The sequence below is a fragment of the Ruditapes philippinarum genome, unplaced genomic scaffold, assembly GCF_026571515.1.
Source record: "Ruditapes philippinarum isolate M1 unplaced genomic scaffold, ASM2657151v2 ctg1004_1_1_1_1, whole genome shotgun sequence".
NCBI classification, from domain to species: domain Eukaryota; kingdom Metazoa; phylum Mollusca; class Bivalvia; order Venerida; family Veneridae; genus Ruditapes; species Ruditapes philippinarum.
In genome coordinates, this window is record NW_026860305.1 from 140,361 (window position 1) to 284,539 (window position 144,179).

General features: G+C 32.3%; 2 protein-coding genes and 2 pseudogenes across 3 annotated transcripts; 2 read left to right on the forward strand and 2 right to left on the reverse strand.

Annotated features, from left to right (window-relative positions):
• The first annotated feature begins 40,982 nt into the window (after nucleotides 1–40,982).
• LOC132759615 (importin-11-like) lies at nucleotides 40,983–68,296 on the forward strand. Of its 2 annotated transcripts, XM_060751425.1 has the most exons (25): nucleotides 40,983–41,077; nucleotides 41,303–41,375; nucleotides 41,791–41,994; nucleotides 42,828–42,957; nucleotides 44,214–44,321; nucleotides 44,917–44,987; nucleotides 49,460–49,553; nucleotides 50,192–50,284; nucleotides 51,180–51,332; nucleotides 52,157–52,197; nucleotides 52,835–52,973; nucleotides 53,366–53,471; nucleotides 54,001–54,164; nucleotides 54,942–54,982; nucleotides 55,337–55,402; nucleotides 55,888–56,052; nucleotides 56,829–57,021; nucleotides 57,405–57,484; nucleotides 58,230–58,406; nucleotides 59,238–59,300; nucleotides 62,289–62,402; nucleotides 63,426–63,547; nucleotides 65,871–65,972; nucleotides 66,505–66,583; nucleotides 67,642–68,296. In XM_060751425.1, the coding sequence occupies exons 1-25, from the start codon at nucleotides 41,028–41,030 to the stop codon at nucleotides 67,801–67,803; spliced, it is 2,790 nt and encodes a 929-aa protein (XP_060607408.1). In that variant the 5' UTR covers nucleotides 40,983–41,027; the 3' UTR covers nucleotides 67,804–68,296. The 2 variants fall into 2 exon arrangements, with proteins under 2 accessions (XP_060607408.1, XP_060607409.1); XM_060751426.1 differs by lacking the exon at nucleotides 59,238–59,300 and having other exon boundaries at nucleotides 57,405–57,493.
• Nucleotides 68,297–72,311: 4,015 nt separating this feature from the next.
• On the reverse strand, nucleotides 72,312–79,266 carry LOC132759617 (aquaporin-10-like; annotated as a pseudogene).
• Nucleotides 79,267–79,768: 502 nt separating this feature from the next.
• On the forward strand, nucleotides 79,769–87,278 carry LOC132759618 (peptidyl-prolyl cis-trans isomerase B-like; annotated as a pseudogene).
• An 8,639-nt stretch (nucleotides 87,279–95,917) lies between these two features.
• Nucleotides 95,918–103,290, reverse strand: LOC132759619 (transmembrane 6 superfamily member 1-like). The gene is made up of 7 exons (XM_060751429.1): nucleotides 102,987–103,290; nucleotides 101,796–101,997; nucleotides 100,851–100,933; nucleotides 100,212–100,321; nucleotides 98,760–98,859; nucleotides 97,780–97,874; nucleotides 95,918–96,501 (listed from the first exon to the last, which is right to left on the reverse strand). The coding sequence occupies exons 1-7, from the start codon at nucleotides 103,189–103,191 to the stop codon at nucleotides 96,031–96,033; spliced, it is 1,266 nt and encodes a 421-aa protein (XP_060607412.1). The 5' UTR covers nucleotides 103,192–103,290; the 3' UTR covers nucleotides 95,918–96,030.
• Nucleotides 103,291–144,179: the final 40,889 nt, after the last annotated feature.

Below are 144,179 nucleotides of genomic sequence, written 5' to 3' on the forward strand. Positions count from 1 at the left end.
ATTCTTCAAGTTGTTTTCGTAAATAAATCCCGTAGCACTTTGCCAAATGAATTAATATTTACAAACGAACATCTTAAATATTCAATGATTATACGTTTAAAGCTATTTATGTTTCAAATTAATCATTCAATTCCAAATTCGACGACAAAGAAAAATGTAAAAGATAAAATTTCTGATTTGAAAATGAAAGACACATTCCGACCTCTCGGTATCAACACAAGTGTGTGCACTTATCGTGATCAAAGGAAGTAAACGATTATAGAAACTTAATTTGATTTACAAGTTTTGTATGAGAACCTGATAATCTTTTCCAAGAATACACAAGTAAACTCTTAATCCAACAGTAAAAAATAATATTTCCATTTTTTGTATTGCTTGCTATTTTACATTTGAAACAGGAATTTATGTTACATTTTAAATAAAAATAGTTAGGGGACTTTAATTACATCACATTTGTCAAAAATTAAAAGTGAATAAATGTTTTTGTAAATTGTTTTGGGAAAATTGATAAACAATACATCAAACTTATAAAAAACAGAATCCCTAAAGAACGTCCAAAACAATAAAATTGAAACTGTTGCAGGGCTTGGTTTGATTTGTCTTTTTCATTGACGTTACCGGAATTTGAAAATTACTTTCTATGCCCCCTGTCTGATAAATTATATTAAATTATAGGATAGGATAGTCTGATTTGAAAATACATTTTCTCCGAATTGCCTCAACACAGGTGTGTGCAAACATCATGATCAAAGGAAATAAATGATTAACGAACCTTTAGTTTATTTATGATTATTGTTTCAGAACCTGACAATATTTTCCAAGAAAACCTGACTTAACCAAAAAGTAAAAGCACATACAATGTATCCTGCTTTAGTTTTGCATGCTCTTTTACATTTGAAACAGCAAGGAATGTTACATTTTAAACTATGGTGAAGGGTTTTTAATGACATCTTACTTGTCAAAGATTAAATATGATTAAATTATTTTGTAAATTGTTCTGGGAAAATTGATAAGCAATACATCAAACTAGAGAAAATCAGAATCCTTAAAGAACGCCCAAAACAACAAAATTGGAAATATTTATATCCAACATTTAACACGTAAGTGGTGCAATTGTGGATCTAGGACCATCCGAAGGCAGTTATCATGGAACCTTATCACGTTGGTTAATACCATAGCATAAAATAATTTGATAAAATGTGGTTAAGTAGTTTGCTCAACAGTTGCTAAGAATAGTAATACACTAATATTAAAGCTTGTTGTTATTACATTTAGATTGTTTTGGACAAAGATAACCTGTTTGTACACATATAATGACAATGAAATACAGTATTAGAAAATACTTAATTTTATCATTGCATTTTATATGTGGCAACAACAGACATGAGAATTACTTTTAAAAAAGCGGAAAAAATAGTATCAAATTCGATGTACAGAGATCTTCCCAACGAAACTGCGACACCCTCCACCTCCCCAATTACTTCTGTTCAAATGTTTCTGTTATAATACCCTAAGATAATGCAAAGTTCAAATAAAAAAACTGGAAAATGTGTGATCATTTGGAAGCATTGAAATCGCAATTTCATATGAAATTCATATTTTAAATTCTATGAAACAGATTTTTAACATACCTTATAAGTCTATATGAAAACTGTAATTAATATCTCTTAATAAATTCATTTAGAATAGTATTTCTTGATAGAACTTAGTAAGACAAGTCAATATGAATTTTTTTTTATATTAATGTGTTAATGAGTGATTGTAGTTTGCTAAGTTTGGGCATTGCAATAACGGGAAATATATGTTTCTTAATATTAAAAGATATATCATTACAGATTCTTAGATGCATGTGTAACAAATATGTAAATTTTAAATACATGTTTCCCCACTTAACTACTTTGTTACCATAACATTTCAAAAATATATTTCACTTTCTCTTGAAACTGTTTACAAAATTCTTCAAAAATATTCACCGCTTTACATTTACGCAGATGAATCATATAAAGGTCTGTCCTGTAATAAATTGAAGCTCCTATTTTTTTACGAAAATGTTATAATTCCTCAGGCAGTCTAGCTGCATTATTTTGTCTTTTAGCTACAATAAACATTTGATGTGAGGCAGGTGGTGTCCTTCCCAGTGTCATCTGCAATATAAAGTTGTAAATTCAAAGGTAAAAACCGGCTGTGATAGTAATATTTTTTTTGTATCATGGAACCTTGTATAAAAGCATTTCTCAAAATGGTTCGTTTTCCAAGATATGCAAATTCTACAACGCATACTAATGTATTACGAAAATCGTAGAAACAAGATTTAACACTTTTAGTTGATGGTTTATTGCACTTCGGATATGCACTGAAATTAATTATTCATGAATAATGTTCACGAATCGACAGTTTATAGCATGACATTTACTGTCATTAATTCCGCAGTGCAGTGTACTAAGAACGTCACAGCCTCAAGGTCATATGTCAACCTGAGATACTACTTCCAGGCACACCTTAGTAGAACTTTCGAGGTTCCGTAACCTTAAAATACTGGTACCTATAACATTGTAAAATACACAGCTTTGTAAAACAGAAAAGTAAAACTAAAACTAGTTTCAATTTAGAAAGGATTGGAAAAATATTGAAATTGACTTAAGAGCAATTATTATAAGACAAAAAGGAATAAACACATTGCGTTTAATATCGTACTTTGTGCAATAGTTTCAAACAAAGTTTCAAAAGTAAGAGAAAAAAGGCAAGGATATTCCTCCCTCTTTAAAAAGAAGGAAAAAGTATGGAAATACTTGACACAGCTAAAAGAGATGACGACTGCTTTGTTTGCACAATTTGGTAATTTTATTACAAAACATACGCGGTCACTCCCTGATTTCAAAGGAGCATGTTATTTGTTACCTAGGGTTCGCAGCGTTGGTCGCGATTATTGTTATTTTGATTCAAATAGCTCGGACATTGGTTGTGTCTTTTGTGGTCATTTGTGTCTCGCTGCTGATTTGGTTTGTAACCGGTCCTTGAGAAAAAAATCATTAACTAATTGTTGGTTATTCAAAGAATAGGCCGCTAAGACCGAACCATAAACGTGTCATCATATAAACCTTGCATCCAAAATAAAAATATACTTGACGTTAAAGAGGCGGTAACCAAGAGATAATATGTGCGAAACATAATTCGTCAGTGCCATTTGTTTCCTGATATACATATCAAACTGTACCTTTTATATTCTAATACAAATCATTCAAATAGGTTAATATAGATGGTTTGGGTACGCCTCCATAATTAATAAATACCTTAGATCAAAGCGTACAAATACACCTGAGTGACAATTAAGTATAAGCAAAGATTGATTTGGCATTTTACATTTTAATTTCTTCTTATTAAGTCTTATATTTTGTTTGAAGTGTGCAGTGTGCAATTAATGCGTTATACAGGGATGGTATGCATAACTCTACATTATATTAAATAGCTTCTCAACAAGAGCTGTCAGAGGAGACAGTGCGCTCGCCAAAGTCCCCCTTTTGTGAAGTAGAGTATACTGTCTCCTTTTGATAGCTCTTGTTGATGAACTATTTGATCCTGTAGACGCTTGGATGAGGACAACTCTCCAAAAATCGGTAAAGTCAATGTAAAAGGGTAGAAATGTCAGATTTAAACATTTTACAATGATAAATGCTTTGTATTTTATACTTGGTATGAAAACGTAAACATATCAACGTGTCTTTATTATGAGAATGCATGCCGCTTATGTTTTTTACAAAAAGCAACAATATATATATTTATATATCATGATATCAATTTTCGTTTATCTGGTATAAGTTGTCTTAGGTTTTACAGTCAAAACTTTTTGCCGTTTGCTAAAACAATTCAGAAACTAAAAAGAATATAAAACAGAAGCAAAGACAAGAAGTTTAATAGATTTGACCTGTCTTCTTTTGTTAACAAATAGGTTCTGAAATTCTTATTGTATCTACTAATTTCATAATTTGAAATCAATTTACTAAAAGTACTGGAATAAATGATCCCAAGGAACATAAGATTTAGCAACACAAATGAGGTACTACTATGTACAGCTGTTTCTAAAAGACATTTAACACCTGTTATTTCTAATGAATGTATTCTACGCTATATATGAACGATTAACCATTGTTTAAACCGTGATTATTTTTAAAATTAACCAATCAAATGATCCGTACAATTGTCATAATTTCATGAGTATTTTTGTGAATAGATTCCATCAATTTAGAACAATATTTTCTTAAATGTTATAAACTTGTTTTCCAAGCAATACCAAAAACAAATAGAATATGTCAACATTTTTTTTAAAAATCTGAACAAGTTATTCTTAGTTAGTTTCACCTGTCTATTACGACTTATATAATATTATGACAAAAACGAAACGTTATTGCATTCAATGTTTAAAATGTATCCTTCTATTGTAAAGACATAGCTTATCGAATTAAATATGTTATTTATGTTGTTCGGATGGAGAATAAATTTATGGTACGATATTGTAAAGTATGAAGAAAATTGATTTACTGCATATAACATAAGGGAAATAAGCTTAATATATACATCTTATACATTTGATTCTTCTTAGACTGTGTCATTTGGGATCAGTCGAAAAGAAGAAAATAACGAAATAACCGCTTTGTCGTGTTTTGTGTTTTCGCCTGGTACTCCGAAGAACGACAAAATGGTCATATTGATGTTTTTGTGTTTTCGCCTGATGCCCAGCGAAGCGAAAGTAGTTCAATGTAGTTCAACATATTTGTATCAATTCTCATGTTTTAGCATGTTAGAATGGAAATAGATAATTAGATTTTTTAAGTAGAAAATTATAAATCGTTTATTGTGGAAACATTTAAAACAATAATAATCACACTTTTTAGGCTGTTAGATCAAAATAAGGACTAGATTAACGATCAGGATCAGTATTTGGATCAACTTTTACGGCTCATATCTTGATATCTTGCAAAGTTATTACAAGTAACGCATTGAATTATTGATAAATTCACTAAAACAGCTAAGGTGCACACAATCGTTGGCAAATAATGCAAGTACAATGTAGTCATATTTGTGATGCACAGAAATACATACAATGTTATGGCTTTATAACATCGAAAACCATGACATGATTTTATTAAAGCGTGCTTACGTTTTTGGCAACAAAAGTTGAAGTGAACGAGAACGCTCGATGATAAATAGATAAGTTAAACATTTTAGAATAAGAGATACTTAAGAACATTATTAGAAACAATAAATAGTTTACTTATCAAATTTATATTGCGAATGCTTATAAAACGTGTAATAATCACAGTCAGGAACAGGCAAGTGTTACAAAATGGTTTCTGGTTAGTAAAAACAAAATTACCGAATTACACTTATACTATATAATTATGCTTCGGACTCGTGCTTTAAATTCACACTCGGGTTTTTATCAGATGAGAAAATGTACATTAACGTGAAGTGTTATTCTCGGAGGTCAAAAAAATAAAACGAAAATCCTTTGAATTTGAAAATATTACAAACAATTTCAGGGGCACTTTAAAGCAAAAGACAAAAAATAGAAAAATAATTTATACAGAATTAAATAAAATTATTTTAGATCAAATTTCTGTGCGGTGCATTGATCTTATTGAGTTAAAAGCCTTTAATTAACGCATAAGTAAACGATCTGATATTTTGCACAGACTGACATCCAATAGTAAACACATCTCGAAAATATAATTTCAGTCCCCATGTAAAAAAAACTGTTCATTGGGTTAATTGTCTTTAACAAAAGTACAGTTTACACGTCAACATTAATCGTATCAAATTATATAATCTTGTCTACTACTGCACTTAACAAAGATTAGTTTAATGCCCGTGACAATTTGCACTAATGATCAAATTATTAGCTTCAAGAAAGTATGTATTTTGTTCCCCTAATAATGATAAATTGTTTAGTCCATATTGAAATAAACCCATTTAAGAACTCTACCAGGTAATTGTTTTGACGATTGGGCTTTTACTTTATTTTCATATCCTTTTATAGTCTTGAGGCAACACAATTGATACATTACTTAACAGGTCATCAAGTAAAAGTTACAGTAATCTGATTGTCTGGAACAAAAGTCTTTTATATTACATAATTACATTTTTCGCAGAATACCTGGAGTAAATATATTTTTAATATATTAACTGACAAAAGACAAAAAAACGAAAAGGTTCTATGAAACTCCCTCGGCTTATCTTGATAAAATTTAATGCCTTGTGGTGAAAATAAGACATTTTTGGCTACGGATATATTAAAACCTATTTCTGAAAAAAAGCTGATTTAAATGTTCTATTGGATAGAACACAGCATTTGTTTTATAAATGTGTCATTCAAAAATGCCATTTTTAAGGATTCTTTTGTTGTTGTTTTGTTTGTTTGTTTGTTTTTTTGTTGTTGTTTTTTTCGACAAAATAAATGTGCACTTACTACGATGTGATTGTTTTTAATATATGATATATATATCATTGTTTAAGAAATAATAGATACGTCTGGTAAAGTAGAGCATGGCTTTTAAAGAAGTGCAACTCACACAGCAGAGCTGTATCATATGATATTCATTGGTATTAAATGCTGCACTTAGATAGAATCTATATTTTTCATTTAGTTAATGCACAAACCATTATCACTAACGCTTTGAGTATTAGCTAGAAGAAGATAATTCAGGTATACTAGAAATCAAGTACTCTGCTAACGGTTGAATTAATCCTTTAGGCTAGACAAACGTTGATTATATGACAGAAATAGATACTTTGACCACGTTTTGGAATGAAATAAGATAGCGAAAGAGTGGGAAGAGATTTAAGCCTTTTTAGGTTAACCTGATAATCTTGCATATTCCTATCTTATATATTCAAAGTGTTTAACGAAACATTTATTGCTTTTAAGAGATGGTTGGAATGCTGAGGCAGACGCAAATAAAAGATTCAAAACTTGCATTCAAAATAATTTTTCAAATAAACAACTGCTTCTTAGAAGGAATGAATATCTGAATATGAACACTGTTATCAAGAAATGATGTGTCTTGAATTGTTTCATTGCCATTTAAGCGGCGGCCTTCAGCATTTATAAAGGTTAAATGTATTGTTTTTTAGATAACTCGTTTCATCAAAAATATTAATGTAGAGAATGAAATTTGAAAAACATAAACAATAAGGAAACTCCTCGATACCTTTAATTTATCTACCGGTCCTATCTCTGTATATAAATTAGTTCAGAGGACAATAATTATTCGTTTCCGGGTCATCTATTTTTAGAAACGAACGTCACTGTCGTGCTATAAATAGCTCCTGGGACGCTGTTAACAGTGATATGATGCACTTTTCCGACAAAGTTATTGATATACTTAAATTAAAGCAATACAGAATTGTTTTCCAACAATAAAATAAAAGCGAAAGGCCGCTTTTAGTTACAATGATATCAGAATATATATTATCTTCAGATTTAAACAACATCATAATAATCTAACACAATATTGCAAGTTAATTTAGGGACACAAAGAAACTTTAAGTAAATGAAAATAGGTATTTAATACTGTTTATTTTTCTTAAATCTTTTGATTCGCTATCTGTCAGAGAGTGTAAAAATTGTATTTATTTATTTATTTGTTAATTAGTTTAGTTTAGTTTAGTTTAGTTAAGATATCACAACATAGTGCCAAAAGCATACTGATATTAGATCATAAAATGTTGACTGTGGGGTATAAACGGTGTAACCCAGACGGCACCTCATATGAAACGAGTAAACTAAGTCTTTTTTTTTTTGTCTGATTTGTGATTGGAATTTAACAACAATTTAATTAAAATTTATCTATTACTGTTGTGTATAAACAGGTCTTGTGAACAGATTTTTTATTATAGCCTTATTATCTATATACAAATATATACCACGTACAATTTTCATGAGTGTAAATACTGGGAATGTGTCAACAATCAACAAGCAAATGTTTTTTTGCTATGTTTCGCCATTGCCATAAACTATTTCTTTGCACCTGCATCAATATGATGCATTATAGAAATTTTTTAATAAAATTTGCTTTTAATTAAATATTCTGAAACAGGGTATGTTTTGTACAAAGTGATAGAATAAATCATAATTGAAAAAGATATCGCAAATTAATCTTAATTAAACACAAGCAAAGTAATCTTGACTGAAATTACTTCTTGCTAAGCATGACTTTTGGCAACGTTTGAAATTTAAATGTTTGTCATTTTAAAAATAACATATTACTTCTTTTTCTTAAACGTTTTATTAAATTTCTGAGACATGTTACTTTAATTTAGCATAATTTTGGGAAGCAGAATAAAACTCGTTTAGTACATGTCAAATTGTTTGTGACTTTTAATAAAAGCTACATATCACATATTTAAAATTATTCCGTTCTTGTATCAAAAGTGAAACTGAATCTCTGCAAGAGATGTGTATTTATGGACTGTAGCAATAAAATATTAATAAAATCGTGTCTGCGAAGGTCTTTCTTTTTGTTGATAAACTTGCTATGCTATGCGTTCAAGACATTTATTTCTCAATTATAAGTGTTTGGTTCAAACCAAATGAAAATGATAATCGTTTTCAATAATTCTTAAATTACAATGTTTGCAAATTCTGTCAGACCAAAACGAATATCTTTAAACCGAAGTTTATGAATATATTTAAACATTGCATTGCTGACTTTTGAAAAAAAGAATATTGTTTGTTCAACTGTGTGTGCATGATTGTATTTTAATGAGTTTATTATTGCTAAATCTTACTTAAACGAAAAGGTTTTTAGGAAGCCTCATTGTTTCATTTATTGTTATTCTTATGAAAACGTGAAAACTTATTTTGTGTGTTTATGTAAACATTTGTTTAAATATTACATTTAATAGAACTATATAAAATATTTTTATTGTGTGTTTATTTTTAATGAGTTTATTATTGCTAAATATTACTTAAACGAAAAGGTTTTTAGGAAGCCTCATTGTTTCATTTATTGTTATTCTTATGAAAACGTGAAAACTTATTTTGTGTGTTTATGTAAACATTTGTTTAAATATTACATTTAATAGAACTATATAAAATATTTTTATTGTGTGTTTAACATTAATTCTTGAAAATTATCAGTTTAAGAGGGTATTTGATATAATTGTTAATAATAACAAACAATTCCTTTCAAAGTCGCTTTACTGGGAATTTAACATTATCATTTTAATTAGTTTAAACCTTTACATTAAATTGAAATATAAATGTCTTTAATTGATATGAAATACGTCAGATAACCTTGTAAAAAAGTAGACCCACGAAAATATAGTGTAAACTATGTTATGTTCTAACCTCTTACAACAAAAACAACAACAAACATAGAAATTAGGCTGAATTTAGCAGTTATTATCTGAATAAAAGCATAGGGTAAAAACAATTACACTGTAGATAGCGTTATTCACGGAATGCATTTATTTGTTTTAAAAAAAGTAAAAATTAACACGTAAAAGTTTATGGTATCTAATAATATAACTTTGTTAAATGCTGCACCTATCCAATTTGTCACAATTTAATGCCCTCAAATTAATGATCAAATTATTGCAGTATTTATTCTGGAAACAATTCATTATAATTATCTACTGCACAAAGTTTTCACCTGCAACGTTTCTAGGAATTAAATAAAAATGAACAGAAACTCCTTGATAATGAGGGGTTTAACACCTCGAAACGTTGGAGGTGAAAACTTTGTGTAGTAGATTATTTAAATATTGTTACAAATACAATGTACGTAAATAGAAAGACAAGTCGCATCAACAGTTAAGAGAAAGAAGAAATGTTACCGGATAAAAATATATGATGCATTATCAAAGATGATTCTTCATAAGTTGTATCGCTTATGTAGAAAGTACCATAAAACAAAATGTTATTGAATAAATCATATGATGAATTATAAAACATGATTCTTGATAAGCTGTATCGCTTATGTAGAAAGTACCATAAAACGATAGTAAAGAGAAAAAAAATAACGAAAAGCTTATGATGGATTATCAAACAATACAAAAGCGGTAATACTGTCATGAAAATTACCATGTTTAATGAAATAAGCATACCATTCATTTCCATGACAATTATATTATCTGGATAAGGTATTGTTGGGAATATTTAATTATATATAATTCCTTATGTTCTCTGAATCTTTGTCTGTAATTATAGCTGTCCAATCATAATTAATGAGTAATCTTTGTAGGACTTCTCAAATCATCCACTATAATCTGTTATCAAAGGCATCCATGTAATCATTACTAAAACAAACTAACCATTAAAATGAGAAATAATGAAAGGCTACGTTACTAAATTTAAGTATAATACATAAGTACATTTTGATTAATGATATGGCATTACTTTGAAAAACATTTTCAATTTTGCTATTTTCTTATCAACATATAATGGTTTCAATTTATTGTTTGGTGGAATGCATTTGTTGGTGGCGAGAAACCAAGCACAATCGGCGTACTCGTGCTGTTTGTTCAAGATCTGCACTAGTCACATTTTAATGAGAACGTATTTTAATATTTGCCTAAGCAATAATAAATAATAAAATACATATTGAAATATGGACTTGTCTATTTAAGTGTGTGTGTTTTGTTTTCTTGTTGTTTTTGTTTTTTTTTAATTTTTGTTTTTGCCTGCTACGAAAAGATTCTCGGGATCTTATTTCCTTATCATAACCTCGTGGCAAAACAATAGATATATTACTTAACCATACATCTCGTAAAACTTCTAGTAATCTGATTTTCTGGAATGTAAGTCTGTTATATTACAAAATAACATTTTCTCGTAGGAATACCAGAGTTTAAAAAAAAAAGTTTTCTAATATATTTACAAATAACTGAATAGTTTTTAGGGCACGCCATTGGTTGACTTTCTGATTGGCGATTTCGTCGCTCTTTGGTAATTTTTTTTCAGCTTTGACCTTCTTATGTTTAAAAGATTCTGTATGTTGTAATTGAGGTTATATTCCAATTGAAACTTAAGTGAAATTATATATATGAACATAATTATCCTTATAAAACAATTTTCAAACATCGAAGAATATGTAAAATATGTACTGCAAATGTTTGTACACAATATATGTAATCATTAAAATATATGCATTCATTTCTTGTTGATAAATTTGACTTAGACTTAATAGAGAATAAATTTTTATTACCTCCCTATATTTACATGAAATGTTAAATTTGGTAATATCTTTATATAAATAATGCTTTTTGGAACATACGAAATTTATCAATCTTAATATCTTAATTTAAGCATCATATTTATGATATAAAACTAAAAAGAATGTGTTACAGGATATTTAAGACTATTTTGCATATTATCTATATATTTGAAAGAAATAACTCGATAGTCGATTTTTTAGTTAAACACACATCTTTTCTGTTGAATGCAAATACCATTTACTAAGATTTTCTTCTAATAAAAATAATAACAGTAATTTTTCGACAGTCACTTCTATACGATTGTTATTTGCAATGTGTAAATTACTTTTTATGGTTAGCTGACAATTTTTTCTTTCTACATACATTTTCAAAATAAAATTTTCACAACAATTAGCATAAATCTGGAGGCATGCTGCTTTAAAATATGTAAAATATATAAATAAATAGATATATAAAATAAGTTGGGTTAAATAAAGCCAAATCTGGACCTGGAATTTAACATAAGTGTAGTAGATACATCAGAGCTGGGTCATCATATTTATCAACATTTAATACCTTACGTAAATAGTATCTATTTTTGTCACTACATAATGCCCTGAACATTATTACTAATGCCCTGCGTATAAGCTTGAAGAAGAAAATTAAGGTATATTAGAAATCAAGTATTCTCTCAGCGATTTCCCAGATCCTGTTGGGTAGACAAACGTTGATTGTATGACATAAATAGATACTTTGACCACATTAAGCAATATGACGGAGAAGCCATAGATTAAGGAGCTTTAACTTGAGATTAATCTGTTAAATATTCCCATGCCATTTATTTCCAGACATTTGCCAAGTAAATAAAGACTTATTTGTGAACATGAAAATTAGATATTACATTAATAAAGACATGTCAATCATGACTAATACCATTGGTATGAAGTAGCAATGTAATATGTTTAGAATTATATAGAGGATATTTGTTTGTTTGTGTGTAAGATTAAATTTTATTTCATCGAATGGGCTTTAAAAACAGTATTCTCACGAGTGAGGGAGCCTCATTTAGTCGAATTTCTCATTAAATGCAAGAAGTCTTGGGCTGAAAAATAAGTTCGACAATCAACGTTAAATAGCGGTGATATTATTCATCTTATTAAAAAAAATGAATGATCACTAGTTTTAACAATAAAAAAAACAATTCTAGTAGTAGAAAAAGTCCAACCATCCATACATATTTCTGTTACTTACTGCGAATTTATATTATACCTGGCTTTGTTTAATGTAAGCGGCCGCCATTTTGAAAAGTTGTGTATTTCACAGGAGGAAAAAATGTGTTTGATTCAGAAGGAAATCATTTGGATTTATTAGTCATCCACCTTTTTAAAAGAAAGAAAACTTATTTGAGGATTGTAACAGTGTTGGTAGAAGTGTAAAAAGAAATTGGAAAACTTAGAAGGCTAACGAACGCTATGTTGTTTACTTATTATTTGGGCTGATATCTGTCATTGCTTTTTAAGTTTTCATAAATCATACGGCAGTTATTGTTCGTAGGATACTTAAATATGTCCAAATGTCATCAAGAGCAGTTTTGCATGTGGAATGAATGTGTTTTTCAGACTGTAAAAAATGGAAAAAAAATAAGAGGCAATATTTGGTAATTTGTAATTTGAATGAATAGAAGTAAGTTTTCTTATTTTAATTACTTTTGAAATTTAAGTTACTTATCAATTTGATCTTTTATTTTCTCTGCACAGCCTGACATTGTCAAAATTGTCAGCAAAAATAAAATTGAGGAACCACATGGTGAAAATCTAAAGAAAATAGTTTCGTCACTGAAAAGTGTGAAATTATATTTTGATAATTTTTACTGTGAAATTATCAAATATAATTTCACGGATAAATCAGTAATCCACTGAAAAGCATAAAATAAAAATGTATATTATTTGAATAAAACAACGTAAAAGGACTTCTTATGAATCTTATATGATAATTAAAGTCAATTTAGGGACCAAAGAAACTTCGAGTAAATGAAAACAAGTTTTAAATACTGATGGCATTTCTTACATCTTTAGAAAATGTTAAATAAATATTATCTGAATTGGGTGAAATATGAAAAACAAGATCAACAAGGAAAGGCGGCGTTCAATGAACGCAACCCCCATATGACCCAGCAACAAGAACCAATGGCAAGGAGCCCAGGCGGACCCCAAACATAAAAAGGACAGGGCAACGACACGTGAATCATTAAATGATAAATAATTTGTAACTGATTAGGAATTCAAAGAAAATAATAATAGGCCCACAAAGGGGAAGGGGACAGGAGACCGGGGGAAGGGGGGGGGGTTAATCAAAGAAATAAAAACTAGAGGCAATGGGGAAAATACTTACCGTAGACGAGAAAACAACAAGGGACACAAGCAAAAGTGTCACCAAAACAGTATGAAACAACATAGACATACATCTGAGGAACACAGTGGGGCGCCGCCTTGGAACGGTCAGCAGCATAATAATGACTGCTGGGGAGTTTAAACCGGTTAATGGTGCACCAAACCTCGCTCTTAGCCCCACCATGTTCCTATAAACAAGACAGTGTAAATAAAATGAATCCCATCCAAGTGAAATTCTAACAGTTGTCATGGTTACATAAGGTTAAATAAGTAAAACACTAAAATGATCATGTAGAAACATATAAAAGTAAACCCAATGACCATAACAAAAGTACTCAATGTCCTAAAGGAAGACAGAGCAACAAGAAAATCACCTACAAGGGCCCGACGAAGCAAGGCAGAAGACGAACATTAAGACAATTCAGTCCCAAAGGGCTTTACGAACTATCCATCATAGAGTCTCCCACTAGGTCCGTCAGATGCAATCAAAAGAGGAAAGCGTAGTGTCCAACTGTAAAAGGGTTGAACACTAAACATGCAGTATGTCTTAAAATAGTAGGGTCATAACCTCTTTTAATAAAACGTTTAATAATTTTAGTAAAAACAGCAGAAAAATTACCATGACCCAAAATCTTACGAAGTTTGTAAACCACATCGCCATAAAAACCAGGCTGGCTAATCCCTTGTCGCAGAAGAGTTTTTAAATCACTATTGAATTTAGAAATTAAATCAAAGTTACGATTGTAAAATTTAGTAAAATATTTCCGTAATTTATGATAGCGGTAGCCCTGTTTTAGAAGCTTGCTGGTAATAAAAATATTCCGCTCGTTGAAATCTTTTACGTTGTTACAAGCTCTAGCGAATCTAATTAACTGAGAAACATAAACCCCGTAGGATGTTGCATGGGGTACGTCTCCATCCAAATGTTAGAAAACTTGTACAGGGAAACAAAAAGAACTAACTGTTAGCCTGCTGGCAACAATAGTATCTATCTAGCCAAAACCAAGATCAATCCACCATAATTGCGAAGTCCCCTGATCGGCCCTTAGTTATGTTGAACTTTCCATCCCCCAAAACAATGAATGGTTTCGGCCAGGTGTAAAGATGGAAGTTTAGATTTGTTTAGATTTAAGATGTTCTGCAGAAATAAGATTAGTTTACTGTTCTTCTATTATTTAGCCGTGTAAAGGGTTTCAAATTATTGGACACTTAACATTAGCGTGATACTTGTTGCAATATAAGATATCTCTATTCGTGGTTCATTTCATCGAGAGAACCTGAGACTTTATAATATATGTCCCATGGTGAACTTCGAGCACTGTTTTACGCGAGTGGTATTGCCAATCAAAAAAAATATTGAAATTCACAAGACAAAAACAAATTATATTTTGGCCATTTTTATTGTGGTATAATTAGATATATTCAATTTATATGTAATACACACACATAAGTATAAAATAAAAACCTTTACCCATCACAAGTGTGCTAATATGAATAAATAAACACCATTGAAATTAACAAACATATTTTTTTTATTTTCTTTTTTTTGCTTTACGAGTATTTTTGCCAAAACCTTTTTTGCATCTATATTAATATGATACACAAAGTACATAATAAAAAAGCTTATTTAATTAAATTCGATTTCAATTGAATGTTGTGTTACAGGGAATGGTTTGGACAAAGTGATGGAATAAATCATAATGAAAAGGTTACCGCAAATTAACTTTAAGTCACAATAGTAAAATAGTTCACTTATATAAATAATTGCAAGGTAAGGCAATGTTTAAAATTTGAATTGTCTGTCATTCCGAAAATAACAGCTTTTTTATTTTTCGCAAACCTTTTGTTAAATTCTTGAATATAACTTTAATTAAACATATTGTTGGGAAGGTTTATAAAACATGATTATAACATGTCAAATTGTATGTGGCTATGTAATGACAACTTTTGAATCACACCTTATAAATATCACCAATGAAAACTGTCAGTGATTGCACCATGTGATATTCAAGAAGAAATTATTTATTGGAGCCAATCTTATTAATTTAGCCTCGTTTCCATTTCCAGAATCCAAAATGTTTATATTAAATCCATATCGTACCCAATTAACAGTCAAACCAGTGCTAGTTACCAACTTTAAATTAAAATCACAATGTGTAAAAACGTCACTCTAAAACAATCCTCCATTGAATATACAGAACAAAATAACCTTCAAATGAAGACCACATGTCTATAAAGGACATGTTCGGCGTCTCCTTTCAACAAGTTTGACGGAACCTCGTTTTCTTTTTTCAGAGTCCACACAAATTATATAAAATACATATCATACTCTATCTAGCCTCTTTTTCTTTTTTGAGAATCCAAAAATCCATATAAAATCCTTATTGTAACTGAAGCAACAAAGTTCTGTGTAAATGTCAAAAAGGGTGGTGTAAAATAAAGATATCATTATGCTTTGTTTAGATGAATCCGGATTCTACTGGACCTGTACACAGATGCAAAGCCTTGTACAATATAGTTTAGTTTTCTCAAAGGTCATTCTTAAGCATATATTCCTCCGATGATCTGAAACAAACTTTACATATGATGGTTCACTTCGACGCTTTTTAACTGCTATGAAATAGCATTTCCATAGGTTTTGACTACGAAATAGTTTCAAATTTTCAAAATGTTTACATATACAACAATAGTCATTGTTACCAAGACTATTGATTTTTGGTATTTACGTTACATTTATACTATTAAAATTGATATATAATATATGTAAAGACGTTGTCATATTAACATCATAAATGATTGACAATAATCGTGTATTTGTGGTACAATTATCAAGACAATGTGCAACTAAACTCCTTGAGGAACAATAATGTAGTATTTGTCATTTGTTCATTGTGTTCTTCACTGAATAAAACTTGCTATGATACACCTGGGGCACAAATGAATGACAGGAAATATGTTTCAATTACCTTTGCCTGATTTTTTATTTTAGTATTTGAATTTGTGTGCCAAATAATGAAAACTATGACATGCCATTTAACTAAAATTAAGTGTGCCATATTATTATATATTTCGAATCTCTTTCTCCACTTTTCGATATCAAAGATTGATTTGTCAGTGAATTCGCAAATTAAAAAAATGATATGGAAACAAACGCTGACCAAATGAAGTTCCAATACGTTTTGTGTTTAAGAAATATGTTTATTTTACAATTATAGAAATATGACTTAATCATTTCATTAAGCAAGTAATTACCAACATTTAATCAATAGTTATAAAACATAACAAAATGAGTTGGTAACACGTTACAAGTATTTGCAACATTAGATTAAGCCCTTCCCAGGATTTTATCAATATTCAAAGTTGCTAAAAAGGCCTGCTTTGCAATAACTAATATCAGGGAAATATTTTGAGATAAGATTAATTTGCGGTACCTGTTTTCATGATGATTTATTCCGTCACATGGTGCAAAACAATCCCTCTGTCAGTTTATCCAATTTAAAACAAATTTAATTAAATAGAGGATATTTGTTTGTTTGTGTGTAAGATGAAATTTTATTTCATCAAGTGGGCTTTAAAAACAGTATTCTCACGAGTGGCGTAGCCACGAGTGAGAATACTGTTTTTAAAGTTCACGAGATGAAATAAAATTACATCTTACACAACAAACAGACAAATTTTCTTTTTATTTTATGCTTAAAAACAAGTTAAAACGAAATTTCCATAATTTTAACGTTAATATTAAAACTGTTTCCCCCATTGAGAGCCCCATTTAGTCGGAATTTCTCATTAAAAACAAGAAGTCTTGAGCTGAAAAATAAGTCCGCCAATCAACATTAAATGACGGTGATATTTATTCATTTTATTAAAAAAAATATGAATGATCGCTTGTTTTAATAATAAAAACAAACAATTCTTGTAGGAGAAAAAGTCCAACCATCCATCCATATTTCTGTTACTTACTGCGAATTTATATTAGACCTGGCTTTGTAAATTGTAAGCGGCAGCCATTTTTTAAAGTTGTGTATTTCATGGGAGGAAAATAATTGTGTAAGATTCAGAGGGATATAATTTGGATTTGTTAGTCATACATGTACACATTTTTAAAAGAAAGAAAACTTATTTGAGGATTGTAACAGACAAAAAATAAGTGTTGACAGATGTGAAAACATTCAGAAAAGGAGCTAGGAAAATGGAAAACTTGGAAACTTGCTCAAGAACGCTGGGTTGTTTTACTTATTCTTCGAGTTATGGCTGTCAATGCTTTTCAATTTTTCATAAAGCATACATAAATTCAAATTTTATTTACAGGTTTTTTTAATCTAAGTGGCGTTCCTTGAATAAAATTAATTCTGTTATTTGAATAGCCAAGTAACCGTGGGATTTTGTTTACTCTTTTAAACTGATAATTTTAAACAACTTATACTTAAACTAAACATAAAAGTATCAGTAATTATTCAAAAATTAAAATTTAATGAAAATGAAACATATTCTTACCACAACACACAAAACAAAGTTTCATTAGAAAGAAGTTATAAAAATATTCAAAGTAAGAGTAAAATTAAAAAACAAACGTACAAGCTATGATTTTGCAAGCAGTTATAACGGAAGTAAGTGAGTTAACAGTCGTGTAGAGGAGCAAACAAAAACATGAAAAATAGGTATAACCCCGATAACGATGAAAAGGAAAAACTTGGGCATTTCATTAATTGTGATTGTATTGTGATTGAATGAATAGATCAAACAAATGACAAGCATAAATGTTTTTCAACATATACTTAGGTTGTTTTTTTTTAAATAACGTTTTTTAACATGTAAATGATAACTATCCTACTTACACTAGTATAAATGATAACTCTCCTATTAACACTAGTGTAACTGATAACTCTCCTAAGTGATAACTCTCCTATTTACACTAATGCAAATGATAACTCTTCTATTTTCACTAGTGAAAATGATAACTCTCCTTCTTACACTAGTGTTAAGACAAGTTAACTTCTAGTCAGTATCCTTATGAACATATCAGGTTTGAAACATTCGATGCAAATGCATATGGACAATTCCTGCCATGCGCTCATTCTGGCATACAAAACTCAAAACACAACGCTCAATACAAAATAGAAATTCATAACGCATATGTCAGCGGTTGTATTTATTGTAGTCAAGGTCAGTATTTTGGTGTGGTCGTTTAATTTCTTTGATTCATCTGATACATTGCGTGCATTTGCATTTTTAAATTCATACCAAAACACGGCAAGTTCAGGTATATAAGCAATGCTCGTTTAAGCACTACTTTTCATTCATGGAATAGCATAATGGAATGCATCGTATTCAATATTAAATTTTGTTGGAGACATTTTGCATTACATTGCACGTGTGAGAAAAAAAGATTTACTAATGCGCAAAACCCTCGGAAATGTATTATTACGTAAGATATTGATTGATTGATTGATGTGTATGTTGTCTATGGAGAAGGGGGAATAGCTCGTTATAAAAAGAAAGAGGCGGCGACTGACAGAATAACTTCCCATGTTGCCCCTATGTACGAAGGTCGGCGGTGTCCCTCTGTTACATGTTTTATTTTGTAGCAGTTTCTGATAGAGGTTCTATTAAATATTGAATCAAAAATCGTTCATTGCAGACTTAAGCAATTATTTAGACGGGTTTTACTTAGTTTTTTTATTTAATTTTGCGTGTATGTCAAATATTAAACATTTTCTCATAAACGAACTCAATAGACATGGTGTTTTCTCTAATTTGTTTTATTAAAATAAAGATGTTCTTCATAAGTACGGTCCATCTTCATCAATAATGCACTTAAATATAGTACAATGCTCAAGCTGTTCTGTTTGTTGTTTTTTTATAAGCTGCGAGTTCAAGTTGGGCTTTATTAATCCAAAGAAAGTATTAGAAAGCAGCACAAACCAATTGAAAGAAAATGAAAATAAATCCAATACACTGTTTAGCAACAAATGTTAAACATTATTGTGCTATAAAAATCGTACTAAATCTTATTGAACACGTACCACGTGTTGTGGCTAACTATATATTTGAAATAATAAAAACTTATCTGTGCAAACAATTATTTGACGCTTTTTTTTATTATAAAACCTTACCAGTGTAAACTATGAACGCGTTTACGAATTAATCTTCATAATCATAGTGCATTAAAGAAAGAAATAAGTTTATATCTACTTATTACATAACAATAACAAAACGAAATTAAAATTGCGGTTTTAATTATCGAATGTGTAATAAAGTAAAACCGCAATGCAAAAGTGCTTTTCTAAATGAATCATGAAAAAACCTTTAATTGCATGCGCACATCTTGATTTATAATGAAGCGATTACTTTCAATCTACTGATAAACCAAATTATTAAATTATTGCATTTTATAATTACAATAATTCTTACAAATACGCAAATGTTTCATTTATTGTAAGGCAAGTCGCAATTGACAATGGTTCAGAAATTAAGGCTAAATTGATTGAGAATCTGTAGCTGGGCGTAAAGACAGCCGTCTATAAATGATAAACTGTTCTGTATACAATAAGTTCACATCATATCTTACCTGAAGCTAGTTTTAGTAAATATATTTCAAAAAGCTGTAAACGCTGCATTTTCAACTAGTGACTGAATAGCGACAGACAGGACATACAGCAATCAGATGGCACGGGTGAGGTTTTATGACATGATAGGACGTGAAATGCTTTCTTCGTGATTTTTAAAGCAATTACCGTCTTACAGGATCAATAATTTGTCCGCAAAATCATATATTATGACCTAACTCCATTTGTTTAGAACAGTCGTATTCCTTCCTGTTGCAAAATGACCCAAAAAATGAAACGAGTTCAACTGCTTTGAACTTAAACTTGACCAAGAAAATAAAGATCATGTTTTTATTACATATAAGCCATTAAAAGATAATATTCTATCTTAAAGTTCTTAAATAAATAAACACTGAACTTGCAACCAATTTTTTCATATTCCGTTTCAGTTCTATAGGGATTCCTGTAGGTTACTATTTTATAGTACTATTGTTGCCATGGCAAGTAATGCCTTCTTTGTATACATTTTGTATAACATTATTACACATGTTTATCAAACTGAATATAAAAATATTAAACTGACAACTGCAATTTTGAAAATGTTATTTGAGTACTTTATAATCACATTCAAAATTAAAATTCAAAAGTATATGCATAGTTTCGACTATAAAGGTACAAAAATGTCTAAAATATATACTATCATAAATTATATATATCATATTATAGATTTAAAACGATGTTGTGTTCTTTTTTTTCAATCTACCATGAATTGATTACATTTGCCTTGATAAACGAAATTTGATATTCGTATTGTTGCTTTTTGTAAAAAAAACATAAACGGCATGCATCCTCATAATACAGACACGTTGATGTTTTTACGTTTTCATGCCAAGTATGAAATTCAAAGCATTTATCATTGTTAATGTGTAAATCTGATATTTCTACCCTTTTACATTGACTTTACCAATTTATAGAGAGCTGGCCTCATCCAAGCGTCTACTAGATCAAATAGTTCAACAAGAGCTATCAAAAGGAGAGAGTGCACTCTACTTATAAATGCTGAACTCACTTAATGGAGACTTTGTCGAGCGTACTGTAACCTCTGACAGCTTTTGTTTAGAAACTATTTAATCTAACCTAATATTCTTCATACCATCCCTGTATAACGCATAAATTGCACACTTCAAACAAAATATAAGACTTTATTAGAAGAAATTAAAATTAAAAATTCCAAATAAATCTTTTCTTGTATTTAAATGTCACTCTTTCATTTGTTTCAGATGTATTTGTAGGCCTTGATCAAAGGCATTAATTAATAATGGAGGCGTATCTAAACAAGATATATTAATTTATTTGAATGACATGTATTAGAATATAAAAGGTACACTTTGATATGTATGACAGGAAACAAATAGCCATGACTAATTATGTTTTGCACTTGGTTTGATGTCAGGTATATTTTGTTTGCTTGGTCTATATGATATTTTTTTACACATTTCTAGTCGAATCTCAGCGGCCTGTCCTCTAACAGGTTTTCTTGAATAACTAACCATTAGTTACAAATTTCTCCTCAAGGACCGACTACAAATTGAGACAGATGGCCATTAGACCAAATGTCCGAGATCAATTGCAAAGAAAAAACAATCATCGCGACCAACGAACATGAGAACCCTGGATTATAAATCTGATGTTCTTTTTGTATCAGGGAGTGAACACGTATGTTTTGTATTAAAATTACCAAATTGTGCAAACAAACGGCTCGTCATGTCTTTAACATATGTCAAGTATTTCCATATTTTTTCCTTGTTTTGAAGAGGGAGGGATATCCTTGTCTTGTTTTTCTCTTAATTTTGAAACATTGTTTGAAACTAGTGGACACAGTACGATATTCAACGCAATGTGTTTATTCCTTTTTGTCTTATAATAATTGCTCTTAAGTCAATTTCAATATTATCCAATCCTTTCTAAATTGCAATCAGTTTTAGTTTTACTTTTCTGTTTTACAAGGCTGTGTATTTTACAATTATATAGGTACCAGTATTTTAAGGTTACGGAACCTCGAACGTTCTACTAAGGTGTGCCTGGAAGGAGCATGTCAGGTTGACATATGACCTTGAGGCTGAGTTCAGTGAACGTCGCCTTCCATTGTTGGCGTTCTTAGTAATCTGCATTTTGGAATTGATGACAGTAAAAATCATGCTATAAACAGCCGATTCATGAACATTATTATGAATAATTAATTTCAGTACATATCCGAAGTGCAATAAACCATCAACTAAATGTGTTAATCTTGTTTCATACGATTTGCGTAATATACTAGTATGCGTTGTAGGATTTGCATTTCTTGGAAAACAAACCATTTTGAGAGATGGTTTTATACAAGGTTCCATTATACAAAGATAATTATTACTATCACGGCCGGTTTTTACATTTGAAATTACAACTTGATATTGCAGATTACATTGGGAAGGACAACACCTGCCACACAACAAATGTCAGTGATTGACATTAACATAATGTTTATTGTAGCTAAAAGGCATAATAATGCAGCTAGACTGCCAGAGGAATTATAACATTTTCGGTAAAAATATGAAGCTATAATTTAAGACTGTTTAGACTTATATATAATTCATCTGGGTAAATGTAAAGTGATAAATATTTTTGATAAATTTGTAAACAGTTTCATAAGAAAGGCAAAGATAATCTTGAAAGGTTATGGTCACAAATTTTTGGGATAACATGCGATTAACATTTATGTTTTTGTAAAACATGTTTCTTAAGGATTTTTGATGATATATTTTTAAATATTTAGCAACACATATTTCCCGTTATTGCAATGCCCAAACATAACAAACTTCAATCGCTCGTTTATATAGACATCAACATAAAAAGATAGTGTTGATTTCTCTAACTATTTTCATAAAAAATAGTATTCAATTGCACGTTTGCTGCAGTTTTCATATAGACATACGCGGTAAAATAAAAATTGTTTTATATAGTAAGATAAAAGAAAAGTTCATATAATAATGTTATTTATTGCTTCCGAGGGATGACCCCTTTTCAATTTTTTTTTAAATTTAAACTCTGCATGATCTTAGAATATGGAAACAAAAACTTTTAAACAAAAGTATTTTGGGAGGGCGTCGCGGCTTTTGTTCTCTTTTCAATTTGTTTTTCCCACATTTTCTAAATAAAGATATGATCCTAAATCCAAAATTTCACCACTTACGTGTTTAAATATTGAATTCTGCTTAAGCTGGTGCCAGGGGCGTGGACAGTAATTTGCTGATTCCAATACCATTCACGAAAATGCTTATCAAACCGAGCTTGCAACATTTTCAATTTTGTCGTGTTTGGGCATTCTTTAATCGTTTCTGTTTTTCTCTATTTTGACGTATTCGTTTATCATTTTTTCAAGAACAATTTACAAAATCATTTAATCAAATTTTATCTTTGACAGGATATGTGTTTTTACTATTGGATTAGAGGTTAAAAGGTGAATTCTTGGAACAGGCTGTCAGGTTTTCATACAATACTTATAGATCAAATTAAGTTTTCTTTAATCATTTACTTCCTTTGATCATGATAATTGCACACACCTGTGTTGAGGTAGTTCGGAGAAACCCAGAGGTCGGAACGTGTCTCACATTTTTAAATCTGACATTTCATCTTTTAAATCAATGTTTGTCGTTGATTTTCTTGGAAAAGTATTATGTATTTGAAAAATAAAAAACGTAGAAACATAGAATATTTAAGTTGCTCGTTTGTAAATATTAAATCTTTTGGCAAAGGTTATTTCTTGAAAGAACTTGACGAATCAAAAATGTCTAAATAATAAGTTATTCTCTTCTTTTTATCACTTCTTTTTATATGTTTTTGGTCTAGAGAATCAAATAAGACTGAACAATAAGTTATAAGCTTCTTTAAAGAAAACAAATTTCTAGGTCTAGAAAATTTAATTTAATATTGTCGTTATGCAAGACATTCTTTCTCAGTATGTGTTTTTCTATTGCTAATATAATAATAATATATAAAACCCGCCTGAAATTTAATAAAAAAACTAACAACAGTGTATAGATTATCTATTGATTATGAAGTATGGATTAATCAGGGCGTTGGTGATATAAATTTATTTTTAGCAGTTGTTAAACAAAGATTAACAGATACATTTATACAAAATTGGTATGCAACTTTAAGAGATTCATCAAGAGCAAGAAGTTATGTATTATTTTGTGATTTTGCTTTTAAATCATATCTGTCAATGGTTAATATTGAAAAATTTAGGAAATCTTTATCACGTTTCAGGACTTCTTCGCATAGATTAAAAGTAGAAACTGGTAGATGGCATAGACCTGAAGCAATTCCTTATAATGAAAGAAAAAGTAATATTTGCTTAAAACTAGAAGATGAATTTGATGTATTATTAGAATGTCCACAGTACAATCTTTTGAGAAAACAGCTCATAGATAAATAGTATTGGAAAAAACCAAATATAACAAAATTTATTGAATTGTTAACATCTCAAAATGAAAATGTTATAAGAAAACTATCAATGTTTATCTTTAAAATGTTTGAATTAAGAACAAATGTTGAATATTCGTAAATTATAGTAGCTAGAAAGGTAAATGTAATGTTACTTAATTGATATCATTATGCAAAACTTGTGCTTTATTTAAATCTTGCTGTAATATGATTATTCTGTTCATATTAAACCAAACTTATGTCTCAAATATACAGTAAATGTTGAATATATGTTATATATGTTTAATGACCTTATGTTTCTGTATGTATGTATGTATGTTTGTATTGTATGCTGTGTACTCATGGGTATAATACCCACATGTATTTGGAATAAAATCTTGAAATCTTGAAGCTATCTTCTATAAATTAGATTAATATTCAAGGAAGAGGGAAATTAAACAGCTTAGTGGAAAAACATGACCTAATAAGGAAACAATTCCTTTTTTGCGTTTCTGATTGGTTGCTTAGCAAACACGGAAATCATAATAATGCTTTGTTGATTGATTGAAGAAAACGAATATATAAAAAACCTACGAGTAGATTGCAATGTATTTTAAGAATAAACATTTTCTAAACATTTAATGCACTTTACACATTTAAGATTCATTGATTTTAAACTAAACAACTAAGTAAATAACTCTGAAATTAGACAAAGTCGGGATTATTTATTCCAACTCTTTTAAATGTAACGAATTGAGTAAGACTCAAGCCGGTCCTAGTGGATTATACCACGTTTACTGACTCGATCAAACCGAGTCTGCTATTTCCATATAATTCTGTTGTGGTTAATGCTTCCGAAGGATCATTCTTTGTCCAAATTTTCTCACTACAGAGACCTTAAATTTCATTACCTAAATACTCCCGCAAACGGAACTAAAATATTTAAATACGATGGGAATTTTAACTGCATTTTGATATTTGTTACATATTAAAGTTACTTATCTTTCAAAAAGTGTGCAAGTTGTTGTAATTTTCTGAATTATTTTAGTCATCATTTAAACTTGAGCATTATTGTTATTTCTAATTGTACTGAAGTCTATAATCTAGCTTTTGGACTATAGTGTATTGTGTTTAACCTATCCTCTAGTCGCTTATTAGACTGACAGAAAGACACTTGCCGTTACCCTATACATTAATCTGAAAAAATGTTATTGTGTGCCCACAGATAGTATTCTTTGCTTTGTTGAAATTGAATAATATGTTACTGTCTGGATGCGCACATCAAATACTTTTGTTCTATTCGATTAAAATGTCTATCATGTCATAGTGCATGTTACCCAATAACAGTTATAATAGTACATGTTACCAAAATTTGTTTTTAGTTGTAATTTTATAGTTAATAATGATTAAGGAGTTTAAACCTCTGCATGTTAAAAACGTAATGTTTCGTTGTGGTAACCCGTTAAAGTCACAATGTTGACAAATAGCTTATTCATTTCGAACAGAAATAACTGAAACAAATTAATGCGTAGCATAACAAAAACTAGAAAGACTTATTATTCATATTCTACGTTGGTACAAATCTTATGATATCATATATCAAATGGTCTCTGGAGAAATATGAGTCTAATTGTCTGCCGTGCTTGACTTTTACAGGGAAGCTAATTCATCTTGGAGAAAACAATTTCGAAATTAAAGAAAACTCGAAGGTTAAAACAAATTATACATTTCACGTCGCGCTGTACAATGGATCTATAATCGTTTGATAGTATTATGTCCCAACAGAATAAAGTTCTAAATAAAAACAAAAACAAAGAATTTATGTTCAATTCTTGAAAATGATTATTTATAAAATTTATACCAAGATAAATAATAATTCACTGATCAAGATTTTTATTAAAAGTTATAAATAATTATAGAGAAAATTAACTTCTGTGATAGCAATTATTGTATATCATTTTCTTCGGCCTGATATATGTTCTAGATAATATCTGTTTTAAGTTGTCTTAGGTCTTAGGTTTTACAGCCAAAAACTTTTGTAGTTTGCTTAAACAATACAGAAACTAAAAAGAACATAAAACAGAAACTTACAAGCAAAGACAAGAAGTTTGTATCACAGTCCTAAGAAGTAAAATAACAAAAGCAATTTGATACATCCTTACTTTGAATAACAATAGAATTAACCACAAACATTGACATGTGCTCTTTTGTTAACAAATAGGTTGTGAAATTCTTATTTGTATCTACTAATCTCATTATTAGAAATCAATTTACTAAAAGTACTGGAATAAATGATCCCAAGGAATATAAAATGTAGGAACACTAAGATGAAGTACGACTTTGTTCAGCTGTTGTTAAACGACATTTAACACCTGCTATTTATAATGAATGTATTTGCCCTTGTTCACATCGTGATTATGTTAAAATTTACCAACCAAATTATCCGTACAATTGTCATAATTTCATGAATATTTTTGTGTATCGATTCGATCAATTCAAAATAATATTTTTTTAATGTTATAAGCTTGTTTTCCAAGTAATACCCAAAGAAAAGAAAATATGTCAACATTTTAATTAAACATCTGAACAATTAATTCTTATATTATCACCTTTCTATTACGACTTAAAAATTTTATGACAAAAACGAGACGTTATTGCATTCAATGTTTAAAATGTATCCTTATATTGTAAAGACATAGCTTATCGAATTAAATATGTTATTTATGTTGTTCGGATGGAGAATTAATTTATGGTACGATATTGTAAGAGATGAAGAAAATTGATTTACTGCACATAACATAAGGGAAATAAGCTTTTACACATCTTAATCATTTGATTCCTCTTAGACTGTATCATGTGGGATCAGACGAAAAGAAGAAAATACGACAAAATAACCACTTTGTCGTGTTTTTGTGTTTTCGCCTGGTGCTTCGCAGAACGACAAAATGGTCATATTGATATATTTTCGTGTTTTTGCTTGATGCCCAGCGAAGCGAAAGTTGTCCAAAGTAGTTCAACATATTTGTTTCAATTCTCATTTTATTAGCATGTTAAAATGGAAATAGATAATTTATTTAGATATTTTTTGTAGAAATTGATAAATCATTTATTGTGAAAACATTTAAAACAATAATAATCACACTTTGAGGCTCTTAGATCAAAATAAAGATTAGAATTTCGATCAGGGTCAGTATTTGGATCAACTTTTACGGCCCATATCTTGAAATCTTGCAAAGTTATTACAACTAACGCATAACAAATAATATAGGTACAATGTAGATATATTTGTGACGCACAGAAATAATAAAATTTTATGGATTTATTCTTCGAAAACCATGACATGATTTTATTAAAGCGTGCTTACATTTTTTTGAAGAAAAAAACACTGTTGGCGTAAACGAGAACGCTTGAGGATAAATAGATAAGTTAAACATATTAGAATAAAGGATACTAAACAAAATGGTTATCAAATTTATATTGCGACTGCTTTTTACGTGTAATAATCACGGTCAGGAACAGGTAAGTGTTACAAAATGGTTTCTGATTCATTGATCGTATTAAGTTAAAAGCCTTGAATAAACGCATTTTGCATATTTGAAATGTTTTAGTAAACGATCTGAAATTTTGCACTCAAGCATTTTGCACAGACTGACATCCAAAAGTACACCCATCTCGAAAATGTAATTTCAGTCCTTATGTAAAAACTGTTTATTGGGTTAATTGTCTTTAACAAAAGTACAGTTTATACGTCAACGTTAATCGTATCAAAATATATAATCTTGTCTACTACTGCACTTAACAAAGGTTAGGCTAATGCCCGTGACAATTTGCACTAATGATCAAATTATTAGCTTGAAGAAAGTATTATTTTGTTCCCCTAATAATGATAAATTGTTTAGTCCATATTGAAATAAATCCATTTAAGAACTCTACCAGTTAATTGTTTTGACGATTGGGCTTTTACTTTATTTTCATATCCTTTTATAGTCTTGAGGCAACACAATTGTTACATTACTTAACAGGTCATCTAGTAAAAGTTACAGTAATCTGATTGTCTGGAATAAAAGTCTATTATATTACATAATTACATTTTTTCGCAGAATTACTGGAGTAAATATATTTTTAATATATTAACTGACAAAGGACAAAAAAAACAAAAAGGTTGTATGAAACTCCCTCGGTTTATCTTGATAAAATGTAATGCCTTATGGTGAAAATAAGACATTTTTGTCTACGGATATATTAAAACCTATTTCTGAAAAAAGCTGATTTAAATGTTATATTGGATAGAACACAGCATTTGTTTTATAAATGTGTCATTCAAAAATGCCATTTTTAAGGATTCTTTGCTGATGTAGCGTTTTTTGCTTTTGTTTTTGTTTGTTTGTTTTGTTTTGTTTTTTCGACAAAATAAATGTGCACTCACTACGATGTGATTGTTTTTTAAATATGTGATATATATCATTGTTTAAGAAATAATAGATACGTCTGGTAAAGTAGAGCATGGCTTTTAAAGAATTCCAACTCATACATAAGAGCTGTATCATATGATAGTCATTGGTATTAAATGCTGCACTTAGATAGAATCTATATTTTTTCATTTAGTTAATGCACAAACCATTATCACTAACGCTTTGAGTATTAGCAAGAAGAAGATAATTCAGGTATATTAGAAATCAAGTACTCTGCTAACGGTTGAATTAATCCTTTAGGCTAGACAAACGTTGATTATATGACAGAAATAGATACTTTGACCACGTTTGGAATGAAATAAGATAGCGAAAGAGTGGGAAGAGATTAAAGCTTTTTAGGTTAACCTGATAATCTTGCATATTCCTATCTTATATATTCAAAGTGTTTAACGAAACATTAATTGCTTTTAAGAGATGGTTGGAATGCTGAGGCAGACGCAAATAAAAGATTCAAAACTTGCATTCAAAATAATTTTTCAAATAAACAACTTCTTCTTAGATCAAACGAATATCTGAATATGAACACTGTTATCAAGAAATGATGTGTCTTGAATTGTTTCATTGCCATTAAAGCGGCGGCCTTCAGCATTTATAAAGGTTAAATGTATTGTTTTTTAGATAACTCGTTTCATCAAAAATATTAATGTAGAGAATGCAATTTGAAAAACATAAACAATAAGGAAACTCCTCGATACCTTTATTTTATCTACCGGTCCTATCTCTGTATATGAATTAGTTCAGAGGACAATAATTATTCGTTTCCGGGTCATCTATTTTTAGAAACGAACGTCACTGTCGTGCTATAAATAGCTCCTGGGACGCTGTTAACAGTGATATGATGCACTTTTCTGACAAAGTTATTGATATACTTAGTTCGGAGCAATACAGAATTGTTTTTCTAACAATAAAATAAAAGCTTAAAACCGCCTTGTTACAATAATATAAGAATATTACATTCGGATTTAAAGAACACCATAATAATCTAACATAATAATGCAAGTTAATTAAAGGAACAAAGGAACTTTAAGTTAATAAAAACGGGTGTTTCATACTGATGAGTTTTCTTTAATCGTTTGAAAATATCTTCATTTGCCATCTGAATTTATTTATTTATTTAGTTACATAGTTATATAGTTTAGTTTAGTTTAGTTTAGTTTAGTTTAGTTTAGTTTAGTTTAGTTTAGTTTAGTTTAGTTTAGTTTAGTTTAGTTTAGTTAAGTTAAGTTAATAGTGCAACAAGCATACATATATCAGATCATAAAATGATCATTGTGGGGAATAACGGTGTAACCCAGACTGGACCTCATATGAAACGAGTAAACTAAGTCTTATTTGGCTGATTTGTGATTGAATTTAACTATAATCTAATTGAAATTTAACTATTACTGTTGTGTATAAACAGGCCTTGTAAACAGCTGGATTGACATTATATTTGTACCACAAGAGTTTTTTTTCAATTAGAAATGTTTGCAATTATAGATTTTGGAAATTTATACGGTAAAAATTACCAGTATGATTTTTTTATTATAACCTAATTATCCATATCACGTACATGAGTGAAAATACTGGAAAAATATCATACAATTAACAATCAAATGCTTTTGGTCAATATTTTGCCATTGCCATAAACTATTTCTTTGCACCTGCATCCATATGATGCATAATAGAATTGTTTTTAATGTTTTAATTTAAATATTCTGAAACAGGGTATGTTTTGTACAAAGTGATAGAATAAATCATAATAAGAAAGATATCGCAAATTAATCTTAAACACCGCAAATTAATCTTGACCGAAATTACTTCTTTACTTCTTTCTATGAAAGACTTTTGACAACGTTTGGAATTCAAATGTTTGTCATTTAAAAATATAACATATTAGTTCTTTTTCTGAAACGTTTTATTAAATTTCTGAGACATGTTACTTTAATTTAGCATAACTCTGTGAAGCAGAATAAAACTCGTTTATTACATGTCATATTGTTTGTGACTTTTTAATAAAAGCTTCGTATCACAAATTTAAAATTTCTACGTTCTTGTATCAAAAGTTAAACCCAATCTGCAAGAGATATGTATTTATGGACTGTAGCAATCAAATATTAATAAAATCGTGTCTGTGAAGGTCTTATTTTGGATAAACTTGCTATGCAATGCGTTCAAGACATTTATTTTTCAGTTCTGAGTGTTTTTGACAAACCAAATGAAAATGATTATCGTTTTCAATAGTTCTTAAATTACAGTGTTTGCAAATTCTGTCAGACCAAGACGAATATCTTTAAACCGAAGTATATAAATAAATTTTAACATGTCATTGCCTACTTTTTTAAACAAGAATATTGTTTGTTCAACTGTGTGTTATGTATTTTTAATGAGTTTATTATTGCTAAATCTTCAGCTACATCGGAACAAAGCTAATCTTTTACTTTCGCACTGATAGCAGTTCCAATCTAAAAAAATCCACCCATAGCAAATATTTTTTTTAAATATTACATGTAATTAGATGGCGCTATTCTTTCGTGTGAAAATTGAAAATAATAACTTGTTATAGAGCACTTGTGAATATATTATTTGACGGTCATTCGGTGTATGGATTTGTTTGTATTTTGCTTTGTATTTGGCTGATATGTCCAAAAGACGTTTAAACTAACATAAACAATGTGTTATTTTGCTCTTTATAGTAGTAATATTTTACATACACAGCAAAGCAATAATTTTAAGTGGATAGCGTGTATTAGAGATATACATGAACAATATTTGGGACACACATATTTTTTAAAATCAAAAATGGTTGACCGCAACTGTAAAACAAAAGCTAATAGATCTGTTTCTTAACAACTGGTATTCAAATTTAGAAACTTCCGGAAAGTGTAAAAATTACAAGTTATTTAAATTGAAAAGTATATCAAAAACACACATCCTAATTTACTTAGATATTTGATAAAATTTAGGACAAGAATCTATAGATTGCCAGTAGAAACTGGATGATGGCATGGGGTAGAACTTAATATGAGAAAATGTAAATTATATAATTCTTTAGTTGGAGATGAATTTCACTACCTTGTAGAATGTAAATATTTTGTTCACCAAAGAAAAAAATACCTACGGTCCAATTATTATACAAGTAAAATGGTTTCCTGCGGTGAACATTTTAATGATATAAAGATATTTCATTTAACTATTTTCAACATTATTTGGGGGGGGGGGGTAAATAAACGTTTGTATCAGGAATACAGTTGACAATTGAATAAACGATTAATATAGAAGATGGTCTTTGGAAACTGGTGACCGTTGAAGACCGGAGAAGGTCGAACATAATACAATTATTTCTTTCTAAGAAAATGATTAAATAAGCCTACCATTTTATGAATAATTCCAAGCAAAAAATAAATAAAGTACACAACCCATGTTTACGCAGAAAATATCTCTATTTATTATGGCAGATGCCACTACAAATATTTTTATTTTGTAGAACTTCAGTATAAACAATTTATTGTTTGTAAAATATGAGATAGATATTAAAGAAACATTGATAATTTTCAAACACATATTTCAAGTTTTTCCACCTTAAACGGTAAAATAATTATAGAAAATTAGAAATATCACGTAATAGTTTTTTGTTCTTAATTAGGTGTAATTCGGAGTAATTCCCTACAGGTAAATCCGTAACGTACCGGCAAACGGTATTTAGCTAGGTTTTCGAAAATGTCAAATAACCAATCATGTACGGTTTACAGATCACATGCTCCTCCATGTACCGAAAACAGGTCACGTGCTCCTCCATGCCTCAAAAGTAAAACGCGTACCAATACCCTGCGGTCTCCAGACCGCAGGGAATAAGACGAAACATTTATTATTTTGATACAATTACGAATAAAAACAACCACAGCACTTTTGCATATAAGAACATATGTATGTTAATTAAGGATATAGTTGAAAAATTCATATAATAAAAAATTAAATGCGTATTACACGTGTAAATTTATTACATGCACGTGTTTTGTGTGTTAAAAGTACCCAAGGTACTCTCCCTTTACATGTATTATGTATGCTTATATTTTTGTATGTATTTTATTGAGGCTCGAAACTTTGTTAATATTTATTTGCCTCATGTTGTCAATTTCTTGACCTTAGAGAAATAAAGATATTTGTATATTTGTATATATTTGTTGTTGTTGTTGCTGTTGTTGTTGTTTTGTGGGTAAGGGTGGTAGGGTTATGCCGTACATGGCACCATCACAGAAGATGTTATATGGCGAATTTTCAGCTTTACTGGTTGTGCGAAAGACCTTTAGACACGAACGGGAACCTGCGTAGAACCACCGGCATTTTGTAAGCTAGCTGGACAACTTCCTCACATGATTCGAAGCACAGGGGCGAGGGGCAAGTGGTCTGAAGTCAATTAATTGATATTGAAATTCTATCTCAAGCAAGACAATATATATGGCAGGCTCTCATGTAAAAACACTAATAACATGTTCTTCTGCCATTTCAGACAGATTTGCAAATATTCATTCGAAATAAAACTCAAGTATCTCACTTGTTAGCATAAAAAAGATCATGTGAGCCACGCCATGACAAAACAGCACAGTGCGTTTGCGACCATCATGGATTCAGACCAGCCTGCGCATCTGCGCAGTCTGATCAGCGCTATCAGTTTCTCTACTTGTAATAGGGTTTGTTAGCGAACAGCATGGACACTGTTCAGACTGCGCAAATGCTCAGCCTGGTCTGGATCCATGCTGGTCGCAAACGCACTATGTTGGTTTTGTCATAGCGCGGCTCATATATCTTTTGTGTAATTCTTTTACGGGCCTTAGATATATGCTATACAATTATTATTATTAGAAAGAAGACGTATTAAGGTAACATATACGCATAATTCAAGAGTATAATTGCCTTGTTATCACTAATTGTTTGGATAAATGAATATAACAAAACTACATCTAACTACTTTAACTTTTTTATTATCTTTGACAAGAATGTTAATTATGTATAATACTTTCATTCAAACTACTATTTATATACGATTTTTCTCAAAGGTCATCTTTAGCACATGTTCTTTTGGGGATAACTGTAAAAATATGACAGTTTACAGCCTTCATTTTCACAACACTTCAGACATAATCTGCGTGTCTACGGAATTATATTTACATACCTTTTTTAATATATTACAAAATAGCTTTATATTTTCAGAATCTTTTAACAGCGTAATTGATACATGGACCAACGACTCTTGATTTTTTGCGTTACATTTAAACTTATACAACATTTTTACCAAGATTTTTGGTATTAGTTACATTTACACTTTAAAAATTGATATACATGTATAATATATGGAAAGACGTTGACTGTCATATTTACACCGTAAATGATTGATAATAATCGTGTATTTGTGGCAGAATTATCTAGACAATGTGCAACTAAACTCCTCGGTGAGCAATAATGTATTATTTATTATTTGTTCATTGCGTGCTTTACTAACTAAAATTTGCTAACGATACACCTGGGGCATAAATGAATGACATAAAATATGTGTTATATTTTGAATTTGTTACCGAAACAATGTAAAAAAGTAACATTCATTTTGTATTAATATGTGTCGTTTTATTGTGTTATTTCTCAAATGTTATACATATATTTCTTATAATACTCCTGGGCATAAATGAACGATAGGAGATGTTTCAATTACCTTTGCCTTATCTTTGATTTTTAGTATTTTAATTTGTTAGCAATACAATGTACAATAGTAGCATCCCTTTTAAATTTACAGGTGTCTTATTGTTTCATTTTCTCGAATTTTCTCTTATAATAATAAATTGAGTCCTAGTGAATGTGCAACATCTTTGTTTACATATCACATGATCTACAAGAAAAGCAGTATATATGTTTGTAAAAAAAGGTTTCTGGGCAATTGTTTCCAAGCTGTACGTATAGTTTTTCCACATATAATTTGTTAGTAAATACGCAAATAAACAAATGATATGCAAACGAACTTTGAAAAAATTATATCAATGTTCTGCAAGATTATATTAGTGATGAACAAAAATTCTAAATGGTTTTATTACAATTAAAACAAATGACGTCATCTTATAAAAGTTGTGGAAAACCCCTGCATACTGTTGGTTTGTTTGGTTTGGTTTAATTTGTTTTTACGTTGCACCAACACAGTTTAGGTCATATGGCGTTGACACACTAAAGATGATTTTGCTAACCTCGGATGCCACATACTTTAAGCAACACCAGGGGTCAAAGCCACCTCACCTGCTGGACCTAAGAGATGCATAGACTTAAAAAATTCGAACCAAGATTCAAAATTCAAGATTCAAAGATTTAAGCATTTAATCGCCTCATGCGATCACGCAGGGATTTGGTTTGGTGCCTTCTTGGTGCCCTATTTAGGTGTGTCGGGGGCTGCGTCCTGTGAACGTTGCCTTTGATCTTTATTCTTGTTTTTTTAATGGTGTGTGCAATTCTGATTTTTTTTTTCAACCCGTAAAGGCAACCACTCAGTCACAAGGATAGCATAATGTTGGTGACAAATAAATAAGTGAAACAAATTACTTTATAAGTAGTTTTGCTCTATATATAACATGAAATTGAAAACGACAGGAAAGGTTAGAAAAACTCATTATGATTCATTTCATTTATAAAAATTACTTTTCATTATGATTTTTTGTTAATATTGGATTTTGATGAAAGTTTTGCGAGAATTTTTTTTTCATCAGCAAATCTAAAGAAAATTTAATAAGAATTTCCGTGTTTGGTCAACAACCAATCAGGTGTAATAAATATGAGGTCTTGTCCTGTCTTTATTTTTTTCTTCTTTCTTATTTTTTCTACGTCTTTACTTTTTCTTGCAATAATTCAAACCATTTATATAAAGGTAACACAAAAGTCTTAAGTAACATGTATATAAATAACAAAAATACCACCTTATTAATGCACATACAAATAGGGTTTTTAGAGTTACTAGTAAATGTTTTACAATGACAGAGAGACGTGAACATCTTTTTTATATAAACTATAAACACTATATGAAGAAATTCTATTCTTTCCCAAATAAAGAATGTTTACTGTATTATAAATTCGTTATAAAGATTCTTCACAGATTGTATGGCGGAATATAACAGTAATTTGCAATGTATGTTATTTATACCATGTTATACATAAAAACAACCATTTATATAGGGCAATAAACTTATCAAAATCTTCATAACTAAAAATGCAAGCTGAGGGTGTAAACATATACTTGGTACAACATGCTTGTTTTATAAGAGGACCGATAGAATTACTCTGAAATGAACTTATATGCTATTGAGGGCTACAAGTGTTTGTATTAATTAAAGGAACTCCACGGAGGACGAAGAGCCTAAAACATCAAACTTGAAGTTCTTACATAGATCAGCTGGGGCACTTAAAAACAGAAAAATGTGCAAAAGATAAGTAAGAAATATACCCAGAAATAAACAGAAAATAGTATTTTTGTGTAATTTTGTCCGATCTGAGTTTTAGGTCACTTTTCACCTTTTGAGTACTTATTCTAGAAAAACGAGTGGCCGGATGATCTGAAGTTGTCCACACAAGATATTGGTCTAGACCTAAATCAAATGGAACATTTATCACGTAAAACTATTTCCAGTAACGCCATATCAAAAGAACTCAATGAGGTCCCTTTCATGATAAATTTATCGAAAGTAGGCTCAACGCATTCCAATGATTTCGTCAATTTACTTTTAGTCATAAACATATTATTCTAAATAATGCTGTATGGTAGACGTTAGAAAGTATTGTGTTATAACAAAACGAAAATTTATAGCAACAGGAAATGGTTCATTACTCTAAATATTGCACTTTAAATAAGCAATTAAAGTTTCAAAATTCTATTTTTTTGTTTCATTTACTTAATGAACGTTTATTGACGTAATATCCATGACAATAATAACATTTGTTTATCAAATAAGTTTATGAATATTTAATACAGAAGCAGGTGCATACCTTCCTATTTTAGCCATAGGAATAAAAGAGCAATTTTTTCTGATGTGGGCGTTGCTTATAAATGTTTGCTACAGTTATTTGGGTTTTTTGTAAAAACTGACTTATATCACAGATTTTTGAAATTTGTTTTTAATAAAAGGCTGAATGCATGTTTTGCAAATTATTACACAAACTAATAAAAAAATGTTTATATAAGTTTTTAAAACAGCAGTAAGTAGGTGTTGCTGTGTTTTGCGATTATTTGATTTATATATTTAGTATTTTCATTTAAAAAAAACGTTATGTGTCACAAATAAATTACTTATATAAATTGGTATAATTAAACGATATAAACAGGTTTAAAGAATAATTATCAATACCTAATTGCAACAATTATGTTCTCATAAAGTACATTCAGAAAGAAGTTAAAGACAAGAGTAAAAGAAAGAGAGATAGAAATGTAAGCTATGATAAGGTACTGTAAAAAAATACACGAAATCAGAAGTCAAACTTTGCGGTTAGTCAATGACTTTCTTGATAACAGATTGCAATCAGTAAAATTGTTTTTCTTAATGGTAGCAGCTCTTGAACAATCCAAGTATTTTCAGGTGTCCACAAAGGCTCAGTTTTAAAACCTCTCTTGATTTTCGTTAAAGTAGAAGATCTCACACAAAACATCATCAATTCCAAGGTTTTCCTGTTTACAAACGACACGCATTATACAGTGTACTGACATCTGCAAACCAATAGATCACCCTCCAAAATGACCTTAATCGGTTCGAAAAAAAGATAGTTTGAATTGTACATGTGTATATAATTACCCGCATAACTAAGATATATACATTATAGATGCTAGGTTATTCCTTTTCTACAAGAGTCAAAATGGTATGGTTGCTGTTCCCTCCGAATAATAACCATCATTCTCCCTCCCTCCCCCCCCCCCCACACACACACCCTAAATCACGCCGAAGCCATCCCCTGAGGTATAAATTATTTACAGCTATCTCAGATTACTACAGATAATCTTTCTTTCTAATTCATAACTGTTTACTATTTAAGCCCCTAACCCTCTCAGTTGCCATACTTCCAAGCCCAGAACAGTTTAGAATAGAAATAAATAATCATGTATGACCCTAGTTTTCTAGACCTCCCTTCCGATTTTAAATCTTTTCGTCTTTTATCCTCTTAGCCACATCGTATCTACACCCTTGCAAGGTATTCGACATTATTAGGAAATTGATAAACAGTATTTGGGCTTCTTGAAGATCGTTCAGCTCGACATTATTGTTGTGTGTACATGCATGTTTGTGGTGTTTTTATTTCCATATATTTGACCTTTTCAACCAGAGTTTACAATAAATGAAAAAAATGAACACATTGGTATTATCCCAATTTGTATACATTGTTGCTTTTTAAATCTGTCTATTGGCAGCTAATCTGTTATATGCAGGCTTCATAACCTCAGACCCCTTTTCAAAATTCCATTTTATTTAGTTCCGATCATTGTTTTCTCGTTTAAGTCACACGCATTCTTTTAATTGGGAACCATACATCGATTTCCATCGAATGGCATTATGTCTCAATGAAGGTTCCATGATAAATATTGTTGTTTTTGGACATTCTTTAGAGATTTTGTTTTTATTCTGGTTCCCGTCATCTAACAAGTATTTTTGTTTTTCGCTATTAGCGAATACCATCAATTATTTCAATAAATATTTCTTGTCTAAGGGAAGCAACTCATACTCCTATTACTTAACAAAATTTAATGTATCTGGCAGAAAGACTCCGATGATATCTGATCATAGCCTGCTTACTTAAAATGATTTTTTAACATTTTACCAAATATCACATTGATTTATGAGATCCCGATTTTATAAATCTCTGAAAATGTCAAAAAGTAACTCATAGGTCTTTTGCCGAGTTACATATCGGGAAACCTCAAGCCTATTACTTAAGAAAATATGTTTGTGCATTTGTAACCTTCTTTTGATTCAAGCTTTTTATCGATACAAGAGGAACACAGATTTAAATTCAGGATAATTTGCTAAATAACCAGAAGAACTTTTTTTAATCTTGTCTTTTTGTAGTTTTTTTATCTTTGGTTTGTTATTTACATGCGGATCCGGATATAGTACTTACTTGAAAATTCATGGCCAAAATAGACCTTTGCAGAAATTAATGGTTAAAACATTTAAAAAGGTACAAAATGGCCTCTGAATCACAATTGTTGTTTAGTAAGGTAGAGACATAATTGGCTGACGCGAAGCAATTAATTAACACCCACGACACATTAAAATTGATAACTTTTTTCGTTTAAGTACGAATGTTCGTACACAATATTAATCGAACCGTCATGCATGTCTATTAGCTTTATTGATTGTCTTCTAGAAAGTAAAAGATGTAATAATTTTTTGTTTAGTAACTTATTTGTCAAATTGCTTTCAATTAGTCATAATGTTGAGAGAAAATAAAATAAAATTTAAAATGTAAAAAAACAACAGTTAACAATATAAAAAAATGCTGATTTTCCTGTGCACAGTAATTTTTCCTTTGCTATAAATTCAAAGATAATAATTATAGTTACATGTACATGTTCAGTCCAAGTTGTATATGTACATTATCAAAAGCACCACCGATGTGAAAAGAGTTGTCAAGGTGAAGAAACATAATAATCACTACTCAACCTATCTTGTACCAAGATCCATGAGCACTACACATTTGAATTAAAGATAATGCATTTTATTCTTTAATTTTCAAATAAAAATTAAAATACATGTACAGTAGAACTTCTATGTGTCAAACTTTGATTAGTTGATTTTGTTGATGTGTGGATGTAAATGTAAAGTCTTGTTTTTTCCCTTACATATCTTCTATATTACAATATTTATAGGTTTCTAATCAGTCTTTTTTTTCTTCAGGAAATGAAATAATTTGCATGAATAAAATCAATTATAATAGTAATTATTGAGAAAAATGGGGATGGTCAGCAGGGAAATTTCTTATGCTACTTACAATGGCATGCACAATCCAAATGTTTTAATCCGCAGAAACTCATTTTGCATGGCAGAAAGAGCTTTATACAATTCTTCATAAATTATTAATATCTTAAGTAAATATTTGAGCCGCTTCACGACAAAACCAACATAATGGGTTTGCGCGCAGTCTGATCAGGATCCATGCTGTTCGCTATCAGTTTCTCTACTTGTAATAGGGTTTGTAAGCGAACAGCATGGATCCTGATCAGACTGCTCGGATGTGCAGGCTGCTCTGGATCCATGCTGGTCGCAAACCCATTATGTTGGTTTTGTCATGACATGGGTCATTTCCTGTTCCGCATAGCTGGGACATAAAATATCGGGACAAGCATCTTTGATATTAGCTTCATGTTATCTTTATGTCCAATCAGGTGTACTTGCCGCCACTTTGTCTTGTTGATCATTCTGAAAGGTTTCTTTTTGAAATATAATAATAAGCCAAATGCCGTAAGATTTAAATGGTAATTTATGTATGTATATTACCTGAACATTGAACAATAATGTAAGGAAAATTTACCAAACTTTTGGCTGATTTTAGCCAATTAAATGACCGTTTATCTAGTTGATAATTGCTTATCCCATTAAGGCCATTATGTTATATCCAAGCATACTGTTACATGTATATATATCTGGACATTATGAGATTTTAAAATTCTTAAATAAGTTTGTAGTTAGATTTTTATATATTGAAAAGCCAAAAGAAATTAAAGACACTTCTTGTGATGTATATTATCATTTTTTATGAAGAATAAATTTCACCTTTTTAGTAGAGTTTACAATAAATAAAAAAATTGAACACATTGGGATTATTCCAATTTGTATATATTGTTCCTTACTTTTTAATTTTTGCTGCAATATTAAAAGATTGCATACTAACTGTTTGTCTTAAAATTTGACTTTGAATTTCAGAGTATTTTCTGTAATCATGATATAGCTGTTAACGTAAGATGGTTAGCAGTGATGTACATAAAAAATGGGGTTGACAGATACTGGAGAAGAACAGCACCAAAGTAGGTACACTTCTGTTTAATTGATGATGATATTTTGAGATACAATGTCAAGGTTTTTTTCCAAGATTTTTCCTTTTAGTTACTTCACAATATTACACATTCAAATAAATTTTCAAAATTTTCTTGGAAATTAGCATGAATCTGGAGGCATGCTGCTTTAAATGTGTTGTAATCAGTGTAAAAAAGACAAAACAAATAAGCAGTAGTTCTTTTCAATGTTTTCAGTGCTATGAAAGAAGATGAAAAAGAGACTATAAGACAAAGGCTGTTGGCAAACTTCAATGAACCTTCACCACAGGTTTGATTGTATTTTAATGTTTGGGAAATATGATAATTTTCCTTTTAATTAAATAATACTTTAAAAAAAAATAGTTTGAGTGTACAAGTATTTCTGCACTCTTGACTTGAGAAAAGTAGAGATGTGATAATCAGACTGTGCTATACCATCACCTTAGTGCAGTAATGGATTAATTCCTATTAAATTTTAAAAGAAGTTAACCTGTTACTGCACTAAGGAGGTGATATGTGCTTTGATGAATCATCAGTTTCCTATCTCTTCATATAATTATTGTTCATCAGTTATTTAGAATAGGTTGAATCAACCATATAATAATGAAACCAATATAACTTTACTGTTGATAAATTTTATTTAAAATATTTCATAAGATATAGATTTATACCCTTTAATAACATGAAGATTTTTTGTACTTCAGATATGTACACAAATGTCTGTACTGGTTGCAAAGATAGCAAGATTAGACTGTCCCCGAAACTGGCCTACTTTATTACCGACTTTACTACAAACTGTGCGCTGTGATAACCAACTGTTACAAGAACGTTCCTTGCTGGTGTTACATCATGTGTTGAAAACACTCGCGTCAAAACGCCTTGCACCAGATCGTAAACTCTTTGAAGATGTAAGTGATGTTTCACATATACATGTAGTTGTCTATATGTAAAGTACAGTCTCTGCAGAACATCCAGGCCTTTTCCTAGTCATTTGTGAGAAAAATACCTTGCCCAGTTTGGAAAATTTTGCATATAAATTCAGTATTGAACTTACACTCATTCAATATCCTCTATTTATCATATGACAAGGTAAATGTGTCAGTATTTAAATAAAGATTATCTATTCATGTGAGAAAGTTATCCAGGCAGCTTACTGATGGCCAGTGGTTTACTTAATTTTGGCCTTATGTTAATGGCAAGTTGACAACCCTGTTATAACATATGAATGCTTATGTTTCAATTTATTAATAAAACCTATTTTTTTATAAAAAGAAAGTGAACAAAGTTAAGATATAAAAAAAAAATTTTCCAACCTAATAGCAAAAATTTGGTAATAAATACTATAAAAATCAATAAATAAACATTGCACTGTATGATACTGCAAGTAGAACTGGTACACCTTTCTGTTATGTGTGTATTTAAGTTTATTTATACTCTCCACCAGTTGCCGATATGGGCGAGTCCTCCAGAAGAATATTAGTCATTTTAGATTTTGGAGACAGATACAGAAGATGCTCCAATTTCAGAAGCTTCTCCTGGTTCTTAAACATGCCAAGTGTTAAGGCGCTTGTACACGGGATCTTGATTTAAAAACATCTGAAAGACTAATAAGCAATTTAAGTTGGCCAGCCCAGGAATCAAACCCACAATGTTGAGATAACGAGTTATGCGCTATAACCAATTGAGCTATCTGACTAGCCGGCAGCCTTAGGGTTTATAATTCTTGCACCTCTTCTTTCAGTTAACCAATGAAATATTCAGCTATATCTATGGTTTATGGACAGATCAGTTGTCAGAATTTCTCCAGTTAGCTGCCATGCACAGTGAGGAGATGCATACAGTGATTGACAGAACTACGTTGTCTTTGAGGAGTAAGTGCGCTCAGCTCTCCATTTGTAGGGTCACTTAAACTTACAGTGTCTATTCTAGGATTCGAAAAATGGGTGATTTTTATCAAAAAGTGAGAATTTATTACATTTGTTGATCTTTTTCCTTCTTTCTCCATGTAAAATTCCCCCCCCTGCCTCTGAAAAAAATGGGGGGAATTCTCTAAAATATGAGTGAATCAATATTCCCCCTCCTAGAATAGACACTGAATTTATATAAACTTATATATAAAGAAAAACTAATTTAAGTCTTATTGTGTGAAACTACAAGGCCCAGAGCTTAGATATTTAGCATTAATTTGTAGATTTCTACAAATGTTATATTAATCATGACTCTCCGGTCAAAATTGCCCTCTATAATAAGCATATAGCATTGCCTAGTAGACTTCTATCAAAAGCTTTATGGTTCCTGCAAAAAATGCAAATAATGCCTCAACCTGGGAGGTCATAAAGTGTCATAAGGATAATAATAATAAAATATTTTTAGACCAGTATCTTTATTGAGTCTCTCTACACCATTTGATTACTCAAACAAATTTGCATTCCCACGAATATTGCCTCGCCTATGTGGTGCTCTTGTTCACCCTTACCATGCCATATATCTAAAATGGACCTGTCCAACTTTCAGTCTGAACAAAATCATTTGGATTATTTTAGGGAAAATTTCACACTAACTACTGACTAAATAGTGAACTGTGCAAACCTTGTTCCATCAGTATGAATGTGCAAAATAATCTTGGTCCGCATTGATACCTGAAGTCTAAGGAATTTCACATTAACAAGTACAGTCTGAAAAGTAATCAGTGTTGACAATGTTCCAACAGGGGGCTTCTGTGGCCGAGTGCCAACAAGGGGCGTCTGTGGCTGAGTGGTTAAGGTTGTTGACTTCAAACCACTTGCCCCTCACTGCTGTGGGTTCGAATCCCGACAGGGACTTTGGATCCTTTCACGTGAGGAAGCTATCCAGCTAGCTTACGGAATGTCGGTGGTTCTACTCAGGTGGCCGTTGTACCTGAAATAATGCACGCAAAGTGCACCTGAGGTCTTCCACCACCAGTAGAGCTGGAACGATGCCATATGACCTATAATGTGTCGGTGTGATGTAAAACCTAATTAAACTAACAAAATGTTTCAACGGTATGAATGTGCCAACTCATCTTGGTCCGCACTGGTTACCGGCAATATAAGGGTTTAATTTTGTTAGGTCTTCGATTTTTGATGTGCACCATGTTATTTTTCAGCATTACGGAGAATGGTTGTACACGGCTTCCGAGACCCTGCCAGTAACCAGGAAGCTATGAGTTTTCTGAATGACGTGTTTGTGAAGCTTGATGCCATGCTAGAATGTAGTAAGTATAATGTCATTATCACTAACCGGTAACTTGCTTGAACCAAAAGAGACAAACCTTTGGCACCAGATGGAGTCATGCCCGAGCCTGCACATACTGTTGGTAGCTCAATTTTTGCATTTGATATTTTGACGAAAATTTTAAGTTTGTAACGGAAAGATGCAAATCAACAGAAAAGATTATCCTGCCATGGCTGGGGTTTGAACTCATGACCTCAAGCTTACATGCTACAGGATTGTCCCTGAATTTCCAGATTTTTAGACTGCTAAAAGTCCACTTTTTCTATATCAAATTGTTTTAATTTATGTTTACATTAGCATTTTCTAACATTTCAAATGAAAATGACAAAATTAATGCTGGGAAAAGTGCTATTTCGGCTGTCTAATATTATTTATGGTATGGTGAACGATTACAGATTTCAGATTTGTATCTGTATTTACAAATGTAATTGTAACATGTATATTTTGATGAAGTGATTATCCCTGTATTGTCAAACTGATAAACTGCATAATCATTATTAACACATAGTTCATGTATTAGCACAAAAATGCATTCGGATCCTAGTTCTTTTATTGAGGCTTGTTTTCTAATATAGGACAAAGTTTATGGGGAGATCACAGAATGCTAGAGAAATGTGAAAAGATGATCAACATTCTTACAAAAGTGGTAAATAGAAGTCTTATGTGATTAACTTCCAGAGTGGAAATACATGTACATGTATGGGGCGTCCGTGGCCGAGTGGTTATGGTTGTTGACTTCAAACCACTTGCCTCTCACTGCTGTGGGTTCAAATCCCGGTAGGACTTTGGATTCTTTCATGTGAGGAAGCTATCCAGCTAGCTTACGGAACGTCAGTGGTTCTACTCAGGTGCCAGTTTGTGCCTGAAATAATGCACGAAAGGGCACCTGAGGTCTTCCTCTACCAGTAAAGCTTGAACGTCGCCATATGACCTATACTGTGTCAGTGTGACGTAAAACCCAATCAAACAAACAAACATGTACATGTAATAGTAAAACCTTTGTCTGTCTACTAAAGAACGGTAGTTTTGTTTTAGTTTTGTTTGGTTTTAAGGCACATCAACCCAATTTAGGTCATATGGAACCGAAACAGGAAAGATGATTTTGTCTAACCTCCGGTGTTACAAACTTAAAGCAACACCAGGGGTGAAAACCAGCTCACCTGCTGGAGCTAAGAGATGCATAGACACCAGTAATTCAAACCTTTTTAGTCGCCTCTTACGATCACACAGAGATAAATGGTGGCTGCAATTCTGATGTCTCAACCCTTAAAGGCAACTGCTCAGCCACAAGGGGTATCATACCTTTGTGATGTATAAGTAGATTGCTGACTATAAACTTTTACTGTATAAGTGGATATTTATGTGTCACAAAAATTTTGCAAATGTCATTAAGTAGGCATTTTGCGTGCTGAAATATTTGCGAAAATATGATTTCTTGAATTTAATACTGTTTTCTTTTTGTGATATCATTAATTAAGCAGGAACATGTTAAGAATATGCCGTTATTATTATCCGGCGGGGGATATAGAAATAGTCTCCGTCCGTCCGACCTTCCGTCCTTCCGTCCGTCCTTCCGTCCGTCCTTCCGTCCGACATTTTTGTCCGGAGCATATCTCTAAAAGTATTTGAGTTATCAACTTGAAACTTCATAGGTGGATAGACCTCATTGAGGAGGAGTGCAGTGCACAAGAATGATAACTCTACCCTGCATAATTTTTGAGTTATTGCCCTTTGTTATTTTTCAAAATTGATTTTTGTCCAGAGCATAACTCCAAAAGCCTATGAGATATCAACATGAAACTTCATAGGTGCATAGATCTCACTCAGGAGGTGTGCAGTGCACAAGAATGATAACTCTACCTTTCATAATTTTTGAGTTATTGCCCTTTGTTATTTTTTTTACTTAATTTTTCACCTGAGTGAAGCATAACTCAAAAAGTGTTTGAGATATCAACATGAAATGTCATAGGTGGATAGATCTTATGGAGGAGGAATGTTGTGTGCAAGAATGATAACTCTTCCCTATACAATTTTTGAGTTATTGCCCTTTGTTCTTTTTCATACTATTTTGTCCAGAGTTTATCTCAAAAAGTATTTGAGGTATCAACTTGAAACTTCATAGGTGGATGGATTTCATTAAGGAGGAGTGCAGTGCACAAGAACGATAACTCTACCCTGCATAATTTTTGAGTTATTGCCCTTTGTTATTTTTCAAAATTAATTTTTGTCCAGAGCATAACTCTAAAAGCCTTTGAGATATCAAAATGAAACTTTATAGGTGCATAGATCTCACTCAGGGGGTGTGCAGTGCACAAGAATGATAACACTACCTTTAATAATTTTTGAGTTATTGCCCTTTGTTATTTTTCATACCTAATTTTTCACCCGAGTGGAGCATAACTCAAAAGTGTTTGAGATGTTTACATGAAATGTCATAGGTGGATAGATTTTATTGCGGAGGAATGCTGTGCACAAGAATGATAACTCTTCCCTGTACAATTTTTGAGTTATTGCCCTTTGTTCTTTTTCATACTATTTTGTCCAGAGTTTATCTCAAAAAGTATTTGAGGTATCAACTTGAAACTTCATAGGTGGATGGATCTCATTAAGGAGGAGTGCAGTGCACAAGAACGATAACTCTACCCTGCATAAATGTTTAGTTATTGCCCTTTTTTTATTATTCAAAATTAATTTTTGTCCAGAGCATAACTCAAAAGGCCTTTGAGATATCATTATGAAATTTCATAGGGGCATAGATCTAATTCAGGAGGTGTGCAGGGCACAAGAATGATAACTCTACCTTTTATAGTTTTTGAGTTATTGCCCTTTGTTATTTTTCATACTTAATTTTTCAGTTCAATTTTTTTCTCAAAAAGTATTTGAGGTATCAACTTGAAACTTGATAGGTGGATAGATTTTACTGAGGAGGGATGCAGCACACAGTAATGATAACCTTCCCTGCATTATTTTTCAGTAATTGCCCTTTGTTATATTCAGCCATCAGTATTCACATAGGTTTCAAATCTGTAATCACTATAGCCATCAGTTTTCATTACCAAAAGACCTCCTAAAATGGAATTATTCTGCTCTACTACTTGTACATTCTTCCAATGAGCAAACACATTCGGCGGGGGATGGCCATGTTGACATGGCTCTTGTTGTAATTGTTCTATTCAGTTGTTTAATACCTTTATTATTTATGCAATTGTTTGAAGTATACATATATATTTGATATATATAGTGTTATTAACACAAATATTGTTTTATTAAAACATTAGTAATTTGTTAAGACCAAACTTAAACAAACAAGAAATGAGAAATATTAATCTTAGTACCAGAACAGTCAAACTTATTCATGTAGGATGCTGTATGAAAACGTGTTTTCAAATGATAGAAGAAAGTTTTGCCTAAACAGAAATTATTTTTGCATAATCAAATATTTGCGAATAATTTCAATTTGTAAACATCGCAAATATTTCAACACCGCGAAATTTTTCACTTATACAGTATATGCTTTTTAGCTCACCTGTCACAAAGTGACAGGGTGAGCTTTTGTGATCACTTTTCGTCCGGCGTCCGTCCGTCGTCCGTAAACTTTTACTTTAAATGACATCTTCTCATAAACCACTAAGCCAATTTCAACCAAACTTCACAGGAATGTTCCTATGGTGGTCACCTTTGAAAATTGTTCAAAGAATTTAATTCCATGCAGAACTCTGGTTGCCATGGCAACCAAAAGAAAAAACTTTAAATATCTTCTTCTAAAAAACTCAAAGAGCTAGAGCTTAGATATTTGGCATGAAACATCTTCTAGTGAGTGTCTACCAAGTTTGTTCAAATAAAAGCCCTGGGGTCAAAATTGGCCCCGCCCCAGGGGGTCATTGATTTTCCCTATATGCATATAGTAAACCTTAAAAAAACTTCTTTTAAAGAACCCAAAGATCTAGAGCTAAGATATTTAGCATGAAACATCCTCTAATGGGTGTCTACCAAGTTTGTTCAAATAAAAGCCCTGGGGTCAAAATTGGCCCCACCCCAGGGGGTCATTGATTATCCCTATATGTATATAGTAAAAACTTATAAAATCTTCATTTAAAGAACCCAAAGAGCTACAGCTAAGATATTTAGCATGAAACATCCTCTAATGGGTGTTTACCAAGTTTGTTCAAATAAAAGCCCTGGGGTCAAAATTGGCCCCGCCCCAGGGGGTCATTGATTTTCTCTATATGCATATAGTAAAAACTTTAAAAAATCTTCTTTTAAAGAACCCAAAGAGCTAGAGCTAAGATATTTAGCATGAAACATGTTCTAATGGATGTCTACCAAGTTTGTTTAAATAAAAGCCCTGGGGTCAAAATTGGCCCCGCCCCGGGGGTCATTGATTTTCCTTATATGTGTATAGCAAAAACTTAAAAAGTCTTCTTTGAAAAAAAAACAAATAGCTAGAGTTTAAATACTAAGCATGAAACATCTTCTAGTGAGTGTCTACCAAGTTTGTTCTTATAAAAGCCCTGGGGTTAAAATTGGTCCCGCCTCGGGGGTCATTTATTTTCCTTATATGTGTATAACAAAAACTTAAAAAATCTTCTTTAAAAAAACTCAAATAGTTAGAGTTTAGATATTAAGCATGAAGCATCTTCTAGTGAGTGTCTACATGGTTTGTTCAAATGAAAGCCCTTGGGTCAAAATTGGCCCCGCCCCGGGGGACATTCATTTTCCTTATATGTGTATAGCAAAAACTTAAAAATCTTCTTTGAAAAAACCCGAATAGCTAGAGTTTAGATATTAAGCATGAAACATTTTCTAGTAAGTGTCTACAGAGATTGTTCAAATAAAAGCCCTTGGGTCAAAACTTGCCCTGCCCCAGGTGTGTCATTGTTTTTAACTATATGTGTAAAGAAAAAACTTGACCAGCTAGACCTTAGATGTTTAGCATGAAACATCTTCTAATGGGTGTCTACCAAGTTTGCTTAAATAAAAGCCCTGGGATTTAAACTGGCCCCGCTCCGGGGGCCTATATACAGGTGAGCGACTTCAGGGCCATCATGGCCCTCTTGTTTAGGCTTTCTCTTTTAACAGTTAATGTGAATATGTCTGTATAATTTTATATTGTTTCAGTTACTGGATACTATGGAGCATCATCCTGTGTGTTATATGCAGTTTATACAGAGAACTCTACAGTTTGTTGTGAGATATAACTTCACACAAGCAGGTAACTCCTCTTGTTTTAAACCTCAAGTATTTAAAGGAACTCCACTGAGGTCCAATTGCCTAAAATAATAAATTTTGAAATTCTTTCTTAAAGCAACTGGTACACCTAAATTTGAAACCAAGCAAATGATGATGTATAAATGTACATGGTATTAAGTTGCTAATTGATTTTTATGTGATTTTTCAAATCGCCACTCACCACTCAGCTATTTTATTGCGGTTTGTACTTCAGTTTTGTCATACTGTCTTGGACAGGACTGATAAGGATAGTTTCGTCTATTAATATTTTCCCCTTAGTTTTGTTGCATATCCCTTTAAGTTTTCTAGATTTTTGATTACCTTAATATAGTACCACCTCTGCAGAATAACAACCATAGGGGAAACCCAGATCCTAGATCTGCAAAGCTGGAAAGTCGCCATATGATTTTTACTGTGTTGATACTACGTAAAACCCAAACAAAAATAAACCCAGATTTTGGTTTGTTACTGAGAGTATATCCTTTTAAAGAGGTTGACTTTATTGTAAATATTTACTTTTGGAATAAATTATATTGTTTTTGTAGAGGTTTTTGGTCTTCAATTGGTTGATCTATAGAGGTTTCACTGTATATTCGGATTTTTTGGTTTTATTTTTTCTAGGACTGTTGTATGAGAGATTTACAGTGAATTGTTTCAACCTGATGAAGAATATACTGATTGGTGATATGTACAGACTGGGGAAACATGAGGCAGGTAATGTCAGATATTTATTGTATTTTCAATCCTTAGTTTATATTAATATATTTCAGTTCCATTGTGTTGGAAACTGTAAGCTTATTGAAGAACTCACAAATCAGTTCCTGGAACCAACCAGTTTTAAGCTATGAGTGTCAAGTTTCTTGCTCACAGAAACAACAGCTTGCCCCTGTAGGGATTTGAACCCACTTGGCCAGCAATCCTTAGATTACTAGTAGATGCTTTAATCACTCAGCCATGCTGCCTCTCGACCCTTGATGTGTATACCCATGCAAACAGTGCAGACCAGGATCAGGTGACAGATCAGTGCTGTCTGATTATGGTCTGCACTGTTTGCTATTTAGTCTGAACAAATATAAAATCATTATGCTTTTGACTTTGAAAAGTAATATTTAACTTTAGTTGCTGGCGGCAACAGAGTGGCAGATTCGTTTTGATCATTTGCCATTTATCATAGTAGGTTGGAATCCTACTTGTAACTTTGAATTCTTCCATTTGAGGAAGCTATTTAACTATTTATTTTGAATTTTTCTCTAAATGATGAATGGTATTGTCCAGATTGAAAAATAGATATGTCCATTTAAGATAGTTAGGTTGGTAAGGGTTAATAAGTGGAAATGGAGCGGCAGCCTAGTGGTTAAGGTGTCTGCCTCTCATCACAAGGATAATAGGTTCAACGCATGGGTCACGACAATGTTTCTCCATATGACATCAGTACTGGTTGGTTCCAGGAAGCGGACTCAAAAGTGATTAATATATTTGCAAGAACTTGTTTCGCAATCGAGCTTAAATAAGTATGTTTACCACCGATAAGTGAATATCAATTTTATGTACATATAATTGTAAAACAGAATGGTTCTTATATCTACTTTTTGACATAACAATATTTCAGAACCAGACAGTACTAAAATGCAAGCACACAAGATAAAGGCGGTATTCTTCACGTTTGAGACCCTGACAGAGATATGTCACCGTCTAATCTCCCAATATTTCCTCCTTAACCATGAAGACCTGTCAACCTGGGACTCAGATCCAGAAAGTTTTTGTAAGTAACAAAAGTTTGTCTGGTTGGCTAACCTTTGATATTGATCGAGAAAAACATTAAAAAGTAGAAAAGTTAATTTTGAAAAAGGATTGGTTATCGCCTACTTTGGTCTAGATTTTTTGTCTGTGGAAACTATCTGATCCGTAAGAGTACTGTATGTAGCGAAGTTTATGTTGAATGAAGATTAGTTCTCAGTATATATAAATAAGATTTTTCATGTGAGGAAACTGAAAACTGATGATAGTTCTACCAATAGGCCAAATGTTTCTATTAAGATGCAAGGAAATCAAATGTTTATAACAACATGTTAAATGGTTCTACCAAGATAACAAATGGGTCAACCAAGATATCAAATAGTTCTACAAAGATATCAAATAGTTTGACTAAAATACCAAGATTTAAAAAGGTTCTGCCAAGATATCAAATGCTTCTACCAAGATATCAAATAGTTTGACTAAAATAGCCATTGTGCCAAAATGGTTCCACAATTATGCAAAATGCTTGCCATATTCTTACTTAATAGTTATACCAAAGTAACAAGTTCTTTCAAAATGGTTCTCATAGCTTGCTCTGTAAGCTATTCAATCAGTACATATTTTATATTGAAATTTTTCCTAAAAATGACTGATGGTTATGTTAAAAAATGGACTCATCCTTTTAAGATGTTTAGTGTAGTAAGGGTTAACTGCTAATGGACTTATCCAAGTTAAAATCAGGGCAAATCCATAACTATCGTAACTTGTAATTTTGCATGTATAAAAGGAATATAATTAACATGTGTTGTAATACGAATTGTATGAATATAATTTTTGTTTCATTTACAGGCCAAGAAGAGGTTGGCGACACATATAAATATGCATTGAGGGTAAGAAAATTGTGTAAAATATATTTAACATTTACAATTCCCGAAGTGTTTTAGGTTTTTTTCACCCTCTATCTATAAGGGCAGGGGCATAAAAATCAGTTTTAATTAATTATTTATCAATCTTATTAACAGTCATGAAATTTTTAAAGAACTTAGTCTCACTGTATAGAACTGGTCATTAACTAGAGGGAGAAGATATGTAGGTGGCAAGAAAAGCTCTGTTGTTAAACTAATGAACAGTATTTTGAGTGTTCCTGATTCAAGTCCAAGTCAAGCTACACAATGTTTGTCACACTGTGACATTTGGCACCCAGCGCTGGGCTCGTAATGGTATATAGTTCCAGAGTTGTGGAGAAGTATTCTCTATACCCATATGCAATCTGAGGATGAATTTTTGTAAAGTGGGCGAGTCTGTCTCAGTATAAAACTTTTCACTAATTAGGCGATGATTTACTCATTTTACTAGGGGATTAGATTTAGCGGCCAGATTGCTTATCCGGTACAACTGCTTTACAGTATTCCAATGGTGCCATGTTCAAATCTAAGTCAGGCTGCACTTGATTCTCACACTATGACATAAGTTTCTTTTCTTTTCTGTTGGCAATGATAAACATAGTCTTCCTTATATTTATTTTAGCCGTGTACAGAAACATTGTTTCTCAGTCTGTTTAAAGAATACAGATTGTCACTTAGTTCTGTGTTAATAAAGATGGTACGGGAATTGCAGGGACCATGTGACATGGATAATATGATAACTATACTGAGGAAAGATGCAGGTAACTATAAAAAAAAATAATTTTTTACTATGTGTAATCTTTAACGGCTTACCAGCTCACCAAGTTTCCTGATTATGGTTTTGCAAACATCTCCTCAACTTTTGAATGTATTCACTTTACATGTACCCTTACCACACTAAATATCTTAATTGGACTTGTCTATCTTTCAATATGGACAAAACCATTCATCATTTTTAGTGAATATTTCAAAATAAGTACTGACTGAATAGCAAACAGTGCAGACCATTCAGATGGCATTGATATGCAGGCTGATCTTGGTCTGCACTGGTTGCATGGGTAGAATCAGCAGGCAGAATGTTAAAGAATTCTTTGAAAATGTTATTCTAAGGTTTACAGTACACATGCACTAAAGATAAATGTTTATTTTTCAGTGTATAATGCTGTTGGTTTAGCCGCCTTTGATTTGTTTGATGATATAGAGTTTGACCAATGGTTCTCTTCACATCTGTTACAAGAATTGAAAATATCCCATGTAAAGTAAGTGACTCTAAGTTTAATTATTCTATGTAATTGAAGTAAATGATAATTTCATGATATTGATCCTTGATTTTTAGCTTGAGTATTCTTAAAACTGACAGAGCTATTTTTCTCACCAAGATGTTGGTGTCACACTTCTGTAAAGTTTTTGTGTGGGAGTCAGTGTTTCCAAAACTTTTGAAGGGAATGGATTGAAACTTTACACACTTATTATGGAGCTTAATAGGTAATCACTATCCAAAGCTTATATCTTTAACATGGATTTTTTACAAAATTATGGTCCTTTTTGAACTTACAAGATTCTAAACTATCCAAGCTCTTATTTTACTCTCAAGTGCTGAGAAAAGTCGAGCATGCTGTCCTACCGACAGCTCTTGTTTGTTAACAGTTTTGTATGGTTTGTTAATATTGTTAAAGAACAACCAGAATTTTTATCATGAAATAATTTTCATTTTCATATTTAATTGCTAATAAACAGATTTTAGATAAATGAAAAACACATGTTATCTTATTATTTGTATTGTTTCAGTTATAGAATAATAAGAAGACGGGTAATCTGGTTGTGTGGTCAGTGGGTAGGTGTAAAATTGTCGTCATCGTTACGACCAGCTTTATACGAGGCTATTTGCCCTCTATTACAGCCCTCGGAGGATCTGGTAGTTAGACTGGAGGCTGCAAACACTCTCAAACTTGATATCCTTTCAGTGTACACATTGCTTTACATAGGATCTTAACACTCAATCTGCTTAATTTTAAATCCCCATCTACCCTTAAGGTCAAGGTCACTCCTAAAGGTCAAATGTAAAAAGTTGAAATTTTATGTTCACTTCATGACCTTAAAACTACTAAAGGTTTTTAGAATTACAAGGACAAATGATCCTCATTATGAGATGATACCCAAAGCTCAAAATCCAGGTTGCTTCTTTAAAGGTCAAGGTCATACTGAAAGGTGGTTTTAAGGTTAGAAATTGTACTGGGGCAGGGGATTTAGCTTTCCTTTTGACTATCTTGTTTATTTCGGCACGATATGGCCAGTTATGTGTTGATGTGCCGTAAAAATCCAAACAAACTAAGCTCTTGTTGTAACCAACAGTATAAAGGCTAGTAAAACTGCTAAGATGGCTCTCAAGCCTCAGAAAAATTGAGCTACAGATGTGCAGACTGGCCTGGCTTTATTCTGTTGGCAAAGGCTAATCACTGTAGGATCCAACCGTCAAGGGTTAAAAAAATGACAAAAAGATTTGTTGGTTTATCTTCAAAACATTCCATTATTATACTAAAAGTGCTTAATATGATAATATTTTCATTTGAAATGTGATGATTTTAAAATTTCCAGAACTGTTAAGACTAGTTATGTAAAAACTCTTATGGATATGCTACAGTATTTTTAGGTTTATTTCTTGTTATTAGTTTGACTAGTGTACAAAGCCACCAGTTACATTTATATTGTTATCCTTAACAGAGATTCACCTGTGGATGATTTTGAATTTAAGGTTGACCAATTTCTTCCAGTAAGTATAGCTGTTTACTCAGTGTTTAGTACATTTGTTATCTTTGCAAAGTTAAATGTACAAAAGGGCAAAAGAAAATGCTCTTTATCTTATTTTTAATAGAACTTTTTTTACTGTTAAAGATTTTTTTACAATTTATAGACTGTAAAGCTGTTATAAGTTTAATAAGTCAGACCCTCATCAGCTAATTTCCATTGCAATTAAAAAACAAGTGGTATATACATAATTCATTTTGCAATGTACATCAAAAGTCATATTTAAGAAGGCTGAGTCAAATATTAAAGAGATAAAAATCTTTTGATTTTTAAATTTGATCTTCTACTATGCTGTTATATATGTCTCTTTTTATTTTAGTTTTTAGAAGTGATATTTTCTCTGTTGTTTCAACTGTTAAAGGAAGTGAATGAATGTGATACAAAGGTAAATGAGTTATTCAAAAAAACATAATTATTTTTTAATCTGAGGGTCTGAATTCAATGCATATAAAGTCATTACCAAAATGCTACACATTATAGATAAGTATTTTCATTCGGAACACATTTGTTTTGTATTCTATTCTAATTTGTAATTTATTTTTATCCTATGGTAATTTATTTATAACAGAAGCACAGATATCTCTATAAAGTGCATAAATAGATCTATAAAAATAACAACTCTATTTATATGTATATAATTGATGTAAAAATTTTCTTTGACTATAAGCATAAAATTTGCCTTTATTAGTTAGCATATTAGTGTTTGTCTAGGTCAAAATATCATCCATATATCAGCCACATAAGCATAGATCATGATATTTAATTATTGCTGACAAAGAGAGAGCCCTGGCTGCCAGTATAGCGTCAGGCCATCCTGCGCTTTAACATAATATAATTATTGTTGATAATATAAATAATGTGAATTTTCAGATGCAAGTTTTACATGTGGTGTCATTCGTGGTGGAACGTGTAGGAGTGCAGATTCGACCGTATGCCACGTCACTCGTGTCGTACCTGCCTTCATTGTGGGAGGAGTCAAGAGATCATAACATGTTAAAATGTGCAATAATTACTACCCTGATACATCTTGTACAGGTAAATGCCATTTTTCTGTCACCTTTTCCAAGGTAGCAGCAACTTTTTTGGATAATTTCTCTTTCGCCTTTCTGTCTGTCTGTCTCCCCATCTGTCACAAAACTTGTCCGGACTAATGCTATTTTAATATGAATCCCTTCAGGATCTGTTGCTAGCTCAAGTACTTGCACATATTAAACAGGTTTTCCAATTGAATGATTTAGGCAGAGTTATTGCCCTTAAATAAAAAACGTGTTCCAGTCTGTTAATGATTTTTATGTCTCCTGCTACAAAGTAGCTGCATCATGCAATTGGTTATCATCAGGCGTCACATGTGATCACTGATTGCTCTTGTTTGATAAACTGTACATTATTAAAAAAGAAGATGAAAACAGATTTTGTTATTCAATGTGGTGTGGTGAACATATTGGACTAGAAATCTACGAATGTCTTGCCTAATGGGTTTGTAACCAGTCAGAGCCAAGGCATTGTTTTGTTGTTGTTTAAAGAAATTTAACAATCATAGCTAATTACTGGTTAGTTTCAGGAATAGATTTGAAGCTTCCTACACAATGAAACTTAAATGAATTCAGTATAAGCTATACAGAATTTTTGCATATAAACATATAGATGAAAGAACTTGTAAACGAAGGAGAAAGAGAAAATTGAGTTTTTTGACTGACAAGATATCACAAATTTCAACCACTGCTTTATGGTTGTCATCATAGAAAAACTACATCATACTAAAACAGTTTATTCCCCTTTAGTTCACATTTTCAAGTTTTCTGGCTTTTCAGGGTTTTGGAAATTTGAGCTCCACGATGTACAAATTCCTACTACCTGTGATAGAACTAAGTACAGATCTTAGGCAACCGGAGCACGTGTACTTGATGGACGATGGGTTGGAGCTCTGGCATATAACCCTGACTAACGCCGAAAAAATGACACCGGAAATGCTTAACTTGTACCAAAATGTGTCGGAATTATTAGGTATTAAACTTTCTTTTATACTTATATTGAATGATAAGTAAGAAAAAAAAATCTGGAAAAAGGAATGATCAGAAACATTGAAAATAACAATATGATATGAAAATTGACTCGGTTTGATTTAGTTCATGAGAGCTAATGTAAAAGGGCAACGCGTCTCACGTCCCCTAGCACCAGCTTAACTTGTACTTAATCTTTACTCACATGTTTTAATTGATGACCCTAAAAAAATATTACAACACGGAAATGTGGGGCAACTTTTTACAGCTGCCACTCGGCACTTGAAACCCACTCTTGTGAAGTATAAAAATCTTGAGTCACTTGCTTTATAAAAAAATTGATTCTGCAGAGAGTGGACTGAAATTGTACTGTTTTGTTTGTTTCAGAAACAGGCACTGAAAATCTTAGAATGTGTTTGAAAGTGATTGAGGAATACATATTACTGGGGCCTCGAGAGTCAATGCAGGTGAATAAAGTAATTGTCACAATGTGAATAAAATGTGCAGCCTGGTCGGAATTTGAACACAAGACCCCTTAATTGTATTTTAAGAACTGCATTTATGAAAGTAACACTTCAGTGAAATATTAATGGAAGTTTTTAAGTCGTTATGGGAGTATTCATACTTTGACAGGTCATAACTTCACACCATAGTTACATTTTGACACATTAAAATGGGTTTCCATGGCCTAATAGTTGCGTTAGTCGTTAATTTTCACTGCAGTGGGATGAATCCTGCCAGAAGATGTGGTTTGTCATGTGATAAAGCTATCCAGCTAGCTTAAAAAATGTTGTTTGTTTTACTCAGGTACACTAGTGCCTTTAAAAATGCATGGAGGGGCATCTGAGTTTTTCGGCCACCAGCAAAATTAGAAAGTCATCTTTTTATCTTAACAGTGCTGGTGCAATGTATAACCAAACCAAAAAAAAAACCATAATATAATATGAACTTGACTCCAAGATGACCTTGTTAATTAAATAAGGTCAAATTTGAAAATTCTGGAAATTTCATCATTCTTTTATTACATTTTTGGGGCTATAATGAAAAACTCAGCTAATAAAAAGAAAAATCCAAACAGTAACATAATATGACCTTGACTCCAAAGGTCAGATTTCAAAATCTGGAGATTTCATCATACTTTTATAACTTGAGGCAAAACTCATCTTGCTTATAAGCTCTAATAAAGATTACTATGTAGTTTTACTGTTTAAGGTATACACTGGTGCAATAGTGAAGTCATTTCCATCACTGATAAAGGATTTACGGACTGAGGGGGTAATACTTGTGCTGAAGGTAGTGGAGCTCGTGTTCCGCTCATTCCCAGCCGAAGGTCCGGAGATGTTTTCTTCTATGTTACCTGGATTCCTTCGGTCAATTCTAACTTCAGATGTAAGTATAGCTATAAAAATCTGTGTAATAATTTATATATTATGTAACTCTATTAAACATGTATAATTTATATATAATGTATATTTTACATGTATATTACGTATCAACCATCGAAATATATAAGGGTTTTTCATGCTGCGTATATATATACATGTACCTTAGTATTCTAGTTAGATTACATAGACTCATCTATCATAGTAATATTAGTATCTCAAAGATTTTTCCTGATCGATTTTATTTACATGTCTGTTTTGAAGAAAAAGTCCATTTATTATGTGCTTCACTTGATCTATGTAAAAATTTCAAATTTTATTTTTTCTGCTTTTTGACCTCAGTCGAGCTCCTTTAATATAATATTGATTATTTCATTTATGAGTTACAAATACGAGCCGCATCATGACAAAACCGACATAATGGGTTGGCGACCAGCATGGGTCCAGACCAGCCTGCGCATCCGCTCAGTCTGATCAGGATCCATGCTGTTTGCTTACAAACCCTATAACAAGTAGAGAAACTGATAGCGAACAGCATGGATCCTGATCAGACTGCGCTGATGCGCAGGCTGGTCTGGATCCATGCTGGTTCGCAAACCCATTATATTGGTTTTATCATGACCTGGCTCATATTTCATCTTTGCTAATGATCATGGAGTACTCATTTATCATTATCTGAGAAAAATATTACATATAATATGGGACCAGATATGCAGGGATTTGATTTAATTAGAGGGGAGTAACTCTAAATAATTAAACTATCAAAGCAACTAGAGTTACCTGACATGAATTAAGGTGAAAATGAATTGATCACAATTATTCCCTGCAAATTATACAGGAAGCCACAGTGGGGAAAACAGAGAAAAAGTTTACATTAATGGAAGCTCTTCATTTAGATCAGGTAATCTTATTATTGACCAGTCTATTTTACAATTTTAATATTAAGGGGACTTAACTCTAGTAGAACTGAAACTTTTTTCTCTTTTTTTGTTTGCATATTAAGGGGACTGAACTCTAATGGAAGTAGATTTTTTTTTTCATTTTTTTACACATTTAAGGGGATTTAATTTTATTGTAATTTAAACTTATTGCTATCATTACACATTGAGGGGACTAAACTCTAATGGAACTTACAACTATTTCAATTTTTACAGATTAAGGGGACTTAACTCTAGTAGAACTGAAACTTCATTTTTTTTTTTGGCACATTAAGGGGACTGAACTCTAATGGAAGTAAATTGTTTTTCATTTTTTACACATTTAAGTGGACTTAAATCTAATTGAACTTAAAGCTTTTTCATTTTTTACACACATTATATAAAAGGGACTAAACTCCAGTGGAACTTAAACCTATTACAGTCTTCACAATAAGGCGTCTACACCCTTAAAGAACTGAACCATCTTATATTTTTACTAAGAAAGGGGACTTAACTCTTAACAGAACATCATTTAATTACAATCTTAATATTTTAAGGGGACTGAACTCTAATGTATCTTTTAGCTATTAAGGGGACTTAACTATGATTGTGAGTGGGACATTTCCATTCTGCATTCAGCTTATAGCAAAAATTACACTTTTGTTTTGCATATTATTTATTATCCAGTTATAGAAAAAAAGCACTAGTTTTCAAACATGGTTGCTTAATTTGGGATATATTCTGTGCTGAAATGAAAACAGATAACTGCTTCATATCATATCATTTATGCCATATTCTAACATCTTGGATATTCTCTTAATGTGGATGAGTTTTCAAAAACATTTATGTATATCATGACCTTATGTATATTATTTTATGTATATTTAGTTTATATTTTGATAAAATTACTTTTAGCTTGTCTATTCAAAGAATAATATGTCATATGTTGCGGTTGGGATTGGAATATCCGTCCTGAGGGGACCTGCCCATTGGCAGTAATGAGGCTTGCCAAGGGCTGGTAACCAAGGGACAGATACTCCTGTCTGAACCACAGAGATATGCTAGACATTTTTCTTGCATATTCTATCATATTTTAAAATTCTTTATCGAAATAAAACAATTTTTCTATGGAAAATTAATGTCCATTTCCCTCAACTATATTCCCTTACAAAGGGTAATAAATTCCTTTACTGGCAGAAAAATGATGTAATTCCTAAGCATACAGTTTCATTCTTGAATTTTGCAGAGATGTGTTTATTTTAATGGGGCATTCATGAAAAATTCATTAAAATTTAACACCGTTTTTTTTTAGCATGGGACTTCATTCTGGCACCCCCCATGCCCATAATGACATTTCGGCATGAGTAAAAACTAATGGAAACACCGTCTATTATGCAAGAATTTGGAGAGCTATTCTAATCATCCAGACGTCACATTTGGTTAAATTTTTGCAAAAGCAAGTTTTGGGAAAACTCCCAAAAAATTTTGAAAGGGAAAAAGATGGGTTCAAAACTTCACACATTTATTTTAGAGGATTTGTAGGAGGTCATTACCCCAAAGGCCCCATAACTCTAATTACTCTAAAAATGCCCTTTTTTATATAATTATGGCCCTTTTTTTTCTTAGAAAAAATTTTACATTAATTTCCCGGGCTCACATGAATTTAAAAGAGACAAAAACTTTGTTACAAAATCTTTTTAAAAAATGGCCATAAGGGGTTTTGGAAAACCCAAAATAATTTACCCGTTGATAAAAATTTATACCCAAATATTTTTTCTTACTCGTGGGTTTCTAACTTTTAAAAATTATTTTTTAGGGTTTTTTTATAAAGGGAGATTTTGAAAAAAATAATTTAAAACATCACATTAGATAAGCTTACTGTATGTGTGATATGCTGTCATCATGCTTTCATGTATACATATTTCAGTCATCACAAATTTCAACAAACTAAAAGAAAGAATGTTTTCAAGTTATTATATCTCACTGACCGATATTATCTCTTAATTGAATTTGAATGTTGAATATTGGTGATATATCAATATTGCCTTATTCCATGACAGCCCTATGTAAAACTAGCTTTTTTTTCTACATTCAACCTATGGATAAAGGGTTTGAGCCCTTCTGAGGTCTCAACCAGTTATCTTATATGACTTCAGTACTGGTAAGTTCTAAAAACCAGATTCAAAAGTAATTCAGTAGTTGTTAACTGAAACCCTGAAAATAAGAGTTATTCCAAACTTATTCCTTAGTACAAACAAACATTTACCATAATGGCTTCACATTGAACTTAATCACTCAATATAGCTAAGTCAAACCATTGCGCTAATTTTCAAAGTTGTAGCTAAAAAAAATTTACTTGTACCTGGGATTAGCTGGGAAAATCCAAAATATTCTTACTATCAGAGTAGGTCAACAGACTTACTCTGTAATTAAGAATAATTTGCGTTTCTCCCAGCTAATTTGCGGGTTCAAACAAACTTTTACAATTACAGCTTTGGAAATAAGCACAACACAATGACTAATCTATTGTAAACAGTGAAAACAGTAGTGCTCCCTGAAGTATGGTGGCTGATTTGGTAGACTTTGCGCGTTGCGTTGTCGGTAGCGATTTGAGCCGAGCGACAATGTGACATTGTGAAAACATACCACACAACATTAGCGACAGAACGACAAGACGAAAGTCCGACAGTGCGCAGTTTGGTACTTTCTTGTGCTATCGCTAGTGACAACACGACACACAAAAGCATTCCAAATCAATCACCATAGTGAAGCTATAACAGTAAAAAGTTTGTTTGTACCGAGAGATTAGTTTGGATAAGCCCACATTTGTCTAGTTCCGGATAACATCTATTGTTATAAAAAAACTTGTTTCACAATCAAGTTTAAAAAACTTTTAAAAAATAAATATTGTTATTGAAATATTAATTAATAATCTTGATCCCTTTAAAGCTGCATTGTTTTACAAATTACAGGAACATCCAATGGTCATGTCTATATATGTGACACTGTTTGCACGAATCATTCTACAAAACCAAGACTATTTCTGGACATTCCTCGAAAAGATTGCTTCTGAATCTCATATACAGGTAGGAGGTTTATCAGTAAATTATTGCTTTTGTGATTTTGTCATGTTACTCTTTTTAATGTGGATTGGTTTAAAATTGGGCACCTTTTCCATAAGTGTTTCAGATATTGAATTACTGTTGTTACTTAATTTTGTCATGTAACTTGTTTTAAAAGTGGATTGGTCTACAAAGGGCACCTTTATCATTTATATAAGTGTTTCAAATATTGATAAAAACAATAGTAATGTATCCTTTGGAAATTCATATTAAATATTTGTGGGGAAAAAAAGTTAATAGAATTCTAAGTGATTCAGTATGAAAAAAAAAATTTTTTTTCTAGAAAAAATTATCTGCTATATGTATGGAAAATCGGAGGGTTGTCAGTGGCCAAGTGGTTAAGGTCATTGACTTCAAACCACTTGCCCCTCGCCACTATGGGTTCAAATCCCGTCATGGACTTTGGAGTCTTTCATGTGTGGAGGCTATTTGGCTAGCTTACGGAACGTCGGTGGTTCTACTCAGGTGCCCATTTGTGCCTTAAAATAATGCACAGAAGCGCACTTGAGGTCTTCTTTCACCAGTACAGCTGGACATATGACCGCCATATGACCTGTGATGTGTCGATGTGACGTAAAACCCAAATTAAGAAACAAACTTGAAAAGATTTGCCCAAAGTATAACTCTAAAAGTATTTGAGTGATTTTTGAACTTAATACATGACAAAGCACATTTGTAGGAAGTGCATTGTGCAAGAACAATAAATCTATCTTGCCTACTGTTACTTTGATCAGATTAACTTGAAAAAAAAATTGTCCAAAGCATAACTCTAAAAGAACTTAAGTGATTTTCTCCAACAGAGCACATTGGTAAGAAATGCAGGATTTTAGAACTCTGTCTTGCCTACTATGTCAGAATTACATGGAAAAAAATACAAAGCATAACTCCGAAAGTACTTGATTGATTTTCTTCAATACACTGACATATATTAAACAAAAAATGTTAAAAGGTTTATCTATTATGACCATTAATCTTGTTTTCTTGTAGTCATCGGGTATTTTGAAGTCATTTCTACTTGCCTGGATGGAGACTATTGATAGTATGACACAACCAGAGAGAAGAAAACTGTCGGCCCTGGCTTTAGCTAGTCTTATTACTGTAAATAATAGGTAATTAAATAGTAGTTCTAGTACTAGAATGTGACTGTTAACTTGTGTATCGTTAGTATCTGACTGATGGGCCTCTGTGACTTGAGTTGTTACAGTTGCCGACTTCAGGTTCCCAATGCACCTCACCCTTGAGGGTTCGAATCCCATAAGGAATTTTAGTTTCTATTCATCTGAAGGAGCTATATACAGCTAGGTATAAATAGAAAAAGTCTGTGGTTCTACTCAGGGAGTGAGCTAGTACCTGAAGGGAGGGGCGTTTGAGGTCTTTCTCTCCACAAGTAAAGCTGGAAAGTCGCCATAATTATATATGACCTTTACAGTGAAGATGTGACTTAAAAGTCAATTAAATTAACAATTTTTTATTGATTATAGATAGTAAGGCCAAATAAAGCTGTATACTTTTCAATTTAATGTACCCAACTTGAATGTTGAATGCCTCTAGTTTTGTCTATAAGTTTTTATAAAAACTGAGAAATTGTTTTAACCTTTTCCCTTATATAAGCGTGTTTCGACGGCTTTTTGCCGCCCCCCCCCCCCCCTCCCCTTTGAGGCCTCAAACAAGTGAAAAAATGCCCTATTTAGGCCCCAAACACTGTTTTCCGTTTGTTGTTGTTAAAAAAAAAGTGACCACTTTTTCGGCGCCGTCCCCCATCCAAATATTACACCAGGGTGTGCCAGAAGGGGGATGTGCCCCTTTCTGTTTGGGGGGTTTGAAGGGGGGCAGAGTCCCCCTCATCTCCAAGAAAATTTTGGACATGTGACAGGCTAAAAATGGCCTCAGGTCGATCTTAGGGTAGCTAGTAACTGACGCTGAAAAGCCTTTTACTCTATCTCAATTCATTGAGAAGTTGCAGCATTTTGAAATCAGTTTTGATGGAAAAAAACAATGCAAAATAGTGATTTTTGGCAATTTTGAGACGTCCCCCCGTTGCCATGGTAACAGGAAATTTACCATTGAGCATGCTGTTACAGAGGCTATGGTGTAGTCAACATTTGTGCCAAGTTTCATTAGTATTGAAGCATTTTTCATACTTTCATAGCAGTTTGAACTTGTTACAGGAGGCTTTTCAGTGGAAATGGCCATTTTTCGCAATATGCTCATGGGGTAAAAGGTTAATGAGTTCAGAGGTTGTCAATGTATTTTATTGCATATATAAATATAAGGGATGGCAACGAATACCAAAATCAATACTCGAGTACTCGGTCATTTTTCCGATCGAGTGCTCGGTTACTCGGATGATAGCCAGTGATCTTCAAAGTTTATCACACACGCGTGCTACTTTCGTTTTCTATTAAATTCATAGAATTCTGTAGTGCACGGGAGACAAATTAATTATAATTAAATCAACAACATGATATTTTACAACGTTTTGATTAATGCAATATCAAGTTTTAAACATGTATAACAGTTCATATATCTTTTTGAAATAATATAGACTGATCGGCGGCAACAAAAGTTTAACATGGTCTAAATTCTAGTTACCTTTATTCTTACATTCATGATAGCAATCGGCCCTTTGTTGTTTTCAAAACAGTTACTTGGCTGCACAATTAAAGGTAATTAATATCATAAGAGGCTGGATGACATAAGCGACACGGGTGCGCGTGTCAAACTGTTGATCGCCTTGTTAAATTTATGATATCATTTTCACACCTTTGCAAGGATGTTTTGATTCCATTTAACGGGTATTTATGAAGATACATGATAATTTCAGAATTTCTGAACTAATTGGATGTACCAATCTTTCTAAATCGCAAAAAAATAGAAAATATATATTTTTCCGAGTAATCGAATATCAATTTTGTTAACCGATATTCGGACGTTCGATCGAGTACTCTGTTAACCGGTTACTCGTTGCCATCCCTAATAAATATACATCAACTTTACATCAACATATCTATACAATATAAAGGTTGCGATCGAGTTTTTAAGGTCGTTTACTACAAATCTCTTGTCCCTAACTCCTATGGGTTGGAATCCCAACAGGGATTCTTTCATTTGAGGGAGCTATCCAGCTAGGTAATTGACTGTTGGTGGTTCTACTTGGGAGGTGGCTTGTGCAGGTGCACCTGTGGCCTTCCTTCACCAGTAAAGCTTGAAAGTCACCATATGACTTATACTGTGTTGGTGCAACGTAAAATTCAACCAAAAATAATTCTTTTTTATACAAAATACATATTCAAAGTAAGGTTGGGTTAACATAAGGACTATCAAAATGAAGATTAGAAGGTGCTTAACTTGGGAGAACTACAGTATTCTCACCGGTATTTTAATGTTTTTTTAATTTATGATATCGGTACAGGATTATATGATGTATTTCAGTACGGTGCTAGAACTGTTTGGAGGTATTATAAGTGTATGTGTTCAAGTTTTACACGACGTATGTAGGGTACCTGTTGATGAAGAAACTGTGATCCAATTAGAGTAAGTCACGTTAAGTTGAGATTATTATATTTATAATTAGTTCTTAGAGAATAAAGCTAAATTCCCCATTTTGCTGTGTTTTTATGCTCCCCGAAGGGTGAGAATATAGTCGCAACTGTGTCCGTCCATCCGTCTGTCAGTCTGCACGACCAAATAGGGATAGTGGGGCAATTTAACTGTAAACAGAACAAAAGAGAACAATAGAGTTCATTCCGTAACAATAGAGTAAGGGGCCATTGGACCTCTATTAAACAAAAGAAAATAACAATAGAAATAGCTTTTTTTTCCGGGACATAACTCTGTAACAACAAGAGGTATCAACATGTAACTTTGTAGGTAATTAATTGGTTCTAACTAGTGTGAATATGAAAGTACCGTTTTATAACTTACTTTATCGTTGGTATATGTTTGACACAAGGTTCTTAAAAAAATTGGAAAATGTGCTTGAAAAATGATAAAAAATTGCTTGAATTTTAGCATTGTGTGTCTGTATAACCCGTGATTTATTATAATAATTCTACATTTGTTTTAGTGCTCTTGTGATATCGGACGGGGACGAGGCGAAGGGTGAGCAGGAATTAGAGACCGAGCATGAGAAAAGAAAGCGAGCAGTAAGATTTTACTTCCCTTAATTAGAATTACAGGCCTTTCAGGCAGAGTTATGAAAGTTTATTACTTAAGGTCCAGGGGGTTTTAGGGTAGTTTATTCATAGAATAAGTTACATACTTAGCTTTTGAGAGATAGGGGATTCCAGCCAAGTGCAGAATTTTCTTCTGGGAAAGTTGGTTTATACAGAATGTATTTTAGTTTGATTGTGTAGGAAGCTATAAGCATAAAGACACACTTTCAAATCTGTTCCTGGAATGAACCAGTACTGAGCAATGAGTGTAAAGTTACTTGCTCAAGGAAACAACGATTTGCCCCTGACAGGGTTTGAACCCATGCAGCTAGCGATCATTAGATTACTAGTCTGACGTGTTAACCACTTGGCCATGGTGCCACTTTAAATCGGGAAAGTTAAAGCATCAGTGTAACATAAAATCAAATCAGAGATATGAAAGAAGCTATGATTATTCTTGAATCAAAAGTATTATCATGTTGACGAAATACCTATCATTTACTTTTCTCTTCATATTGCATCTGCATGTAGTAAAGTGGTATGTTTAATTTCTTGCATGATGTTAAAGGGATTTGTTATTACATTTACTTAACTGTAGTCCACATATTGAAATGTGGTCTTTGGTAAGAAGAGTTGTGCAGGTGAAGAGCATCAAACACTATATTTAGTGCGGATGTCGTGAGTTAAAACTCCACTAGTGGCGAGATTATCAATTTCGACTTTTATAACCCACGCTAATGGACAACCCACACTGATTCGTTTACTGGATATGACACCCATGAAACAGCCAACTTAGATGACTTAAAGTGCATTTCTAGGGCCACAAAATGGTGGTTAACATTACTTCAGAAACAAACTAACAAACAAAAAATTGAACTTGGAAAAAAAATTAAAGATTTTTCATAGTTTTAAATGACTACTTTCTTGATTTGTTAAATGATACTTTTTCAACAGATATGTCAGTTTTGTCTAGAATATGGATGTGTTACTTGATTTAAGATTATTATTAAAGAGGTTCTGTAATTTCACTTACAATGATTGTATTACAGTTAATGCGACAAGATCCGGTTCACACGATACCACTGAAAGAGTTTGTGTTCCAACAACTACGCCAGTGTCATAATATTCATGGTGATAAAGTGTTTGATGAACTCACGCGTCTCATTGACCCTGATGTGTATATACAGCTACAACAGTTTACAAAGACTTGAAGTCGCCATGGTTACGGTGGCATGGAGGTTGAAGTCGCCAATGTTACGGTGGTGTCAATGTGATAGAATTTATCGTCGTTATTTTAATGATTTTAAAAACAGAAAGTTTACTATGTCCATGAAATAATAAAGTAATAGTATGGTGGGCAAAGTGAAAAGAAATTACTATGTACACTACATGTTCTTCATTAGTGTTGAAATGAAACATAGTTGCTGTGGCAACTCTTTAGCTATTTTGCCAAAATTATTCATACATTGTGGTCAGTGTATTAGAAAGTCATCAGCGTTTTTCATAAATTTTTGAAAATAAGTAATCATTTCCATGGCAACCATTTTGCTTTTTGGTTAAAAAGAAAATGCTAACAATGTGGTTGTTTTGAAAAAAAAATCAGTGAAATTTAGTGGCTGTTAGTGGACAGGTCTTGTTATCAAAACCATAGCTACTGTGATACCAGGATGTGCTATTTATAGAATTATTTTTTATTTAAACTTTTACCTTCTTAATTTGTATAATGGATCTGCCCTGCTATGAATCTGGAACAGTAAATGTAATATGTTGCCATGGTTAACATCTGATGGTTACCATCTGTCAATATACTATGTTGCCATGGTTACCGTCTGTCAATATAATATGTTGCCATGGTTACTGTCTGTCAATATAATATGTTGCCATGGTTACAGTCTGTCAATATAATATGTTGCCATGGTTACAGTCTGTCAATGTAATATGTTGCCATGGTTACCGTCTGTTATTGTTTTGGACAAAAGATCTCCATGGCAACTGTCATCATCAAGAGTTGTTGTTGTTGTTTGTATTGGTAAAGAATAGACATTACAATTAAACGCTTGGACACAAATAGACAATAATGAAATTTTGTAGATGTATAAATCTTAGAATGTATTTCCATGGTAACAATGTAAGAAAAAATCCTTTTTTTGTAATAAGGCATTGTGTTTCCTTCGTAACATTGTAAGAAAAAATACTTTTTTGTTAATTAGGCATAGTCATACACATATTCTTTTTTGATAAAGCTTGCAAACTAAGATTTTTTCCCCTCAAGTCTTGTCATACAACTGTTCACATACTTTTGCCTTTTAACCCCCTTATTTTGTGTAATGAACATTTCAAGCTTTGAATTTGGAATTCTCCATTATCAATTTTAGGTTTTTTTTAAAGATATTGATCTTGAAAGCAGGTAGTTCATTGTTATCGACCAAGTTTCTGATTATCAAGCACTTTATTGATGGCATAATATATATTGATACCTGCCTATACAATATAATCATTTTATGCTAAGGTCGTTGATTACTGGTCCTTGACTTCTGAAGGTTCTAATCCAGCTTTTTAATGGATTGTTTCAAATGCAGAGCTTTGCAAATCTCTTGCACTGATTTAGTGGGTTTAGGGTAAAGTTACCTAACTAGCATCCGTTATATATAATATATGGTACCATATACAGCAATAGTTATGTCAAAATAGCAATAATTATTAGTAATATAACAGTTTATGAATATTCAAATTTTGTTCAAGTATGCTAAAATGTTTTTTTTAGATGGTTTCATTAAAATGTTGCCTAATGTTTAGCTTAAAGTACGTACACACAGCTACCTCTTTAGAATGTACAGTCAAACCTGTTAAGGTCGGTCAACTCAAGACCTAAAAAATATTGTTGTTTTTTGTGGGTTTTTTTGACATTCTGTAAATAAACATTTCCAGTTTTAAGCAGTGAAAAATGTAGCCCCTTATTTTCTATTCATTGCTAGATCAACTGTGGACTGTAATTAAAATAAAACAACTACAGCTCTGGCAACAAAAGATTTAATTTTAAAAATTATGAAATAAAACCATGGTTTGTAATAAGGTGGTCTTGTGTTAAAGAGTGGTCTTTTAACACAGGTGTGACTGTGGTTTGTAGACCGTTTCAACTGTTCCTATAAATATGATTTGTTATTGCACTGTTCATAATAAAAAATTTTAATGCCCCCATTACTTCCTCGTCGGATACCCACAGTCTATTAATATGTAACATAACATGTAATCAATGTTAATGTTCGGCCGTGGGTATCCGAAGATGCCACTACTTTGTTGGGGCTGGGGGGTATACTGATTTGCCCTTGTCTGTCACACAGTCCTGCTGTCTGCCCGTCCGTATGAAGACTGACAGAATAGTGGAGTTCAGGAGCATATGTGTGTCCAATGGACACATTTCTAGTTTTTGCATTGTTTTTATTGCTAAAGCAACACAATTCCCAGCTGTTCCATACCTTATTACATGTACTTTCTTATGAATTTTTACTTTGTTACTTGCACAAACAAAAACTAATTCTAGTTAAAACCGGTTTTTAAGGTCACTAATGAATTATATTCAGAATGGTTTTAATATATTATATATTGCTATGGTGTCATTAGTGAGACAATATTTTAGTAAGAACTAAGATCCATAATCTTATTGATTTATCAATGTACAGAAAATATAATTATCTTGCTGATTGATAATTTACAGATTACATTAATTATCATACTGACAGAGAAATTAAAGGCACATTATGCCTCAGAAATTCATATTTTCTTCATTCTTTAGATCTGCTATGTATGTGTTTAAAATAATGTTTTAATAATACATTTAAAGCATTTAGTTATTCAACAACTAAAAATAGCTTATGCAGAGATGTGTTGGAAAGTTAGCAAAGTTTGATTATTTATTTTGGAATTGTGACAAGATACAAGAAATAAAAAAAAGTGTTTGAGAAATAAACATTATAGCATTTCTAAGGCATAATGAGCCTTAAATTAAGTGTTGACTAAACTAAAGTCTACCCTTTTTATTCATCAGGATAAAGTGTTAAAGTGAAATGGAAAAATAAGCCACTTTCGTATCTATGTTATATTTAGATGGTAAATATAATCTAAATCCTAAGATTGGTTAAAGAGGATCACTGTTCAGTTTTGAGATATTTGAGAAAATGAAGGCAAAAATCAAGTTTTACTGGTCATATAGAGAAAATCAAGGCAAAAATGAAGTTTTACTGGTACTGTGTCAAATATGGCTAAAATTTGATGAATTTGAATGATTTTTATTTTAATTCATTAAATGCTGTCTCAAAAGTTTACTATTTACACAAGCTTGGTCACAATATCTACCTATTTTCATTTTATAATACATATAAATTGTTTAAATAGGTCAAATTTTGATAAGTTTAAAGACTTGCTGAATTATGATAGAAGTTACATGTATTTTATTGTATAGAAAGGTAGAGACAGCGTCATTTAAAGTGCTAAGGTTATGTGCTAAAACTTTTTAAATTAAATTATTTTTGCACACGCAATTCATATTTTGTTATTGTTTCTTTATCATTCTGATTTTCCTTAGGCATCCGTGGATGAGAAGTTTAAAGACCGTTGACTTCAAACCACTTGCCGCACACCAGTTTGGGTCCCTTGCCACACATCACTGTGGGTCCCTTGCCACACACCACTTTGGGTCCTTTGCCACACATCACTGTGGGTCCCTTGCCACACCTTGCTGTGGGTCCCTTGCCACACATCACTGTGGGTCCCTTGCCACACATCACTGTGGGTCCCTTGCCACACATCACTGTGGGTCCCTTGCCACACATCACTTTGGGTCCCTTGCCACACATCACTGTGGGTCCCTTGCCACACACCACTTTGGGTCCGTTTGCCACACATCACTGTGGGTCCCTTGCCACACATCACTGTGGGTCCCTTGCCAAACACCACTTTGGGTCCCTTGCCACACATCACTGTGGGTCCCTTGCCACACCTTGCTGTGGGTCCCTTGCCACACACCACTTTTGGTCCCTTGCCACACATCACTGTGGGTCCCTTGCCACACATCACTGTGGGTCCCTTGCCACACACCACTGTGGCTTCAAACCACTTGCCACCCATCGCTGTGGGTCCCTTGCCACACATCACTGTGGGTCCCTTGCCACACACCACTGTGGCTTCAAACCACTTGCCACCCATCGCTGTGGCATCAAATCGTTTACCACTCCCATCTGTGGGTTCGAATCACTTGCCACTCACAGCTTGGAGTTCAAATTATTTGCCACACACCGCTATGGGTTCGAATCCTGTCCGAAACTTCAGAATCTTTTATGTGCAGAAGCTAGCTTACTGAACGTCTATGGTTTTACTCGTGGGTTCCCGTTTGTGTCTGAAATAATGCACGGAACAGCACCTTGCGTCTTTCTCCATCAATAAACCTGGAAAATCGCCATATGATCTTGATAGCGTCGTAGTGACAACCAAAAATTTGGTCTTGCGCTTTTCATCTCTTAATTATAACACGGATTTTTAATAACATTAAGCCGTGATTCTAACAAGTGATGTGAATTTTGCTTTAAAGTTTAACATAAGCTAGCTCGACGGTTCTACCTAGAGGGGCATGTGTGAATTGAATCATCACCAGTATTTGTTAAGAGTTGTCACAATCCATTTATACATTGTGGGTGTAGGTGTGCTATAATCGAGCGTAAAAAAGGTTTTTAATACATGTATATATATTTATTATTACATATTTATAACCAATGAGTTTCTTATTGAACCAAACTACACACTCTTGAAATGAAATTCCGGTGATACAGTCGACTCCGCTTATAACGAACTCAATGAGACATTTAGATATCGTTCGTTATATCCAAAGTTCGCTAAAAGCGATGTAGCAACAACTTTCGTTGACTTGTTTGGGTGGGCAAATGTGCCGTGAAAAAGCTATACATGTCACCGGTGTAATCGGTATTAGCGAGTACGTATTAAGCGATTAGATGTGATTTAGTATAAGATAAAGAAGGAATCGCCCGGAGGTTTCAGATTTTGTTCGGTATTAACGATAATTCGTTATAAGCGAGTTCGTAATAAGTGGAGTCGACTGTTTTTATGCATGTACATGTATTCTAAAGAATGGCTTCAATTTTCTCAATTTTGCAATTGATATCTAAATTTACCCGTTATCTTTATTTTTTCTAAAAAAAATCTAAACGTTTTACCACTTATAATACCATTCAGGTATAAACTGGATAAATAAAAGTCGTCTTTCAAAATGCTATGTGCAAACAAAAGTCCTTGTTACATCTTATTATGCCACATTTGTTCATATCAATTTGTTCTGCTTTCGATCGTCCTCAAAGCGATACTGACATATTCTCACTTAAAGGTTCCAATGACATGAAAGTGTACGGTGAGTAACGGTTTCTTTACAGAAAAAAGCTATTTTGTGTCATTTTGTTTTTCACATATGAGTATTTGGATTATACGGTCCATCGTAGCCCGGTGCTTCTGGCTTTTGATTAACGGGTACAGGGTTCGAGTCTTGATCCTCTACTGGCCAGTGAAATCCCACACATAATTGGTAGATGTAGGCACCAATAACACCACCCAGGTGAGGTCCCAGCACGGGTACCCAAAAGTAGTTGTGGTCACGGTATCTGAAAAAAAATCATAAATTCTAAAGTTTAATTACCCGAAATAGATAAAAACTTGCCGTGCTTGACCGACTCAGAACAGGACCTTTGTTTCGATTATATAGGTTGTCAGGTATAAATGATAAATGTATAGATAATAAAATGATAATTTTTTACTGATAAAGATGATAATTCAGCTTGGTTAAGGTTATGATTGTTAAAAGGACTCCACTGTGGTTTGGCATGACGGGACTGAAAATATTTTTTTTTCGAAAATATTCATGTACCATTTTGATGTAGGTGTAAACAAACAACCTCTGTTCATACTTACAGAACATTAACACACTCCGTTTTCCAAGAATAATGATTTAATTGTGAAAAAATACACACACAAAATTAATGAAAGTCGTTTAAACATTAAATTTATATTCAAATTGGGTGTTTAATTTAATTCTGAGCGCGTATTTCTTTCCCACTTTTTTTGCATATCTTTTCGTTTTAAGTGCCCAAGTTTATCTGCGTTGTAATTTACAACTTTTAAATTCAACTTTTGTGTTTTTAGGCTTTTGAGCAAAATGAAGTTACGTTAGCAAGGCTTATCGTACCTCTGCAGACCGTGTAATAAGATTATTTATGCCGAGGGTCTAGAAACAAAAATATTGTACAGAGTCGAAGTTTAATACTTCCAAGGGATCACTTTTTCCAGCTATTGATAATTTTTCCATTCTGGGGGCTTTTATACGACTACAATTTTTCAAGAAAATCCGCATTTTGCCAATTTATTAATAAGTAAACTAATTTTGCAGTTTCATTGCTTCGTATATAACTAAATTTTGTGAGTGCTTTTCATATTAGACCCAAGAATGAGTAGCCCAAAGCTGGGTAGACGGTTACTCTCTCAAAATAAGCGCAATAAAAACCTCTCGAGTTTTAAGTTGTAAAATAGAATAAATATTTGCTTACGGTATGCTCGTCAGATAAACATTAGAGAAGAAAAGTATAAACAAATTGTTGATCTTGACATAGATATTAAGTCTTTGCTGGAATATGTTGCGAGTAGCAGTGGTTTTTCCCCGTGTTTCAAATGAGCTTCTGTTTGCTCCCCCCCCCCCCACCTACGTTAAATGATAACTTGGAATTAAGCAGTTTATGCCTCCAGCAGATTCATGCTTAATTCCATGAAAGTTTTGAAAACGTATTTAAAGTAAAATAATTATGATGTGAGCAAGGGAAGTTATTAACACATTGCAAACGACACTTACTATCCATGTAAATTATAAAAAAGAGGTCAATATATTGAAAAAACAGCTCTTATTGCGTTAGTCAGGCAGTAGAAATTTGGAGATACATACTGCAAAATCAGCCATTAGTCGGGCATAAGATGTAAATTAATACTTGAATCTTAAATCTTTTTACGTTTTAAAAACAAATCTTAGTACATTTTTAAAAGTTTTATTTTCTTAAAATATTTTGGCTCATCCGGAGGCATGCAACTTTAACAATGGCAGTAATAATGCCGCTATGTGAGAGTAAAACGGTGAACTCTTGGAGACAGCATCTTTAATTGTTCAATAATTTAATTTTGAAATATTTTTAATTTCGTCATATATGTGGAACAATGATGACGTCATAATCGAAATAATTTATAGTGATCCAAGCTAAATTGATTTTTTTTCTAAATCATCGTTGCACATTGACTAGAAATATAAAAAAATTCTCACGTAAATGGATTCGATCCCCAGCCAGCTATTGACGTGAAGATCCTTGGCCCCAGGTCTCTTGCCGGGTTGATAGCATAGCCACAGTTGAGGCCAAAGGTCATCCCTATGACAACAACAACGAGCCCAACGCTCAGAGCGGTCACACCTTTTGTCGGCTGCATGTTCCTGGGGTCAGTTACTGCCAGAATACATATCAGCAATAAAGCTGTCCCGAAAATCTGTAAAAAGAAATGAAAATATTGTACATTTATTGGCAATAAATCATTAAAATACAAAGTATTTCTTTTGATGGGAATTTGCGTAATGTAATTTTCAATAAAAATTTAAATTGTATCTAATTTAAAATCTTATTTGCACGTATACTTGTATACCTTGCTCAGAATAAGACTTACAAACTTGTATCACGTTGAAACACATAACCTGAAAGTTGCTTTCTTTTATGAGACCAGTTGCCAAAATTCGTCATCAAGACGAAATTTAGATAAGAAAAAATATATCAAAATTTAAGTTTTAAAATACATGTGCGTTTTTATGCTGACATAAAAATGATGGACGTATCTTATTTCTGAATACAGTATATGCATGTATAATATATTATGTATAAAGATCTCCTCGGCTATTCTGCTTCGCATTACGGGAAGAGCCGATGCTTAACGAATGCATGATTTTGTCAGACCACGTGATTCATGAAATTCGTCTGCCGCTTACATATGCATTATGAGGTTTTTATGTCTAACATTGATAAATAGCATAATGGTTTATTATATTTAATGAAATTTTGGTCTTTGGAAGCATACAACTGTAGCAATTATATTTCCTCTGCAAAGATTTTATAGTATTAAATGTGTATTTTGCCATTTTAAAAATGCACATTACATGTATATATTAAACAATTCAATTCAATTTCAAATTTTATTGCCTGAAACATTATACAATGTTTATAGCATATAAACAACATAAACATATATACATGTTCAACACACGCAAAGTATTTTGAAAACTTTACTTGGTCACCAAAACAGTTCCATGTCGAAACATACACTTGTGGATAGGTGGACCAAATACCTGCTGTCCCAAGACTTCCGTCAACTTGACGGTTTCCGCCGTCAAAATTATTCAAAGCGTCTGCAAAAGAAAATTATCGTAATATAAATGTGTCTATATATGATATGTAAATAGGGCTTACGATTTTTTTTTACCGTGATTCAATATAACCTATAAAACAGCACACATGTACAATGCGATGAACTTTTGTAGTATCGATTCAACCTTCTTCAGATCTTTATCGCACTTATCGAAATTGTACCGATATTATTACGATATTGTAAGAATCTAGATTAAATTCATTCTTTTAATAGTCGGCAGCTGATTCTACTAATTCGACCAGTACAAAACCAAGATCAGCAAGCACGCCCCGTATCGTCTGCTCATATAATGCACTGCTATTTCAGCCAGTACAAATTTTGAAACTTTCCCTTAGAATAATGAATGGTTTCCGTCCAGATTCAAAGATGGACGAGTCCATTTAATATATTTAATTTGGTAAGGATTAAAAATTGTGAGCCGGACTGTAAACCTATACCAGGTCAGTTAAAATTTAGTTAAAATGCATTTTCTAAAATTTATGATAATTTGAAAGATACATCTTGAGAATAAAATGTGTGTTTTGTTTATAATTTATTCATGATAATTCATTATAATGTAACTGAATGGTAACTTATTGTAATTCAGCCTTTTAAAATTGTTGTTTAAACACAAAAACAGAGATTGTTTGTTAAAGGGACTCCGCTGAGGTTTAAAAATCTAAAAACATAAAATTTGAATTTCATACATACATGAGCTGGGGGACTTAAAACAGAAAAATGTGCACAGAGAGTTAGCAATATACTTAGAAATAAATTGAAAAAAAAACCGTATATTTCTGCTTTTCTAAGCCCGATTTTGAGTGCAAAGCGTCCCAACGCTGTTTCCGTTTTAACAGTTTTTGAATAATTATACTGGGAAAAAACGGAAATGAGCGAATGATCTGAATTTTGCACAAAGGTTAATGGTCTAGACCTACATGAAATGGAATATTTATATTCGAAACAAAATTTACAAAAAAAAAACCTCAGTGGATTTCCTTTAACTTACGACCCTTTAAAGCAGAGGGACTCTGGTTATTTACTCTGGCGACAGGAAAGTGGCCTGGAAAGTTTGATCTGTAGAGAATGGTATTTCAAACATCAAGGGTTTCGAGTCCCATACAGGCTTCAAATTTTCCGTAGTAAACGCCGTAATTTGTGTACATATCAATCTCAGGGCCAAATGGTATACGATTTAACGCAGTTAAGATTAATGAAATATTTCCGTGATACACCAGAAAGACACACGCCGATGCTACAAATGCCTCCCACATACTGTGATAGCATGTACGGAACTACTTTCTTCCAGGAAATCCTTCCGAGAAAAGCCTGGGCAACCGTGACGGCAGGGTTCAGGTGAGCCCCGGAAACTCCTCCTGCCCACATAGATGCCGAGCATTACTCCTATACCCCATGACCAATGTATAGATAAAGCCGACCCCAGTTCACCTTTTGCTCAGCACCTTCTGGGCAACCGAGCCATCACCAAAAACCTATAAATATATTACTTTATTCAATATGTATAGTTTAAACATTTTTTTATCTCAGCTCGATCGTGATATATCTTCTTGCACATTACCGGTGTGTTAACTACTTCTGATTCCACTTTCTGAAACACTGGTTTCATATGAAGACACATGGTCCTGTATAGTTCGAACCCAACCAGTGAAGAGACAAACACCTTAACAACTAGCTAGGTCGTTCGCTTGGGATACTAAGTAGATTCTGACATTATAAAGAATAATAGGTTATTTATTTCATCATCATCAGCACCACCACCACCACTATCTTCATCCTTATTATCATTATCATCATCATAACCATCATCATTAATCATCATTATCATTTATTATTATTATCATTATAATTATCATTATTATTATTATTATTATTATTATTATTATTATTATTATTATTATTATTATTATTATCTGGGACATATAAATATTATGTTCTAGTTATTTTTTTCGTAAAGGAAATAAACGCCTCGCTTACACGTGTTTTTGTACCTTTAAATCTTTGTTTTCAATTTTTGTGGTGGTTGGATACACGTTTGGGAAGGAATTTAACTTATCAATTATTAAGCTGTCTGAAAACGTAATTTGCATATTTATGTTACCTACCAGCCATTCCTTTAAAAAAGGAATCCCCTATAACATACAACTGTTTTACGTAAACCATATCAGCTAAAATACAGTAGTTTCGAGGACGCTTCGAAACAAAATTATTATTAAAGCAGCAGATTTTCCACATTTTTTAATGTTTTAAAAAAAAACATTATCAAGTGCCACAAAGAGGGTATAATTACCTATTGTAAACGGAATTAAAATCTAAGACAATAACCCAATTATTGCTGATTAATTTTCCGAAAAAACATTAATTTCTAAATAAAGCTGTAACAGAAACTAGTTCATAAATTGTTGCTTTTTAGCAAGTTAAACACCATCATTCTTGTTAAAAGTTTGTTTATATTTAAATTATGAAACATACAATTTAAGCTTTAAGTGTGTACATGTCCCTTATTATTTACTGCACATTTTTAAAAACCATATTCAACTTTGAATTATTGATATGCCTTATCTAACATAATTTAAATTGACGACTTTATATATTTAAAATGTACGCTTACCAATAAAATAAATGTCCCCCTAAAAATCAGCCCTTAAGCATTTCACGAGCTAGTGAGTTCTTAATTTGCAACTTTCTCCGAATTTTTCCCCATGATTATTCGGCATCCCAGTTGGAATATTTTTCCAATTTCGTGACCGTAAAAAAGACAGCAAAATTCACCTTTATTAGCACTTTAGTATTTATATAATACCTCACTTTATCAAGCGTTCATCATCGTCAAACATTCATTAAATGCATTAATATACCATTATTGCCTGATATCTCTTTAAGTCGTTTAAACAAACGTTTTAAGAATCAATTCATTGCTATTACTTTAACCATTAAGAATTATACGCACTGGCTTTCAAAGAAGGATGCCCGATTAAAACAATATACAAGTTGGAAATTTATCATTAACGCTTATTTAGAATTTACTGGATTTATGAAGAGTTTATCTTTTAACGAGTGTTAAACTAGCTGTTAAATCCACGATTCATTTTGAACTCTTACAAACTTGTGTTGAGACGATAGATGATTAATATATGATCACCACTCACAGTGACCCAGTCCGCTGTATGCATGTTTATCTGTTGAGCATATTCAAACGCGGGTAGGCTTATCAGTTTATTTCTAGGTCAAGTTAACTGCATTGTGTATATTTTAGATACGGGTTGAATAGGGGGAAGTATTTTAATCTAACAGGCTAACACGTGAATAAATGTAGTAAAAGTGATAAAAAAAGAAAGCTTTTTCTTCTCTTTTCGCAGTTAGTATGGCTTTATCCCAGCTAATTATACTACGGGTTCAACACATAAATGATTTATGGCTCGACTGGGACTAAAAATATATGCAGTTATTTTTGGTCCCAGGGCTCGGGTAGTTTGAGTAAATTACCTGAAAAGCACATGTTGCCGGTTTACTTTAAATGAATTAACCTTAACCCTAATGAAAATAAAAACACTTGGTTGGTTTGACAGAATTTCCTTTAATTGGATTCCATTCTCTCTATTTAATAGCAGGTCACTTGTGATCACTAGTAAGTAACAAGGAAAATCGGTTTAGGAGACATTTATTAACCAAAACATGTGTTTGAAATCGCCCATAAATCGTAGGGCCTACCACAATTTATCCTGCTTGTACTATCTACCTGAGAATGTAAGGACTTATTTGTCCATCATCATATAATACAGAATAAAATCTAGGATAAAAAATGTTATTTACTGTAGAACCTACAATTTTTTGATAAAAATAACAATTATCCAAAAGAAATTTTAAACTACACCATAAAAAAAAATTCTTTAAATAACCTCATATGAGTAGCAGCCATAGTTGTTTTTAAGTACTTAATACCAGGAATGACTTTAAAACAATCAATACAAAGTTAAAAACATATGAAATTATGGTGGCATATTTCTGCCACCAGATAACCTGATAACTAAACTAGTTAATTAAGAGGTTAAATTATGGTGGCATATTTCTGCCACCAGATAACCTGATAACTTATATAACTAGTTAATTAAGAGCGTTTAACTTGTTTACGTAACTAGTTAACCTGATAATTACTGGTTAATTAAGAGGGTTAACTAGTTACGTAACTAGCTAACCTGATACTAGTCTAACTAGTTAATTAAGAGGTTTAACTAGTTACGATAACTAGTAACCTGATAACCAACTAGTTAGTTATATGGTTATCTGGTGCAGAAATTATGCCACTATTACAAAATGGTCAATTTTACTGCTAATGATTACTAAAGTTCAATTTTATATGATGATTACTCGATTATATGATTTAATAAAAATCTAGAAAATCAGATAGACCCTCAAACGACCCAATCAAATTTAGACAGCTATTCGGGCTCCATTGTTGACAGTTTCACCGGGGCAAACTGAAGTTTCATTCTTTCTCGAATTCCTCGAGATAGGAAGAAAAGAATATATTTAGCAATGGGCTTCTGCAACTTTGTTTTTATTTGTTGGCATTACCACTCTTAGTTTTAGCAGCTGACGAAAAGCCAAAAGGCCCAAAAGTAACAGATAAGGTAAAATTCAGTTACTCCACCCACTTTATTTACACGTGTCACTGAGTGTTAAAAACAAGTTTTGAAGATTTCTTTTCAAGTAATTGCATGTATGAGTTTGATGACTTTTGATTAGAATTATCAAAGATTCGGTTCAAACTTTGCTTGCAACTGAGCTATGTGTTTAATTTTCCCCCCTTACTAGATTCTGCCCTGACATTTCCTCCCTGACCGCCCCCATTTTGTGAGATATTCTCCCCCAAATTGTGGAGAACTCTTCTGCACATGTGCAGACTATAAGAATCACTGGCTGCCACTACTGATCATTATATCTAGCTGTAATGTAACTGTTCACCAGTGTTCACAGCGGTACGATCGAGGCTCTGTCGTTTAGATTTGTTCTTATATTTACAACTTTATTTATAACAACAAAGAACAGACTTCCCGAAAGTTGAAAAAAACTGTCAGACATTCGGTCTGACAAACCATGAAAATCTGTCGGACCAAATAAAATTGATCAAAATCAAAGAAAAACTTGTGTTTGTATTTCTAAGACACTTTTTTCTTTTTATTTTTTCGCCGTAAAAATCGGCACTATACGTACAGCGCATTTTTCATCTTCTCCCAGTCATACACCAATGATTCATGGTTCTGCTTCCATTTCTTATGAAACTTTGTCTCAGGTCTATTCTTTTCATCCTTTTATTGCTGTTCTGCGCACTCTTCTGACGTAGATTTTCGTTTTTCCCCAGGTTTGGCACCTTTAGCGACGCCATTTTGTATACATGCGGCTTGGATAAAAGCCGGACAGTCGGACCGATCCGGAATAAAAAATTGTCGGACCTGATCAAAATTTATCAGACATGTCCGTCGGACCGACGTATTTCGGGAAGTCTGAAAGAATACTAGCCATTCATAAATTGAGAGCAGGAATGATATGATATTTCAAGCACAAGTTCCAAGTCAGAAAATTTCGATAAACTTTGTTAAAATTTTTGAAATACTTCGGTTGTATGTAGATTTAAGTAAATGCTTTAATTTGGAAAAAAAGAGAAAGGAAACATATGTTAGAAACTTGCGCAAATCTTACAGCTTTCATTTTGCAGGAAACATGTATAGCTGTTGGGCTAAGTAATGTTTTGCACAAAACTTTAGCATTCGTTATATTAATTATTAATAATAGCTTTTCAACTTTATTTATAATACTTGCCTCTTTTTCAGGTGTTTTTTCGACATTGAGATTGGTGGCAACCCCAAGGAAGAATTGTTATAGGATTGTTTGGGAAAACTGTGCCCAAAACAGTGAAAAACTTTAGAACTCTTGCAGAAGGAAAAGATGTTAGTATGAATGTAACTTTCTTAAAAAAAAAATTTAAAGTGATTTTAATCCTCTTGATCTTCTGCTGTGGGTTTGGATATAGTCTAGGACTACAGGAGTTTGAAATTCTCTCACTTTGAGAAGCCATGTAGCTAACTCAGTGTTGCATCTAGAATTTCAAAATTTATGGGGATTGTCCCATAAAACTGAAAAATGGGGGGATTTGAAAAAAAATGTGGGGACATGCATTTACCTAACAATATGACATACCGAAAAGAATTCATTTATCTTAGGCATTTTTAACAGCTATCGTACGCTAAACAACGACAATAAAAAAATAAAAAATTGACGAATACTACAATTAACACGCGAAATGACCAAGTCGGCTGCTGCACACGATTAAGTACGTATTTTAGTCATAACCGCGAGTGAAAACAAACATGGCTGAAGCGTTCAACCAGCTCGATCAAGATACAATGAAGATAAGAAAGATCGTCAGATTGAATTCATTAAAATGCGCTATCTGCAAATAATATGCGCAAATCACGCGGCCTACTAGATGCAACACTGCTAACTATATTACAGTAGTGTGGCAGGAGAACTTTGTAAATGAACTTATGTTCTTTAAATTTTTGCTAGATTTCGGCAAGACTTTTAACTGTTTTATAAATTTATTATGGAGGTTGATAAACATTGTGAAATAGTTATGTATTAATTGGTTCAAGAGTGGTTTCTAACAGTAAAATCAAAATCATTAAACACTTAGGGTCTTTTGCAGTAGAGAATAAATTTTTTTTAGAAAAAATGTAATTTTTAGCAGGAGGAGGGAATATAAATAGAAAGTGTTAAGACAAGCAATCTTCTGTCAAATTATGTACAACCTCTGCCAAAGAGGCCCTCTGTGTAGAGTGTTTACCCTCTTTACAACAACCTCTTTACAACAACTGCACCTTAGTGCAGTAACAGAATAAGTTCCTCTATATTTAATGGGAGTTAATCAGTTATTGCACTAAGGTGACAGACCTATCATATCTTCTGAAAGTTAAATTTCACCTTGAATTTTTTACCTGTTTATAGATCACCTTGTAGTAACAACCACAGTGTTTTGGTTTCCTGTAGCTGTTGCACTGCAGAGGCATTAATTTTCAGAAAATAGGAGCATGTACAATTAATAAGAGGACAGAAAATACCAAACCCAAAAGAAGAAATAATACCCCGAAACACTTTTGAATTATTTTTATATTAAATTTATTAAATGTGATTTTTTTATGTTTTTTGAAATCAGGGAGTCATCTAACTTACAAAAGGGAGCAAAATTTCATCGTGTAATTAAAGATTTTATGATCACAAAGTGGTGATTTTACAAGAAGGTGATGGAAACTGGAAGGTAAGGAAATATTTACCTATTTTTACATCATTTAAATAAATAGTGCATAGCTCATAAGGTCTAGAGAACTCTGGACAGAAAGTTCGTTTTGGTTGATATACAAGTTTTTTTTAATGATAATTTGTCTCAAAGCTATCATTTCTACTTTTCCTGTTTCAAAATGATGGACAAGTTTAAATAACTTGCAGAAAAAATTAATATGCATCGCCCCAGTAATTTCAATTATGGATAGCATCAGATTTTTAACTATGTGACCCTGGTTGATCCCAGAACCTAGGGGGCATGGCAAAATGTCTCCATGACAGCTTTTTTTCTCTGGATTTGAGTCAAATGGTCATTTTCATCTTTGAGTCAGGTGGAATTAATAGTTGGAATAAATTTGGTAATCAGGAATGTCACTTAGCAGGGCTGCCGATTTTCCCGCGGATTTCCTAGAGCTCCGGGTCATTTTTAAAGATCAATGTAAATTTGACAAAGACAATTAAATTCATTCGTTTTTTATACAGCTCCCAAAAACCGCACGCTTCGGCTTTTATCGTTACGCTAGCCGCCTTATGGTAGGTCTGTAAGCGCTTTTCTCATTGGTCAAATCGAGTCTTTTCAGGCATTCTATTTTAGAATAAACCAATTCAAAAATTACAGGTTTTACATTGTCGCTCTTGTCTGTTGTCAAAATGTGTCAAAATGTCGGAATATTTGTTTTGAGGCTGATGAAAACCAGAAGTCCAACTAAAGTGTCTCTGAATGGCTTTAAAGGCAAACCAAGGAAGCCAAATTTAGAGTCCCAGGAAATTGATTTAGCATACCAAATCATCAGAATCCAGGACCTTCCGGGGCTTTGCCCCCAAGGCCCCCACCAAGGCTCTGCCCTGGACCCGCAAAGGGGGCTTGCGCAGCCCCCTTGACCCCCTGCGTATTTTCCTCTGATTTTGCATTTTGCTGTTGGCAGCCCTGCACTTAGGTGGACAGACCACCATGATATGGCATATGATATAAAGAAATGTGTTAACCAGATAAGCAAACAAACACATGCAGAAAATTTTGTACTTGACTTACAGGGGATATTACTTGGTCTTTGCAGTCTTGTGTCAGTTAAAATGTGTGTAGTAAACTTTGGATAAATTACAATAAATTTGTAACCATTTTATAAAAGATGTCATTACAATATTATAACAACTAGATTGTATTTAGTGTGAATAAAACCAACAAACTACTTACAACCTATGGTCAAGAACCTATATAAGCACGGAACTGCATGACTTGTGAACTTGTGTATTAAATTTTATAGGTAGAAGTATTTATGGTGAGAAATTTGCTGATGAGAACTTTAAACTGAAGCATTATGGCGCCGGATGGATGAGCATGGCTAATGCTGGTAAAGACACAAATGGTTCACAGTTTTTTATCACAACAAAGAAGACAGAGTGGCTAGATGGCCGTCATGTTGTATTTGGAAAAGTCCTTGAAGGAATGGTCAGTTCTCTTTAATTTCTTACATATGATTTTGGTATTTTAATCTCGGAACAAAAAATATTTCAGACTGATCAAATGTTTGAAGATTTCCTTCATAAATATATATTATTCTAACACGACCCATATTTTTCCCTATTGAATATAGAAGAACCAAAAGTGTCTGTTATTATGCAATAAAATCACTGTGGAGGTTCTATATTTAGACATGTGACATAACCACTAAAGAATGTGACATGCTGAAATAACGGAACAAATCAGGTGCAATTTAGCTTAATATCAGGTATTGAAACATTTATTTATTAATGTCGTGTTAGAATCGAAATAATATATCCAAATTGGTGATTTTATCGCTTGATAAAATCACTGTTGTTCGGATGGGCATCATTTTATCATTCTGGCTACGCTCTCGTAATGTAATTACTCACATCCGATCTCCAGTGATTTTAATGAGCGATAAAATAACAGTTTGGGATATATTATTTCTAAAATATATTATTACATACTTAAGAGACATAATGACTCAAAGTCACACCGATAGTGTTAAGGTCACATGACGTTTTAGGGATTTATTTATAGGTTAAATAATTATGTTACGGTGTTTAATATAACCGAACCAACAAACTGATAAAATTGAATTCATTTACAACCTTCAAATGTGTTCGATTATCAATTTCAGAGTGTAGTGCGAAAGATCGAAGGCACTTCAACCGGAGCTCAGGATAAACCAAAGAAAGATGTTGTTATTGCCGATTGCGGCGTTATAGAAGTCGAGACACCATTTGCAGTGTTGAAGGCGCCTTCAGAAGAATAATTCATTGATCTTTATTTAATTTGTATCTTCTGTTAATACGTTATACTTATGTGCTATTATGTTAAAAATATTTTTCCCCAGGGATCGGATTCTAGTATTTTTTTAAGAACTGTTTTTTAGGACGCTTTTTTTTTTGATAAAAAAAAAAAGAGGAGATTTTTCCATTTTGATTGATCCTTAAAACTAGTATTAAAATATTACTGGTATATTTATTGCACAAAAAAAAATTCTATTCTGTCATATTATTTTTGTAATATTCTGTGTTAAAACGAAAGTTTGAAGAAATATGATTTAAATTACACCACCACTTAAAAGCATGGATTGAAATGTACATAGCAAGAGATATACAAGAAGGTATTGCGTAATTTTCTCATCAATTTCTTATATACATTACATACAACATTTTTCTATAGCAGTGATAAAAATTTGACGGATAAAGGTTAGCATTTTTTATTTCATAATGATGTTAGAATGTAGCTCTATTGGCCATAGGTATTACAGCATTCATTGTGCTTTTTTATACAAATTTATCATTTGCGATCTTTTTTCTTTCTTTATTTATTACTTGAAGGTGTATATTTATGTGCTGCTTCATCAAGATGCATTATGAAAGATAATAAGTTATTAGGGATAGGTATATTTTTGGAAGCTTCTTTTTCTTGTTTTTAACTGCTTAAATTTCTTCCTATAACTTAGCATTTTATAACTTAACATTTTGTATTTGATGATTGTGTATTGTTAATGATTGAAATCTTGTAACTAATTGTGTGCTAGGATATTGTGTTCTAAGATTATTATTCATGTATATTGTTGGTCTGTTGAGCAAATGATAAACTTGTTGTTAATGTTGAACGTTTTTATGGGGACTAAAAAACTTACAGAATGTGTAGTGTATACATGTGTTTGTCTCGAACAAGTGTTTTTAAAAATAATATCACATTTGACACATTATTTCATTGTTACAACAGCAGTAATAGTTTCAATACTGTTTAATTTTTGTATTGTAGACAGTTAAATCTTAACATTTTTAATGGAGAAAAAGGTCTTTGTTTTGTCACACATCTTTTTTTTTTCTAAATTAATTTTATACTTTCTTGAAATGGGAATTCAGTTCTGTTTATAAATACAACTAATACATTAAAATATGGAATTTATAGAATATATTGTACTCTTTTGATGGTGTTGAAATTTTAGTCAAAGCAGATTCCATGCTTTAGAAGTAAAGACAAAATAATTGTGTAAGGAAAAGCTACAAACATTGTGCCTCAAGCCTGCATAATAAAACAAAAATTGTCAAATATATTTCACCATATACATCTTCTCATTTGAATAGGTAAATGTGTTCGGAATTATGATTGAACATTTTTGAATATCTGGTGTTTTGAAAAAGTAAATATACCAGTTTTAAGCCGGTTGTAAGAAATATATCGGACAGTCCGGTATAAGCCGGTTGAAAGAAGCAGATGAATCGGGGGCTCATCAACATTTTGTGATGACCATCTTTCTATGCACTGTATGTATGCGTGTATGTATTTAAAACATCATATATACTCACACAATTCGGAAATAAACATTTATTTTGTCTATGTCTGAAGTGTTGTTTGTGTTCTTCTGTAATGATATTTTCCGTCCCTTTTAGGAAGATATTCTCAGTCACTTTGAATACAAGAACTCTGTTGAAGTGGATTTTTCTATCTATACACTGGGTGGGAAAATAATTTGAATTGCCAAGGTTGTCATGTAGCCTATGCAAATGGAAAGTTTCAAATATTTACTATATAAATATACAAACAAATAAAGAAATGCTTTAGATAAAAAATGATTTTCAATATCTTCACAAATTGTAACTGTAAACTTTATACCCAGATATTAGATGGGAAAAACTCATTTTTTCGTTTCCGGATGTATTTCTATTCTTGCATATCAGAAAAATAGTTTGCTCTGGAGATGATGTCCGCAACATCCATCCACTTATCACCATTATTTGAAGCCGTGACACTATTTTACCAAAATTTTCAGGGGCATCTGCATTTTAATTCGTCCAGTAACCAATTGCAAGAATTTTAAGGACAATTCATTGACCTTTACAATACATATTTCAAACCTCTATGTCTGTACTAACTTTTGGGCACTCATGTCATACTTTGTCTTTTTGAAATGTTTTAAACAAGAGCCACTGCCAAACTCGATTCAAGCGCACACTGGAAGAATGCAGTAAAGAATACTAACGGAAAACAATTTCCTTGAACAAAATATAATCCAAATTTCATATTTTACCGTGATGGTCAGTCATTCAATGGTTAAGGTCAAATGTGAATGAATCTGGTTTTGTTGTGACTTTTTATTTAAAAGAATAAGTTATGAAAATTAAAGCAAATTTCAATAATTTGACTTTGGTAAAGGTCATACTTAACTAATTTAAAATGACTGTTTTGTCTTACAGAAGTACTTTAGTCCCAAGTATAAATCAAATCTGTGAATAAATAACAAAGTTATAATTTAAGCAAATTTCAATAGTTTGACCTTAATGGTCAAGGTCAAATAAAGGTCAATGTCATATTTTTGATTATCCAATATAACAGGTTTTTTTTTTTGTCCAAATATTAATCAATCTTTAAATAGTGTCCAAAGGGTTGTGTGTCCTAAGTATGAAGACAATCCATTGACAAATAAAACAAGAGGACCATGATGGCCCTGAGGTCGCTCACCTGTATATAGCCCCCCCCCCCCAGTCAATTTTTACCCAAGGGCTTTTATTTGTTTATTTGAACAGACTTGGTAGACACCCATAAGAAGATGTTTCATGCTAAACATCTAAGTTCTAGCTCATTGGGTTTTTAGCTCACCTGTCACAAAGTGACAGGGTGAGCTTTTGTGATCGCTTTTCGTCCGGCGTCTGTCCGTCGTACGTCCGTCCGTAAGTTTTTGCTTTAAATGACATCTCCTCATCTTTAAAAATTGTTCAAAGAATTTAATTCCATGCAGAACTCTGGTTGCCATGGCAACCGAAAGAAAAAACTTTAAATATCTTCTTTTAAAAAACCATAAGAGCTAGAGCTTAGATATTTGGCATGAAAAATCTTCTAGTGAGTGTCTACCAAGTTTGTTCAAATAAAAGCCCTGGGGTCAAAATTGGCCCCGCCCCGGGGGGTCATTGATTTTCCCTATATGCATATAGTAAAAACTTAAAAAATCTTCTTTTAAAGAACCCAAAGCGCTAGAGCTAAGATATTTAGCATGAAATATGTTCTAATGGGTGTCTACCAAGTTTGTTCAAATAAAAGCCCTGGGGTCAAAATTGGCCCCGCCCCGGGGGGTCATTGATTTCCTATATGCATATAGTAAAAACTTAAAAAATCTTCTTTTAAAGAGCTCAAAGAGCTATGGCTAAGATATTGAGCATCAAACATGTTCTAATAGGTGTCTACCAAGTTTGTTCAAATAAAAGCCCTGGGGTCAAAATTGGCCCCGCCCCGGGGGTCATTGATTTTCCCTATATGCATATAGTAAAAACTTCAAAATCTTCTTTTAAAGAACCAAAAGAGTTAGAGCTAAGATATTTAGGATGCAACATGTTCTAATAAGTGTCTCCCAAGTTTGTTCAAATAAAAGCCCTGGGGTCAAAATTGGCCCCGCCCCGGGGGGTCATTGATTTTCCCTATATGCATATAATAAAAACTTCAAAATCTTCTTTTAAAGAACTCAAAGAGCTATGGCTAAGATATTTAGCATCAAACATGTTCTACAAGGTGTCTACCAAGTTTGTTCAAATAAAAGCCCTGGGGTCAAAATTGGCACCGCCACGGGGGTCATTGATTTTCCTTATATGTGTATAGCAAAAACTTAAAAAATCTTCTTTGAAAAAACCCAAATAGCTAGAGTTAAGACATTAAGCATGAAACATCTTTTAGTGAGTGTCTACAAAGTTTGTTCAAATAAAAGACCTGGGGTCAAAATTGGCCCCACCCCGGGGGTCATTGTTTTTCCTTATATGTGTATTGCAAAAACTGAGAAAAAAAATCTTCTTTGAAAAAAACCCAAATAGCTAGAGTTAAGATATTAAGCATGAAACATCTTTTAGTGAGTGTCTACAAAGTTTGTTCAAATAAAAGACCTGGGGTCAAAATTGGCCCCACCCCGGGGGTCATTGATTTTCCTTATATGTGTATAGCAAAAACATGAAAAATCTTCTTTGAAAAAACCTAAAAAGCTAGAGTTAAGATATTAAGCATGAAACATCTTTTAGTGAGTGTCTACAAAGTTTGTTCAAATAAAAGACTCGGGTCAAAATTGGCCCCGCCCCGGGGGTCATTGATTTTCTTTATAATTATGTGTATAGCAAAAACTTAAAATCTTCTTTGAAAAAACCCAAATAGCTAGAGTTTAGATATTAAGCATGAAACATCTTCTAGTAAAAAAGTTTGTTCAAATAAAAGCCCTGGCCCGGCCCCAGGGGTGTCATTATTTTTAACTATATGTGTATAGTAAAAACTTAAAAAAAATCTTCTTTTAAAAAGTCCAATGAGCTAGAGCTTAGATGTTTAGCATGAAACATCTTCTTATACGTGTCTACCAAGTTTGTGCAAATAAAAGCCCTTGGGTTAAATTGGCCCTGCAACATTGGGGGGGGGGGGGGGTGTTGGGGGGCCTATATACAGGTGAGCGACTCAGGGCCATCATGGCCCTCTTGTTTAAAAGAAGATTTTTAAAGTTTTTACTATATGCATCATAAATCAATGACCCCCTTGGGCGGGGCCATTATTGACCCCAGGGCTTTTATTTGAACAAACTTGGTAGACACTCATTAGAAGATGTTTCATGCTATATATCTTAGCTCTAGCTTTTTAGGTTCTTTAAAAGAAGATTTTTTAAGTTTTTACTATATGCATATAGGAAAAATCTATGACCCCCTGGGGCGGGGTCAATTTTGACCCCAGGGCTTTTAATTGAACAAACTTGGTAGACATTCACTAGAAGATGTTTCATGCCACATATCTAAGCTCTAGTTCTTATGGTTCTTTAAAAGAAGATTTTTTAAGTTTTTACTATATGCATATAGGGAAAATCAATGACCCCCGGGGCCGGGCCAATTTTGATCCCAGGGCTTTAATTTGAAAAAACTTGGTAGACACTCACTAGAAGATGTTTCATGCTTAATATCTTAGCTCTAGCTCTTTGGGCTCTTTAAAAGAAGATTTTTTAAGTTTTTACTATATGCATATAGGGAAAATCAATGACCCCCTGGGGTGGGGCCAATTTTGACCCCAGGGGCTTTTTTTTATCAAACTTGGTAGACACTCACTAGAAGATGTTTCATGCTAAATATCTTAGCTTTAGCTCTTTAGGTTCTTTAAAAGAAGATTTTTTAAGGTTTTACTATATGCATATAGGGAAAATCAATGACCCCCTGGGGCGGGGCCAATTTTGACCCAAGGGCTTTTATTTGAACAAACTTGGTAAACACTCACTAGAAGATGTTTCATGCCAAATATCTAAGCTCTACCTTTTAGGGTTGTTTAAAAGAAGATATTTAAAGATTTTTCTTTCGGTTGCCATGGCAACCAGAGTTCTGCATGGAATTAAATTCTTTAAACAATTTTTAAAGGTGACCACCAAAGGAACATTCCTGTGAAGTTTGGATGAAATTGGCTCAATGGTTTATGAGGAGATGTCATTGAAAGCAAAAGTTTACGGACGGACGGATGACGGACGGACGCTGGACGAAAAGCGATCACAAAAGCTCACCCTGTCACTTTGAGACAGGTGAGCTAAAAATTATGACCAATGTTAAAGTTTTCGGATGCCAATGACAACATGACTGTAGCAGTAGCTCTCTGTTTTTTTTTTTTGAAAAAGCCAAGCTAAAAATGAAAACGACAACAAAATGAGATACTAGAAAAATATACTTTATATTTAACTGTTGATAAAGTTAACAGAAATACAAATGTATACTACTTGTATAAAATACTACTTGTATAAAAATAAAGTTCATCCGGATATTTAAAATACAAAATTAGAAAAAAAAAAATCACAATACATGATTATACATGTAGGAGCATTGATCCATAGGTTGTAAAATCACTAAATCAGCGATACAAAACAAATTCATTATTATACCTGAATGTTTTTTGCAATAGTTGCTGAAATTCACAAAAATGAAAATGGGTATAAAAATAATTGAGCCTTTGCATTAAAGGACTCGACTGATGTTTTTTGACATGATGGAAATAATTTTTCAAGATTTATGTTCTATTTGATCTAATTCTAGACTGATAACTTGTGTGCAAAATTTCAGATCATTCTCTTATTTTCTTTTTCCAGAATGATTGTGAAAAATTATCCTAACATTAAGGTAGAACACCCCTGATGGGCACTATAAGGAACTGTAAAATGGACAACATAGGACAGTTATATGCCTTAAATGTCACCTGTATGCAAATTTTAAACAAAATTTACCGTGTGGTTTATGAGTTATGGACATTTTTCTGAACTAAAACTTTGCCATTAGAAGGGCTTTTTTCAGAATTGAGGAAACTCTAAATAATCTATAATATCATCATTATGAAAAATGTTTTCCTATTGCTCATTGTTAAGAAACAAATAATGACATTTAGGTAACAAATTAAACAAGCAAAATGATTGTTTTTAAACGAAATATTTTTAATATGTATAAAAATGTAACCCTACCCCACCCACTTTTAACACTTATTTGACCATTTCCCTATGTAAAAGCCTTATTAAGAATATCCCTAAAATTTTCCACAATGAGGGGCTGTTTTCAAAGTTTGCCTAATTTTTCTTTAATGTATATTGGGTTAGTCTTGCAAAATATAAAATACTTTTACCGTGTAGTATTTATTTTATTAAACTTTGAAAATATCTGCTATCATATTTGCTATTAAATTTTGCATTATTTAGTAAATAAATACCTACAATAATTATATAATTAAAATGAAACACTTGTTTCGTCCATTAGGGATCTGAGAGATTAATAAAAAATGTTAAAAAGAAAAAAAAGAGAGAAAAAAAGTTGCCCCTTCTGGGGTTTGAACCCACGCCCCCTCAGTTTCAAAAGACTTTACAGTGATTCTAGCCTATTTGAATACTCTTCAAAGTGGAGATAGTGCATTAGGGGTGTACTACCTTAAAAGGTGTTGCAATGCTTTACACTTCACTGCGGTATACTGTACCCCGGATATTGCTCGATATTATGAGGACTTTCATCCCATTTCGCGACTTTGAACGAGGAAAGAAGGTATGTTTAGTGACGATATTTAGTCATTTTGAATTGGTTAGATATAAATTTTGTAGAAAAACAAATACTTCGATAATTTCTCTAAGTACTGAAACCCCAAAAATGTTCAGAAATAGCTTTGAAATGTAATTAGGAGGTAAAATTCGTCTCTTTGCTCACGTGATAAATGAGCTCGGATCAGTCAAATTTGATGTTTTTGTGCATATACATCCTTAAAAGAAAAACTTGAATCGAGTGAAATGTGATAACGATGATAATGTTTATGTTGTATATGTTCAATCAACAATAGAACCTCAGATGACAGTGCATTTTGAGAATAAATACACATGTCAGTGTACCGAGTATTGCTTTGGAGTTGCCCGCCGGTGTCACGAGTATTGCTTTTTAGTGTAACGAGTATTGGTTATCAATAAAGAGTAAATGCAAGTAGTAAACACAAAGTATTTACCACATTTAATTTTAAATATTTCTTACTGTGTATACTTATTTACACTATATGTGCAGAATATGCAGAATTCGGAGGTACTTTACTGGAAACATCTGCGAATAATCCAGATTTTCATTCCTGCTCGTGAACAATCTCAGTTTTCTGTGTTTAAAATGTTCTCGTTGCTATCGAAGGATCAACCTTTCCAGAATTTGTTAATAATTATTGCATATCTTACTTTAAATAGTAAAAAAATGCATCCAAAGTGCGTCAAATTAATACTGCCTCAAGATTGTCAATATTAGACGGTATTAAGCAAGTGTGCCACCGACTTCCTACTATGCCAAAAATCCATATAAAAGTAACTTTCGGGCATTTTGCCCCTGCACTCTAGCAACGGCAGACCGTCTGCACGTGAAATTTTGTTACGCCTTAGCAATGAGTTACCGTATGACTGCCGAGCGGGTACAGCTCAAAAAACCGAGTAATGGATTTTGATAAGATTATGATAAAGGGCAGCAGATGCAATAAAAAAGGTTATGTTCTTTATAACCTTTTACCTCATTAAGGCGTGTTTTGAAGGCTTTACACCCCACCCCTTTTGAGGCCTCAAATAGTGTAAAATATGCGCTATTTAGGCCCCAAACACTGTTTTTTCGTTTGAGAAATGTTGTTTAAAAGAGAGTTCACTTTTTCGGCGCCACCCCCATTAAAAAGGTACATCAAGGGGGTTATACAGGGGGGATGTGCTATTCCACAGGCTATCTAGCTTACATTTGTGCCCAGTTTGATCAGTATTAAAGCATTTTTATAGTTTTATAGCAGTTTGAACTTGTAACAAGAGGCTTAATTATAATTCAATGAAAACAGCCATTTTTCGCATTATGCTCATGTAGTAAAAGGTAAAGACGATACCGGCATGCTTGGACGGCATAAGCCCTCGGGCCAATAGTTTATGAAGTGCGTCGATATGTTTCTTAAGGCAAACTTGCCCTGTAAAAACCTATTATTAATGTCATCTAAATATGTTTTTTTATTCTTGTCCTTTTCAGAGATGCATGTGTCTCCTTGATCAAAGTTTCTTGGGACATGTATTTAAAGTTTTTTTATCGTCAATTTTGATGGTTCTACCCTGCTTCCGACCCTGCACACACTTTATTTCATCCATAGTGTGATTTTCAATCAAATGGGAAATTAAATCTCTGTATTTGCCCGTAGGAAAAGAACAGTACTTAATAACACTGAGAATGCATTGTTGAATCTGAAATATTTGAATAAATATCATATAAACAGTACATTATCAGAAAAATGAAATTGAATCGATAAACAGACGTGAAAATTAGACAAAAATATAGATTTTCCATACTAATGTGCTCATTCTGTTTTGCAATACTCTGTACACTAAAGTTGGGCTATTTTGCAATACTCTGTACACTTAAAATCAATACTCGGTACACTTTCTTGTATCTTTTTTGGCCTGTATCTTTTTGTACTTTCACACTTTTTGCCTGAAATTTGGACAAGGCATACTTGGATTGAGAATAAAAAAATTGCTCGATTCATTTTTTTTTATATTGGTAATGTAATAATTTCTAATGATTCTACAGTATCGCGGACAGTATTTTCTAGTGAGCAGCGGATCGTTTAGGGGTAGTTTAATCAATTTTACAAATACCTGTAATACTTCTACGTCTTTTAGAGCTACAACAATACCTCTAGATATATAAAACCCGTTTAGATAAATGAAATAGCCATTAGTTTGGAAAATATCGTCGCTGAACTTACCTTTGTTCCCCGTTCAAAGTCGCGAAATGGGAAGAAAGTCCTCATAATATCGAGCAATATCCGGGGTACGGTATACCGCAGTGCACTTGAATCCGGCTAAAATATCACACACACAAAAAAAACGATTTTTATTCAGAGTATGTTTCTTAAATAAATTTTGCATAGCATTCTGTTTAAGTGCCCATATTGACCTATGTAAGAAATTAAAATTATATATTTTTAGGCATTTGGAGGTCAATGGATTTTCTTTAAAATAATAAGCTTGCTGAATGATAAAACTTTTTTTACAACTATACACTGCTCTTCATTGGCCCAGGCTGCCAGGAAAATTGTTGGCGCCCGCAGACACATTAACTAAACTATGATAAATAAAAGTGCTTTATCATTACTCAGAAGTGTGTACTTGCAAATTGCTACTGACTACTTGGAGCACACTGACTTTACTCTTCTATATAATTCTCCAAACTCCTCACAGTGATTACCTCCCTTTGCAGATTGTAATGATAAGGGGAGATCACTATGTAGGAGATTGATAATTCTCCTGATGAACATTATTTAGTTATCTGAATACAACACCCCCAGGCAAAAACTTCAAACCAGTTTGCACTATGACACCAAAAATGGAAGTCAAGTTAACAAATTTTAAAAATAAAATCTTATATACTGTAACCTATTTTAGGTATGTGTATATCAAATGATTTCATTTAACGTGAAACTGTTATTCTGATTGTCATGTAAAAACATTTAAGATTTAAATTCATTTAATATGAATCCATTGCAAGATATTTACCTGACAAAATTTACTTCATACTAAACAATAACCGTAATAAATGCTATGTAATACATAAGAGAGTTTTATATTTTGATTATTTTACTTCAATTTCTTTTGAGATCTTGTTACACGCCTTGTAGGTGTTTCTCCTTCACTCTTCTCCGGTGTTCTCTGGATGTATCTTATCTCCCTTTGAATACTCTCTACTTTCTGGAAAGTTCTTCCCTCCCCTTGAAAACTCTTCAATTTTGGAGATACACATGGTGATACACAGTCATTGAAGAAATCTCTAATCTCAGATTTATGGCAGTACCAGGCAAAAAGATGTGGAACAATCACTAAGCTAAGATTTACAGTCCAAAATATACAACGAGCTTCGACAGTGTCCGGTACCTGGAACTCCGGCTTGGTTCTCCATTTTAGAGATGACCATATGTAGACAAACTGTGCCTGCATCGAAGCGCCAGCGTGTATAAGGGACCAGTCCTTTACCCAGAGTTCACCAGGGTAGATCAGCGAGCAAAAGAAGGCCACATACACTGGAGTGAAGTAGTAGAAATAGCATAATGCCTGAAAAAAAAAATGACAAATTTATAATCTTAACTTGATGAATCAGAATCTCTATAACAGACATTTTTAGCTTTCTTTTAAGTAATTTTCCATAAGAAACTTTAGGGACAGATGTGAACTTGGTCAGCCAACAATAAAGAGCCTAGTCATACAGCATAGATGCCAAGATCGGCCTGGCTCTATACTGGTGGCAAATGCTTCAAGCAAGGTCAGATTTACATATCCTTAGGTTCTTTCTGAAACGATGAAGAGAACTTTTTATGAACCTTATAAGAAAAAGAGCCGGTTGAACTGGGTGATGCTCCCTGAATAGGTTTTGGACACAGAAAAGTATACCTCTTGTAGTGTCAGAGTTATGTCCACAAAGTTCAAAGTGTAAAAATGAACAAAGGGCAATAACTCGAAAATTAGGCGACAGAGTTATGGTTCTTTAGCACTGCACTTCAACACAATGGGATCTATCTACCTACAAAGTTTCATATTGATAGTCATGTCCCCAACAAGAAAAGCGGACGGACAAACAAAGCAGTGACTATACGCTCACCCTTCGGGGAGCATAAAAATTAAGCATATTCTTGCATAACAGGCAAACATAGCCATCTGCCGTAAAGTTGCACTAAAAGCAAGAAGAACCAAGAGGTTAGATTGACATAAAGTTCAAGTATTCTCAGTGCTTGACAATAAAATAAGAGATACAGTATGTAGGAAACGGAAACAGAATAATAATTCAAGAAAATGACATGTTATGGCTATTGGGTCTTGGTTATTGGCCTAAAATTAAAACATTTTTGGGATCATTGGAGTAGATAGCTGCATGTAAAAACTTAAGGTCTTAAATCTAGTGTTACAGTAAGCCCATACTGAAAAAAATTCAGAAGGAATGTGTCACAAAACGGACCTTATTTCCCATATATAAGAGTAACTATGTGTAAAGGGAGCATTTCGAATGCAAAAACACATATTTATTCCCAACTGAGAAGGATAAAATTCTCAATTCTCATTTCTCCGCATTTGTGTTGTGGTTGATTTTTTTTTGAAAAAGTATTTTTGATCAAAAGGGAAAACCTTTAAATTATTTATACAAGAAAATATTTATAGAGATTATTCATATGTGATGTGTAATTTCTTTTTATTTTAGTTTCTCTTAAATTCCCAATTTGGCATTTTTAAGATGCTCTTTTCCTGAATTCATTTGCATTAGATTATAATATCAATCAAAAAAAAATGTTGAAAAATATGCGTTGGATGTAGTTACACATATTTATTAACAAATCTTACCTGTGTACGACCATACTGTGTTGGGTCATTGAGGTATGGTTCAATTTCTTTTAAATAATACTGAGTTATCTTTTCCTTGCAACCCACTGCAAGCACTGAAAATGAAGATGATATTGATTGATGAATTTTTCTTTAGACCGCAGCCATCAAGGATAACCTACGAAAAGTGACAAGCACTTATTTCCAATAGGGTCATTCACCTCAAAACAAGACACTAGAGACAAAGCTATGAGATGCAAGGGAGTCACAGGAACCAGTCCCTAGCTCTTATTGAAATAGATCCCTTGGTTCTTTTTACATGCCCAGAGTATGAAATGACACATTTTGGGATAACCGGGTTTTAAATACCAGAAACCCTCAAAGTTGGGCGGGAAACACGGAAAGGTCTCTGAAAAAACCCCAAAGTTTTCCCCGGGGATCGTTTCCCGGGAAACCTCAAGGGGAAAAGTCAGGGGTCAAACCCCAACCCTGAGTTATAACACCCCCTTGCCCCTTTAGAATGGGGCATGTATAATACCCTTGCCGGGGACACCCAAATTTTCATAGTCAAAAATTTTTGCCAAATTTAAAAGGCCTCCAGATGGGGAAAAAAAAAAATTAAAGGAAAATAAAACTTTTGAAAAAAATGTGCTTTAGTTTTTAAAAAAATTTAAAAAAAAATTTTCACAATTTAAGAATGATTTACATGCTATTTTCAATGATTTACTGATTTTGCAGTATTTATTACCATATTTATACAGTGTGACTAACAATAATTAACAAAGTAAGGGCAATTTTGCATATTTTGACCTTTATTTGGTAATTTACGTGGATTGAAAGTGCAGTTTGTAATGTGTAAATCACTTTCTTTGTTCACTTGACAATATTTTACTTTTTAATACATTTTAAAATTTTCGTGAAAATAAGCATAAGGCTATACATGTAGTAAATAAATAACATGGCATAAAATAATATGAAATGGCATCCTGGTTCCCCTTTACTTACTATGAATCTAAATGAAGCTATAACAATTGCTGCCAGGAACCACACAGCAAACAACCTCTCTGCAATTTTCTCCCAAGTTTTCTTCTCTGTGGGATACTGTAAATAATCACACACTATTTCATAGCATAAAACGACAACAAATACATAGTCAGAAAAGGCAGAAAAACTGCAAAATCACCATTTGATGAGTCATTTTTTAATTACACGTAGTGTTCACTAAGAAATACTTAAAAGGTTTTAGGACACTGAAAAGTAAGTAACTACTGATAATTTTTGTGCTAGAGTTGTAAACCTTGTAACATATGATGTGGTTGATGACCAGAAACTTATATTTTAAGTTTGAAGTAAACACCTTAAGAAATAAAGAACTTATAGTGAAAAAGCGTAAAAATTAAAATCAGAAATCTTGAAATTCAGTCTATTTGTTGCCATAGCAGTCAGAATTTTCAACATAGGAAGAAAAGAAAAAGATGTGCATAATTTTCAGACCGTCATCTACCCAAATTTAAAGTTTCATAAAAATATTCTCAGTACTTTTTGCGTTATCGCGGGATCCAGTTTTGTGGACAGACTGACAGACAGATAGACAGACGGACGGAGGGTAAACCTAAAGTCCTCTCCGGTTAAACCGGTAGGGGACTAATAATATTTGGTTCCTATCTTAAGGTAGTCACACTGTAATGTTTTCCCGCCAAAAAATTCTAACATCAGCCAATATCATAGCAAATCGGTTATTTCCGGAACGTTATTTTTCCAAAATCTTGGGTATCAGAATATTTACAATCACTTCTTCCTTGTCAGTGTGTACTACATTCAGGCTAGGTTATAAGTGGTTAAGATTTATTGAATACCAAAAATTGTGAAAAATAACGTTCCGGAAAAGACCGATTTATTACGACATTGGCAAATGTTAGAAATTTTTTGGCGGGAAGTCTGACCATGGGACAAAACCAGATCAGATTGTTTGCTAACCTTAACAAAAGCTCTTGTCAACAAAATGTGTAGTTTTAAGGGGTGTTACTGAAAACATTTTACACATTTTTTCAAAAACTTTTTGGAAGGAAGGGTCATGTGGATAAAGTGAACTTGAACAGTAATTCTGTAAATTTCAATGTTTACTGGTGGAAGAGGGTACTCTGCTTGCCTTGTGTATAACTTCAATTGCCAACAGGTACTCTACATGAGAAAAACACTCTGTGAGCTACTTTCATCAAACGGAGCAGATTCTATCTTCATAATAACATCAGGGTGTCATATTCAGTAATATTTCACATTATTATACATGTGTATAACAAAGGCCTATAGAAGGTGTCATCCCAATTGAAATTTTCTTTTTAAATTATGCAGCTTTTTTTTTTCCAAATTAGCAATTTCAACGATTAATTCTTCACAAAATCAAGAGGCTAAAGCCTCTTCCAATTAAATGAGAAAAAACAACTGATATTCACCATCCTGCATCGATTTTTCATTCCCATTCGAAGACATCTTACACCAGCATATATTGGGTAAAAAACATACGGGACGTTAAGAAAATATGACCATTTCAAACCCTTGTTACCTGAAATAGATTTATATGACATCAATTATAATTATAGTGTAATTACTGGATTTTACATCACACTGACACAGTATACAGAATAGGTCACGTTCCAGCTTTACTGGTGAAGGAAGACCTCGGGTGCACTTCCATGCCATATTTCAGACACAAACTGGCACCTGAGTAGAAACACCGACATGCTCAACTATTCTCAGTGCTTGATAGTTAAACTACAGCCCAGAAAATAATAATTCTGTCAAAATCCATGTCAAGAGTAATGGGCATTAGACAGTGGCTCCCTATTATGTTCTAAAATAACTGTGTGAAGTTTAAACCCACTTCCTTCAGTAGTTTTGGAGATACCAACTTGCATAAAAAAACTTAACCAAAGTTGATGTTGATGCTAAAACTAACACCTGGGTGAGTACAATAGCTCTCCCTAATCTTCAAATAGTCAAGCTAAAAAAATCTTTAAACTTGCAGAATAACTTATTTCCACAGATAATAAGTCTGATGTTAAACAAGCAGATTAAACTCTGTATTTACTCACCAATGACATTTCCAGGCATGAATACTATCATACTGTGTGTTATGGATCCAACCCAATACAAACAAAGAAGTCGGTAATCTCTCCTACAAGGATAAGTAAAATATGTTGTGATAATAACATATTGCTTGTGCATACATGTAATATATTCCACAGACATCATTGAAATATGTAGTGTGGTGTTGGTAGTTTTCACTACGGATCACGGCACTAAGCCAAATTGAATTTACCAGAGGACAGTTCAGCCACTGCATAGTTTCTGCTGGACAGGTTGTCGAGCACTTTACCAGTACTAGTTGCCTTCACTTTTGCAAGGAACTGTTACTTCTGTACATGCCAAAGCAGAGATACATTGTGAATGACAGTAGAAAGGATTTCATGATCAACCACAATGAAAGTGACCTGCACATTCATGAATCAAAACCAGGTCGCCAGATTCAGAGTCTAATGCTGTACTTATTGAGCTAACCGGATGGCGCCTATGAAATATGTATTGAAAATAACATAGAAACTGTTAAAATCGGTAGTAAAAATAACACATATGTAATGTATTTATAAGCTCCAAGACATATCATTTAATTGTATCATAGTTTGGGGACCTATCTGTTGAAAATGTGTCAGAGTTAAATCATATACATATACATGCACAGTGAGTTAACTGGAGTGCATACATGTGACTCCCGGCGGGCTATTTCGACATGTAGGTATTAGTTACCCGCACTCCAGAGTATGCTCATTAATTGGCTCTTTTTTGCTGGAGTTTACTTATTGTGACGGCAGAGAAAGGGAAAGCGACAGAACTATCATATTCAGATGCTCGTTTCCGGGGTTTCATATTATGACAACAGGGAACATGTTTTTATGCCCCCTTGTACAAATCAGATAGCCTCGTGTTTTGATGCTCTTTCTAAATTACATGTATAAATGATAATAAATTTCCATACTTACCCACTCACTAGCAGGTATATCAGACCGAGATACATTAAAAAATGTCCGGTTCCATCCCACCAGTTGATAGAAGTACCGTAAGAACTGCGTAGATATGGCTCACCTTCCCTAAGATAAAATTCCATAAATCCTTTCACAAACCCATCAAGTTCAAGTCCAATAAACAGATCAACAACAGCAGTAAACGAAAAAATACACCAAACTGAAATCATGCAATAAATATAAACTTATTATCAACTAGAAGTAAAACAACCATTATTTATTAAAAGAATTGCAAACAAATGTATTTTATCATAAACAAACGTATACTACTACTAGTATATAAATTAAAAACCTGTCGCAAAAAGCATCATTTAATTTGTTCATTGGAAGTTGTTGGCCGAGTGGCACAGCTTGTTTACTTCAAACATCTTGCTCCTCATTGCTGTTGGTTGAATCCTGCTAAAGACTTTGAATTATTAAATTTATGTGAGGAAGCTATCCTGCTAGCTTATTAACAACCCTGATTCTATCTAGATCTACTCGGGCATCAGCTTGTGCCTTAAATACAAATTAATGCATGGAGGGGGCATTAGATGTCTTCCTTCATCATTAAAGTTGTGTCACAGTTAAGAACTGTTGACTATTTAGGGGAGAAGTTGTGTAAGCGGCCAGATAGCTCAGTCGGTACAGCTGCGGAACGGTATTCCGAGGGTCCAGGGTATGAGTCCTGGTCAGGCTGCACATTTTTCTCACCCTGTGACATTTGCGCCCAACGGGGGACCATAACTGGATATAGTTCAGAGTTTAATTAGCATTGCTCTGTAACCCCGAGTAATTCAGGGACGAATCTCAATATAGCAGGGGAGTCAGTATGTCATGGTTCAGAACTCTTCACTATTTAGGGGTCCCCCAGGTTCAAGTCCCAGTCAGGCTCCACATTTTTCTCACCCTGTGTCAGTTTTAACGTTCAAGAGGTTAAGCATTCCTGAAATTTCACACAATCCCCTGGCCACCAAATTCCCAAATGAGGTTGGATATCCCTGTGTAACACAAAAGCCTGTAAAGTACCTGCTGCATACAAAACATCTATACTGTAGTGTAGGCTATGCAAGGTCTGGTAGAGATATTTCAACATCATAAAAACAACATCATTGCAAAAAAAAGTTATTCTTTAACCAATTAGCCAGGGATCTATTTCAAACTATTTACCATAATAAAGAGTTTCGTTTTTTCCTTCATGTTGTTGGACGAAAAGTGTGCTCAGTAGTCCAAACAATGGAAGAACAATAACTCCTGCCAAAAATACCCACTTCGAGCTTTCCATTAACACCAGTTTATCCAGAGTGTAAATTAGCGGTGCTGCCAAAAAAGAAGCAATAAAAACAAAAAACACAATTGTTGAAGGTTTATACATGATTGTTTACTTTTTATTAGCGTAAACAATTTAAGAAAATAAATAAATAAAAAGATAGCGTCAGTGGAAACCGACTGTGCAAGTTATAGGCATGCTTGGTTAAAAAGTATGCAGTTCGCGTAGAATAAAGTTCTAGTAGAATAAATTCTCAAATTGAAAATTATGCTGTTCGCGTAGAATAAATTCTGAAATCGATCTTTTATAATTGATCTCTGAAATAAATAATGCTTTTTGGAACTTACAATATTGATAAATCTTAATTTGAGCATCATATTTGTTAATATAAAATCATAAAAAATGTGTTACAGGATCTTTAATTGATTTCTCACAGAGATAATCTGTAGCAAAGTTGAAAAGTTTCGGTTATTTTTTTCATTGTTCACTTGGTAATGCAAGATATATAAATACGTTTGTTTTGCTATTTTATTACTTTTCAAATACGTTTAATATTAATTATTTGAAGAAGCACTCTACCGAGTAGATCTACATAGCTGTTGCTAGCTGTGAAATGTGCAGATGCAGTTTTTATGAACAAAGAACTATTAGTCTGTATTTTTTATGTCTTTATCGTTAATGTACCAACATTTCGTCAGCATGATAGCTTTATACATATCTGTATGTAAAGTAAACAAGAGGGCCATGATGGCACTGAATCGCTCAGGAAAAGTCATAGTTTTTATTTTAGAATGTTAAAGTCAGCAAAGTGAACACGCTTTACACAATTAAGCTGCATACTAGTAATTTAAAAAATATTTATAGAAGATTTTAAAGACATTTTCACTATACAAGTCTATGTAAACTAAGTGTCCCAAGTGTATGACCATTTTTGACCCCAGTGGCATGACTAGTATCACTTTTTACAGATGTTTTAGGTGTGGTGGTGTTGGTACTTTTCAAGAAAGCAACATTGAATTTACCAGAGCACAATTTAGCCGCCGCATCGTTCCTTGGCATACTGTCAAGCAGTTAAGCAGTACTATTTGTCTTCACTTTTGCAAGGAACTGATAACATCTGCACATGCCAGACAGGAGTTATATGACTGTAGACAATCACTACGAAAGTGACCTGCACCGTCATGTAACGAACCCGGGCTGCCCGATTCACAGTCCAACAACGCTCTACCCATTGAGCTACGCGGACGGCTCTCAAATATAAGGCTTTGGGATTGTTTTTCACAAAAGAAAACTGTCACGTTTTTCCTATACAAGTCTATATAAAAACTTAGTGACCCCCGGCCTGAGCGGGGCTAATTTTTGACCTCAGGGACATGATTTACATTACTTTTGTATAGAACTCCACAAGGTAATGCTTCTTTCTAAATATCCAAACTCTGAGCATTGTAGTCTCTCAAGAGAAGTCTTTTAAGATATTTGTATTAAACAAGTCAACATAAATTAAAAGAACGGGGCAGGATCAAATTGATCTCAGGAAAAAGATTAATAAAAGCTTTTGTAGAGGCCACAGGGTGTAACCTCTTAATTGGGTTTTACGTCACACCGACACAGTACAAATCATAATTATGGCGACCCCAGGTGCCCTTTCTTGAATTATTTCAGGCACGAACGGGCACCTGAGTAGAACCACCGACGTCCCGTACGCTAGTTTATAGGTATTGTAGTTGCTCAGAAGATGTCTTTTAAGACATTTTTACTCTACAAGTCTATATCAACTATCTGACCTCTGGTGCCGGGCCAATTTTTTGACCCCAGGGCCATGATTCATACATATTAAGTATAATTTCACTTGGCATTGCTGCATGCCAAATATCTAAGCTCTGGGTAATCACGGGCACTGCAGTCTAAAAAAACTTAACTGTAGTTTTCTATGTAAGCCTATGTAAGCTTAGTGACCCCTATGGCGGGCCATTTTTTAACACTAGGAGTATGAATTATATAACCAATACGATGATGCTATATGAAAAATATCTGAGCTCTGTATTGTACTTTTAGAGAAGATGTTTGAGACATCTTTACTATTCAAGTCTATGTAGACTAAGTGACCTCCATGGCAGCCCATGGACATGACTTGTATAACTTATGCAGAGGTCCACTTGGCAATGCTGCATGTCAAATATATAAGCTCTAGACATTGCAGTTTCATAAAAGAAGATTCAAATTATTTTCATATATAAACTGAGTGACCCCTAGTGCAATATATCCAGAAAACATGTACATCAATGTACATGTGAAAGTTTTTCCGATAAAATAGCCTGATTCATGAGAAAAACGTGTCCAGTTACACGGACTGCTCGAGCAAAACGTGTATAGACGCACGCGTTTCACGAGCAAATTATGTGCACGAGGTGCACGAACAAATCGTGTGAAATGAGACGAAATTAAATTGACGAGAAAAAACGTGCCGGTAATGATTTGTTTGATATATCGGTCAGAGTACATGTATATTTTTGACATTTCAATCAATGAAAATAAACGCCAAGTTTTAATGTTGGACATTTATCCAATAATTCGCAATTTTATCTTTCAAATAGTTTTTTATGGTCATATTTCATGCAGTTTATATTATTGAAATATAATAAATATTTGTATATGAGGTATGCAGTTTATATTATTCAAATATGATAAATATTTGTATATGAGGTATGCAGTTTATATTATTCAAATATGATAAATATTTGTATATGAGGTATGCAGTTTATAATATTGAAATATAATAAATATTTGTATATGAGGTATGCAGTTTATATTATTCAAATATAAGTAATAGAAAGAGCATCGAAACACAAGGCTATCTGATTTGTACGAGGGGGCGTAGCCCCACGAGTATTAATCAGATTGCCGAGTGTTTTGATGTTCTTTCTCTTTTGTATCATAGTCAAACATAAAAACACGTTCCCTGTTGTCACAATATGTTACCCCGGGAAAAATGAACCAATGAACGAACATCTGAATGTGATATTTCTGTCGCTTTCCCTTCCTCTGCCGTCGCAATATGTAAACCCCAGCAAAAATGAGCCAATCAATGGGCATGCTCTGGAGTTAAACGCACTGTGCATGTATATGTATACGATTTAACTCTGACACATTTTCGACAGAAAGGTCCCCAAACTATGATACAATAAATATTTGTATATGAGGTATGCAGTTTATATTATTCAAATATAATAAATAATTGTATATGAGGTATGCAGTTTATATTATTCAAATATGATAAATATTTGTATATGAGGTATGCAGTTTATATTATTGAAATATAATAAATATTTGTATATGAGGTATGCAGTTTATATTATTCAAATATGATAAATATTTGTATATGAGGTATGCAGTTTTATATTATTGAAATATAATACATATTTGTATATGAGGTATGCAGTTTATATTATTGAAATATAATAAATATTTGTATATGAGGTATGCAGTTTATATTATTGAAATATAATAAATATTTGTATATGAGGTATGCAGTTTATATTATTGAAATATAATAAATATTTGTATATGAGGTATGCAGTTTATATTATTGAAATATAATAAATATTTGTATATGAGGTATGCAGTTTATATTATTGAAATATAATAAATATTTGTATATGAGGTATGCAGTTTATATTATTGAAATATAATAAATATTTGTATATGAGGTATGCAGTTTATATTATTGAAATATAATAAATATTTGTATATGAGGTATGCAGTTTATATTATTCAAATATAATAAATATTTGTATATTTAAGGTATGCAGTTTATATTATTCAAATATGATAAATATTTGTATATGAGGTATGCAGTTTATATTATTCAAATATGATAAATATTTGTATATGAGGTATGCAGTTTATATTATTGAAATATAATAAATATTTGTATATGAGGTATGCAGTTTATATTATTGAAATATAATACATATTTGTATATGAGGTATGCAGTTTATATTATTGAAATATAATAAATATTTGTATATGAGGTATGCAGTTTATATTATTGAAATATGATAAATATTTGTATATGAGGTATGCAGTTTATATTATTGAAATATAATAAATATTTGTATATGAGGTATGCAGTTTATATTATTGAAATATAATAAATATTTGTATATGAGGTATGCAGTTTATATTATTGAAATATAATAAATATAATAAATATTTGTATATGAGGTATGCAGTTTATATTATTCAAATATAATAAATATTTGTATATGTGGTATATACATGTATAGTACTTCGCTCTATAAACCTTATGACAATTTAAACTACAATATAATAATTATTCTCATATGCCTCACGTGTGCATGACGATGTTATGTGGACCTTTCATTGTTATTTTCGCCTGTTTTGTTTATTTTCTTGTTCTGCTTTTTTCGGTTAAAATTTGTTTCAACTAATAAATATTTTAATTATATACTTATAAATGAATTATTGATGAAATAAAAGGCGTATTTGAATATCCTCTATATCACAATTTAGAGGATATTGATAAATATAGTATTTTTTTGAAGAAAAAAAAACAAATAACAACATCTTCATATTTTTCAAGATGATTTTCATGATGCAGATCCATAAATCATGTTTTCGTTTTCAGAAAATGATCAAATATGTTATAAAACTGGTTGAATTATTCTTGTCTGTGATATAAAATTATGCGAATAGATGATGTAAAATTACTTGTTTTATCTGATAGCAAGGGAGGTAAATATAATATCACTTCGCCCGCTGTTAAGTGATGTATTACTTCCCTTAGCCCCTGCGTCGATCATAAAAGGAAAGCGTACAAACATGAGCAAAATAGTAGAAAATATAGAATCAAAATTTGCAGAATTTATTGATCATGCAATGGTTTAATTTCTTTTGAAATTTGATAAATTATTATATTAGAAATTTGGTTTCGTCTAAATAACGAAAGGGTGAAGGGTAAAAATTGGAGAACACTTTTTTTGTCTTTTTACATAAACGTATGAGTTGCGTTCAACAAAACATACATGTATATGGGTTTAACACTTATGCACCTGACGTAACGCCATATGGAGATATGGTCATACGTTTGAAGGATGTTCCATTCAAAAATTCAAGTATCCAAAGGCAATAACGCATTTTACAAAGGCGCAATACTGTAACTTTATTCCATTAATATAAACCATCCTGTATTAAATACAGCTCTACAAGTTTTGATAACAAATATGCTAATAATTTGCTTGAATAAGTATACAAAATGTCCCTGTATCCAAGAACACACTTTCTTTTGTAACAAAATATATTTCAGCTTTAAAGCAGCATGCCTTCAGATTCATGCAAATTTTCATGATTTTTTAAAAAAATGTATTAAAAAGTAAAATAGTGTCTAGTGACCAAAAAAAGTAATTTACACATTGTAAACGGCACATAAAATCTACTAAAATTACCCTTAAAAGGGTTAGAATAAGAAAAAAGCAAAAATAGCCCTTACTGTGTTAGTCACGCAGTAGAATAATTATGGTGATAAATACTGCAACTTCGGTCATTAATTGCATATAACATGTAAATTATTTATTGAATTGTGGATACTATTATCTTTCTTAAAATTTTAGTAAATTTTTCTCAAGGTAGATTTTCTTGAAATATTATGGCTCATCTTGATGCATGTAGCTTTAAATTTCTACTTGCTAAACGTTAGCAAAAAGAGTATGAACATGTCTATCCGTACAGGTGAACACACATTTGGAAATAGACCCCACGAGTGAAATTTTGATACCTTTCCAAAAAAGATAAAATGATAAATGACGCTCATACGCCTTTATGTGTCACAAGCAAACAGATTTATTGTAATACACAATTGAGAACAATGCGAACATGACATACTTTGACAAATCGTATATTTAATATATTTACTTAACAGACTAGCAAAGGTATCTATAAAGGCTCTAATTAGATGAGATATTATTAAACAAACAAATATCCCCCGGATAGCCTGTATCAGTCGGCGAATCGATAGATAAACAAATATTTCTCAAATAAAAGCAAATTTACTCTGTGCTTTATGGTTTTTATAATCCAATGTATCAAGCTAATTTAGACTAGAGCATATTTACTTGACAAGTATTTTCAGGAAAACTCCCCGATTTACGGGGGGACAAAATATGGACCAGGTATGATCATGTTTAGAGTTGGTGTAAGGCGCACTAAATAACGGTCTGGTATTAGTGTAAACATATTTATTTAAGCTCGATTACATTCTTTTTTCTTACAACTTGTACATAAATTGATTTCTAGCCTGTCTCATAAACATAGCAGATCCTAGTCTGGTTTCCTGATAACGTATTAGCAGGGGCGGGTAATCCAAACTAAGCAGTCCAGTTTCATAGGGATCGAATTCGCGCTTCCTGGGTAGTGAGATAAACACAGCTTTTCTGTCAATTGCTGACTTTAAGATTCATTTATTTATAAGGTCAAGTTTTAAGTATAAGATAATCTTAAGATGTATATTGTATACGGACTCATGCAGGAATTAAAGTACCATTTCATTTTCATGATAATATTATACTTAACCCTTAAATTGATGGAACTGAAAGTGGCTCATTTATTAAAATTTTGATAATTAAACCCTTTAAATTTCTAATGGACTGTTCCAGATTCTTATCCAGGGCAAATCCATTACACAAATTTAGAGGGTTAAGTGGTTAATAGCAAATGTATTTATGTGTTATGAAAACTGGCCTAATCTTGAAGATTTTAACGTTATATTTTCGTTCGTTTTTTTCCAGGAAACTGACCGGAATAATCGACAAAACCCCTGTATAATACAAAAATACTGAGATATTTGTAAATAAAAAGAGGGGGAAATTTATTTACAATCGGACAGGTGAACGTTTCATCATTTCTTTTTTCAGCACCTCCAACAAAGATGGTAAAAGTTTTGGCGGGCATCAATTCTTCATCGCCAATGACGGGCAATAACACGGTTCTTACATAACAGCATATGCACGTTCGCGGCAAGGGCCAATTAACCCCGCCATGACCTGAACGCTCGTACATAACCCACAAGATAAGATGGGTTATTTTACTTCGGAGAAAAATAAACCTATTTAGCTAATTTTGTGAGAACGCGGCGATTTTCCCGCCAAGTATTAAATTATTATCCGAAACCGAACAGGTCTAATCTTTCATCCTAGAGAGTTCATGATTAATGAAAGAAACTTGATGTATATATTTACTAAACACACCAAAAAACAAAAACAAACAACAAAAACATCAACGAAATGAAAAAGAAAAAAAAAACACGAAAATGAGAGATCGAAATTAGAATACAATTATTTGACTACGATTTAAAACTTAATGTGAATTCAGAATAAAAAAAAAAGAAAGGACAAACAAAAAAAAAATGCTCAAATAAAACGAGTTTGCTATAGACGAACGGTTTAAACAAGATTTTAACCTTTACTGCACCGTGAATTTACAATTTGTTTTCAAAGTGAATTTCTTTTTTTTTTCTTTTTTTTTTCTTTCCTTGCTTTTTACTGACATCCTTCTCTCTCTCTGTTTCGAAAAAAAAAAAAAAACAAATTGCACAATAATGCGCATACACTGCACGAGTACAACACGCGACATGTAAAAATTATATATTTTTCTTTCTTTTTTCTTTCTTTAAAATTACGTGTAATAAATGTCCGAGCTTGAACCATTTATTACTGGACCGGGTACGAAAATCTGACGCGCATGCCCATCTTCATGATTAAACTATGATCTTATCACAATTTTTTAATCGCCTCAGACATTTTGATGAGAAACTAATTTATTCCCTTAATTTTATTGCAAACGTTCGAAAACAAAGTATTGATGATGTTTTGATAGCCCGTGCATTAAGCAACTCTCGCTGAACAATCGTGATTTCTGACAGTTAGGCTGCACATGTGTTGCATTTTATTGTAATACTGATTTATGTCACTTTTATTTAGATTTTAAGGGACCTGTCTCGCGCCCAGTGCGTCACGAGAGCTTAAATGTATCCGAGATGTGTCTAATGGTTGTTATGTTGGTTTGAACGGAGATCCAATATCCTCGTAAATGTACACTTTTTATATACATGCACTAAAAAGAGACAAATAGTAATGATTTCATTAAAATTATTTTTTTCATCATCATCATCATCATCATCAACAACAACACAACATCATCATCATCATCATCATCATCATCATCATCAACAACAACAACAACACAACATCATCATCATCATCATCATCAACAACAACAACAACATTATCGCCATCACCATCATTACAATCATTACAATAGTAATAATAATAATCCTCATCATCATTATCACCACCATCCATCATCATCATCATCAACAACAACAACAACATATCATCATGATCATCATCACCACCACCATCATCATCAACAACAACATCATCACCATCATCATCATCATCATCATTACAATCATCATCACATCATCGAAACCAGATGAAAACAATGACACTTTTCGCTTATGATTAGTCTGCATCATAAATGAGGTATTCACTAGAGATGTGAGTTTATCAAAGTTTTGCCTTTTTGAACTTGCCGCCCACCTTGCCTCGGCGTTTGATCAAGAATTACACACGTGAACATTTGGTAAACAAGGTCAGTGCGAGTCCAGTGTGCAGGTGGGTTGTGTAAATAAATCGTGATTTAATATAATGAAGTCAATTAAGTCCGTCCCACTGGCCGGGTGGAGCGATCCATGATCTTATGAGAAATATGGATGAATGCCAAAATATTCCAAAGTTTAATTTAAAAGACTCGAGTTGAAAGTATTTTATTTAAATTCAGATATTACCAGTTACAGAGTAACACCTCTACCAAAAACCACCAAAACAACAACCACAAGAAACAAAAGCAACAACAACAACACACCACCAACACCACATCAACAACAAAAATAACAACCACTACAAGAAACAACAACACCACACCGCAGGAATAACAATAACAACAGCCGCAAGAAACAATAACACACCACCACTTACAGCAAAACAACAACAACAACACCCATCACCAACACAGCAGAAGCAGTTCTAGAGGTAGTAGAAACATAGGCAACAGCAGCAGCATTGACAACAACAATAGCAGCACCAAAAAAATATAGATACATAAAAAGCAACATGAAGTATGAAGGTATGCATATGGAATGTTTTATATGATGATTGTGGAGAAGATTGCGTTCACTTGTGGAGAAAGGTTTGGTATAGTAAGCGGTCTAAATAATTTATTAAGATAAACGAAAGTGACGCGGAGATTAAGGAATGGAGCGGTGTAAAGCTCTTCACCCCCTCCCCCCCCCAAAAAAAAACGAATAAATAAAAATAAAATAAAAAATAAAATAAAATAAAATAAATAAAAATAAAATAAAAATAAATAGATCTAAATAAATAAATAAAGTAGAAAATAAATAAATAAATAGATAAATAATATAATTATGAATAAATAAATTTAAGATATTTGAGCTGGTATCATGTTGAACATAAATAAAAAATAAAATCAAATTACTTTTAACATTACAGTATACTGGAAAGAGAAAATAAGTTTAACTATATAGCTACATCTTGTCGATCGACTAGCTGGACCACAAAACAACCAACTTTGCCTTGAGATGTTACCATTAAAGTTTGGTCCAATGATCATTTTAAATTTGTCTGGTAAGGACCTCTGTCATTAAACTATTTCACCTGTTAAACTAAAACGTAATTACAGTCGCGAATAATAGTAATTTCTTAATACTTTAGCAAATTAAGGTCCCACAATTGACAAGAATCCATTTAAAATCATTTAATTCAAGTACCCCACCTGTCTGTGACGTCATCATTTTTATTGTCGTCTGCAAATTTGACAGGAACAGGAGGCAAGAGGCAGACGATCGGTTGTTTCCGCCGACGTCCGTCAGATTCCGCATAAAAAAAGAATAATAAGACTGTGCAGATGGTAACAAAAATTAAAACGCGATGAAGAAAAAAAAACTTCCCGCTTTTTGATACACAACGTGCAGAAGACAGATGGGGGCATTAATGATTAATGATAATGATTACGGGAGTCAAGTTTCAAAACATCCTCGCATTCTATAATTATCATGACCTTTCTATCTACCGCATGGGCACAAAGAAGTAACAATTTAACATAAATAGGGCGTAAATGTCGAGTTACCGTAGCTTGCTTTAAATAATTAAGTAGATCTTCTGCTTTAGTACGAACCTAAAGTAGAAATTTACGTGAAAACTGGAGCAGGGCATGGTCTGTAAATTTTACTTCATGAGACACGGAAGATCATTCTTCATCTCGCGCGAAAGTGAATGTCCCACGATATTCCTGAAAAGAGAGACGGGGGCAGGGGGAAGGCAGGGATAGTAAAGGCGATTATTTAAAATAATTGTTTATAAGTGAAATAAATTGGTTAGTCAACATTCTTTATCGAGCAGAAAAATGTTAAAAAATTGTCTCTAGATAATGACCATTTCTGCTAGACATGAAAGAGTCGAAATGCTTAAAACAAGAGCGTTAGAATTAAATAATGAAACGCTAGCTCCAATGTAAGCTTATTGACACAGATGAGGTTTTCCCCAATATGAAAGCCATTTCAAAGGGAGGCCCGAGTTTGACATTTTACTAGTTTGCCATGGGAAGGGGCTGATTGTTTCATCAATCAGTTGTTTGTATAATTTTCAACTTGATTTAACAAGTTTTTAGTGGGGGGGGGGGGGGGGTTGCTAGTCCCGCGCATGCAACTGGGAAACTGCTTGTATGCTTTTCAAAAACAAAATGACTAACACTCCTGGAAGAGTCTCCCACTAGTTTGTTGTTATTGAGTTTTTACATCACACCGACACAATATTGGTCATATGGCGACGTTCCAGCTTTACTGGTGGAGGAAGACCACAGGTGCCCTTCCGTGCATTATTTCAGGCACGAACGGGTACCTCAGTAGAACCACCGACGTTCCGTAAGCTAGCTGGACAGCTTCCTCACATGAAAGAATTCAAAGTCCCTGTCGTGATTCAAACCCACAACGGTGAGAAGCAAGTGTTTCTCCAACTAGTGTATCATACAAGTAAACGGCCGCGACTATAAATTAACGTATTTATCATACAAACATGAATATAACCGGCGTTTTCACACTGGTCACAGATTTATGAATGTTTTCGCGACATCGCACGGTTAAACATTATATTTACATGAATTTAATTTCGATGCAGACGAAATGTTGACCGTCATTGCATTACACGGTCATTATTTGACATGCGTTTGAAATAAGAACGCCCAATGATCGGATTAAAAAGTTGTTGTTGAAAAGTTGAAAGTTCACGTGACAATAAACAAGACTGCAGTGGTTTCTGGGATACGGCCGTGGTGTTAGAAAAAATGTCAACAGGCCCCTTCATATCTGGTGTCATGTTTGTAAAAAGCTAGACAAAACAGTTTGACCAGTTCACCATGTTTCTTTTTAATTTGCATATACATTGACATCTCGTCTTACTTCTGACAGGGTAAACAGAAAAACCCTGCTTCTGGAGACCGGAAGCAAAATCCTGATGAAGCACCTAATTCAAATCCGGTGGTCATAAGTTCATTCCATGTTCCCTAGCTATAAGTTTGTAAACCGAAATCTACATAATGTAGACACTGTTTACTTAGGAAGCTAAATGACATATTATACGCTTGTGTGAAAAAGAGAGACTAAGGGCAGGATTTAAAAAAAAAGAAAGAAAACGTGACAATTTCATTTACAGATATATTTAAACTTGTATACTTTTCTTGGTGCCATCAGTAAAATATGACCGGAAGTTGTCATGGACAGTCTCTGCGGACATTTTGGTGTTAAACATAGGACCTACATCGGAAATAAAGGCGAAATCCCATACAAATAGTATATTCAAACAATCGCTTACAAATTGTTTTATTCATATCTTAAGAAAACATTATTATTTTACAATCGAGCACATTTCTTGTAGTATAATTCGCTATTTTCAGCTGGGAACATCCGGAATTAGATACTGTGAATGTAGCCCTCGCTAACTTTGACAATATTTCCGCATTATCTACACGATTTCACCGTAAAGATCAAGGAACAAGTACCTCGTTTTCGCAAAGTATTCTCACGTCTATGGGATGTCATCATTAAATACCCATAAATGTTCCCCTTTTATTTCTTTTCTTTCTAAATTTCCGGCTGTTAACCAATTTGTCATGGTGCGTATAAAAGTAGTTCCTCCGCAGAATTTAACTTCGATTATCTGTACTTCTTTTATACATTTTGGCCAATCGTTACTGATTATGGCAAGATAACTATACACTTTATAATCAAGTTGTCACTCTGAAAGAAATTCCTGTCAAGAAAATGAAGGAGTAAACATCGAGCACTCCAGTACACAAGTTCGTCTAATAAAGAATCATGTTTGAACGGCGGTCGTTAAATATTATTCCAAAGAAAAGGAGCATTAATATCAGTTCTATAATTTCATCTCCTTTTTTACTATTTTGTGAGTCTATTGCACGTTATGCTATTTATGTCTAATACAATTTGACTTAATAATATCCCTCTGTAAACGCACTACCAGAGAGATAAAACCGAATTCTAGAGGTCATATTTTTCCTTTACAGCCGAAAAAAGATCCTTCGCAAAAACAGATATCCGAAAGCCTTACATTAAATGTCAATCAATAAGGAGAATTACGTACATTATTTACATATTCATGGCAAAATGATACCCATCTGAAGGAAGGCTTTTAGAAATTCTCCTGAAAGGAAAAGGATTATGGAGTAATAAATAATAATTTGATAGGCAAACAACACATTCAATCTGTCTGTTGACCAAAGATACATTCACATCAAAGCTTCAAAGAAAATGTTACTTTTCTTCTTTTTTACAGCTAGACAACCGCAGCGTTACATGATAACCATTTCAATTTAAATGACTGTTCAAATACGCCCGCTGTGTTACACGCTCGTCATAATGTCGCAACGATTTAAAATCCGAAGTATTTGTTACATCAAATCCTTATACTTGCGGGCTTACATTTTAATTAAACCAGCCTCTATAACGATAATTTTTGCAAACTTCATGGTCCTCTAAATTGACAGTTTCATTACCATGCACAAAAGACTAAACATGCATACACAAAGCAAAGCACAGGGGCCTAACACATTGACTGTGAATATTTAACTTTGCAGGAGCAGTTATTTCTTCATGTTCTTTGGCGAATTCTATAACTCCGTTTGCATTATTATATTTCATCAATTTCAAAACTTCTATTCCGTCAAAATATAGTGATTACGGTATTTATGCCATATGTTATACTTGATGCAGATGAAACTTTCCGCTACAAAACAATATTAATTAAAGAAACTTTTGTTGCGATAACCCCCTTGCCTTTTATACTTTTTAAATAGAATGTACACCCCGGTTCTAGTTACAGGTAATTTTCAACTTTTAGTTATAATTACTATTGAGTGATATGCCCGTGTTTTTTTTCATTAAATTTTGTACAACATCACAAATTTTTATTTCTCATGTTTTTGAATTTTTTTTTGCAATAGCAGACAATGTGGACAATGTACATGTTTTCGTTGATGACTAAGATTGCACACTTTTCAGAAAAACAAAAAAACAAAAACAAAACAAAACAAACAACTTTAATTTTCAACGCTTTTACAACATAATAAGCATGTCACACACCTTACTAAGTGAAATTGCATTATTCGTTAACATAACATAAGAAGTACAATTCTGAAACACCTCGCAGATTATTCATAATCAGGGTCTCAGATCCTTATCCAAAATTTGACGGACAGGGGCGAGAAGTTGCGATTGCCGTAAAGGTTGACGGACAGGTGCGAGAAGTTGCCAGAGCTAAATGCGATTATTAATTGTGCCAGCCCGCATTAATTTAATCGATCAGAGCGCGAGTTTTGTTATCGCGACATTATGGGTTCGATTCTCGGGTTGGCCAACTAACATTACTGATAAGCTTTTAAACCGAGGTCCCGTGTATGAGTGCTTAAACACTTGGCAAGGTAAAGAACCAGGAGATGCTTCTGGAATTGGAGCATCTTTCAGTACACTATCCTCAATATCTAAAATGACCAATACTCCTCTGTATGGGGAAACCACCTAGCAATTTTACAATTGCATGAATTATGGTTTGTTCTCAATCAACGATTCTTACAGAAAAGTATAAGCTCTCGTTTTCTTTCTGTATTGGTAATTATTTTAATTCAACAGATCGTCGTACAGTCTTGATTGATTAATACTGGCGCCTTTACAAATCTAACAATATCTTCTATACCATCCACACTTCCTTTTGATAAATCAAATCATTGTTACATGTTACATTCCTACGTACGGATTTATCAATTCGTCTGGTTTCAATTTCTTGGACATATTGTCATCACTTTGCCGCCAGAGAACTTCGGTTTTTAGCGCTTTGTCATTAGAAGATGTATTTTGCCTTTTTTTCATACATTAATTATTGAGGCAAAATTGATCAACGAAGTCTGGTCCGGCCCGTCAAATTGCTCAGCGCCCATTAGCTAATTAGTTTAAAGTCTGAATATAAGCCGTTCATTTCGCTGTAAAAGATCCACCGATGCTGTCAGATGCCGGCGCTAAATTCAGAAAACTTAATTGTGAAATATGAAAACTGATTTTAACATGTTTGCTATTTATGTATCTGGGAAGACCTAACAATCCATTACATTGACACAATTGGTAAAGATTTCCCTTCAAACAATGTTTTTTGCATGATACAAAAATCACTACAAACAATGGTTAGATGTCTTGCGACATTTAATTTAATATGGAAACAAATCACACTTTTCAAATCTAACAGACGGAAAGGAAAGACGAGACTTGATAATTGTGCACGATACAGTGAACAATAATATATTAACATTATAAATAGTCATTTTATTAACAATTATATTTTATTAACAATATCATTTAAAAACAGATGACACTAAATGTGAAGAAATACAAGACCAAGATTTATTCAATATTGAATACCTTCTTATTCAATTCTTCAGAAGAGACGATCTCAAGTAAACGAGTTATTCTAAAGCCAATTTAATAAACATGTACAGTATATCATAAACGAGGTTGACTTCTAATGGAAGCATGAACTTGCCATTGAAAGATAATCATTTTGATAAAAGTTTTCATGAAATTATTCAAAGACGGGTTTATATTTGACGTAAATAAAACTTCATCGCCATCGAGAAGTTTGATTTGACACTAATGGAAATAATAACTTGGTTCCAGGAACACTAATGTGGAAAAAAAATCCTGGTATTAAAAGCGCTTGTTTAATTCATTGTTATAAAGACGCTCGGTTAAAGTTGTTATATTTTGCTCATGAGAATTGGCTTGAAAAACTGTTAATTTAACTGCATATTGATCCTCGCCATTGGGTATAAAACAACCATAAATTTAGAAGTATATGCTGCTTACATCTTCACAAATAAATCCTATCTACATAATTGACTTTTACAATGGAAACTTATTTCATTGGAGGGTTGACAAAAGGCATTTCTGGGTTAACATATTACACAGTTTACGTACCTATTCTGTGTAACTATAGACAGTTACTAGTATGTCATTTGCATGCCTATTACTTGATTAAATTTATCTAATTCACTAATAGGTATTTTTTTCAAAATATATAAAACCGCATTATCCTTTATTCTTTTTTATTTGTTTGATTGTTACACTGATACTAGTAAAGCAGAAAAAAATCGTTGATTTAATTTTTTGAATACTTTCCTTTGAATAAACTTTAGCATAATGGGTCCATTTTTATAAAGCCTTGTTTCTCAACATCTATGACCCTTCATAGAACAGCTGATTCAACCAACAGTTTTGAAGACAACAATAAATACTCAGGGTAAATTAAAGCTTCCAGTCTAGTAAGAATACAGCATGATATATTCGTATATATTATGTCTAAAGTCTTAAGTCTTCATTTAAATATTAACTTCATTTGTAAAAAATGGCTCGCAAACGAATACGAATAGAGTTTAAACGATTTTTATTTAAATCAAGTCAAGTAGCATCCAGACTATTTATAACACTGCATGATATATTTGTATATTATGTCTTAAGCATAAAGGCTTCATTAAAATATTAATTTCATTTGTAATAAATGGCTGGCAAACGAATAGAGTTTAAACGATTTTTATTCAAATCAGGCCAAGAAAGGATACGATTTTCAATCTAATTCCAAGTAAATCACTTTATTATCTTTTGCATGTCTTTCCATTTCAAGTACCCAAGTTGCTCTTCTTGGGATATTCAAATTTTATTATTTTTGAACTTCTGGACCTCAGTGGAGATTCTTTAAGCATGTAAGGTCCTTTTTTTTTAGCTGCGATCAGGAATAACTGAAAATGCAACGTAAATACTCCATCACATTATGGCATGAGAGATGTTACACTTTTATATTACATCATCTCTTATGAACAGACCCAATCAAACGGAATCTGAAAGTTTCATATAATGCTGTTATTGTCATTGCTCCCGAGGGATCCCCACATTTCGAGGAATCCCCCCCATTTCGAGGAATCCCCCATTTCAAGGAATCCCCCATTTCCAGGAATCTCCCATTTTCCAGATTTTTGTATCGTGGAATGATTTGTTTCAGAAACAAACATTGTAAATGCATTGTATATACATATATACACGTCATCTGCTGCAATCATTACTCTTATAAAGCATGATTAGGCCTGTTCATGATGCGTAGTTAATGGTGTTATATTATGCCCATGATAATTGGCTGGAAGAATTGTATAATTTAACTTCATTTTCTACCTCGGTATTGTTTATGATACAATAATAAATGTAGAAGAAAACGAAGCCTTCATCTTTAAAAATATATCATCTCAACAATATTGTACTTCTAAAATTGAAATCATTTTTTTCAATAGAATTTTTGCGTACAAGTTACGTATTTCTTCTGTTTAACTATTGACTGGAATATCGTGGGCATACCTTTTACAGGATTGAAAAAAATTCTCGGAATGCCACTTTAGAGAGATCACATTACAAATCAGACCGTACTTGTCAAATGCTAAGTTGTTTCCGACAAACAAAGTCCGTCTTATATTTTACACTGATTGACCTAAGTTTACAGCATCAAGATAAATGTTTTCACTAATTAATGATTAGTGGGGGCAGCGAAACTTATTCCGCAGATCTTTGATTATATTACTGACATCTATACTGATAGAAATAGAAAGACTATAATCATCGCATGGTAGGTGCAAAATTAAGGTACAAATGAGACAACATAAAAGATAGTTTAAATGTTGGAAAACGTGAAAGTGAGTTGATGCTATATATCAATATGATAAAAATAATGAATAAATCACAGTGGCAGTCATAAACAATGGTTATAACTTGTAGCTCGAAGCTATTATGTTATATAATACTGATATAGTCAGATTGGAATATTGTATTCTAGTTGAAAAAGAATGATAATTAAATGGTTCGCTATATGAAATAATAATTGATAAATAATAATTGATAAAAGGGCGGGAATTCACTATTTGAAGCAAATTCTGTCCAACAATATAATTAAAATACAGTAGCTTAAATAAGCAAAATACTATCAATTAAGTAATACTTGTGGATCTATTAAAATGTAATCGTTATCATTCGCATGATTTAACAGATATTATAAGGGCTATATTGTACGTTATTGTTTAATCAGACTATTCGATCCATTAGTATCTTTCAACGTTTCAATAACCATGTTATCATTTACTCCCATTTAGAATATTTGTGATAACTTTGATTATAACACTGATGAAGCAGAACAAAATGTTTGATTAAAGATATACTCTGATTAAATTTGATATTAGAAAATATTGATAATTGCTTCACAGCCTCTTTATAAATATAAAATAAACATGTTTTGACATTACACAAAGTAGATGCGTTGTGTTTTAAACTCTACACACTGTAGGTTGTCACAATATAAATATATAGTGTCATTAAAAACTGGCATTTTTTAAGAAACGACCAACTTTATTTGACTTGTAATAAGGAACGTAGCTTCCCATATGTTTTATTCCAATTTGACATATTCAGTAAGAATTACATAGATGTCATAGAACTTCTGTGATAAAAAAATTTTACTCAAGGATGAGCATAGTATATCTTTAAGTTTTGCTGATACTTTCTTTATGCATGTGGAATTCCTATAAGCAATGTTTCCTTCGTTAAAACGTTATATCGTTCCATTTTTTTCATAGAATATTTGGTCAATGATGACAAAGATCAATCATTTTCAGAATACATATTTTGGACATGACGAGACTGGACGTTAGTTTTCGATATTAGTGATCTATTTGATGAAGGTCACCACCAATAACATATATGCCCTCTATTTTAAGAACGCAGTGTCTACATGTATTTTGTTGCGTTGAAATTAAAACAATAAAACGCAAGCACAATAACTACACGTTCCATGTCACATTACTTGTTAAATTGAAAATTGAAAAAAAAAATGTTTAAAGAATCATGCATAGTACACATGCATAAGTGTAATTTTGGCGGGAAACATCTCCTGCAGTTATTACTCTTATATAACATTGCTAAATGTGATTTGAATTGCTACTTCTTGTCACTCTGTAGTACAATCTCAGCTTGCATACCCACTTTATATCCTCAATTTTACAATTGCACGAATTATGTATTGTTTCTTACAGAAAAGAATATAAAATTTCTGCATTTTTTGTATTGGTACATAATCGAACATATCGTCATTTCAGTCTTGATTGATTAATATTGGCGCCTACACATATTTAAAAATACCAACTATACCACCCACATTTTCTTTTGATTAATCAAATCAATGTTGGATTGTGTTACATACTGATTTATCCAATCAATTTGTTTCAATTTCCTTGACATTTTGTTAACACCTTGCTTCCAGACAACTTCGGGTGTTTTAGCGCTTTGCAACGAACTGCATACTTTGGAAGATGTATTTTGTCTTTTTGTTATACATTAATTATTGAAGCAAAATTAATCCCAACCAGTCGAAATGTTCAGCGCCCATTAGCTTATTAATTTAAAAACAGAACATAAGCCGTTCCTTTCGCAGTTAAAGATCAACCGATGCTGTCAGAAACCGGCGCTAAATTTAGAAACAAATATAGTAAAAAAATGAAAACTAATTTTATCCTTTTTGATATTACTTTATGTGTCTATAGCAATTACAATCCTTTTACACAATTGATAAAACTTTTTTATATAATGAAAACACTACTAAACAATGATCGGAAGTCTAGCCAGGTCACGACTTCGACATTTCATATAATATGCAAAGAAAATCACACTTTTCAAAAGTAACAGACGATAGACGAGACTTGAAAATGGCGTACCATACAGATAACAATATTATTCTGAACAGATGAAACACAATGCGAAAAAAAAACGTATTTTATTTTTTTATTTTATATATTTCTTGTAGACAATGAACAAAAAGCAATGCTGCTTTGCACTAAAATTGATACATGACTGTCCCTCTATTTCACAATGAATTACAAGACACAGATTTATTCAATATTGAATACCTTTTATTAGTTGATCTCAATTAAAGGGGCAATTCTAAAGCCGATTTGGCATGCAATGTATCATTAACAAGACGAACTGCAAATTGAGAAAAAGATAATCATTTTTATTAACAAATATATTCATAGATGGGTTTACATTTGCCTTAAATAAACATCATTGTCATTGAGACATTTAATTTTACACTAATGGAAATAATTACTTTGTTCCAGGAAATCACATTTAAAAAATGTTCATGGAATTAAAAGCGCTTATTTAATTGTTGGTTATAACACAAAGAAAAACGGAATCCCTAAAGAAGGCCTAAAAAGCGACAAAATTGAAAATGTTGCTGTCCCTGTTCATGATACTTCGTTAATGGTGTTATATTATGCTCATGATAATTGGCTGGAAGAATTGTATAATTTAACTTCATTTACCACCTTGGTATTGTTCATGCAACAATCATAAATGTGGAAGAAAACGCTGCCTTCATCTTTATGAACAAAATTGTACTTTTAAAATGGAAATCCCTTAATCTTAAGAATTAACGAAGTGTATGTTTTACAAAAAAGTTATGTATTTCTTCTGTATAACTACAGACTGGAATATTTACAATATTCAATTTCTCCGATGATTGCCTTTTAAAGAGATCACATTTCAAATCAGACCGTACTTGTCAAATGCTAAGTTGTTTCCGTCAAACAAAGTCCGACTTATATTTTACACTGATTAACCTATGTTTGCAGCACCAAGATAAATAGTTGCAATAATTAATGATTAGTGAGGGACAGCGAAACTTATTCCCCAGTTCTTTGATTCTATTACATACATCTACACTGGTAGAAATAGAAACTCTAAAATCATCGCATGGTAGTGCAAAATTAAGGTATGAATGAGACAACATAAAAGATAGTTTCTCAGGGGTCAAAACAAATGTTGCGAAAGTGAGTTGATGCTATATATCAATATGATAGAAATAATGAATAAATCACAATGACAATACAAAACAATGGTTATTACTTGTAGCTCGAAGCTATGTTATAATACGAATATTGTCAGATTGGAATATTGTATTCTAGTTGAAAAAAGAATGATAATTAAATGGTTTGCGATATAAAATAATAATTGATAAAAGGGCGGGAATTCACTACTTGAAACAAATTCTGTCCAACAATGTGATTTAAATACAGTAGCTTAAATAGTCAAAATACTATCAATTAAGCAATACTTTCTATTAAAATGTAATCGTTATCATTCACATAATTTAACAGACATTATAAGGGCTATAGTGTACGTTATTGTTTAATCAGACTATCTTTCAAAGTTTCAATAACCATGCTTTCATTTAGTCCCATTTAGAATATTTGTGTTAACTTTGATTATTATAACACTAAAGCAGAACAAAATGTTTGATTAAACTCTGCTGATACTTTCTGTATGCATGTTGAATTCCTATAAGCATTGTTTCCTTCGTTTGAACGTTAAATTGTTCCATTTTGTTCATAGAATATTTGGTCAATGATTACAAAAATCAATCATTTTCAGAGTACGTATTTTGGTTATAACGAGACTGGACGTTAGTTTTCGATATTAGTGATCTATTTGATGAAGGTCACCACCAATAAAACATTCCCTCTATTTCATGAACGCAGTGTCTACATGTATTTTGTTGCGATGAAATAAAAACAATAAAACTGCAAGCACAATAACTACACGTACCATATCACATTACTTTGTTAAATTGAAAAAAAATGTTTAAAATATCATGCGTAGTACACATGCATTAGTGTAAATTTGGCGGGAAATATCTCCTGCAGTTATTACTCTTATGAAACATTGCTAAATGTGATTTGAATTGCTACATCTTGTCACTCTGTAGTAAAATCTCAGATTGCATACCCACTTTATATCCTCAATTTTACAATTGCACGAATTATGGTTTGTTTTCAATTTTCGATTCATTCAGAAAAGTATAAAATTTAGTCATTTTCTGTATTGGTAATTCGTTTAATCGAACGTATCGTCATTTCAGTCTTGATAGATTAATATTGGCGCCTACACATATTAGACAGGACTGGTTTTTAAGAAAATATGAATGCTAGAGGCATTTTATAGTACAAGTAATATCTTGAGTGCTTTAACGTAATACGGTTATGCTGAAGACGATGAGGGTGGATACCAAGAAAATAAAATTGACCTTGACCTTCAAAAGGTCAATTCAAAATGGCCGCTTAAAAATACTAAAATAGGTCATTAAAACTATGATACAATAAGATGCAATTAATTATTCTTGTCAAAATAAAATGATTATTCAATATTCTCTAAGTTTATACAATTATTAAATTAATTAATAACAAATTTCTAGTAATTTATAAGGTTAACACGTAAAAATCACCCAAAAACAAGGTCATTAATGTCATATACATGTATATTTTTATTTCGCAAAGCATGATGATTATTATCATGTAAGGTAAAACGACATTTCGTTATTAAACTAATATCATATTTAAGAATTTACTGAATAAATTTGATACTGAAGCTTTGAAAGAACTGTACTGGGTTATGCAATAAAGCTCTCAATATTCTTTTATATGTATATATTACATCACACTCATGAATGAGTACCCATTCGTTATATGTACACATGCCAGTATTTGTCACAGTCTGAAACATTGGTTTGGATAAGTCGTTTAGTCTTTCAATATGTTGTTTTCTTGATATTTGTTTACTGCTCAAGAATGTGATAAAGGCTTGTCGGTCTTAAAAATAAAAACGAAGGGCAGATTGAAATAAATTCAATTATTAGCATTTCAAAAAACGCTAGAAATCGCCATTCAGGTGGGTTTTCGAAAAAACAAATCGTGAAAAAAACCCATTCCTGAACAAAAGAGCTTATGTTTCTTCTCTTAACAGAAATATTCCATATATTGTTTACCCAGTAGAAAGAAGCCAACACACTGGATTCAAGGTTTGCATATGAAGCTAGAAGTATAATTTTATAAAGATGACACGACAAAAACATGGCGGATGGCGTGCACAGTAGGGGTTCATTTTTGAGGTTTTTTGTCCTTCAATTTGTTATCATGTGGCATTAAAGTATGCATTTTGAATGGCTTACATGGAGAAATGGTTGAATCTTGTTAATTGTATTTGTCGCAATCCAGGAACAGCAACAATAACAAAACATCTAGGTAAGGTAATGTAAACCAGTGACTTGTAAGAAAATTAGGATTAACTGTGTTGGAGATTACTTAGGAGACATTCTTTCTTTTTTAGGGTTTTTATGGATTCCTCTCCAAAATAACAAGGCTATGGGCGTATCATGCTATGATCTCATTTGACTTTGAACCTAGTTTGGTCAAGGCTATCGGTAATTTTTAGCTTTGGAAATTCAATAGCAAACGCAACTGTAACGCTTTCATTTTCAAATCCCACAAGAATCAGCTAAAACGCAATGAATGGTGAATATTTAAAGTTGTTGGCAAACAGGTTATATGCTTGAGCTGCGAAAGTTGTTAGCATTTATAAATTTTTAAAGCAAGTCTATTAGGACAAGTTAATCTATTACAGGTGGCTTAAAATCAACATAAGTGATCCCAACACAATCAATGGAGCCATCTCACCGGTCAGTAAATACCAACAGGACTATTTGTCCATATGTTTTGGGGGTAAATGCAGAAAATGTATGGTGGTTAGGGAGTAGTGATGGAGTAGTGGTGGTAAGAACTGATAAGCAATCATACGGTCATACCAGTCCTCTGATCTTTTATATGGGAAGCTAGCTCTCAGATTAAATAATGTTGCCGTTGATGCTGAGTGTCTTGGGGACTTAGGTTTAGCGATAGTGGTGGTTATGGTACCTATAGGAAAGGCTATGTCCCAGTGAATAATGATGGGTGAAGAGAAGTTTAAGACTCTGACCATTTAGTAATGTTGGGAGTACGGAAAACTGCAAGAAAAGCGGTACCTGAATTATATACAAATGTAAGTATATCCAGTGATTTAGTGGATCATAACATTTAGAAACAAATTGCTCAAATTTTACACGTCTTATGGGCCATAATCAGACCTGGGCAAATTACTTTAAAAAGTAAGTGATTAAGACACAATTATTTCTTATTCTTTTACAACAGTTACAATGAATCACTCTAACTTTTCTCCAGGGATTGACAGAATAACATTTTTTTTCATGGGTAATTATAATAACTTCTGATTACTTTTTATTGTCTCATTTTAAAAATGCTAAGACCTAGCTATTTTGTGGTTTATTAACAAATTTAGAAAATGTAACAAAACCTATGCAAATATGAAATATTTAGATGAGTATTCAAATATTTTTGTTTGTAATAAATGAATGTATCACATGAGTGTGATAATACAAAGCAATTTTTTTTTATTTGAATTCGGTACGTATGTACATACAATTTCATGTAGCAGTAGTAATGTGTTGAAGGGTTACAATTACAAAACTCTTGGGCAATTTTAGCCTGGATATGCATGTTGTAGTTAATCTGTTTGGCTGACATCACAGTAGAACACTGTCGTAACCTACTTTGTGCAAGCTTTAAGTACCAGTTACTGTTATTAAAAAAAGAAAGCCAAAACGTTTGCATAATATAATGGCTTTTTTAATGTTTATTATTCATAAATTGCGTGGTATAGGGTTTCTTGTGAAGAAAATAAAACGAGCATTTAGCAGAATTTGAAGTCATAACCATGACATCTCATTCGATGACAAAGTCAGAGGCGATAAATGTTGCTGCCAACGAAAAAACTTTTTTTTTCTTAGTCTGGCCAAGGGTTCGGAGGTTTTTGATTCAATATGAGTTTTATAATATGCATTATTAATTAACTGTGCAATATTGGGCGCATTAGCACTTGCAATTCAGAGCTGAGCTGATGCATTTTCACTATGACATTGTGGATAGAAAACTCAGCCATTATGAAACAAACATACCCATAACGAGAAAAGTCGGCCGTTATTCAGACATTCTGACTGTTTGACATGGTCATTATGAAGCTCACGCTAAACACTGAAAAATCCAATGCCATTTCGTTATTTATAATAATTAAAGGTTTTCATAATTGTACTCTTATTTAGCTTGAATCATTTAGCTTTATAACAATGTCATTATGAAAACAAACTCCAATTATTGACATCATAGTAAAATAGCTTTTCCCTAATGTTGTTACGTATGGGTCAATAAATAAAATTTGTAAGTCGCTGGATAGGGCATTTTAACTGGGATCAAAATATAACCTTCTAGATGCTCATGCAGTTCAGCTGTTAGATATGTAGATGTGCATTTAGGTGATGCATTAGTCTCAAGACGAAACCTCATTCACTGACATCTGACTTGGAAACCAGTGCATGCATGGGAGGATAGGGTTGTTTGACAGTAATAAGAACTCCTTTAGTGAAGCAAAATTAAATCTAAGCTGTTGTATAAGTGTTATTGGTTTTAAATTTCTAATGACAATATTAATCATCCTACTTAATATTTCCTGAATTTCAATATCGCAATAAGTGATTTGCATTGGGCAGCTCTGAGGAGTAAGAGTAAACTATTTAGAAATTTCTCAGGTGGTTAGTCAAGTTTAAAAACCTTGTTGAAAGAAATTATGGCATATAGTGCTATGCAAATGTAGGTAGGAATCTGAGTAGCCACTCTATATGCTTGCATAGAGTGCCAGATAAAATACATAAAATCTCTATATACTTAGCAGATAGGGCAGAGAAGAGTGTAGTGTTCGCTGCGTAAACCCTAAATATAGTGATGGTTTAAAGGAATAGGGACTTTCTAGAAATTTGATCTCTTACATTCTAGTCTCTGATGTTTAAATGCCTTAAAATATTCAGTACTATCTTTAATATTACTTCTATATTTCTATTATATTGGCCTATAGAAAAATGTCCGCCATCTTGGATTTTTCGGCCATATTGGATTGTTTTGTTTTTTTAATTCTGTTTTGGTGTCTAATTTGTTTTAACCTTAACTTGCTTTGTGACAAATTTCAGGTTTTTCCTATCTTTAAAAGTTTTATTTGATATATCATCCATTTATGATAAAGAATTTGGCGGTTCCTATATTGGCCTTAAGAAAATGTCCGCCATCTTGGATTTTTTTTCGGCCATATTGGATTGGCTTTTTTTAAATTCTGTTTTTGGGGTCTAATTTGTTTTTACCTAAACTTGCTTTGTGACAAATTTCAGGCTTTTCCTTTCATTAAAGTTTTATTTGATATATCATCCATTTATGATAAAGAAATTTGGTGGCCATTTTAGTGGTCATTTTAAATGGCCATTTCAATGGTCAAGATCAAGTTTTTCAGTTTGGTATCCACCTTTATCGGATTCTGCATACCTTAAATAGGTAAAATACACCAAGATACCACTTGTACTACAAAATGCCTCTAGCATCTTATAGAGAGCCAAATTCTCAAAATCAGTCCTGTCTATATTTAAAAATACCTATAATACCACTTTTTTTTGATTAATCAAATCAATGTTGAATTGTGTTACATACTGATTCACCCAATCAATTTGTTTCTATTCCTTTGATAGTTTGTAAACACCTTGCTACTAGAAAACTTCGTGTGTTTTAGCGCTTTGCCATGAACTGCATACTTTGGAAGATGTATTTTGTCTTTTTGTCATACATTAATTATTGAAGCAAAATTGATCCCAACTCGTCGAAATGTTCAGCGCCCATTAGCTTATTAGTTTTAAAACAGAACATAAGCCGTTCCTGTCGCAGTTAAAGATCAACCGATGCTGTCAGATACCGGCGATAAATTCAGAAACAAATATAGTAAAAAATGAAAACTAATTTTATCATTTTTTGAAATTTCTTTATGTATCTATAGCAATAACAATCCTTTTACACAATTGGTAAAGCTCTTCAAACAAAGCTTTTCATATAATAAAAACACTACAAAACAATGACAGGAAGTCTAGCCAGGTCACGAGTTTGACATTTCATATAATATGCAAAAAACACACTTTTCAAAAGTAACAGACGATAGACGAGACTTGATAATGGCGTATCATACAGTTAACAATATTATTCTGAACCGATGTGACACAATGCGAAGAAATGCACGTATATCAGTTTTTTATTTAATATATTTCTTATAGACAATGAACAGATAAACAGAACTGCTTTGTACTTAAATTTATACATGACGGTCCCTATTTCACAATAATACAAGACGCAGGTTTATTCAATATTGAATACCTTGTATAAGTCGATCTGAAGTAAACGAGCAATTCTAAAGCCGATTTGGCATGCAATGTATCATAAACAAGACGAACTGCCAACTGAGAAAATATAATCATTGGATGAAAGTTTTTAAACAAATATTATTCTTAGCTGGGTTTACATTTACCTTAAATTAAACTTCATTGTCATTGAGACGTTTGATTTGACATTAATGGAAATAATTACTTGGTTCCAGGAAATCAGATTTAAAACTGTTCCTGGAAATAAAAGCGCTTGTTTAATTCTTGGTTATGAAACAGAGAAAAACGAAATCCCTAAAGAACGCCCAAAAGGACAAAATTGAAAATGTTGCAGGCTTGGTTTGATTGAGCCTGTTTATGACGCTTAGTTAATGGTGTTATGTTATGCTCATGATAATTGGCTGGAAGAATTCTTCATTTAACTTCATTTCCTACCTCGGTATTGTTTATAAAACAATAATAAATGTAGAAGAAAACGCAGCCTTCATCTTTACAGATATATCATATGAACGATATTGTACATTTTAAATGGAAATCCATTAATCATAAGAATTAATGAAATGTATTGTTACGTAAAAATTACGAATTTCTTCTGTACAACTACAGACTGGAATATCGTGTGCATACCTTTTACAGGATTGATATTTCTCTGAGTGCCTCTTTAAAAAGAGATCACATTACAAATCAGACCGTACTTGTCAAATGCTAGTTTGTTTCCGTCAAACAAAGTCCGACTTATATTTTACACTGATTGACCTTAGTTTGCACCATCAGGATAAATGGTTTCACTAATTAATGATAAGTGAGGGACAGGGAAACATATTTCCCAGCTCTTTGATGCTATTACTGACATCTATACTGATAGAAATAGAAACTCTATAATCATCACATGGTAGGTGCAAAATTAAGGTACGAATGAGACAACATAAAATATAATTTTTAGGCTACAAAACAAATGTTGGAAAAGTGAGATCATGCTATAAGTCAATATGATAAAAAAATAATGAATAAATCACAGTGACAATACAAAACAATGGTTATTACATGTAGCTCGAAGCTATTATGTTATAATACTGATATAGTCAGATTGGAATATTGTATCCTAGTTAAAAAGAATGATAATTAAATGGTTTGCTATATAAAATAATAATTGATAAATAATAAAATTCACTACTTGAAACAATTTCTGTCCAACAATGTGATTAAAGTACTGCAGATACTATCAATTTAGCAATACATTCTGGAGCTATTGAAATGTAATCGTTATCCTTCACATAATTTAACAGACAATATAAGAACTTTATTGTACGTTATTGTTTAATCAGACTATTCGGTCCATTAGTATCTTTCAAAGTTTCAATAACCATGCTTTCATTTAGTCCCATTTAGAATATTTGTGATAACTTTGATTATTACATTGATAAAGCAGAACAAAAAGGTTTATGATACTTTCTACATGCATGTGGAATTCCTATAAGCATTGTTTCCTTCGTTAAAACGTTAGATTGTTCCATTTTTTCAATGAATATTTGGTCAATGATGACAAAGATCAATCATTTTCAGAATACGTATTTTGGACATGACGGGACTGGACCTAAGTTTTCGATATAAGTGTTCCATTTCATGTGGGTCAAGACCTATAACGTTTTTCTCTCTGTGCCTATTTTCTTGCATTCAAAGTAAAACAATAAAACGCAAGCACAATAACTACACGTATCATGTCACATAACTTTGTAAAATTGAATAATTTGTTTAAAAACGTATGCAATGCTCATGCATTAGTGTAATTTTGGCGAGAATCATGTCATTAGCTTATAACTCTTTTATATCAAGGCTAAATGTGATTGGAATTGCTTCATCTTGTCACTCTGTAGTAAAATCTCAAATTGCATACCCACTTTATATCCCCAACTTTACAGTTGCACGAATTATGGTTTGTTTTCAATCTTCAATTCTTACAGAACAGAAAAGTATAAAAGTTCGGCATTTTCTGTATTGTCGAACAGATCGTCATTTCAGTCTTGATTGATTAATATTGGCGCCTACACAAATTAAAAAAATACCCACATTACCATCCACATTTTCTTTTGATTAATCAAATCAATGTTGGATTGTGTTACATACTGATTCACCCAATCGATGTGTTTCAATTTCCTTGACATTTTGTTAACACCTTGCTACTAGACAACTTCGGGTGTTTTTAGCGCTTTGTCATGAACTGCATACTTTGGAAGATGTTTTTTGTCTTTTTGTCATACATTAATTATTGAAGCTAAATTGATCCCAACCCGTCGAAATGTTCAGCACCCATTAGCTTATTAATTTAAAAACAGAATATAAGCCGTTCCTTTTGCAGTTAAAGATCAACCGATTCTGTCAGGTACCGGCGATAAATTCAGAAACAAATATAGTAAAAATGAAAACTAATTTTATCATTTTTGATATTACTTTATGTGTCTATAGCAATTACAATCCTTTTACACAATTGGTAAAGCTCTTCTCTTCAAACAAAGTTTTTCATATAATGAAAACACAACAAAACATCACAATGATCGGAAGTCTAGCCAGATCACGAGTTTGACATTTCTTATAATATGCAAGAAAATTACATTTTTTTAAAAGTAACAGACTATAGACGAGACATGATAATGGCGTATCATACAGTTAACAATATTATTTTGAACCGATGTCACACAATGCGAAAAAATAAACGTATATTTTTATTTTTATTTTATATATTTCTTGCAGACAATGAACAAAAAACAGTACTGCTTTGCACTTAAATTGATACATGACGGTCCCTATTTCATAATGAAATACAATACCGAGATTTATTAAATATTGAATACCTTTTATTAGTCGGTCTCAGGTAAAGCCGATTTGGCATGCAATGTATTAGTAACAAGACGAACTGCCAATTGAGAAACGATAATCATTTGATGAAAGTTTTTAAAAAAATTATTCTTAGATGGGTTTACATTTGCCTTAAATAAAACTTCATCGTCATTGAGACGTTTGATTTGACATTAATGGAAATAATTACTTTGTTCCAGGAAATCAAATTAAACAAATATTCCTGGAATTTAAAGCGCTGGTTTAATTTTTGGTTATGAAACAGGGAAAAACGGAATCCCTAAAGAACGCCCAAAACGACAAAATTGAAAATGTTGCAGGCTTGGTTTGATTAGGCCTGTTCATGATGCTTAGTTAATGGTGTTTTATTATGCTCATGATAATTGGCTTGAAGAATTGTATAATTAAACTTCATTACCACCTCGGTATTGTTCATGCAACAATCATAAATGAGGAGGAAAACGCTGCCTTCATCTTCACAAATATATCATATGAACAAAATTGTACTTTTAAAAATCATAAGAATTAACGAAATATATTTTTTTACGTAAAAGTTACGTATTTCTTCTACATACCTATTACAGGATTGATCTTTCTCTTATTGCCTCTTTAATAAGAGATCACATTACAAATCAGACCGTACTTGTCAAATGTTAAGTTGCTTCCCTCAAACAAATTCCGACTTATATTTACACTGACTGACCTACGTTTACAGCATCAATATAAATAGTTTCACTAATTAATGATTAGTGAGGGACAGCGAAACGTATTCCCCAGATCTCTAATTCTATTACTGACATCTACACTGACAGAAATGAAAGCTCTATAATCATCGCATGGTAGGTGCAAGATTAAGGTACGAATGAGACAACATAAAAGATATTTTTTAGGAGACAAACCAAATGTTGGAATAGTGAGTCAATGCTTCTATCATTTAAATAAAAATAATGAATAAATTACAGTGAGATTATTACCTGTAGCTCGTTACAATTATGTTATCATACTGATACTGATTTGAACATTGTATTCTGGTGGCAAAATAATGATAGTTAAAAGGTTTGCTATTTAATATAACTCCGTTGCGTTGACATTGATAAAACGCGTTAATTCACTGCTTTCAATAAGTTAGTGAAACAACTTCTGGCAAACAATCTGTGAAATAGTCAAAATGCTATTCATAAAGCAATACTATGTTGATGTATTGAAATATAATCGCTATCATATGCATAATTTAACATATATTTCTGGAATTATAAGGACCATATAGTACGTTTTGTTTAATCAGACTATTTGGTCCATTAGTTTCCATTTAAAATACCGATATTTGTCATACGTTTGATTATTAAACTAATAAGGCAGAACAAAATGTTTGATTAAATCGTTTTGATACTTCCTTTTAAAAAAACTAGGCGTTATGGATCCTTTTTTTTTACTTACCTTTGATTTTATATGAGCATTATTTTATATTTTGCATTTTTCATATAACAGCTTAAAATTTATCACTGTTTAGATAAGAATAAAAACCTGAGCAGCTTCAGGCAACGAGTTCAGTAACAATACCCAGTCCAGTTCAACATGCTGTGTTGTTATTTTATGTCTTACAGGGGACCTCACTGAGGTTCTTTTTTGGGCATAGCGAGACTGTAACTATTCTTCCATTTGAATTAACTATTTTCTCTCTATTTTGATAATTTAATGGCTATTTTCCTGCGTTCGAAGTTACAATAAACAATAAAACGCAAGCACAATAATTACACATACCATGTCACATTACTTTTGTTTAGTTGAAAAAACAAATGTTTAAAAAACACGTAATACACATACATTAGGGTTATTTTGACGGGAAACATCTCCTGCAGTTATTACTCTTATATAACATTGCTAAATGTGATTTGAATTGCCTCATCTTGTCACTCTGTAGTAAAATCTCAAATTGCATACCCACTTTATATCCTCAATTTTACATCTGCACGAATCATGGTTTGTTTTCAATCTTCGATTCATTCAGAAACGTATAAAATTTCGGCATTTTCTGTATTGGTTATTCGTTTAATCGAACGTATCGTCATTTCAGTCTTGATTGATTAATATTAGCGCCTACACTAATTTAAAAATATCAACTATACCATCCACATTTTCTTTTGATTAATCAAATCAATGTTTGATTGTGTTGCATACTGATTTATCCAATCAATTTGTTTCAATTTCTTTGACATTTTGTTAACACCTTGCTTCCAGACAACTTCGGGTGTTTTTAGCGCTTTGCCATGAACTGCATACTTGGGAAGATTTCCTCAAACATGAATTATTATTGAAGCAAAATTGATCCCAACTCGCTGAAATGTTCAGCACCCATTAGCTTATTAATTTAAAAACAGAACATAAGACGTTCCTTTCGCAGTTAAAGATCAATCGATGCTGTCAGAAACCGGCGCTTAATTCAGAAACAAATATAGTAAAAATTGAAAACTTACTTTATCATTTTTGATATTTTTTATGTGTCTATAACTATAACAATCCTTTTACACAGTTGGTAAAGTTCTTCAAACAAAGTTTTTCATATAATGAAAACACTACAAAACAATGATCGGAAGTCTAGCCAGGTCACGAGTTCGACATTTCATATAATATGCAAAGAAAATCACACTTTTCAAAAGTAACAGACGAAAGACGAGACTTGATAATGGCGTGCCATACCGTTAACAATATTATTCTGAACCGATGTAACACAATGCGAAAAATAAACGTATATTATTTTTTTTATTGTATATATTGTTTTGTAGACATTGAACAAAAAACAATACTGCTTTGCACTTAAATTGATACATGACTGTCCCTCTATTTCACAATGAATTACAAGACGCAGATTTATTCAATATTGAATACCTTTTATTAGTTGATCTCAATTAAACAGGCAATTCTAAAGCCGATTTGGCATGCAATGCATCATTAACAAGATAACTGCAAATATTATTCTTAGATGGGTTTACATTTGCCTTAAAAAACTTCATTGTCATTGAGACGTTTGATTTGACACTAATGGAATTAATTACTTTGTTCCAGGAAATCAGATAAAAAAAGTTCCTGGTATTGAAGCGCTTGTTTAATTCTTGGTTAAGAAACAGAGGAAAACGGAATCCCTAAAGAACGCAAAAAACGACACAATGAAATTTAAAAAAGTTCCTGGTATTAAAAGCGCTTGTTTAATTTTTTGCAATGAAACAAAGAAAAACGAAATCCCTAAAGAACGCCCAAAACGACAAAATTGAAATTGTTGCAGGCTTGGTTTGATTGAGCCTGTTCATGATGCTTCGTTAATGGTGTTACATTATGCTCATGATAATTGGCTGGAAGAATTGTGTAATTTAACTTCATTTACCACATCGGTATTGTTCATGAAACAATAATAAATGTAGAAGAAAACGCAGCCTTCATCTTTACAGATATATCATATGAACAATATTGTACTTTTAAAATGGAAATCCATTAACCATAAGAATTTTTGTGCACAAGTTACGTATTTCTTCTGTTTAACTATAGACTGGAATATCGTGGGCATACCTTTTACAGGATTGAAAAAAATTCTCGGATTGCCACTTTAGAGAGATCACATTACAAATCAGACCTTACTTGTCAAATGCTAAGTTGTTTCCGTCAAACAAAGTCCGTTTTATATTTAACACTGATTAACCTAAGTTTGCAGCATCAAGATAAATGATTTCACTAATTAATGATTAGTGAGGGACAGCGAAACGTATTCCCCAGTTCTTTGATTCTATTACTGACATCTACACTCATAGAAATAGAAACTCTCTAATCACCGCATGGTAGGTGCAAAATTAAGGTACGAATGAGACAACATTAAATACAACATAGGAGACAAACCAAAATGTTGGAAAAGTGAGTTGATGCTAAATATGAATATGATAAAAATAATGAATAAATCACAATGACAGTACAAAACAATGGTTATTACTTGTAGTTCGATGCTATTATGTTATAACACTGATATAGTCAGATTGGAATATTGTATTCTAGTTGAAAAAGAATGATAATTAAATGGTTTGCTATATAAAGTAATAATTTATAAATAATATAATTCACTACTTGAAACAAATTCTGGCCAATAATGTGATTAAAATACAGTAGATTATATCAATAGAGCAATACCTTGTGAATCTATTAAAATGTAATCGTTATCATTCACATAATTTAACAGACATTATAAGGGCTATATTGTACGTTATTGTTTAATCTATTAATATCTTTCAAAGTTTCAATAATCATGCTTTCATTTAGCCCCATTTAGAATATTTGTGATACCTTTGATTATTACACTGATAAAGCAGAACAAAATGTTTGATTAAGTTTTGCTGATATTTTCTTTATGCATGTGGAATTCCTATAAGCATTGTTTCGTTCGTTAAAACGTTAATTTGCTCCATTTTTCATAGAATATTTGGTCAACAATGACAAAGATCAATCATTTTCAGAGTACGTATTTTGGACATGGCGGGACTGGACGTAAGTTTTCGATATAGGTGTTCTATTTGATAAAGGTCTCGTCCAATTACATATATTCCCTCTATTTCAGGAACTCAATGTCTATTTTGTTGCGGAGAAGTAAAACAATAAAACGCAAGCACAATAACTACACGTATCATGTTACATAACTTTGTTAAATTGAATAATTTGTTTAAAAAAGTACGCAATGCTCATGCATTAGTGTAATTGTGGCGTGAATCATGTCATTTGGTTATTATTCTTTTATATCAGGGCTAAATGTGATTGGAATTGCTTCATCTTGTCATCTTGTTGTCACTCTGTAGTAAAATTTCAAATTGCATACCCACTTTATATTCTCAGTTTTACAACTGCACGAATTACGGTTTGTTTTCAATCTTCGATTCTTTCAGAAAAGTATAAAATTTCGTCATTTTCTGTATTGGTAATTCGTTTAATCGAACATATCGTCATTTCAGTCTTGACTGATCTACACAAATTTAAAAAATACCTATATTACCATCCACATTTTCTTTTGATTAATCAAATCAATGTTGGATTGTGTTACATACTGATTCACTCAATCAATTTGTTTCAATTTCTTTGACATTTTGTTAACACCTTGCTTCCAGACAACTTCGGGTGTTTTTAGCGCTTTGTCATGAACTGCATAATTTGGAAGATGTATTTTGTCTTTTTGTTATTCATTTATTATTGAAGCAAAATTGATCTCAACCCGTCGAAATGTTCAGCACCCATTAGCTTATTAATTTAAAAACAGAACATAAGCCGTTCCTTTCGTACTTAAAGATATGCCGATACTGTCAGATACCGGCGCTAAATTCAGAAACAAATATAGTAAAAAAATGAAAACTAATGGTGTTATATTATGCTCATGATAATTCGCTGGAAGAATTGTATAATTTAACTTCATTTTCTACCTCGGTATTGTTTATGAAACAATAATAAATGTAGAAGAAAACGCTACCTTCATCTTTACAAAATTTAATATATCATATGAACAAAATTGTACTTTTAAATGGAAATCCATTAAAAATAAGACTTTTTGCGTACAAGGTACGTATTTCTTCTGTTTAACAATAGACTGGAATATCGTGGGCATACTTATTACAGTATTACAGATTGATATTTCTCTGAGTGTCTCTTTAAAAACAGATCACAATACAAACCAGACCGTACTTGTCAAATGCTAAGTTGTTTCCGTCAAACAAAGTCCGACTTATATTTTACACTGATTGACCTACGTTTGCAGCATCAACATAAATTGTTTCACTAATTAATGATTAGTGAGTGACAGGGAAACTTATTCCCCAGATATTTGATTCTATTACTGACATCTGCACTGGTAGAAAAAGAAACTCTATAATCATCGCATGGTAGGTGCAAAATTAAGGTACGAATGAGACAACATAAAAGATAGTTTTTGGGAAACAAACCAAATGTTGAAAATGTTTGATTAAGTTTTGCTGATACTTTCTTTATGCATGTGGAATTCCTATAAGCAATGTTTCCTTCGTTAGAACGTAAAATTGTTCCATTTTGTTCATAGAATATTTGGTCAATGATGACAAAGACCAATCATTTTCAGACTACGTATTTTGGCCATGACGGGACTGGACGTTAGTTTTCGATATGTGTTCCATTTCATGTGGGTCAAGACCTAATTTTTGATAATGCTATGCCTATTTTCTTGCATTCAAAGTAAAACAATAAAGCAGAAGCAACATAACTACATGTATCATGTCACATAACTTTGTAAAATTTAATAATTTGTTTAAAATGTACGCAATGCTCATGCATTAGTGTAATTTTGGCGGGAATTATGTCATTAGGCTATAACTCTTTTATATCAAGGCTAAATGTGATTGGAATTGCTTCATCTTGTCATCTTGTCACTCTGTAGTAAAATCTCAAATTGCATACCCACTTTATATCCTCAGTGTTACAACTGCACGAATTATGGTTTGTTTTCAATCTTCGATTCATTTAGAAAAGTATAAACTTTCGTCATTATCTGTATTGGTAATTCGTTTAATCGAACAGATCGTCATTTCAGTCTTGGTTGATTAATATTGGCGCCTACACATATTTAAAAATACCAACTATACCATCCACATTTTCTTTTGATTAATCAAATCAATGTTGGATTGTGTTACATACTGCTTTATCTAATCGATCTGTTTCAATCCCCTTGACATTTTGTTAACACCTCTCTGCCAGACAACTTCGGGTGTTCTTAGCGCTTTGCCGTGAACTGCATACTTTGGAAGATGTATTTTGTCTTTTTCTCATACATGAATTATTGAAGCAAAATTGATCCCAACCAGTCGCAATGTTCAGCACCCATTAGCTTATTAATTAAAAAACAGAACATAAGCCGTTCCTTTCTCAGTTAAAGATCAACCGATGCTGTCAGTTACCGGTGATAAATTCAGAAACAAATATAGTAAAAAATGAAATCTAATTTTATCATTTTTGATACTTCTTTAAGAATCTATAACAATATTAATCCTTTTACACAATTGGTTAAGCTTATCTCTTCAAACAAAGTTTTTTTCATATAATGAAAACACTACAAAACAGTGATAGGAAGTCTAGCCAGGTCACGAGTTTGACATTTCATATATTATAATATGCAAAAATTCGCACTTTTCAAAAGTAACAGACGATAGACGAGTCTTGATAATAGTGTTTTACAGTTAAAAATATTATTCTGAACCGATGTCACACAATGCAAAAAAAATAAACGTATATTTTTATTTTTATTTTATATATTTCTTGCAGACAATGAACAAAAACAGTACTGCTTTGCACTTAAATTTAAACATGACGGTTCATATTTCACAATGAAACACAATACCGACATTTATATAATATTGAATACCTTTTATTAGTCGATCTCAAGTAAAGCCGATTTGGAATGCAATTCATCATTAACAAGATGAACTGCCAATAGAGAAAAGATAATCATTTGATGAAAGTTTTTAAACAAATAATATTCTTAGATGGGTTTACATTTGCCTTAAATAAAACTTCATCGTCATTAAGACGTTTCATTTGACATTAATGGAAATAATTACTTTGTTCCAGGAAATCAGATTTAAAAAATGTTCCTGGAATTAAAAGCGCTTGTTTAATTTTTGGCTATGAAACAAAGAAAAACGGACTCCCTAAAGAACGCCCAAAACGACAAAATTGAAAATGTTGCATGCTTGGTTTGATTTGGCCTGTTCATGATGCTTCGTTAATGGTGTTATATTATGCTCATGATAATTGGCTGGAATAATTGTATAATTTAACTTCATTTACCACCTCGGTATTGTTTGTGCAACAAGCATAAATGTGGAAGAAAACGCTGCCTTTGTCTTTACAAATATATCATATTAACAATATTGTACTTTTAAAATGGAAATCCATTATTCATAAGAATTAACGAAATGTATTTTTTACGTAAAAGTTACGTATTTCTTCTGTATAACTACAGACTGGAATATCTTGTACATACCTTTTACAGGATTCAATTTCTCCGATGATTGCCTCTTTAAAGAGATCACATTACAAATCAGACCGTACGTGTCAAATGCTAAGTTGTTTCAGCATCAAGATAAATAGTTTCACTAATTAATGATTAGTGGGGACAGCGAAACTTATTACCCAGATATTTGATTCTATTGCTGACATCTATGGTGAAAAAATGGAATCTTTATAATCATCACATGGTAGGTGCAAGATGTCGGTACAAATATCATAAGAGATCAAATAAATTTCTCAGGAGAGAAAACAAATGTTGATAAAGTGAATTTATGCTATATATCAATATTATAAAGATAATGAATAAATCAGAATGGCACTACAAAACAATGGTTATTACTTGTAGCTTGAAGCAATTATGTTATAATACTGATATAGTTTGACTGGAAGAATTGTTTTCTAACTAGTGGGAAAAATGATTTTTACGTGGTTTGTGATAGGAGATACCGGTAATACCCTTTTTTGGCATTGATAAAACGCGGGAAGTAACTGCGTGAAACAACTTCTGTTCAAAAATTTATAATTCAATAACAGATGGGTCTATTGCACTGTACTTGTTATACATATAATCTTTGCGGTATTTCTGGAATAATTAAGGACCATGTCTTACGTTCTTGTCCAATCATACTCTTTGGTCCATCGGCTTCTTTCAAAGTTTCAATGCAGAACTGTTTATAAATATATATTTATTCATAAACATTTAAGCACATTTTCTAAAGTCCTATTTAGAATAATTACCATACGTTTAAAAATTAAACAGATAAAGCGGTACTAAAAGTTTTATTAAATCTTTTGGAGAAAGAACTATGCATTACGGATCCATTTCATTTAGCCTTGTTTCTAAGCATAATTTAATAACTTATACTTTTACATAACATCTTATTCATTCGAATAAAAACAGAGTAGCTATTGGCGCCCAGCCCTGTAACCATACTACATGTACATGCTATCTCTTAAGCATTTAATCTTTATTAAAACATTGCATTGTTCCTTCTATACAGAATATTTGGTCAATGATGAAAAAGATCAAACACTTTTTATTCAGATTAAATCTTAAGTAAGTAAAGTTTATTTTGTTGCGTTCACAGTAAAATAATCATGCAAAAAAAACTATCAAATAGAGAAAAACAGAATCCCTAAAGAAAGCCCAACACAGCAAAATTGAAAATGTATACACAATGTCATGTCACATAATTTTGTACAACTAAATAATGCGTTTGAATAAAATACGTAGTATATCCATGTTACTTGTAGTGTAAATCGTCTCCTGCAGTCATTTTTGTATTTTCTGATCGCAAGATCAGTAAATACATAGCTAACACCCAGGGTCTAACACAAGTTTTCCTAACAGACCTAACAACGCAAAGTAGTTCTCACTCAGAACTGCTTAAAAACCAGCAATTTAAAATAAAGAATAATTTTTAATGTATGCATTTAACGAATTACAGTGCATTAAAAGTTTAGAGTAGTCAATAGAAATATGAGGTTACAATCACAAATTTCGCGGATGAATATCTTTTTTACCCAATGAAAAATGTTTGGCTATTTCCGTAAAGCTTAATCAATGAAAATGCTATTTTTAGCTATGTCGATTATCGAATACTCCAGAGCGTAGTACACATAAATCTGACTGTCGAGTAGTGGAATATATACATGTCGTACTGTTTTGGCGAGAAGATTTTCGCTAAATTATTTTCATCAGTGTTAAACAACAGGTTTATAGTGAAGAAAATACCTCGAAATTAGTAAGGATTACAAACACAGAATGGAAATTCTCAAATTTAGAATTACAATGTATTTGTTATTATTCAAGCTATATATGTATTACTTCACCGTGGTGCAGAGGTAGCGCGCTCGTTTAGGGAGTGAGAGGCCCAAGGTTCAAATCCTAGTCGAGGGCAACTTTTTTTTTTGAAGTGTCTTTTTTAATGAAGTAGCCGATAAAGTATGGCTGTCATAAAAATGAAAATGATTTTTTGATGCAACTCTAGTCATGCAAAATTCCATATGTATCAATCTCAAACTGTTACAGACGCAGTCGCTGCGTAAGATTAATTATAGTATATAAAATAAACTTATATAGGAAAATACATACAGATAGTCAGTATGATTTAGATTGCAAAGATCAGAAAATACCACAGGGTTGCAGCCCTTTGATATTATAAAGCAGGGCTAAATATGATTTGAATTGCTACATTTTGTCACTCTGTAGTAACATCTCAGACCGCATACACTCTGTTTATCTGAATTAAACAATTGCTTGAATTATGGTTTGTTTTCAATCATCGATTCTTACAGAAACGTAAAAGCTCTCGGCATATTCTGTATTGATAATACTTCTAATTAAACAGATCGTCATTACAGTCTTGATTGATTAATATTGGCGCCTTTACAAATCTTACAATATCTTCTATACCCACACTTTCTTTTGATTAATCAAATCATTGTTAAATTGTGTTTAGTACTGATTTATCAAGTTATTTGTATTCCTTTGTTTATGTTTTGCTACAGTCTGGCAGTCTATATATGATATATGACAGCAACTTAGTCTAACTCATAAACATCTGGAAAGAGAGTGATCCCTCGGAAGCATTAATCACCATCAAATTACATGAAAATTGCAGACTCGGTTTAATTGAGACAGTACGTGAAGGATACTGAAACATTGTAACATCCTTCACGTCCCCACCTACCACTGGCTTGAGCGGTACTCAATTTTCAACACTTTAAAGTGCCGGAATAATGTCGTTCGAAAATAATATAGACCGTAATTTTGATTACATTAAGCGAGTATATGAATGCATTAGATGGAACAAAACGGAGATTAATTCAATACTGAATATAATCTACCTTTTTTATTAATTTTCTGACAGGTCTCGAGCTCATATAATAATGAGCTATTGAAAAGCCGATTTGGTATACAATGCATTAACAAGGCGAACTCCCAATGGAATCACGGACTTGCCACCAATGCGCAATTTAGAGATAATCGTTATAAAACTTTTGATAGAATTAATTACAGACGGGATTTAATTCGCCAGGAACAAAACTCCATCGTCATTGAGACGTTGGATTTGACACTAATTGAAATAATTTCTTGGTTCAAAGAAATTAGGTACAAAATGTTTCTAGTATTAAAATCAGTTTATTTATTCTTGTTAATATTGAGATGCTTTGTTATTGGTCTAATATTAAGTTCAAGAGGATTGGTCTGAATACTTGTATAATATAACTGCGTACTGCTCCTCGTTATTGTTTATGTAACAAATATTAATGAAGACGAAAATCCAGCCTACATCTTTATATAGATATAAC

Coding starts and splice junctions, on each gene's coding strand:
- LOC132759615 (XM_060751425.1), top strand. CDS start 41,028: ATGTACATAAAAAATGGGGTTGACAGATACTGGAGAAGAACAGCACCA. Junction 53,472..54,000: donor TTGAAAATATCCCATGTAAA/GTAAGTGACTCT, acceptor GTATTGTTTCAG/TTATAGAATAATAAGAAGAC. Junction 66,584..67,641: donor ATGAGAAAAGAAAGCGAGCA/GTAAGATTTTAC, acceptor ATTGTATTACAG/TTAATGCGACAAGATCCGGT.
- LOC132759619 (XM_060751429.1), bottom strand. CDS start 103,191: ATGTATAAACCTTCAACAATTGTGTTTTTTGTTTTTATTGCTTCTTTT. Junction 98,860..100,211: donor TGAAAAATCGATGCAGGATG/GTGAATATCAGT, acceptor GATTATTTACAG/TATCCCACAGAGAAGAAAAC. Junction 96,502..97,779: donor CACAGTATGGTCGTACACAG/GTAAGATTTGTT, acceptor TTTTTTTTTCAG/GCATTATGCTATTTCTACTA.